At 43.4% G+C, this 144,179-nt stretch overlaps 1 protein-coding gene across 1 annotated transcript; it reads right to left on the bottom strand.

Moving 5' to 3' along the window:
- Positions 1 to 14,813: 14,813 nt before the first annotated feature.
- On the bottom strand, positions 14,814 to 67,326 carry LOC309556248 (Y+L amino acid transporter 2-like). The gene is made up of 9 exons (XM_082258662.1): positions 66,811 to 67,326; positions 50,405 to 50,530; positions 47,404 to 47,548; positions 32,946 to 33,069; positions 29,768 to 29,871; positions 28,353 to 28,449; positions 26,191 to 26,340; positions 22,751 to 22,934; positions 14,814 to 15,008 (listed from the first exon to the last, which is right to left on the bottom strand). The coding sequence occupies exons 1-9, from the start codon at positions 67,253 to 67,255 to the stop codon at positions 14,926 to 14,928; spliced, it is 1,458 nt and encodes a 485-aa protein (XP_082114788.1). The 5' UTR covers positions 67,256 to 67,326; the 3' UTR covers positions 14,814 to 14,925.
- Between the last annotated feature and the right edge of the window lie 76,853 nt (positions 67,327 to 144,179).

Raw genomic sequence — 144,179 nt, forward strand, 5'->3', positions numbered from 1 at the left:
ACGGATAAGGACAGCAACAGGAAATCAAACACAGGAACAGACCAGGGGTGCTCAACCTTTTGTAGAGAGAGGGCCATTTAAGTGATTTAATAAGCAGTCACGGGCCACAATGAAATTAAATGGTTCAGAATTTAAACTTTTTTATTTTAAATATAACATAATGAACATTTTCCTCCTGCAGCCTCTGAATGCTGAGAGGAGGAAAAGCCATCTTTCAGTGGTTGCAGGAGGAAACTAGAGAGGTTTGGTTCCTGTATCTGCCCCCCCCCCCACCCCTTGTTGCCCCTCTTATCCAAGTGTAAAACAGAATGTGACAGGGAGGATGCACGGGCACCCTGGAGCATGGTGTAAACTGACGCTACACCAGTCTTTGGGGGTGTGGTAAAAACATGTCTCAACGATGGGGTTTTACCCCGCACAAACCGCAAATGTAAACAAGCCCTTGCTGTCCTCAGCCCCATATAAGGCTGTTTTCCCACCAATGCTGTGGAGTTTACCCAGGTGTGGTGAACTTTCAGAAAGTGCACCAAAACCTGCATACAGGAGTGTTCGTGCTTTTTTAGAAAGTGCACCACACCTGCAATATATGTTAGAAGTTTAGGACAAAGTGCAGCTAACCTGAAGGAAAGCCACAGGTGCACTGCGCTGCAGATAAACAACAGATGCAGTGCTCTGAACAGGGGAACCTTGTGGTTTTCAGAAACAGGTTAGCCCCTTTATATATTTACCATGTTACGACTAAATCTTTCATACAGATTTGGAGTTGCCGGCACATTCACTGGATTTGTTTGCACTGCGCTGCAGCTGGGGATCAGTATGAAAGCAGCCTTATAGTTGTTAACACTTTTCTAGGTTCTAATATGCCCATTGCAAAAGTGCAGTGTATAGTTTGTTTATTACTCTTACTTTTTTTTCCTCTAGTTTCTGCTGGCATTGCTCTCCAGGCTGCTAGAAAGGTCACAGATGAAGTGCACTTGGCATCACTCCGCCTGGGACAGGAGCCGGTCCTACAAAGGAGGCTTGATGCACTCTGATGCTCTGGCATGGCAGGTCGGCAAACCCAGATCACGATCAACGTTGGTTTGAGGTCAAGGGCCACATCAGAAGACTCCAAGGGCCACATGTGGACCGCGGGCCACAGGTTTAGCACCCCTGCTGTAGACCATAAGGCGAAGTCCTAGTGCAGAAGAGGTGTTAAAATAGCCCACTAGGCGCCAATCTAGTGGCGGGGTGTGCTCACGGCGGGTCTGGCCAACAGAAACTTTCCATCTGTGCAGAACTATGTGCCTGGGACCATTTTGTCTTTCCTGACACTTTGAGGCTCTGTGCCTACAGGATTTGGAATGCTCACATGCTATTTCTCAGCTCCATAGTCTTCTTCCTTCAGCGATCTTCCTCAGTGACCCCTACTGAGGAAGTCAACGCCTGTGGTTGGGCTCCAACGTCACGCGTATAGGGGACAGAGCCTGCGTGCTGGAAGCTGTCTCTTCCTAGATACCGTTTATGCTGATTGCTATGCGCTTTGGAAGCGCCACCTTTGTGAGTACCATTCATTTACTCAATAAAGCGGTTTACTGCAACCATACAGAGAGCACTAGATCTCTTCCTTTGTTCCCCTTTTACGTCTATCGGTGAGAATCCCTCTGGAGGTGATAGGCTATCCATAGCCTTTACTATCTGAAGGTCCCTGTGTATATACAACGCTGTGATTGACCCAGCAGTGGGTCTATAGTGGAGGTGAGAGACCAATTCACCTGGTGGTGGGATTGCACTAATCACGAAAGCACTAATTAAGTTTTGCACAAGATTATTTTGGACACGTGGATTCACCGTTTATTTGATTCATTGTATGGACTTTGGAACATGTATGGACACTGATTTTGAGTTCCCAATAAGTGTATGTTGATTGGTTTGCACAAAACTTCTACAAACAAGGTGTTGGAAACATTACTTAGAGATTTGGGTCCATGTTGACATTGATAGCATCATGCAGTTGCTGCAGATGTGTCGGCTGCACATCCATGATGCAAATCTCCCATTCCACCACATCCCAAAGGGTGCTCTATTGGATTGAGATCTGGAGAGTGTGTAGGCCTTTGGAGTACATTAAACCTAATGTTATGTTCATGAAACCAGTGGTGAGATGATTTGAGCTTTGTGACATGGTGCATTATCCTGTTGGAAGGAGCCATCAGAAGATGGGTGCACTGTAGTCATAATGGGATGAACATGGTCAGCAACAATACTCTGGTAGGCTGTGGTGTTTAAACAATGTTTAATTAGTACTAAGGGGCCCAAAGTGTGCCCAGAAAATATCCCCCACACCATTACACCACCAGCCTGAACCATTGATAAAAGGCAGGGGGATCCATGCTTTCATGTTGTTTACACCAAATTCTGACCCTACCATCTGAATGTCGCAGCTTAAAATTGAGACTCATCAGACCGGGCAACATTTTTCCAATCTTCTATTGTACAATTTGGTGAGCTTGTGCAAATTGTAGCCTCAGTTTTCTGTTCTTAGCTGACAGGAGTGGCAGTGCATTCAGAGATGGTATTGTTGTAACGGGTGGTTATCGGAGTTACTGTTGCCTTTCTATTACCTCATCTCTGCAATGAGTTGCTGCCATGTGATTGCCTGCGATTTGTGTTACCAAGCAACAAGGCATTTTCCTCCACACAACTGCCACTCCCTGGATATTTTCTCTTTTTCGGACCATTCTCTGTAAATCCTAGAGTTGGTTGTGCATGAAAATCCCAGTAGATCAGCAGTTTTTGAAATACTCAGACCAGCCCTAACAACCATGCCACGTTCAAAGTCACTTAAATCTCCTTTCTTTCTCATCCCAATACTCAGGTTTTAACTTCAGCAAGTCGTCCTTACCACATCTACATACCTAAATGCATTAAGTTGTTGCTATATGAATGGCTGATTAGCAATTTGTGTTACCAAGCAATTGAACAGCTGTACCTTATAAAGTGGCCAGTGAGTGTATTTATGGCATTTTTGTTTATTTATTTATTTTTACTAGTACAGGTGGCCAATCACAAATTAAAGCGGGACTGCGATATTGCGGCAGACAAATTGGACACTTAACTGACACTTTTCACACTTTGTTGAGGACCAGAGACACTAATACAGTGATCAGGGCTAAAATATGCACCGTCACTGTACTAATGACACTGGCTGGGGAGGGGTTAACACTAGGTATAATCGATCTATTAGGTTGATCTTTTTCCCTTCCCTATATGTTCTTTTTTCTTTCCTCCCCCCCCCCCTTTTTTTTTTTTTTCCATTTCTGGCACGAGTTTGAATCACGATAATATGTAAGGTTTCGGTAGAATTCTCCCCTTAATGATAGATAATAAGAATTATCACGTATGAATATAAATCACGGTAATATGACAGAGGAGGTAGGGAGATTTCTCCCCTTAATGATAGATAATAAGAATTATCATATATGAATATAAATCACGGTAATATGACAGAGGAGGTAGGGAGATTTCTCCCCTTAATGATAGATAATAAGAATTATCACGTATGAATATAAGTCACGGCAATATGACAGAGGAGGTAGGGAGATTTCTCCCCTTAAGTAATTTTTTTTTAATTTATTTTTTTTTCACAGATTTGGAACAAGATGTTTTTAGTGTTAGCACTTTGGTTTTTTGATGATTTTAGGGGTAGGTTTTTTTTTCACCTTTCACTCCCCCCCCCCCTTTTTTTTTTTTTTTCTCCTTGGGATTGAGGAATAGGCAATGTTTTATAGAGCTGGAAATGCCATATATGTATGCACAAATGTAAATTTCTACTTGTTGTTTTTTTGTTCTTCTTTGTTTTTTGTCTATATGTATTCAAGAAAACTTAATAAAAATATATAATATAAAAAAAAAAAAAAAAAAACACTAGGGGCGATCAAAGGATTAACTGTGTGCCTAGCTGGTGATTCAGTGTAGTGGGGAAGGGGCTTTTACTAGGGGAAGGCATGAGTTGTAGCACGGGATCTATGCCTTCTGCACTGACAGAACGGCAATTTGATTTGTTTACATAGGCAGACCGCCGTTCTGTCTGTGTACAGAAAAATCAGCGAGTGTCGGAGGATATTGGCACGTGGGACCCGCTGATCCGCTCCTGCTGTGTAGAATCACCCGATACCCGCAAATGCAGGATCACGTATATATATATATATATATATATATATATATATACACGTGATGCTGTGCAGTGCGGCCGCCCTGTAGCAGTAAATACGCTATAGGGAAGTCAGCAAGCGGTTGAAAAAGGAGTAGAGATTTGGTCACTGAAGCATTGTGATGATACATGCCTGGTCCTGATGGTGCTACCCAAATTAGCATTGCTATAAAAGCTGTTTTTGTGATTTGATATGTACTGAACACCAGCATGCATTTAATGGCACGGGCTGGTCATATTTATGCTCATAGGGTCACGGGTCTTTCCCAAATACAGATCCTAATATAAACAATCTCTGTTCCATTTTCAACGAGGATAATACACTAATCCTACCTTTTACAATATTATACAAAAACACTAAAGGTAATAGACATTGCTACGTAATAAATGTAATTGTATTAAAAAAAAACAATAACATTCTATCATGTCCCATCTGTTTAAAACCTGTTACATAAACACTATGAATTTCCTTTCCAAAACAAGCCCACGAAACAGCTGACAATCTTGTCACACCAACTAATTGAACACATTTTGTTCAGCTCAATGAAAAGAGGTGTTGTCTCCGCATGCATTTTCTATCAGAAAGGTAAAAGAAAAAGAAAATCCACAGTTGGAAGAGGAAGTTTGGGATGAGCTGCTTGAGTCCCAGTTTGATGGGATTATAGCAGCTGGTGACAGAGTGATACAACCTAATTACTTGCATAGGATTTATTATACTCCGTATAGATTGCATCCATAGGTGTGCACAGCCTATTGCATTAGGGTGTGCACCTCAAAGCTCAAACATACAGTATACAGGTACATGTCTATACTGATGGTGTCAGTAGAGCAGTCAATGCTGTCAGTAGGGCAGAGAGGGGTGTCAGGGCAGTGGATAGTGTCATTAGTTTTTATTTTTTTTATTATATCTTGCAATTTTAGTATTTTTTATAAAATTGTAGGAGCCATTAGGGGGCTTTGCTGTAATATCAGGGGTTCAAACAGGGGGAATCTGCTCCACACAGGGTTATTAGGGATTGCCCAGGCACACCTGGCACACCCTGTGCACACGCCTATGATTGCATCATATGGGTAGGCTTCCCTCTGCGGAATGTCCAAGGTGTCAGGCTCCTAGGGGGGATTTTTTCCATATGGTGTGGACATGCCCCAGCGTCCAAGTCTTCAGGAAGGGGGTTTGCCGACTCATGGAGGAAAAACTGGCTCTTCCGAAAGTCTGTTCTCCTGACAGGTGTCTCCTTGGAAACCTGTCTGAGGAGGGCCTCCGGCAGTCTCAGAAGGTGTTGTCTCGTATTCTGTTCTTTTATGCTAAAAAGATGATTGCAATGCAATGGAAGAATCCTGACCCCCCCCCCCCCTGTGGGGGCTTTGGTTTCTCTTATTAATAATGCATTACCTCTTTACAAGCTTACCTATTTGGCTAGGGGTTGTCCCAAAAAAATTGATAAAATACAGTATGGCTGGTCTGGGTAGACTCGGTTTCGGGATCCCTGGAGGTATAGAAGATTGTGGGTGACCCACGTGATTGTGGGTGATCCTGTAAACTCTGTTTATATATTCTTAATGCGGTACTGGTACTCACATTGCACTTTTGTTTCTGTATAGGTTGGATGGTTGGGCGGGAAGGGGGTTTACTTTTTGATTCAGTTTCAAGATGGTTTAATATGATCGCTTTTACTGATGGCTGTATGGTCATTATGTATGTATTTTCTTTTTATTTACTGTCTTTTGTAAACTGCTTTGTTGCCATTGTTTTTTGGCTGTTGTATGTATACCTTTGTATTAATAAAATACCTTTAAAAAAAAAGAAAAAAAAAGAAAGAAAAAGAAAATATCATTTTTAAACTTTCCATAAATGTTTATCTTGGTCATTTACAAATAAAACATCCACTACTAATCCATTATTATCCAGAAAAGTAACTGAGAAGTTTGAAAACCCAATTTTATTGCTGTTCTTTTTTTAAAGAGAATGGGCCAGGAGTGTGAGGCTACTACTACTTGATAGACATAAGGACCTAGACTAGGCTAATTGGAGCATATAAACTTATGGAGAAGCTGGCCAAACACAAGCCTCAGGGTGGATCATCGTGTCTGCCTTTGTGAATGGCAACATAGGCTTGTGGTCAGCTTAACCTGCTAAAAATAATATTATTCAGGATTTATATAGCGCCAACAGTTTCTACAGTGCTTTACAATCTAAAGGGAGACAGTACAGGTACAATACAATAAATTACAAGAGGATTAGGAGGGACCTGCTCATAAGAGCTTACAATCATTTAGCGTAGCTCTGCATATTGAGGATGATTTCTAAGAGGTGTATTTCTAGAAAAAAAAAAAAAAACTGTAGAGCTATTTGTCCTGTAAAACTGCGTATACTTTTGTTTTGTGTAAATATTGGATCTGCATTCATAATAATAGCATTAATCAGGAAAAGACTGAATTATAGCCACTAGGTGGAGCTGATGATAAGAAAACATGCGTATTTGCTGATTTTGTAAGCTCCATTTGATGGACATAATTCTGTATTTTTCTGATTTACGCTATGTTGAAAAAATAACATTCATCCTGGAGAGTAAATAGCCTGGCAAAATTTGATTTTGCAGATATACGCACAGAACAAATGTAAATGCAGTATTACAGGACAAATAGCCCTATAAATAGCCTAGTAACATTTGATTTTGCTGGCATTTGCACAGAATGAATGTGCATTCAGTTTTGAATGATGAATAGTTCTTTAAATCTTTTATAAATACACCCTAAGTGCCTGTTTTAAAGCCAAATACAGGTAACGCTGCTCCAGGTGGGTCTGCTGGGCTGGAAATGAACAAACATCCAAACTGAGGTGCACACCCTGCCTCTGCTGCAGAAAATCATGGATAGAAAGGATGAGAATGGCTGCACTTCCCGTAAGATGCAATTCAAAAATATTTATTCAGGAGAAAATAAAATAAGCACAGATGGTACAAGGCTTACAGCAGAGGACAAGAGGCGACGCATTTCACACAACTTGCGTGCTTTGACAAAACCATGTCGAGTGCCTGTTTTAAAGCACTGCATTTTGAAGGTTTCAATGTCTATGTATCAATCATTAAAGCTATATTTGCCAAATTGTTATAGAGGTAGTGGTGCGCTTCAGGGGTTAGATGTTAACTGAATCTCTAATCAAATGGGTGAGTGTAAGGTGCATAAATGCCAATCAGAAAGTGCTCAGTTTAAGGGGTATGCTCATAAGTGAACTTGTTGAGAAATTAATGGGTGATTATAGATGAGGGTGCGTGGTGTTCCCAAAACAATGTATGTGTCAGTGAGTGGATCAAATGTCAACAAAATCTTCCTTTACACATGTGATGTTAATAATAATGAAATCTTCCTTCACACATAAAATGAAATTAAAAGAATACTAGTACATAGTGTTTCCCAAGGTGATGTGTGTATCAATCAATAAATCCAATAAAAATCCAATAAAAAAAAATTTTTTTCCTTCACATATGAAATGATAAAATCTACCATGAAAATGTAAACAAAATATGAAACTACAATCCAGTGATGACAATAAGATGAATATATAGGTGCTCATATAAAGTGCTGCATGCTTCTTCCAATTGCCATATAAAGTGCTGCACAGTGATTCTAATAGGTGAAACTAATAGATCAACACCACTGTGGGGTGCCTAAAATATACAGTTATTGCTAAAATAAAATCCAGACAATATATATTGTTTTCCAAAAATCAATCTTGTGTATATTTCCTCCTTTGTGTCCGTGCTTCAATGGTTAAATAAAGTGACTTCAATCTCCTCCACCTTGTGTGTCACCTCTATGTGCGCTAAACTCTCACCTTAAAGGCAAGAAAAATATGCCTCTGGTATATATCCAGACTTTAAATGGATGTTTCTCCTTTTGCCTCAGTTTGCTTAAATCCAGATCATCCGTCCTGTTTTTCCTTATAAAAGACTTCCTGGATTCCTATAGGTGACCATTTAGGTTCGCTGTTCTTGTTCTATCCTCCTTATTGTGGCTCAGAAACAAAGGGCTATCATGGTGTAGTATATTTGAACTTTTATTTATCATATATACAAATTTGCACTTACAGTGTTGTAGAAATAAACCAGCATAAGTCCAAACAACCGCCGCTATGGAGATCGGGCTCCGTAGTAATGTCACTTACGGGTATATGGCTCCTCCTACGCGTTACGTCACGAGGTCACGTGACTTCCTCAGGGAGTCATTTAACATCTAACCCCTGAAGCGCACCACTACCTCTATAACAATATACATTGAACTGTTTAGTATCAGTATCAGTGGCGCTGCAGCAGGGAGTCTCTAATCACCTCAGACAGCGCAGGGATCACACACACCCTTCTGTTATATTTGCCAAACTTTAAAAATTCAACATATGGACCTATAAATCTTGTGCAAGATAATATATACAGCGGGTAAAATAAGCAATGAACACATTACCATTTTTTCTAGGTAAATATAGGCGCTATTGACATGAAGTTTTCACCTCTTGTTGGTAACAACCCATGCAATCCATACATGCAAAGAATACCAAAACAAATACGTTCAGAAATTAAGTTATGTGTAATAAAATGGAATGACACAGGGAAAGAGTATTAAGCACACTAACTGAAATGTAATACTTTGTGCAAAATATATTGTTGGTAATGACAACTTCAAAACACCTCCTGTATGGAGAAACTAGGCGCATGCAATGCTCAGGTGTGATTTTGGCCCTTACTTCCAAACAAACAGTCTTTAAATCTTGAAGGTTCCATGGGCCTCTTCTATGAACTCAGATCTTTATTTCTTTCCATAGATTTTCTATTGGATTCAAGTCAGGTGATTGCCTGTGCCATTCTAACAGCTTTATTTTCTTTGTTTGAAACCCATTGAGAGTTTCTTTGGCTTTGTGTTTGGGATCATTGTCTTGCTGAAATGCCCACCCTTGTTTCATCTTCATCATTCTGGTAGATGAGATAGCAGCAGATTTTTATCAAGAATGTCTTGGTACATTTTTCCATTTATCCTTCCTTTAACCGCTTGCCGACCGCTGCACGACTATTTACTGCGGCAGTCAGCCCCGTACAGGCAAAGCGACGTAGGGCTACATTGGTCGCCCACGAGCCTCTAGGGGGCGAGCACGCGGCTCCGATGTCCGCCGGTCACGCGCGATCTCCTGCTGGAGAGGGAGAAAGGCAGGCGGCTAATGTAAACAAAGCCGCCTGTCATTCTCCCTGGTGTAACAGCAGAGATCATACGATCCTGCTATGTAGGATCATATGTCTCTGTGGTTACATCAGAAGCCACGCCCCCCCACAGTTAGAATTACGCCCCTAGGGATACATTTAACCCACTAATCACCAATAAAGTTAACACCTTCCCTGCCAGTGTAATTTTTACAGTAACAGTGCATATTTATAGCATTGATTACTGTAGTAATGTCACTGGTACCCCCAAAAGTGTAAAAAATGTCAGTCAAGGGTCCAATCTGTCCGCCGCAATGTCGCAGTCCCGCAAAAAAAAATCGCAGATCGCCGCCATTACTAGAAAAAAAAAAAACAATAAAAATGACATAAATCTTTCCCGTAGTTAGAAGACGCAATAACTTTTGCGCAAACCAATCAAAATACGCTTATTGTGATTTATTTTTACCAAACATATGTAACAGAAAACAAATTGGCCTAAAATGTTAAAAAATTGTGATTTTTAGTTTTTTTTTGGGGGGGGGGGGGAATTTCATATAAAAAAATGTGAAAAATATTGTTATTTTTTCAAAATTTACGCTCTTTTTTTGTTTATAGCGCAAAAAGTAAAAATCGCACAGGTGATCAAATACCACCAAAAGAAATCTCTGTTTGTGGGAAAAAAAGGACGTCAATTTCATTTGGGTACAGCATCGCACGACCGCGCAATTGTCTGTTAAAGTCACGCAGTGCCGAATCGCAACATAGGCCCTGGTCTTTGAGCAGCCAAATCCCCGGGGGCTTAAGTGGTTAATGATATGAAGTTTGGCAGTACCCTAGGACCAGGTTTGCACACATCTCTCAAGGGATTTTGGTCCACTCTTTTTTACAGATCTTCTCTAAATCCTTAAGGTTTCTTGGCTGTTGCTTGCCAACTCAAAGTTTCAGCTCCATCCATACATTTTCTATAGGATTAAGGTCTGGCGACTGGCTAGGCCACTCCATGACCCTAATGTGTTTCTTCTTGAGCCACTTCTTTGTTGCCTTGGCAGTATGTTTTGGGTCATTGTCATGCTGAAAGACCCATCCATGGCCCATCTTCAGTGTTCTGCCTGAGGGAAGAAAGTTCTCCAAGATTTTACAATACATGGCCTCGTCCATTGGCCCCTCAATGTGGCAAAGTTGGTCTGTACCTTTAGCAGAGAAGCAGCCCCAAAACATTATGTTTCCACCTCCATGCTTGACTGTAGGGATGGTGTTCTTGGGGTCATAGTCAGCATTTTTCTTCCTCCAAACACGGTGAGTCCCTCTCCTCAAGAAGTGAAATGTACAGTCATGCCAATGAACATCTAAATGATTTAGAGAAGGATTGGGGGAAAGTGCTGTGTTCAGATAAGACCAAAATTGAGCTCTTTGGCATTAACTCGCTGTTACCCTAAGAACACCATCTCTACAGTCAAGCACAGAGGTGGAAAAATGATGCTTTAGGGGTGTTTCTCTGCTAAAGGTACATACCAACTTCCTCACATTGAGGGGCCAATGGACGGGTCATTAATACCTTTCCAAATGAATGTGAAATCCATACAAAATTGATGCATGTATGAACAAGTCCAAAAAAGGTATTGCTGACCACTTACCATTACCACTGTACTCTCAGTAATGATATGTTACAATGCATGTGATATGTTAAAGATATGTTACAACGCATGTGTAATTATATCTAACGTGTAATCTTCTGGTATAGCTCAGTGCTGAGCGTCCTATAGTGTGGCCTCCCTCTCACCGAGGTGCTTGTCTCCCGGTAGGAGTACTTCCTAAATGACCAATGTAATGGTCCCTTTAAGAGTACTGCCTCCTTGGTATTGGTTACTCCCATGCCATGTAGGGTAAGGCTTACCTTTTTTACCTTAATAAAATGTGTTATTGATGATTTTACACTATTGGAAGCATCCTCTTCATTCTTACCAGGCAAGGGATTCACTCATGCATCAATTTTGTATAGATTTCACATTAATTTGAAAAAGGACTGTCACTCTTCACATTTATTGTTTTTATTCTCATATATATGCTATATTGTTTGCACACTGATATGATGTTTATAATGTTCTGATTATAATTGCATATCATAGGATAACACAATGTATACTTTATATTGTTGGTTTTGAGCACTTTATGTTTGTATGACTAGGTGGTAGCGCTGGACATACCGTATTTTGATTTACCATTGGGATACATTGTAGGAATATAATTGTGTGCACGCAGCAACCACAATAACTTCACACAGTGGTATTTTGTTCACAGTCATACACACATCCATATTTTCATTAACACACTAAGTTTTGTTGTTTATTTATTTTACACTTTTGATTTGAACACTGTATCTTGAGGGTTGAGTACCAGATGTGAAATAGGGAGTGCAGAGGTTATTCTAATTTACATCTAATAAAATATGACTATGACATCAGACCCTTCAAAATGACATACGTCAATGACAGATTTGCTTAAACCATATAAAATGAAATAACCCATTTAAAATGGTTTGTTAAGAAAAAGCCATATTTTTCGTTTTGGATAGATCAGTCAAACCAGTTTTTAATCCCTCTTGTCCAGCCCTGGCATCCCTATAGCTGGGTCTTTATGCCCAGGGGCAGGAAGGCCCGACCACGTGGCCCTTCGCATGGTCACATGCTTGGGAGCTGGTCCTGACACCTCCTGATCATTACTAGTAACCGGGTCACTGTGCTGAGAATTCCCAGTGTATGCACTCTCACCAGAGAAACCTCAGTCATTCATGGACGCATATGTAGAGCATTTCATGCTAAAGTCCATTTTCTTTCCTGCTGCACATATGCAATACACGGACAGCAAGAGGTTGAAGCGGAGCTCCACCCAAAAGGGGAAGTTCCGCTTTAAGCACTCCTTCCCCCCTCCATTGCCACATTTGGAATGTCATTTTTTTGGGTGGAGCGGGTGCCTAGTTTTGACAGGTGCCCGGTCCCACTTCCGCTCGAACTGCTTAGGCAATCCAAGCAAAAGTTCTCCTTTCCCCCCTCCCTGCAACCTTCTGGGACACATCACAGGTCCCAGAAGACTGCCCAACCATTAAGGAGGCGCAGCGCCACTCACACATGCGCAGTGCTCAGCCCACTGTGAAGCTGCAAGCTGTCACAGCCGTGTGCCCACACTTGTAATGCCGGCACCGGGGAGAGGAAAAGGAGAGAACAGAGGGTTCGGGCAGCCCCATCGCTGGATCCTGGGACAGGTGAGTCTGTGCTTATTAAAAGTCAGCAGCTACACTTTTTGTAGCTGCTGACTTTTAATAAACACAAAAACATCTGGAATTCAGCTTTAAGGGAGTAATGCTGGCCTGGCCATACACTAGCCGAAATATCGGACGAACTCATTTTCGAAAAATGAAAACTCAGCCATGAGAGCAGACGACCGTGCCATCATGTAATGACTGAATTACGAAAGTTAAATCGTTCAATGGACATAAATTAATTCAGTTTGTCACATATACCTAGTGCAAACGGGTCGGCCGAGAAACACATTAACCTTTCAATTTATCGTTGGTTTATCGTTCGGCCGGCAGATTTAAAAAAAAAATTAAATGCAAAACAGCATGGGGTAAACTAACAGAAAATTTTATTTGTACAACAACTTTAGGTTCAAATGTACAGAAATTTGTGGATATTCTTATTAGGCAAGGTATCACAATCCTGATCAAATCCTGCTTTGTCGATATCGTCAGTAATAAATCTGCATATAGTAACACCATCTGAGGGAAACCCAATTTTAAAGCAGAACTTCAGCCAAAAGTAAAAAAAATAAAAATGACCACAATCCATTAAAATAACAAAACCAGCTTTTCTTGTATTATCTTTAATCCAGAGTTCCCCCCGCAGTATGTTTTACTGCCACAAGATGTCCTCAGTCTGATGCACAGCATCATTCAAACACAAGTCATCCTGGACCCACCCCAGCCAATGACTGGATGGTGAAAAGAAGAAGCATGCTTCTTGTCAGCAAATGAAATGATTGGCTCCTTGTACTGCTTTTTCCTCTCACACTCCAGCCCTGCTGTACAGGGAATGCAAGAGGCTAATACCAGGTGAAATGAAGGTACTTATACAACTTGCGTTGAAAAAAAAAAAAAAAAATGAATAAAGTGTTACTAAACCCACAACAGTAAAATCAGACTGTATATGCATTAAGGCATGCTTGTTATACGCACTGAGGAACTTAAGGGGGTTAATCCTCTGCATGGTGTAAAAAGATGTTTGATCCTGCCTTCTCTGATCCTCCCCTTCTTCCACAGTCCCCACTCCATCTCCTGATAGTACAGAGCCTTGGAGGCATTCTGTACCTGCTCAGTTTGGTATATATATTGCTAGAGCTTTTTTTTTTTTTATTATTTTTTTATTGGGAGGGTGCTTGTGGTCAGCACAGGGCCAATCAGCACTGTCCAGACCAGGGGTAGGGAACCTATGGCTCGCGAGTCAGACGGGGCTCTTTTGATGGCTGCATCTGGCTCGCAGACAAATCTTTAATAAAGGGGGGCGTGTCCGGACGTGAGCCACGCTGGACATGTAGTCCCAGAGCTCCACCGCGTCTACCACTCAATCCAGTGCCATCTGCATAGCTGTGCCCGGTGCCAAGGAGATTTCTGCACCCATCGATGGTACACTTTGTGGGCTACCCACCACTACCCTCAGTTCATCTCTGGGTGACCGGATTGCTGCGCTACGGACCCCGCGGCCTACTCGCGGTACCGCCGCTGGCTAATGTGCTGTGCATCTGAGGGCCTTGACAATCCCTGCCCGGTAAGGAGACCTGCCATCCGCTCCCTGTGCCCTGACAGACACGATCTCCTTCCCCTCTGACACCCAGGGACCCGCTGGAGCTGGCTCTCACATCCACTTCGGAGGCCTTCAGTGGCTTGCCGCCATTTTCTCAGGGCCTATACTCACCTCCATCACTCGCAGGCCTGCAGGCGCTTAACCACTCCGGCCTCATTGCATACCTGCCTGCTCTGCTCTCTTCCCGACCGGAATCCAGGCACTTTCAAATGGCTCCATCTACTCACTGTATAGCTGCGGTCCATGAATATGAATATTAAATAAAGGTTCCCGACCCCTGAAATATAGTGTATGGCTCTCACGGAATTACATTGAATTACATTGAAAATATGTGGTGTTTATGGCTCTCTCAGCCAAAAAGGTTCCGACCCCTGGTCCAGAAAGAGGGTCAGGGCTCTTGCAGCCTTTATAGGACAGTCAGAGGAGAATGAAAACTCCTCCTACAAGCTTTAACCAGACACTGATAGAAGTCACAAGACTGCTATATACTGCTGATGAGAAAAGTTTATATTTTCTAAAATTATTACATTTCCATCTTCTGTGTACTGTGGGAGAATAGATATAGTGAATGCAGGGTCCTGGGTTTAGTAACACTTTAATGATTACTGAACTGCATTTATATGTATATTTTATATCTGTACGGTGTTCAGTGTTAAATACTGTATAGTCATTAGGCACCTTCAGCATTTGCCTATTTATACTTCTCTTCTTCTTCTTCTGGTGACTGGGCAACACAGCACATACATATCTTCTGTGTGTACAAAGAAATGAAACCTACAAAAAATAACACATAACATTGGTGATTATAAATACATCTCCTTTTACAAATACTTTTTAATTTCTCATATGATGTGAAGAACAGTTACATTGATTGAGGTCAGGGTTGTTTTTATACAGCAAAGCTACAGATGATCTGCAGCAAGAGATGGTTTCTTGATCATGCTACCTATCTTCAGATGACAATGGAATGTCTGAACACAGAGGGGCACAAGCATAAACTAAAGTTGCAGGCTAGTGTTAGGGAAGGAGTAAACAGACCAAATGTCCTGGGACTAAGGTCCTAAAGGACTGCCACACAGATACTTCATAAAAAGATAGCATGCATATCTTGCCAATTTTGCATAAGCCAAAAATTGGATCTTCTTAAATTAATAAGCATTATGAAGTATCCATTGGGCAGAGCACATCAGCCTCCTTATCCCTCTCGGTTCCCCTGCCACTAGGATCTGTGTTTTGACCTCACTCCTCACTTCAAATCCTGGTGTGACTATTTTTTACATAGTAGAACCTGCAGGGGTGAGGGGGCTGGGCAAAAGACACTCTGTGGGCATTCCATTGCCAGCTATAAATCCAAAAAAACTATTTAAAAGACCTAAATTTGTATCCACCATGGGGAATGAATTATCTTTAAGGTGTACATTTCCACACACCACACTAAACAGCCAAACACTGATTAACATAAACACTAATATTAATTGCAAATGCTATAAAATGGTGGAAAATTGAATTGATCTTCATAGGTCCGCCCTATAACAGTTTTTACTGGTACAGGATGGCACCTCTGCGCCCGATCACGTATATATACAGTATATACGTGATCTGGCTCTTTCAGGTAGTAGACGCAAATGAGCGCCAGTGGCAGGTTGCTCCCGCTGTGATTATACACAGCAGGAGCTGAGCGGCGTGTAGCGCAGACTCGATGTCCGCCGTCACTTGCCCACCCTTTGTTACACAGGCAGAACTGCGGTCTGCCTTTGTAAACAAGGCAGATTGTCATTCTGTCAGTAGGAAAGGCATGAATCTTGAGTTCCTGCAAAGCAGGGAGAAGGATCTATGTCTCCCCCTAGTGAAAAAACCTTCCATAGTACACAGAAACACTAGCTAGGTACACAGTTAACCCTTTGATCACCCCTGATGTTAACCCCTTCTCAGCCAGTGTCATAAGTACAGTGGCAGTGCATATTTTTATCACTGATCATTGTATTAGTGTCACTGGTCCCCCAAAAGTGTCAGAATGTCGGCCACAATATTGCAGTCCAGCTATTAGTTGCTGATCACTGCCATTAATACTAGTAAAAAAATGTAAATAAAAATATCACATAGTTTGTGGAAGCTATAACTTTTGCGCAAACCAATTAATATATACTTATTGGGATTTATTTTACCAAACTTTGTAGCAGAATACATATTTGATTAAATTGATGAAGAAAATGGAAAATTGTCAAATACTTACCGTCATTTTCCTTTTCTGATTAACTCCATGGCAGCATATGTTTGGGTAGCCCTGCCTGCTCTCCTACCCTATAGGACCCACTCCCATAAATCTTTGCTCCCTTTAAGCATCCATGTTCTGTAACTAGCCTACTCAGGAACTGGGAGGGAACTCCCGCTGCCATGGAGTCCATCAGGAAAGGAAAATTATGGTAAGTATTTGACAGACCATTTTCCGTTTTTCTGGCAGACTTCATGGCAGCATACGTTCGGGAAATAACTCGCCATACACACCGGGTGGGCAGATGCTGAACAAAACATTTAATTGGTACCATCAACAGACAGTACTTGAACACAAACATTAACAGAAGATTAGGCAGCCAGTTCAACACAATAATGGGACAGGAAGGTGTTGATAGATGACCAGGAAGCTGACCTGCAGATCACTTCAGGAGCGACATGCCTAGAGACTGCCCAAGACGTAGAGACACTTCGGTTTGAATGTGCCGTCACCGCCTCCGGAGGAGCCAAGCCCTTTGCTTTGTATGCTTACTGAAGAGCCTGAACAATCCATGCAGCACCGCTCTGGACGAGGCACGCATCCCCTTTTTCTTCCCATGAAGAACGAAGAGAAACTCTTACTGACGGAAGGAAGCCGTGGCTGCCAGATACTGCTTCAGGGTATCACCCACATCAAACGGATGGACCAGAGAGTCTTCCCCTGTCCTAAAGTTGGGAAGAACAATGCCTTGGTTTTTATAAAAGACAGAGGTTACTTTGGGAGTCAACCCCAGCATAGGTATTAAGACCACTCTGTCCGGGAAGCAGGTTAGGAACGGCTCTCTAGAGCCTAAGCTTTGGATCTCGGAGACCCTCTTTGCTGATGTAATGGCCACCAGGAACACGGTTTTGAGTGTGAGCTCCTTAATTGATAGAGGCCCGCTAGAGGCCGAACTGACTGAAGAGAAGAAATCCAAGACCAAGGGAAGGTCCCATTTGGGAAATCTTGGCTTCCTTTGAGGCATAAGTCTCATTGCACCCTTGAAAAACTGACTGACCAGCAAATGCCTAGCCCAAGACACTCCCATGAAGGCTGAGATGACTGACACCTGCACCGGAAGTGAGCTAACCGACAGGGACAAATCCAAACCTGCCTGTAAAAGCCTAGAATATCCTGGATCGTAGGTGCCTCATCTGGGCCAGCCCTAGGAGACAAATAGCTAGAAAACTATGACCATATTCTCTCATAAACTCTATTAGTGCTACTTCTCCGAGTGTTCAGAAGAGTAGGAATAGCTTCTACCGGACATCCTAGGGCCTCCAACCTCCCCCTCTCAAGAACCAAACCTTGAGATGCAGAAGTGGCGAGCACAGGTGTAGAGTAGAGCCCTGAGACAACAGATCCGGCCTGGGAGGTAGGGAGATCGGGGCCCGGTAACTGAGCAGCGTCAAGTAAAGGAAACCATGGTCTCTTGGGCCAGTATGAAATTATTGCCAGGACTTCCACTGCTTCCATGCTGAGCCTTCGTAGAAATTGAAGAATAAATCAGGACCAGTGGGAAGGCATAGGCTCTGTGAAACATCCAATGGTCCGTGAGGGCATCTACCCCAAAGGCCTGAGGATCTCGGAACCTTGGGTAGTATTTTCATAGCTTCTTGTTGCATGGAGCCGCAAAGAGGTCGACCTCTGGGAAGAACCCCAGGGACTGAACTCACTCGAAGACTTCTTCGTGGAGAGACCACTCGTTGTTGAGCGTGATCCAAGAGAAAGTCCGCCTGTAGGCTCTGTACCCCCGGGACATATGCTGCCGATAAATTGGACAGATTCCTCTGGGCCCAGAACATATTTAGCTCCACCTCCTGGAGCAAGAATTAGCTGCAGGTTCCCCCTTGTCTCTTCACATAAGCCACTTCTATTGTGTTGTCCAATCTGAGCATCAACGAAGATCCCCAGAATCAGATGATAAAAGGCCTGAAGCGCCCTGAAGGCAGCTCAGAGTTCTAGAACATTGGAGACTACTCCATGGGAAGGAAAGGTCCATCTGCCCTGTGCCATTTCTGACAGACAGTGAGCTCCCCAACCCGTACTGCTGGCATCCAAGGTCACCGTGACCCACGAAACAGTAGCTATGGAGTGACAATTGAGCAGATTCTCTCTTAGCATTTACCAGGGAAGGCACCTCTTCATAGTTGCAGTTAGATAGATACGTTGGACTAAGTCCCCTGATGTCCACTACTGAAGAAAGCCTTTCTGGAAGGGCCACATCTTCCATAATGCCCACTTCACCCTGGGGGCTGTGGCTACTAGAGTCCCAACTATTTTCAGGCACTGTTGGGCAGTGAGATGGGAGTAAGAGAGGGCAAGCGCAATCCTGTCCCGGATTACCAGAATCTTTTCCTCAGGCAGAGAGATGGTACCTTCCGCTGTATTAAACTGAGCCCCCATAAAAATGAGAGACTGAGTGGGCACCAGGTGACTCTTGTCGATATTCAGGATCCACCTGAACTCCTGGAGAAACACGATGACTTGGCCTCTGTGCTCAAGGAACTGGGACCTGTCTTAGGAGGAGTAGATCGTCCAAGTAATGATGCACCCTGGTGGCCCTGACTCTGATTAAGACCACCACTGCCAACAAGACCTTCTAAAATGTATGAGGCGATGTAGAAAGCCCGAAGGGGAGACAAGTAAACTGGAGGTGAGTCCGCTCTCTGGCGAAGCGGAGAAACGTCTGAAAACCTCTTGATGGGAAACATGAAAATATGCGTCCTTTAGATCTATGGATACTAGCCAATCTCCTGGCTGGCCTGAATGCTGGATTGTCAACAGAGATTCCATTTTTAATTTTTCTTTGCGGATAAACCGGTTTAGATGTGTGAGGTCTATGACGGGCCTCCTGGCGCCGTTCTTTTTCCGGACCATGAAAAGAGGTGAGTAGATTCCTTCCCCTCTTTTGATCTCTGGAATGGGAACCACTGTGCCCTGAACTAACAGGAAATCTACATAGGAAAGAAGAGTCCGACTTTTTTCTTCTGATGAAGGGAGTGAAGTGGGGGCGAACTTGAGTTCGGGGTTGCTGTCGAAGGTCCAGGAGTGACCCATAGAGACCGTTTTGACAGTCCAGGGGTCCCGGATTGAGGCCGCCCAGACATGCCGAAAGTGGAAGAGACGAGCCCTCGCCCAACATGTCTGAGGGGGCCCAATCTCAAAAGGACTTCGCAGCCTCTCGATCACCAGACGAATTTCTTTTGAGGCCTTCTGAAATGAGGACTGCCTAGATTTCCAGCTCCTTCCAAAGCTTTTGCCGGGCTTGTAGCTACGCGCCTCCCTGGCGCGACCTACATTTTGCTTCCTTGGTGGAGCTCGTTTTTGGCCAATCAGGCGCCTATCCTGGGGGAGGAATCCCGACCTACCACCAGTGGCCTGAGTTATAGCACTCTCCAAATTGTTCCTAAAAAGAGAAGAACCCTCAAATGGGATCCGGCACCACACCTGCTTAGACGCAGCGTCGGCCATTCAAGGCCGGAGACAAAGTGTGCGCTTGGCGGTAATGGAGGATAACATAACCCGGACCAAAAGGCAGATGATGTCAATGGATGCCTCGCCCAGGAACGCCAAAGCCATCTTCAACTCCTGAATGGGGGAGCTCCTGGCCACTTCCTCCAAGACACTTCTGAGGGTCTCATCTATGCCCTCGGTCCAAATCTCCATTGCTTTAGACGTTGGGGCCAGGGCTAGGACTGGTTTTCAGGCCATGCCTGCTGTAAGATAGACCCGCTTAAGATCAGAATCAATTCTTCTTTCCAAAGGGTCTTTAAAGGAAACCGTATCCTCCAGAGGAAGAGTTACGTGTTTAATGAGCCTCATTACGGCCGCATCGACCAGAGGAGGAGACTCTAAGTGCTTGACCTCCTCCTGTTTAAACGGATAGAGCTTCGACATTTTAGAGATCATGGAATTCTTCCTCTCCACCTTGTTCCACTCTTCAGTGTTAATTTCCCCCAATTCTCCTATGAATGGAAAATCCATACGCTCCATGCTTAACTGTTTGAAGAACTTCTTCTGTTTAGGGAAGAGACCGCTGGATCTTCCCAACTGAGGGCCTCCCTTTCCGCCTTCACCAGAGAAGGAACAAGGCCAAGATCGAACCCCAAACAGGGATCGTCCATTTCCGAATCGCTCTCCGACAACAAGCCTCGGCTGGGAAAACTCCAAGAAATCATGACCTTGAGCTTCTCTTTCAGAGGCAGGACTGAAGTTGCACTTTGGCGGGTGACTCCAAAGTCAGACAGGGAATCTCTGAGGACATGTCTCACCACAGACTCCAGATGCTGGTCCATGCTCCCACTTTCACTTTCTGGAACCTGCAGGCCACATCCCCAGCATTTCTTTTCCCAAGAATGATCCGAGTGGCCGTGGGCTCTGGATGGAGAGGCCAGACCTTCACCACGGTGCCTTGAGCTGGAAGGGGATCTACGCCTTGACCTGGAGGAGGAATGCCGGTGCTGCGTTTTTAGATGGCGATCCTCTTTGCGTGCATTATGCTGCGGATCGGACCTGAAAGAGCTAGAGAGAAACATACTAGGGAACATAACAGAAAGAACAGAGGGAACAGAGCCTCCCACCCAAAAAGTACCTGCCATGTGTGGGCTGGCCACATGGGGGCGGAGACGTCTCCATCATAGCTGTAGTGCAGATACTGAGGACAGAAGATAAATATGTAACACTGTACCTTTAAGCCGGGGGGGAGGACTGAAGGAGGAGAGGAGACATTCCTCCAATACAAACCTAATAGCAGAGCTCCTTGTGCCTGGGGAAGCCACTGAAACACTACTGGCATTCCCACCAGCAACCAGGCACTTTTCCCTTTTAAAAATGTCGCCGCCAGCGTGGCGAACTGCGCATGTGCCAATGATGTCACACTGCTGCAACTGCGCATGTGCGACCAAGCCTTGCTTTCGGACCCAGCCGCCCATGCGTAGATCGGGCAAACAGACCCGGAACCACAACAGAGGCCAGCCTGGAACGCAGGCAGCTAGGAAAATGACTCCATACCCCCCAGTACCCCAGGAAAGATAAAATACACAGCCCAAACCACAAAGGGAGGGGAGGAAGGGGGAGGATGCTGCAGAAGAACCGCTAGGCGACCAGGGAAGGCTCATCCACAGAATAATCAGAGAAGAAGAGACACAAAAGAAATAAGGTAAGGACCATACTTGCTCAGCACTTCAGTTTAGGCACGGACACATATCAACACCGGTCTTCGGGCAACACAGGGGCACCGGCAGCAGCTGGGCTTTCTGGTCGCACCAAATGCTCCAGCACAAGGTATCTTCGATTGCCCCCTCCATACCCAGCTAAGAGTAAGGGCTTAGCGGAGGTAAAATGACTATGCCGTGGCCATCCATGCCGAACCATTCACTTGACATCCGTTGAAGGTAGGAACGCACCTCTCCATGTGCTTTCCAGAGGAGGACAAAAAAGGAACATGGATGCTGAAAGGGAGCAAAGATTTATGGGAGTGGGGGCTGCCCGAACGTATGCTGCCATGGAGTCTGTCATGAAATTCAATTTTTAAATTTATTTTTATTGGCTGTGTTTTATAGCAGAATGTAAAAAATGTTTTTTTTTTTTTAATTGTTTTTTTTTTTTTTGTTTATAGCACAAAAAATAAAAAAACGCAGAGGTGATCAAATACTACCAAATGAAAACTCTATTTGTGGGAAAAAAAAGGACAATTTATGTGGGTACAGTGTTGCACGAATGCGCAAGTGTCAGTTAAAATAGCAGAGTGCTGTATCACATAAGATGACCTGGTCATGAAGGGGGGTAAATCTTCCGGAGGTGAAGTGGTTAATAAACACTTAGTGGTCTATTTATAAAGAGCATAGCAATTCGCCCAGTGAAAGTACTTATGTATATTGGTTATGTGTGAATGGTGGCATAAAATGAATGCTTATAGGGTTGGGTATTTCTTGTTCTGGTCAAATGTTTTCTATTGATTTAAACCAGAAAATACTGCATTCGGCCACTAGATGTTGCAAAGTATCATAAATGGGAAATATTCTATTTGACAACTAGATGGCGATATGTATCATAGAAAATCTAAGTGATAATTAGCACCATCTAGTGGCCAAAATTGAGTATTTTATGCTGTAACGGAGATATGTTACGCAACTTTTTTTTCTTTTATAATAAATACACCCCTGTGTATGAGTTTATATCCTGCTGTACATTTTTTCGTTCCTCTTCTAAGGCAAGCCTTCATACTGATAAGAGTTTAGCAACATTCAAGCAACATCCTTACCCAGGGATTTCTGAATAAATGCTGGCTGTTTTTCAGAAGAAAGGTGGAGACACAGGTAGTATACAGGGGCCCCAGAAAGAACAACAGCAACTCCAACAAGTGAATCTACAAGATCGCTGTAGAGTGGGACGGCTACCAGAAGCACACTGCATATACAGTATACCACTGGGAAAAACAAGCTCAGCTGCAAAGAAAAGAAACCAACATTGACTAATAAAGAAATATACATACATTGTGTTGTAAGAAACTTTTGATTATGAATAACGTCTTACAGCGGTCCTGTATGTAGGTCATCTTATGAATTTCAGTAAATATGAAATATAAAGAATGTACAGACTGAACTTTTTTAAATCATTTTTTTTAGAGAGAAGGAATGAAACACTATATTGCTTATTTTGTTGGTTAGTTTGTTTTAGTTTATTTGGAACATGTAAAAAAAAAAACATAAAAATGAAAGAAGTAATAATTTAGTAGTAGACAATCACAAAACAACTAGTTAAAAGAGAACACACAAAAACTATAAAAAATAATTTAGTTTACTTATCTGGAAAGGAGTGGGAAGAAGTACAAACTTATATTTTTTCTGTACTGGGTCTTTTTTTAGAATACCAAGCAAAAAACGATTTACTATATTTAACACAAATCTATTAATAAGCCTTCAAGACAGTGCTTAAATTCAAAATAACCTAAAATTAAAAATAGGGCCCTGAATTCTTGGTTAGTTTTATAAATATATCCTATGGAATAAACAACTGGATGTCAGCCTGGGACAAATCAGTCTGGAATTTAGCTGTACTAAGATACTTGAAACAGCTGTGAAGGCTCACATGGATAGCTTTTAAAACAGCTATGGACTAAAATCCTATAAATATACTGTATTTATATATATATATATATATATATATATATATATATATATATATATATATATACTGTAGATATACAGTATATGTGTGTATGTGTATATATATATATATATATATGTATTTATTTAAATCTGAAAGAGTGTTCCATGTGCATAGTGACAAGATTATGCAGCAATATATGTACAGTATATAATATATTATACATACAGTATATCTATATAGAAAATAAATTCCATGGTTTATAATGGTTTAATGTTTATTTGGTTTGTTCTGATCTTTCTTACAGCCTGCTGTGGATGGAATGAATGTAAGCCGGTTCAGCAGGGACCGTCCGAGATGCGATCCATCTATGGGCAGCCTGGTTGTACCCAAGTCGATCAATCGCTCGGCTTGAGTACAACCAGCCTGTTGGATTTTTTACATGCAATTACGGTTGGCGGTTATAGCAGTCAGCAGTAATCATTGTGTTCTGCCGGCTGGAAAGGCTTGCTGCTGGCAGAACAATAGCTCTACGGGAGGGACTTCCTTATCGACATGAACTGTGTTGATAGGGGGAATGAACAACTTACTTTCTTTGCACCAATCGTGGAAGGAAAGAAAATCAAATCATTAATGGCTTGCCTTAGTGTCCTGGTGGGGAGCAGACACTATGGGGGAGATTTACTAAAACTGGTGCACTCACAATCTGATGCAGCTGTGCATGGTAGCCAATTAACTTCTACCGTCAGCTTGTTTAATTAAGCTTTGACAACAGAACATGGAAGCTGATTGGTTTCTATGCGGAGGTACATCAGATTTTGCACTCTCCATTTTAGTAGATCTCCCCCCATGTTTATTTTATTAATACAAAGTGTGCACTCTAGTCTAGACTTGAAATAGGCTGGACTGTAAATATGGAGGATACAGGCTGTACTCCCGTACTAGCTCTGGGCCCTTTTGGTTCAACAGAGGGGTCCTGCTTGGCAAGTGCTACCTTCAGGTGGCCCTAGCACAGCACCATTTCACTGTTCAAGGGGGGCGTCTGCTTTTAAGTCTAAAAACAGACTGGGGAGAAGTAGTTGGAGGGTGGAATTTCTAATGTGTCTTGAAAATTAGTGGGCAGGGGTAAAGAAGGTGGGGTTAAAGTACTAGAACAGGGGAATTTCTCTTGCTTCTTGAAAATTGCTGGTCCAGAGGGGGAAGAAGGGGTTCTGGGTGGGGCTGATGTACTGGAGAGGGGGAATTTCTGTTATGTCTTGAAAATGGCTTGGCTTGGGGCTGTTGTAGGTTTACAGCCATATATAATGTTTTTTTAATGTTAAAGTATAACTAAGTTAGTTTTGGATAGAGTGGAGATGGATTTGAACTCCTATTAGAATTCATTTGCTGTCTGTGCCCCCATTAGGGAGCTTCGCCCTCTTGTTTTGCCTTGTTTACCGTTATCATTGAAAGTAAAATACAAGTAAATGAAAATCCTAAATTTTGGGTTGTCCCTAGAAAAGTTAAAGAGGGGAAATCTTCCAACAGGGACACTTGTTCTGATGACCAAGGAATTCCCTTAGTTTGCAGGGTATTCCTCTCACCTCCTGTTTTGGCTACTGGAAGTGAAGGTAAAACTCTCTAATAGGACACAACTGGCAAAAAAAACTAAATTAAAAAAATAACCCTCCCCAGCTCTATCCAAAATAAAAAAAAAGTTCTACTTTAAAGTTATTGTACTTTGCAGGCCATATAGATAACGTATTCAGGATTTTGAAATGCACATAAGTTTTGTACACATGGATTCAAAGCTGTATTCCACGCTAATAGCTAAATACACCATAAATCACACATATGCGAACATGCCTGTGAAGGTTCTAATTTATTCAGGTCATGGTATAGCTAGTAGTAGTTAGTCAACATTCAACTGGACTTGCTCTGTACTGCTGAAGACATTCCCTGCTTATTCAAGCCTATCCAGTTTCTTTGGTTCCAATAATTCTTGTTCTACTCTGTTGGAGCTGAAGTAGTTGCATGGATAAGCAGTGAAATGTCTTTAACATAACAGAACCAGTCCAGTTTAGTGTGACTAACTACGACTAGCTACATATATGAGGAGGAATGTATAAAGGTTAGTACACACAATAAGAAAATCGGGCGAACATTTTAATCCAAAGAATTTATGTACGATTTTTGTATAGTGTGTACACAACTTTCCACAGCCGATTACGAATTTTCAAAAATTCTCAAAGGGACAAACTCCAAAACCTTTCTCATACCAGAACAAAACAAACAATTTTGTTTAATGTGTACCATTTTCATACGATTTTTGTACAAGAAAAATCAGAAAAGAAAGGCTGCACATGATCAGAAACAATAAACAACAGATAAAAGCCTTTGTCGTATGAGAATTTTCTTACAAATTTTCGCTCATCGGTTCCAATTTGCTGTGAAACAAAGAGGAAAATCGGCTGATCGTTCGCCCGATTTTCTTTTAGTGTGTACCCCACCTAATTCTGTTCAACTAGGTGTGTAATTTACATAGATAAAATATCGATTTCAACATTATTGGTTTCAAAGACAAAAAATGTTTAGCAACATGCATTTCATACATACCTTTACAGGTCTAGGCATATCTGGTCTCTTTATTCTTAAATAGATTTGGCTTCCAACTGCCAAGCCTTGGAAAAACCAGTAACTAAAACTGAAATAATCAATGAGCTGAAAGACATCCTCCACACAAAGGAATATAAGAGCCATAAACCCCTGTACAGTGTAAAATATAAATAAGTTTGGTTAAAACACAGCATTTCCATGGAGTAAACATTTAGTGACTGCTAATTGAGAATATGTCAATTATTTAGTCATTGTACCCTAAAATGCATTCTCTGTAATTCACTGCTGCCAGATTTCACACAGCTTGTCACATGTGCAGTGGGTATGTTTAATTCTTGATATTTGTGCTCAGGCTCATGTTGCCGCCTGAGGTGGCCTGAAGGTTAAAACCTTTATCTGGTAATTTTTTTCCTGTCTGTTTACTGCTTGGGAGATTTTCCTTCAATTCTTACGCTTAAGACACATCAGAAAATAAAATAAAACCATTCCAAAGTAACAGTATTTCCATCTTAGACAGTTGAAGCCTGAATATTTGTCCCCATTGGATTATTTACCCCTACCTCTTGCTCTGGTGAAAACTTTTGGATTTCCCCTCACTTTCTGTTTCAGTGACAATGGTTGCCAGGACAAACAGATGGGTAAGTTGTCCCAGCAGAGACACAGACAGCAATTACAACTTACCAATCCCTTTACCACTCCAAAATTTAAAAAAAGCTTTGCTTTCTTATACAGTAAAGGACAAATCAAGCCAAAACACAACATTTGTCTAGAGTGGGGAAGGACTATGACCTTTTTTAGGTTTCTAATGCTGCCTGTGTCCCCCTTGCAAATATTTTTACTTCACTTCAATGAAACACCTGTGTGTCAAAAGCAGGAGCATAACTACAGGGGTTGCAGGGGTTGCAATTGCAACCGGCCCCCATGCTCCAGGGGGCCTGTGCGGCTCCTCTGTACACCTGGATAGGAGGGGTGGGGGGCAGCATGTAGAGAAATCACTGTCCTCCTTTTTCCTCCTGTAGCTGCAGGCCCCAAGGTGGGAGGAAAGGGGCCCACTGCATAACTTGTGAAAGGGTCCCGCTGTGGGACTGTAATAAAGGGCCCCCGCAAAGAGAGTAAAGGGTCCCAGGATCAGTGGGAAGAGCCCCAGGCTTGAAGGGAAGGGCCCCAGCCAGGGGTCTGAGGGGCCCTTCATGGTTTCTTGCATCGGGGCCCTGAAGGTTCTAGTTACGCCTCTGGTCAAAAGCATTAAGAAGTGGCACAGTCAGCACCGTCTGAACAACAACATGAGAAAGTAGCCTCACCAGTACTGCGGGAAAAGGAACAGAACATCAAGTTCATATGTCATCAGTGATCTATCCTCTAAAAAGATCCTCTAAAAAGAAATAAGCTGAACCATCTGCAACCTCAGTTAGAAAATCTGGGAGTTCCAAGGTCATCACAGCTAGACACTAGTCATATACAGTATGGTCCATACAGTACCAAAGCCTGAGCCAGCATCATAGGAAGCAATTCATAAGCTACATGAAGATCTTGGAGAGCCAATGTCTCAGCCAACAGATTTGTATGAGGGCAATCAATAATCTATAAAGCTTGCAAAGTGTGAAAAGCTCCAGAACCAAGCACATTCATGCCAGACACCATTACCTCAGAGGTCTTGTGGAACAAAGTGTGATTGTTCTTGAATAGTGTGAAAGTGATATGATAATAGCAGATGCTATGACTAAACCAAAGTTTGAAGATCTCTGAAAGAAGATATTGAAGGACCCATATGAGCAGTTGTTCGGTGGGGGTGTACCGTGTTACTATGTTGTCTATACAGATATAAGTGCAGCAACCATTTTTGTATTTTATACTGTGATTAGTATTTCTATCTCTAGATGGTTGTGTATAATGTTACATTCTTTCTAGTGGAACAACATGGTTTATCATTTCCTGTCTGTATGTTCCTGTAGGTTTTCCAATAACACAAAAAGGGCTTAGCCTAGGTTAGCTTAGGTGTTCAGCAACATGTTGATTGATAAGAGTCATATCTGCAGTAGCTTTCCAACAAGATATAATAAGACATTGAAGAAAACTTGAAAGGATAGTGATAGTGCTGCCAGAGAGCTGCAAATGTGAATGCAGATGCAAATTTGCTATTAACATTTGAAAACATATCTTACGTTAAAAAGTAATGCAGGGATAGGAGTGTATCTATGGATGTGAATCATACACAAAAAATCAGGAAGCTGTCCTTCTCTTGATGCTACAAAGAACAATCTGAAATTTAAAAATATCTAAAATTAAAAAAGTAAAATGTTAATATGAGAAAAAAAACAAAAAAAAACAAAATAGCAATCTGTATTGAAGGTTACAGTTAAAGCAGGACTAAACTCATTGATTTGAATGTTTCTCAAAGCAGTTAAATTGAAGGCATGCCGTGAATGATAACTGTCACAGTTGCTTGTGCTTTCAAGTGTCAAGCCATCAAATGTCTGGTGTCATAACTGATTACATGATGTGTAGCACCATAGCAAGAGATCTGACTGATTTTAGATTAAGATATTTGTAACAGTGCTGTATCTTGGCCTAGGCCGACAAGGCTCAGGCCTAGGGCGTCACTTTGCAGGGGGGCAGCAAAAATGCTGCACACCACATGAAAGAAACAGCCTCCTTGGCTCCTGCATGAAAAGGGTCCCCACTGGCTTGTGCTACACTTTTAGTATAATGCCAGTATTATGGGGCGAATTGGGCAAGAGGGCAGGGTCCAGGAGGCAAATCAGTCTGGCACTCCCATAAAGCAGCCACACTTTTACCTGCCGGTATGATAGGCTGCACTAATGGGCACTGATAGGCTAGACTGATGGCCACTGATGGGGCTGTATTGAGGGCCACTGATGAGGCCACACTGATATGCTGCACTGATGAGGCAGCACTGATGGGCACTGATGAGGTGGCACTGATGGGCACTGATGAGGCTGAACTTATGGGAACTGATAAGGCTATGCTGATGGGCACAGATAGACTGTGGTTGTGGTCGGTGGTGTACAGATGACAGGGCGGGTCATAAACAGGAAGGGATGTGGCCTTTACAGGAAGGGGTAGGTCATATTTAAATTAGGGGGCGCACAAACTTAGTCAGGCCTAGGGCAGCACAAAACCTAAATACACCACTGATTTGTAAGGGAGGAAAAAAAAGACGCTAACGCTGGCCATACATTATATCATTTTCTTGTACACTTTTCCTTTAGATGTATCAAAACCATATAAAATGAGGTCAAACCCAAACACTTTTCATTTGTATGCAGTCAGGCAGACCCTTGTACTACATAGCTGAAGTTAAATCTAAAGGAAATAGAATAACAAAATTGTGTAACGTATGACCGGCTTAACACAAGTGATGTTAGTGCAGTGATCTCCCCCACTGTGCTATTGTACTCTGACAGGGGGATTGCCCCCCCACCAGAACATTTGCAGTGGAGAACTAAGCAATGGCAGCCTCCATGTTTATTTAGGAAAAGGTTTTCCTTAACAAACTTTACTGATATGCATAATGGAGTGGATAAACTGCTTATTTTTATATTAATATAATTTTTACCTGGACCCTGAAATGACTACCGAATTTAATCCACCACAACACGATATAGCCACTGCTATTGGGATTAACCACTTTATATATCCCAGGACTCTTTCTGCAAATGTCTGTAAAAATGACAAACGGATGAAATAAGAAAGATGTAGTCATTTTATTGTCTCATAATTACTAGTTCTATAAAATTATTGAAATTATGATTGTACCTTACTATAACTATACAGATAAAGAAAACGAAACAAAACAAAGTATGTTTAAAAAACAGCTCTATTAACCAATTCAATACAGGGCACTTTCACCCCCCTTCCTGCCAAAGGCCAATTTTCAGCTTTTAGCGCTCTCACGCTTTGAATGATAATTGCGCTGTCATGCACCCAAACAAAATTTTTATCATTTTTTCCTACAAATAGAGTTTTCTTTTTGTGATAATCGATCACTTCTGGGTTTTTTCATTTTTGCTAAACAAATAAAAAAAAGACCGAAATTTTTTGAAAAACAAAAACTTTTTTTCTTTGTTTATGTTAAAAATGTTGTAAATAAGTAAGTTTTTTCCTGCACTGTTGAGCACTGATGAGGCTGCACTGAGGGGCACTGATGAGGCGGCACTGATAGTCACTGATGAGTTGGCACTAATATGTAACACTGATGGGCACTGATAGGCGGCACTGATATGCAGCATTGATGTGCACTGATAGGTGGCACTGATATGCAACATTGATGGGCACTGATAGACGGCACTGATGGGCACTCATTGGCAGCACTAATGGGTGCTGTTGGTGGAACTGATGGGCACTGATAGACGGCACTGATAGGTGGCACTGATGGGCAATGATGGGAACTGATGGGTGGCACTGATGGGCACTGATAGATGGCACTAATAGGTAGCACTGATGAGGCACTGACAGGCATTACTAATAGGCATTGATTGGCATTTTTAATTAGCACTAATTGGCATCCCTAGTGGGCTCTGGTGGGCATCCCTGGTGGGCTCTAATGGGCATCCCTGGTGGGCTCTAGTGGGCATCCCTAATGGGTCTGCACAGATAATCAATGCGCTGATTATAAGTGCAGACCTCCCCCTGTCAGGAGAGCCCCCGATCAGCTATCCTCGACTCATGCCTTGTCAACGCGAATGGAGGAAAGCCGATAAATGGCACTTCCTGGCTACGATGTGACCAGCTGTGATTGGTCACAGCTAATCACATGGTAAAGAGCCTAGGTCATAGGCTCTTTTCCTGGGATTGGAGATGTGGTGTGTCAGAGTGACACACCCCACCACCGATCGCCGCTTTGCGTACCCTCGCGGGTGTGCGCGAGCGGCCTCTCCTGCTGGATGTCATATGACGCCCAGTCAGGATATACTTAAACACTTTCTGCCCATCAATCTGCTATATGGTTGGCGGGAAGTGGTTAAAGGAATGCAGACAGAAAAAAAAAAAAGGTGGAAGTAGAGTCCAGTCACTTGAACAGGTCTCCTCCAATCAAGGAGGATTGGAGCTGAGAAAGCTCCAAAGGATTGTTGCGCTTCCCCCATAGGAGCCGCTAGTATTTTCCCTTCTTTCAACTCTTCAGCCAGGCACATAGTATTTTCCACAGTCAGGTATGCTTGTTTCTTTAATAATCAGTCTAGAGGCTTTGTTGTTTTTGGTATTGTATTGTAGAACTTGGATAGGGATGGGAATGTAATAGGATACTCCAGATTCAACTATTCACAATGAGGACAGCTTCCTTAACTGAACTATGGATTTCCTGCTTGGTGCACTGTACACTCTTGAGCAAGTCCTTGTATAGGGGTAATGGACTGTTGCTCCTCCAGGACACTAGCCAGTATCCTCCTTCTGCTGAGACTTTCCGAGCACAGAGGGGGCAGCCTAAAGAACCAAGTCCCAAGATCTCCACAAGCTGTACATACAAAGCTTCTGGGCCCAATGGCAGCCTCCTTCCAGTCTTCCAGCAGCACCCTTCAGTGATCCCAGACACATCTTCACAGAGATGGCTCCCCCACAATCAGCTCTTCAAAACACTTGGGCCAGCACTTCCAACTTCCATGCCTCCCACCTGATGCCACATGGCAGCAAAGACCCCTTCCTGTGTGTCTCACCGAAAATAAATACCCTTCCCAGCATGCATAAGAGACCCTATGGCTATAATTGGCTGAGATGGCATTCATATTCATGCTACTGATCTGTATGAGTCACTCCTACTCATCGAGCACTTTCCAAAGCTGCCCCGATACAGAGGAGCAGATACAGATACAGCAGCATTGTGAAACCCACAGGACTTCATAGCTGAACAAATGGAGCTTTTCTGATAGGCAGGAAAGCTATATTTTACCTCACAGTGTCCGTTAAAGAGACCAAACTATGCTAACTATGTACATCCTAGTAACCTACCTAGGAGGGTGCTAAGGATAGTGCAGGCTGCCTACTGTGGCCTAGGTTTTATGAATGGACAGGCCATGGTATGTAGTATTGCAAACTATAATGGGATATCCACTCTCCATTATAAGTGTACCAGGTGCTCATTTGTATGGAGAATGTACACTTCAGATCCTTCAAGATCATTTTAGTAGTGGCAGATCATATATTACAATATTTTGGTCAGCTTTAAAGGGCTGGTTTAAATCAACATCAGATCCCAGTACTTGTCATTCATGGTGGTATCTCACCTGGTGGTAAACACATCATATGGTCTAGAGCAGGGATATGCAAGCTGTGGCCCTTTACCAAGACTCTGCCACAAGCATGACACCCAGAGGCAGAGGCATGATGGGACTTGTAGTTTTGCAACAGCTGGAGAGCCACAGTTTGCATATCCCTGGTCTAGAGAAATTACAGTACCGGTGCACTTTTTTTACAGCATATGCAGTACTGGACATCTGCAAAGTCTGGTCTGCATCTGATGGCTAAAGGACTAGTGGGCCAGTCAGAAAGAAACACATAATTCAAACATAGAATAGAGCTGGGTCTCTCTTTTTCAGTGTATAGTATCATATACTGTAGCTGCTGGGGATTTGGGGCACAATAAATAAGAAACTACATAAAAAACTGGGCACCACATATGTATAGGTATCATGAACTACAGAAATCCTTATTTCAATGTTAGCTTCCCTTCTGAGGCCCAAAACGTATACAAATTGATCTGCAAGAAGCTACTATAGAGGATGGAAAAAATAAAGTCTTACCACAGCCACTGCACTGCTGTCCATAATGGTGTTCATGTCTAATTCTGTGTAGTATGCAATGTTTGTCATGATGTAGATTACTGTAACCAGTGGCATAGATATCACCATTGATAATGGTAAATTTCTGGGGAAAAAAACAGTAGAACAGTTTAGACCAGCGGCAAATCACGCTGTTAAAATGTGTTACAGATCTATATAGTACATGCTTACAAGCCCTTATTTAAAGCTGAACTTCAACTTCGGGTATGATTTTAACACCTCAATAATGGACACTTTCACTCCTATCCTGCCCAGGCTAATTTTCATATTTCAGTACTGGCACACTTTGAATAACAATTACTCAGTCATGCAACACTGTACCCAAATACAATTTTTATCTATTTTTCAGACAGATAGACTTTTTTTGGTGATATTTAATCCCCACTAGTTTTTTTTTTTTGCTATATAAATGACAAAATTACCAAACATTTTGAAAAAACAAAAAAAAAAAAAACATGTTTTTCTTTCTGTTATAAAATTATGCAAAAACAAAAAAAATCTTTCTTCATAAATGTTGGCCAAAAAGTATTCTGCTCTATATATTTGGTAAAAATAACCCAATATATGTGTATAGCATTTAGTCTATGTGAAAGTTCTAGAGTCTACAAACTATGGCATATATTTTTGAAAATTTATCAATCCTGATGTACTGACTGCCTAGCTCATTTCTTAAGGCCCTAAAATGCCAGGACAGTAGAAATACCCCCCCCCCCCAAATGACTCCTTTTTGAAAAGTAGAAAGTCCAAGGTGTATTTAATAAGTGGCATAGTAAGTTTTTTTTTAAATGTACTGTCACAATTATTTGGAAAATGCAAAAAGAAAAGAAAATTAAATAAAATGTCTTTTTTCACAAAGGTGCTATTTTAACAAGTTATTTCTCACACATAGAATACTTATAATTACACACCAAAACACATTCAGCTAATCCTCCCTAGTATGGGGATACCAGATGTGTGAGACTTTTTCACAGCCTAGATGTATAGAGGGACCCAAAATCCAAGGAGCACCCTAGGGCTTTCAAACAGCATAAATTACGCATTTCCTATCTTGACTACCTATCATATTTTTGGAGACCCTGGGGCACCAGGACAATGGAAACACCCACAAAATTACCCCATTTTGGAAAGCAAACAATCCAAGGAATTTTCTTAAAGGCATAGTGAGTCTTTTGAAAATGTAATTTTTTAGCACAAGTTTTTGGAAAATGCAGGAAAGAAAATGAAAATGTATTTTTTACTCAAAATTGTCAATTACCGTATTTTCCGGCGTATAGGACGACTGGGCGTATAAGACGACCCCCCCAATTCTCAAGTTAAAACATAGGTTTTGGGCTATACTCGCCGTATAAGACTACCCCCCTTCCGAAGCAAGGCAACACCATTGAAAAACATCAGATTTCTCATAGATCTCCAAGGTACCCCAAATACTGTAATACATGTAATCTCTCATAATATCTCCAAGGTACCCTAAGTATAAATATTACCAGTAGATGTAATCTCAAGACGCTGGCTGTGTGGGAATCCTGTACCGATATACCGTATGTACCGTGGCTTCGGCTACATACAGTATACCGCGCTGAGCCAATCACAGTGAGCGATGTATTCTATTATTGAATGCAAAGCCTGCTCGGATTGGCAGAGTCAGAGAGGCGGGCTGATGTTACTCCGCCAATCCGAGCAGGCTTTTCATTCAATAATAGAATACATCGCTCTCCCTGATTGGCTCAGCACGGTACACTGTATGTAGCCGAAGCTACGGTACATACGGTAAACCGGTACAGGATTTCCACACAGCCAGCGTCTTGATAGATTACATCTACCGGTAATACTTATACTTAGGTATACTTAGGTTACCTTGGGGATATTATACTCGGCGTATACCAACCCCCCATTTTTGGGAGATTTGTTTGTGGTTCAAAAGTAGTCTTATACGCCAGAAAATACAGTAATAAGAATTTTCCAACACACATCAATGGCATACTTAGGATTATACCCCAAAACACTCCTACCGAGTATGGTATTATCACGTGTAAGACTTTTTCACAGCCTAGGCATATAGAGGGACTCAAAACCCAAGGATGCACCTTCAGTGTCAGGACCCAGACTTGAACCTGGGACCTCCACTGTGCCTGGTAATGACTCTACTTACTGAGCCACCTGGAATTCTGGACAGCTCCCTGGACAAATCCTTGAATGATCCTGCCATGAATCTAAATTGCCTTGAACCCTTTGCTCCTCCCATAAACTTCCTGGTTTAGGCCATGTCTCTGCACTTCCTGGTTGCCAGAATATTGTGCCTTCACCAGCCAATATCTCGCTTGTCTCTCCTTCTGCCGTCCGTATCTTCGCTACCATTCGTTATCGACAGTTGGCTTGTTCCTCGACTACGCTTCTGCTTAATCTCAACCTGCAACTACTCATTACCAACCTTTGACTACTCCTAGACTACGCTTCTGCTTGATCCCAACCTGTAATATCTGCTACTGGACCCTGGCTTGCTTACCTCCTGGTGGGGCCATCCTGAGGACCGAGACCTGGTACTAACAGGCAGCAAAATCCATCTGGAGCACTGGTGAACACTGGTTAGTACTTAGATTCTGCACCTCAGGTGAGCCTGCGTCATCTGCCAGAGTGACCTGACTGTGTTCCTATCCTGCTGGTTTCTGTGTAAGCTGCTATAGCTACTGGTCTTCAAACCTGACTCCAGACCTTGACATTCAGACATTCTAGAGCCATAAATGATGCATCTAATTTCCTGACTACCTATAACATTTTTGGAGGCCTTGGAGCACCAGAATAGTAGAAGCACCCACAAAATTACCACATTTCGGGAGTAAATACCCCAAGGTATTTTTTAGGAAACATGGGGAGTATTTTGAAGACTTCAATTTATTGCCACAAGTTTTTGGAAAATGCGGAAAGAAAATAAAAACGTTATTACACAGAGTTGGCAATTTAATAAAATATTTCTTACACACAGCTTGGGCATACTTAGAATTACACGCCAAAACATATTCTACTACTTCCCCTGAGTATGGCAATACCACTTGTGTGATACTTTTTCACTGTCTGACCTGATTATGTACTGGATCTTGTATCTTGTGCATCACACAAATCAAAACCAATGTAATATCACCTCTGTAGGAGTAGTCCGGGAATATAGTGTGGTGTAGCATCACCTATAGTAGTCCCAGTTCCTATAAGCCAAGCAAGCCTAGCCTACTGGTACATGACTGCCCCCAGGAATGCCATATTTACTGGTCTGGTGTCTCGCAGGAATGTAGTCAGCGGGATGTGCAGATGGGTCAGTTCAGGCAGCAGGCAGACTCATGGTCAGCAAACCGGCCAGGGTTAGTGCAGGCAGAGGCAACACTACACTGCTGAGACAGTGATCAGGGACGTTAACTATTGTAGTGATGATCAGTGACATTGTCACTGGTGTGGTGGTGATTAGGGACAACATGACTGGTGTGGCAATGATCATTTACACTGGGACTGGTGTGGCAATGATTAGGGACAAAATAACTGGTGTGGCGGCGATCAGGGACACTGTAACTTGTGTGATGGTGACTAGTGACAATATGACTGGTGTGGCAGTGATCAGGGACAATATGACTGTGGTGGCGTTGATCAGGGACACTGTAACTGGTGTGGCGGTGACCAGGGACAATAGGACTTGTGTGATGGTAATCAGGGACAACATGACTTGTGCAGTAGTGATCAGGGACACAGTAACTGGTGTGGAGGTGATCAGGGACACTGTAACTGGTATGATGGTGATTAGGGACAATATGACTGGTGTGGTGGTGATCAGGGACACTGTAACTGGTGTGGCGGTGATCAGGGACAATAGGACTTGTGTGATGGTAATCAGGGACAATATGACTTGTGTGGTGGTGATCAGGGACACAGTAACTGGTGTGGCGGTAATCAGGGACACTGTAACTGGTATGGTGGTGATTATGGACAATATGACTGGTGTGCCGGTGATCAGGGACACTTAAACTGGTGCGGAAGTGAGTGGGACACTGAGTGGGTGCCAGTAAATAGGGACACTGTGAGTAGGCGGTGGTGATTAGGGACATTGACTGGTGTGGCATTGATTACAAACATTGTGAGCGGACTGCAGTATTTGGGGACACTGAGTAAACTGTTGTAAATAGGGACACTGTGAGTGGCTGGTGGTGATTAGGGACACTGACTGCTGTAGCAGTGATAAGAGATACTGAGTGGCGGCACTGGTCTCTTGACATTGTACTGCTGTGGTGATGATCAGAGAGAATTGCTGGTGGCACTGACATACAGTGATATCAGAGGAGCAAGCCATTGTACATGATCACCGCCACAGTAGTACAATGTCACCATAGTGACACTGCATTTGCTCTGGTGACATTATGTACAATTACATTTATTTATATTATTATTTTTTTTTTGCATATTGTCACCAGAGCAGTGCAGTGTCACCATAATGACTCTGGGAACAAAAACTTTTATTTAAATGCATACCTCAATAGCCACACAAGATAGATACTATATTGTCAAAAGTATTAGGACGCCTGCCTTTACACGCACATGATCTTTAATTGCATCCCAGTCTTTCTTTGACTCCGTAGCGTTTAATATTGAGTTGGCCCACCTTTTGCAACTATAACAGCTTCAACTCTTCTGGGAAGGCAGTCCACACATTTTAGGAGTGTGTCTATGGGAATGTTTGACCATTCTTTCAGAAGCACTACATGAATAACAATAGTACTTTTCAAACCCCAATATTGTTATATATAGTTGCATAGTTACATAGTTAATCTGGTTGAAAAAAGACACACGTCTATCCAAACCCCCCCCCCCAAAAAAAAAAACACCCACAAATTGTAAATCTCCATATACATAACCCTATACCCTATCCTATAATTTTCTCCACGCAGGGGAAGAAATTCCTTCCGGATCCCCTGAGAGGCAATAGGATATTCCCTGGATCAACTTTACCTATAAATATTAAAATCCAGTTATATTTTGTGCATTTAGCAAAGCATCCAGGCCTTTTTTAAAACAATTTACTGAGCTGGCCAGAACCAGCTCTTGAGGGAGTCTATTCCACATTTCCACAGCTCTTACTTTGAAGAAGGCTTTCCATATTTGGAGGTTAAACCTCTTTTCTTCTCCTGCCTCCTCTCTCCCACTGTCCATAGTCTCCTTTATTTAGTCCTTCTCTCTGTCCCAACCCCCCACCCACCCTATCGTTTCCTTTCCCCTCTCCTTCACCCACCCCCCCTCTGGTTTTCACATTTTGACCATTGTTGGTTTCTCTTTTCTTCTTCTTCTTTTTTTTTTTTTTTGCATTGTACATGTGTGCATTTGTTCTATTATGTTATACCATGTCATGTTTTTTTTTTCAAATGTTTTTTCATATGTTGTGTTGTGCTCTTCTTTAATAAAGCACGCCTGTTTGTTAAAAAACAAAAAACAAAACACATGTATCTTTTCCTCCAAACGTAAAGAGTGCCCCCGTCCTGTATGATGACCTTAAAGTGAATAACTCTATACCAAATTCAGTATATGAACCACTTATGTATTTTTACACATTGATCATATCCTCCAAATCTCCTCTACTCAAGAGAGAATAAATTCAGCTCCTCTAATCTTTCCTAACAGCTGAGCATGCCTCTTATCAGTTTGTTTGTCCTTCTCTGCACTTTCTCCAGTTCCCCAATATCCTTTTTGTGAACTGGTGCCCAAAACTAAACTGCATATTCCATATACTAATGATTTGTACAGGGGCAAAATGATATCTCTCTCTCTCTGGAGTCCATGCCTCTCCTAATACAAGAAATTATTTTGCTTGCTTTGGAAACTGCAGTTTGGCATTGCATGCTATTATTAAGCTTATGATCTACCAGAACACCCAGATCTTTCTCCACCATTGATTCCCCCAGTTGTACTCCCCCTAGTATGTATGATCAATGCAAATTTCTAGCCCCCAAGTGCATAACTTTATATTTACCAACATTAAACCTCATTTGGCACAGTCGCCCAATTAAACCATGCATTGAGCTCAGCTTGTAAGTTGGAGACATCCAGTAAGGACGTTTTTCCACTGCATACGGTAGCTTGGTGTCATCTGCAAAGACTGAAATGGTACTTTTAACCCCAGACCCTATATCATTTATAAAGATATTAAAAAGTAAGGGGCCCAACACTGAACCTTGGGGTACACCACTAATAACATTACACCATTCAGAGTATGAATCATTAACCACTACTCTTTTACTCGTTTCCTATCCATTTACAAACTGTTTTTCCCAAGCCTGCAGACTTTACCTTACACATTAGCCGTGAGTGGAGAACTGTGTAAAGTGCTTTTGAAAAATCCAATGGTAGCGCTACCCCCACAAGGGCCGCTGGGTTTTGGGCCTTTTTCCCCACACAGCACCCACTGTCAGGTAAAAGGGATTTTCCATTCTCTCTCAAACAGTTCAACAATCAGTCAAGGGGATTTGGTTTTTAAGTTTTTATTGTAGAACATTGAGCTTGAATGGGGATTAGAAATACATGAGATGCGGAGAACTGAAGAACTTCAACTTCAAATAAGCAGTGAGGACCTGCTAGAGTCTCTGGCTGCTATAAACTGACTATAAACTGAGCTTATCAACAGTGGGAGTAATGGTGCAGCTGGAATTGCACACAAAAGTTCCAAAAGTTAAAATTGCAGATGCAGCACCTAACTGTATTGCACAACACCTGGCTGCTCTTGACGCAAGTTTGAGATATTCAGGTGCTCCTTGATGTCTTGCACTTGTACTAAAGTGGATTGCCTGGATCCAGAGATGTGAGGTAATGCACTTCACTGTCCTCTTTGTGTCTTTGGGTTTGATGGCTGGTATGTACTCACTCAGTTCCTTTAAGTAGCTCCTAGAATCCAGAAAGCTGCTGCACTGGCCTCTCTGCTGCACAAGCTGATTCTGTTTCTGCTTAAAGACTTCTCTCTCCCTCTCTCTCTCGGTCTTTCTTTTGCGGCTAATACAGGTGTCTCCTCCAGATGACAAAACCCCCAGCTCTGCTTCCAGACTGCCAGGTTTCTGAGTATTTATGGGTTGTTTCCCCATCTTCTGGACCCTGCCTCCCCAGAGATTGGTTGAAACTCTATATATATTCAGACTGCAGTCTCTGTCCCTCCATCCATTCGATTCTGGAACTATCCAGAAAGTTCCAGAAGACATGGAGAGGTAACACTGCCACAGCCTTTGAAGCACTGCACAGCCTCCTAAACACAATTACCCCATGCTCCTCTGCCTACAGGGGAGCAAAACTAAATTCACCTACTCTAGCAACAGTAAGGGTGCTACATAACAATACTATAGCCACAGCTACTTCTTTGTCAAAGGTTTTGCTCACCTCCTCATAATAATAAATTAGATTTGCTTGACAACTTCTGTCTTTCGTGAATTAATGCTGACTGTTGCTTAAAATATTTTTTTCTAGCAAGTAATCATCTATGTGGTCTTTTATTAAACTCTCCAATATCTTCCCAACTTCAGAAGCTAAACTAACAGGCCTGTAGTTACTTAGTAAAGACTTTGACCCTTTTTTGAAGATAAAGGCAACACATTTGCCTCATGCCAATCCAGTGGTGCTTTTCCAGTCATTAAAGAGCCCTTAAACATTAGAAACAAAGGCTTTGAAATGACAGAGCTCAATTCTTTTAGGATCCGTGGGTGGAGACTATCTGGTCCAGGTGCTTTATTCACCTTTATTCTGTCTAAATATTTCTGGACCATATCAATTTTGAACCATAGTGGATCATTTGGGGCTGTGTTAATATCATCTCCATTACGGACTTGAGCTCCTCCATGCTCCTTTGTATACACAGAGCTGAAGAAAGTATTTAAAAAAAAGGTTCCTTCTATTGTCCCGTCACCCACTCTAGATTTTTTTTTGTAAAGAACCTACATGCTCAGACCTGACTTTCTCCCACTATCTTTTGTCTGTTATATTATTTGTAACATTTAAACGGTGATAGTGTTCCTTCACATTTAAAAGATCTTTTCTTATTATTTATAGCTTTTTAACCACTTGCCGACCGCCTCACGACTATTTACTGCGGCACTCTGCCGCTTACAGGCAAAGCGAAGTAGACCTATGTCGCTCGCCCAAGAGCCTGTAGGGGGCGACCGCGAGTCGTCGGCTGCCCGCTCCCGCCCCCACTCGTTCCCTGGGGAGCCAGCGCGTGTGACGGCGGCTCCGATGGCCGCCGGCCAATCGCGATCTCCCGCAGGAGAGGGAGAAAGACAGATGGCTGATGTAAACACAGCCGTCTGTCATTCTCACTGAAGTAGGCACAGAGGCTATGCGATCCTGCTATATAGGATCGCATGTCTCTGTGGTTACTTCACTAGTCACGCCCCCTGACAGTTAGAATCACGCCCCTAGGGACACACTCAACCCCTTGATCATCAATAAAGTTAACCCCTTCCCTGCTAGTGTCATTTTTACAGTAACAGTGCACATTTTTAGCACTGATTACTGTAGTAATGTCACTGGTACCCCCAAAAGTGTCAAAAATGTCAGTCAGGGGTCTGATCTGTCTGCCGCAATGTCGCAGTCCCGCAAAAAAAAAAATCGCAGATCGCCGCCATTACTAGTTAAAAAAAACAAACCAATCAAAATACGCTTATTGTGATTTTGTTTACCAAAAATATGTAGCAGAAAACAAATTGGCCTAAAATGTTAAAAAATTTAGATTTTTACATTTTTTTTTGAGAATTTCATATAAAAAAATTTGAAAAATATTATTTTTTCAAAATTGTCACTCTTTTTTTGTTTATTGCGCAAAAAATAAAAATCGCACAGGTGATCAAATACCACCAAAAGAAAGCTCTGTTTGTGGGGAAAAAAATACGTCAATGTAATTTGGGTACAGCGTCACACAACCGCGCAATTGACCGTTAAAGTAACGCAGTGCTGAATCCCAAAAAAGGGCCTGGTCTTTGAGCAGCCAAATCCTCCGGGGCTTAATTGGTTAAAATCTGGCCGTGAGCCACGTAGGTTTTATTTGTAGCCTATTTTTATATTCTTTAGATTACCATATAAAAGTAGCAGTGACATCATCACTGTGATACTCATAACTTACACAAAGAGGAGAGCTGTGGGAAGGACCCAGCAGGCTCACCCATTACAAGCCGCCTAATACAAGAAGGGGTTGGATACAAGGCCAGTCACTCTGCGGAAAGAGAAAGAGCAGCAGCAACTGGTCTTTATTACAGGAAGCTCCTGCACAGAGGTAAAGTTTGGAGGAAGCACACAAAGCCCACCATGAATCAAGTAATAATCTATTTGTACAACATGTGCTCATCCTGGACTTCAGCTTCAAGGAAAATTGTGTTAAACATTAATAAACAGTGGGGTCCCTTGGTTAGCAAAAAGCCCTGCGCCCTTCTCTTTGCAAGTATTCTGCCATGCAAGGATTAAGAGGATACAATATACTATAAAGGTAGATTTGAGATTAATTATATTGTATTCCTTATGTCGCATTGCAAATACCAAAAATTAGTAGTAGGCGCCATCTTGTGGTACAACTCAGTATTTTACCTGGCTTAAATATGTATAATACATGTATTTGAGTGAACACAAATACATTCTTAAAGTTGTTTTAAGCAAACATGTATGCAGTTTACCAAATCTTAGTTGTAGTGGCTGTATTTGTTTTCATTTTTAGGCTTTCTTTCCTTTATTTTCGCCTGGTGATCTAGCCACTAAGTCTGTTTTTTCGACAGACCAAGCTGTCCTGCAGATGTAGCAGTCAGAGGGTTAAGACAAACCATTTAACACTGTCAGGGATGCTTACAATGGTCAGCTTTTATTCATTTATGTAAAACCTTCCCAAAAGGAACAAAACAGTGGCTGCAACTGCTTATAATGAATTAGCTGGAGTTTGGCTCAATGTATAAGTCAAGTCCGTATAAACCTGCTAGTCTAAGGGCTCTTTCACATTGATACATTTTTCCTGTGTTTTATCTTTGCAAGAAAAACGCAAGAAAAATGTTTCTCTTTAAATCCTATGGAACTTTTCACACCACTGCGCTACAGGTGCAGTGAGTTTTGAAAAGTCCTGCATGCTGCATCTTTAGTGCAGTATTGAAAATCGCACCAAAAACGCAGCTTCCCATTGAAAAAAATGGAAATCTCAGCAAAATTGCAGTAAAAAACGCACCACAATTTTTTTCGTTTTTGGTGCATTTTTAAATCACATGTCCATTTTTCACAGGTGCAGGCAACCCAAAAAAGGCACAAAAGCGCAGCAAATGCATCTGAAACACAGCAAAATCGCGGTAAAAACGCATATGTGTTTTTACCTTGATTTAGCTACAGAGCAGTGTGGTAGCTATAGTAGTAACATATCCCTGCCAGTGTTCTGATTCTGATTGTTTTGCAATATGGTCTCACTCTTCCTGCTCCAAAAAAGTCGTCTCACCTCTGCTTATTCACTCTCCATAATACAATACAATTTAACAGGTGACTGACACACTTTCAGGCTGCATTCACACCTCTGCGTTTTGAATCGCAGGCAGATCTGCCGCGATTCTGCCCACGAAAGCCCACGAGGTGTGAATGACAAATCGAAAATGCACATTTAAGACGCCTTTAATTTGAATGGCACCTAAAATCGCGGTGCTACAAATCATGCTGCAACCGCGGCAACCCTCCATCGCATGAAGCATGAAGCTTCACCCAAAAAAAGTTCAGGGGCTAATTTTGGGTGACATGCTCCACGTGATGTGGGTTGCCACAAAAATCGCAGCAGAACCGCACCATGATTTTAGGTGCCTTTCAAATGAATGGCATCTCAAATATGCATTCTGCGATTTGTCATTCACACCTCAGTGCTTTGAAATGGTGGCCAGAATTGTGGCAATAATGCCTGCGATTCAAAACGCTGAGCTGTGAATTCAGTCTTAGGATGAAATATCTATTTTGGGTGGGTTGACTGTAGTATGACGCTGTTAAAGTGTGATGAAAGGTGTTGGAAAAGACCTTATGCTAATTTTTGTAGGTCTTGTGTTTTCATGCAATTGTCGCTAGATATCTGGCATCTATATTAAATACGCTTATAGGGCCAGTTCACACCACATGCAATCCAGTGCGTTTTTTTCCTGCATCAAAAATGCATGGAAAGTAAGTTAAATGGTTTTCAATGACATAGTTCACACCAGTGCTTGCAGTTCCAGTGTGTTCCAGTTCCAGAAAAAAAAAACAGAACATGCTGCATTTTTCCGGCACTTAAAAAAGAAAAAAGAAAAGGGGGGAAGAAAAAGAAAAAAGGGGGGAAAAAGAAAAAAAGGGGGGAAAAATGCACTGGACTGCATCAAAAATGCACCAAAAACGAGCCAAAAATGCACATGCAAAAAAGCATCTGGAAGGCATCTGTACGGCGTTTCTATGGTGTGAACTGGCCCTAAGTGTACCTTTGGTCAAAATGTAAAATAATATATTAATTTCCTCACTGAATTTCAATTATTTCTAGCCTACTTCATTTAGCCAGTTCTGGACCGGAAGGATTTGCCCCCATAATGACCAGGCCATTTTTTTGATTCGGCACTGCCTTACTTTAACGGAAAATTGCGTGGTGGTGCGACGCTGTAGCAAAATAAAATTTATAGTAGCATTTGATCAACTCTGCGATTTTTATTTTTGCACTATAAACAAAAAAAGAGCGACAATTCTGAAAAAAAAACCCAATATTTTTTACTTTCTGCTATAAACATTCCTAAAAAAATAATTAAAAAATCTAATTTTTATCATCCTTTCAGGCCAATTTGTATTCTGCTACATATTTTTGGTAAAAAAAATTGTAATAAGCATATTTTGATTGTTTTGTGCAAAAGTTATCGCGTCTACAAACTAAGGGAAAGATTTATGTAATTTTTATTTATTTTATTTTTTTTACTAGTAATGGTGGCGATCTGCGATTTTTAGCGACATTGCGGCGGGCAGATCGGACCCCAACTGACCTTTTTGACACTTTTGGGGGGACCAGTGACATTACTATGGTAATTAGTGCTGAACATATGCACTGTTACTGTAATAATGACACTGGCAGGGAAGGGGTTAATCTAGTGGGTGATCAAAGGGTTAAATGTAAGCCTAGGGGAGTGTTTACTAACTGTGGGGGGAGGGTCTTGTGAAATGACCATAGAGACATGGGATCCTATATAGAAGGATCACAGGCGCTCTGTGATCATTTCAGAGAGAACGGTCGGCTGTGTTTACAACAGCTGACCGTTCTTCTCTCTCAGCGGGGAGCGATCACGGATGGCCAGCGGCGATCGGTGCAACCAGCCCCATGCATCAGCATCCCCGCTGCCTAGTGGGGGCGGCACGCGCTCGCCCCCAGCACCACACACGCGACCGATGTAGTCCTACGTCGGTTCACGCAGGAGGGGCTGCCTGCTGCAGTAAAACTGCGGCGGGTGGTCTGGAACTGGTTAATCTGAACTTGAAGTTTGTAAACGTACTTTGTGAGGCTCCCCTATGGTACACATATTCACTATGCCCTGTGAGTAGGCACACCTTTCACAGAGCCTGCCTTCTGAACTAAAGAGGTGCTGAGAGGAGGAGTTTCAGGAAGTGAAGTCAGTACAGGAATCCAGCAAGGTACCTTGGGATATGTAGTCATTAGAAATTAAACAGCAGAAGAGAAGCTGCAAAGCATGCAGGGAATGTAGCAAGTTTTCCAAAAAAGATGGTCAGTAGAGAGGCAGAGCTTACCGCATGTCAGGAAATGTTTCAAGTAAGCTTCCTGTATATTGGGTTGTCAAAACCAACTATTGTTTTTATTGTTATTAAATGAAAATGTAAGTTTTGATCCATTTTTCATGAAATCATTTCTTACTGTGTTTTTCTATATTCTTGTAACGTCCTCCATGAACTTCCAAACCTTTCTTTTTCCCTCTCATGTCCATTGATTTGGAACCAGCAGTGCACCTTAGTTGCAGTCATGTGCATGGCTCTATGTACAGTACAAATCCCATAGTCCATCCCGGGAGCAGGCAAAAGAGGGTAGCTTCATTTCTACCTGGAGTGGAACCATGGAGAACAAACACAGCCAACTTCTAACAGGAAGTCAGATCGCAGCATAGAGATTTGGGGATTTGAAGGAGGCTGAGAACAATAGTAGGGATTTTTATGAGTTGAGAATAAAGTTGAAAAAAAATTATTATTTATTTATTTTTTTTAAACAGAGTTTAGTGTCACTTTAAAATTAAAGCAAAACTTCACCCAAAAGGGGAAGCTCAGCTTAGGCTCCAGTCACACCTGTGCCACTTGTCATGCGACTTTGAACATTAAAGTCACACAAGTCGCACCCCATGGTTTCCAATCAGTACCATTCATATCTATGTGATTTAAAGCCGCAGCGACTTCAAAGTAGTTCTTGCACTACTTTGTTCCAACTTTCATGAGACTTAAGGACCACAGACTTCAATGTTAATCCCCCAAAGTCACACCTGAAATTTTTACATGCGACAGTTGTGCAACAGTTGTCTATTGGTCAAAGCCAAGTCGTACCCTTACAAAATTGCGTCAAAGTTGCATCAAACGGAGTTGTACAAGTGTGAATGGAGCTCTATTTACATCCCCCCTCCTCTGCCACATTTGGCCCTTTTTGGGGGGCAGCGGGTACCTGGTTGTGATAGGTACACGCCATAGGTGTGCGCAGCCTATTGCTTTAGGGTGTGCACCCCCAAAGCTCAAACACATATCTGTGTGTATATACTGATGGTGCCAGTAGGGTAGAGATCGGTGTCAATAGTTTTTTTATTTTTATTATTTTATTTTTATTACTTTTGACTACTTTATTTTTTTACTATTTTTTTAGGAGACCCATTAAGGGGCTTTGGTGAAATATCCGGGGTCTAAACAGGGGGAATCTGCGCCTCACGTGGTGATTAGGGTGTGCCCTGGCACACCTGGCACACCCTGTGCGCATGCCTATGGTACACGCTCTCACTTTCGATCCGAGCGGAAGTTCAGCCCCTCCCTCCTTACCCCACAGCCTTCTGGGACACTTCACAAGTCCCAGAAGACTCTGGGACCATTCACAAATCGCAGTGATGCTTGACGTGCACAGTGGGAAACTGGCTGTGAAGCTTGCTCAGCCATGGGTAAGTTTTAACCTTCTCACAACTTTCAGGGACTCAGCCAGCAGGTATAGGGTGAACGTGCTTGTTGCGTGTCAGGGAGAATAGGAACTAGTAACATGGAAGGTGTTGAAGTCTGTGGGTCTGCTCAATGACAAACAGCTCACTTGTTGAGCCTTCAGAGATCTATGAATCCAGTATACATGAAATCACACAATAATGAAATATCAATATTGAAGGAAGTAGATGTTGCAATGGAATTTGCATATTAACAAATTCAGGAACAATACCTCTTAACGTTCTTCATTTCTTCTGTTACATAATTAATGCAGTCCCAGCCAGAAAATGAATACAGCGCTGAATAGAAAGCCATTGTTAATGAGCCTACATTCGTCACTGATCCTTCAAATGATCTTTCCAAATAATAAGTGTTACCTACAATGAGATCACATGGTCAATACAGCCATTGTAACTATTAAGGGAAAATAATCGGCACATATTAATAAAATGTGTAACTAAAGCTTATAAGAAAGGAACAGGCCTGTAATAAGAAGCTATTCCACAATAATTTTGTTTCCTAAATACATATTTGAAATATTTTAAAGGCTAATTTTCAAGTTTTGGGTTTAAAGTGGAATTAAACCTAAATGCAAACATTTATTATATTGCAGCTTACCAACTCTTAGAAGTGATGGCTGCATCAGTCATCTTTTTTAAGCTTGCTTTCTTCTATTTTCACCTGGTAATCTGGCCAGTAAGTCTGTTGTTTTTAAAAAGAACAAGCTTTACTGCAGACGTATCAGTTACAGGAATGAGACAAATCATTTAACACTGACAGGGGTGCTTACAATGATCAGCTCTTATTTATTTATGTAAAATCTTTATCCCAAAAGGTAACAGCTGTTTGCTGTAACTGCTTATAAAGCGTTAGCTGGAGTTTGGCTTCAATTTGTTAGTGCATCTAAATCTGCTAATACATCTAACACTTCCCTTCCCCAGACTTTCAATGCTGCTGTCCAAATGTGCCCCCTGTGCTCCTTCATCCAGACTGGGGGCACTCTAATACAGAAAGTATGTTACTGGCCAGATCATCAGGTGAAAACAGAAGGAAAAAAGACTAAAAAAAAAAAAAAAATGACTGGTAAGCTTCAATATACTAAATTGTTGGTTTTAATACCCCTTTAAAGGAGAAGTATGTCCAAAGCTCTTTTAGCCATACTTCTCCTGTGGTTACAGGAGTGCATTTAGTTCTGTACTCCTGTGATCTAAAGCCTGCCATTGGTTGACATCACAGAGGCAGTCCAGGCTCTGCAGGGATCCAACCAATAATGTCGGAATCCGCCCAGATGCCTGGTTGACAACTGGAAAAGCCTCTCAGTGAGTGCGCTGCTAAGAGCCTGAGCCAGCTGCTTCTGCCCCCTCCACAGTCTGGCATGCCAGTGGGGGCTGGAAGGGCAAAGCACTGAGCGGAGGCGCACTGTGACCCACAGTTTGTTTAGTGTGCCGCTGAGGCTCAATCAATATGGGGAGTAATGCTCACTATAGGGAGTAGTGCTCATTATCACTATCACTGGAAGGAAGAGAGAAAAGATCCTTGGTGCCGCACATCCACAGAGTCCTAAGGTGGTATGAGAGAGACGACCTCAGCCTGGACTCCCGCCAGGCCACGCTTCCAACGTGTTTCGCTTGAACTGTAGCTCCCCAGTGCTGGCAGCACTCATGTAGCCCCAGAGCATGACACCACCACCACCATGCTTGATTGGAGGCAACACACACTTATCTTTGTACTCCTCACCTGGGTGCCGTCACACACGCTTGACACCATCTGAACCAAATACGTTTATCTTTGTCTCATCAGACCACAGGACATGGTTCCAACAATCCATGTCCTTAGTCTGCTAGTCAGCAAACTATTTGAGGGCTTTCTTGTGCATCATCTTTAGAAGAGGCTTCCTTCTGGGATGTCAGCCATGCAGACCAATTTGATGCAGTGTGCGGCGTATGGTCTGAGCACTGACAGGCTGACCCCCCATCCCTTCAACCTCTGCAGCAACTCATACATCTATTTCCCAAAGACAACTTCTGGATATGACGCAGAGCTTGTGCACTTTTTTGGTCGACCATGGAGAGGCCTGTTCTGAGTGGAACCTGTCCTGTTAAACAGATGTATGGTCTTGGCCACCGTGCTGCAGCTCAGTTTCAGGGTCTTGGCAATCTTCTTATAGCCTAGGCCATCTTTATGTAGAGCAACAACTTTTTTTTTCAGATCCTCAGAGAGTTCTTTGCCATGAGGTGTCATGTTGAACTTCCAGTGACTAGTATGAGAGAGTGAGAGCGATAACACCAAATTTAACACACCTGCTCCCCATTCACACCTGAGACCTTGTAACATTAATGAGTCACATGACTCTAGGGAGGGAAAATGGCTCATTGGGCCCAATTTGGACATTTTCACTTAGGGTGTACTCACTTTTGTTGCCAGCAGTTTAGATATTAATGACTGTGTGTTGAGTTATTTTGAGGGGACAGTACATGTACACTGTTATTCAAGCTGTACACTCACTACTTTACATTGTAGCAAAGTGTAATTTCTTTAGTGTTGTCACAAAAGAAGATATAATACAATATTTACAAAGATGTGAGGGATGTACTCACTTTTGTGAGATACTGTGTGTGTGAGTATATATAAATATATATATATATATATATATATATATATATATATATATATATATATATATATATATATATATATATATATATAAATATACGGCCACACCCACACACACAAACACACGTGTGTGTGTTTGAGCTTTGGGGTGCACACTCTAATGCAATAGGCTGTGCAAACCAATGGGCTTAACTTTATGCAAAACAGTAGTGACTGGAGAATGTGGAGTGGTATTGTGGTAACTAAAAATGCTCAGCCCTGTGAATTTAAAGTTTACTCATTTAACTTAGACCTAAGGAGAACTGAACAACAGGTTTTCATTCTGTATGATCAGTTAAATGACATACAGTATATGCACCAATTTTCCATAATCACAGCTGTGATTCTTTCTAAATATCATTAATGCTAGAATTTTGGCAGTATTAATTAGTAATAGTACACATGCGCTGATACCTGGTATTCTTAAATTCTAACCGATAGTGATCTCTAAGGGCCACAATTTGGAAAAAGTGAGCTTGTGCATAATTGATGCCAAAAACAAATTCATTTTTTAGCATTTAACAATCATTTAGAATGTCTTAGTTTTCAGCTTGTAATGCAATTTAAATGATCACACTTACCCTGGCACAGTCGTACAATTCCTGTGATGATTATGATAACCAGGGCTAAGACTTTGCCAAATGTGGACAACACTTGAAGCCAGGCTCCCCATTTCACTCTTGCACAATTCACTGCTGTTAACAATACTATAATGCAGTCATCAAGTTAGTGTTGTCCTTTTATATTAGAAATATATATTTTAAAACATGTAAAACATGAATTTGAATAATTTCATAGTAACACAATACTCAATAAAAATTGCTACTAAGACAGGATAATGGGTCATTGCCCGCAATACAGTTTTAATACCTATATCCTATTGCAGCTTTTGTACTAAAAAGGGGAAAATAATATGCACAAAATTAAAAGGCATGTTCACAAATGCTAGAAATATGGAAGAACTCGAACTACTGATACATGAGGAGGATTTCAACTTTGTGGGAATATCGGAAACCTAGTTTGACAGCTAACATAACTAGCGACTGTCCAGGGTTACTCCCCGTCTCTGAGAGACAAGGTAGGTAGAGGAGGGAGTGGGGTGCGCTTCTATGTCAAGAGTGCTTTGAGAGTGAATATGAAGAAAGACATTGCTTTTGGGGCAAGGGAGCAGTCTAAATACTTATAGTTGAAGCTTCAAAGGGAAAAAAACAAATGGTTAATTGTGAGTATATGCTAGAGACCGCCTAATCTGAAGGATGGAGTGAAGACCAATCTCCTCACACAGTTAGAACTGGCGATGAGGCAGGGCAATTTTATTATCATGGGGGAATTCAGTTAGCCTGATATCGACTGGGCAGACGGAACTCGCTCATTTAAGGCATGTTATTTCTTGAATGATTTACAGGACAATTTCATGTGTTAATTGGTGAATGCTCCAACTAGAAAAAATGCTCTGCCAGACCTACTAATTACAAGCAACACAGAGCTGATGCAGATGTGGAAGCAAGGGATTATTTAAGAAACAGCGATCGCAGAGTAATTATGTTCACCATAAATTATAACAAAAGGAGACAGGAGGGTAGAAAAAGAACACTACATTTCAAAAGAGCCAACTTTACTAAGCTGCATTCCATACTTAACAACATTAAATGGGATCACATTCTACAAACAAAGAACACTGAGGATAAATGGGAGTGTTTTAAGGAAATAATAAGTCATGGCATTAGTCAGTGCATTCTAATAGGCAAAAAATAAAAAAGAGCAGATGTTAAACCTGGGTGGCTAAATATTAGTGTAAAAAAGCATGTTAACAAGAAAAAACTGTCCTTTAAAAAATATAAGGTTGAAAGGTCACTGTCAGCATTCCAACACTACAAAGAATGCAATAAGAGCACAAACAGGGCAGCTAAAATAGACACAGACAGAGAGAGAGATAGAAATAGAAGGACACATAGTAGAGGAGAGTAAAAAAATCCCCCAAATTTTTTTTAAATATATTAATAGAAAAAAAGGCGAGATCAGAGCATTTTGACTCCATAAAGGCTGATCAGGGGAAGTTGGTCACAAGTAACAGGGAGAAGGCAACTGTATTAAATACATTATTCTCTTTAGTTTTTGGAAAAAAACTAAGGAAGAAAAAAGGAGGGGTATAACAAACATGACAGTATTGTTGGTAACATTACATGGAATTTACCCTTGTGGCTAACAGAGGCAAGTGTTCAAAAAAGACCTGAAAAACGTAATGTAAATAAATAACCAGGACCAGATAGCTTACACCTGACAGTCCTCAAATAATTTAGCCAGGTTATAACCAGACTGTTATTCATCATTTTTATAGACAGTTTGCTAAGTGAAATGGTACCAACTGATTTGCGAGAAGCAAACGGGGTACCAATATTCAAAAATGATATTGAGGATGGTAAAAATAGTTCAATCTCAGTGTTTAATCAGTGATAACCTCACAACAGCTATAGCAACTTTACAAGAAGAACTTTATGAAGGGGTGAGCAACTACATGGCAAATGAGTTGTAATATTGAAAAATTTAAAGTAATGCACTTTAAGGCTAAAAGAATTAATGCTAGTTACTCACTAGGGGGAGAACCTCTGGGGGAATCGAGGATGGAAAAGGATCTGGGGGTCCTCGTTCATCATATGCTCAGCAATAGCATGCAACACCAAACTGCAACAAACATGGCTATCAGACTATTAGAATGCATTAAAAATGGTATGAGAGTGATAAGACTATAATTCTACCACTTTACAAAACTTGAGTATGCTGTCCTGTTCTGGTCACCGGTCCTCAGGAATGATGTACTGGAGAACAGAAGAGTCCAGAGATGGGCAACAAAGTTAATTAGAGGGCTGGAGGACCTCAGTTATAAGGAGTGGCTGCAAACACTAAACGTATTCTCCCTGGAGAAGAGCCACTTAAGAGGAGACATTATCACAATATAATATTTAAATGGTGACTCCAGTAAAACTATTCATTTTATATCTCTGAAGAAGACACGCAGCAAGTCAATGAAAATGGATGAGAAGCATTTTAACCTTTAACTGCATAAGGGATTCTTTACTGGTAGAGCGGTAAGGATATGGAACTCCCTTCCACAGTTGGCTGTGTCAGTGGGGAGTGTAGATAAATTCCAAAAACGTGTAGATGTGTTTCTTAGCGAACGCAATATATAGGGATATGGGAAATGGTAGTGACATAAACACTTACACAAACACACACACAGGTTGAACTGGGTGGCCTGGTGTCTTTATTCAACCTTACCTACTATGCAACTATGTGATAAAATGAAAATAAAAAATAAAATGCTGTGAGTGTGCATTGCAGAAAAAAAGCACATAAATAATAACTGAATTGAAGGAAAAGTTCTAACTAAGATGGCAAAGCTTCTTTACTAAGGAGGCATTATCATCTATTGAAGAACACCTGGATTTGCACACAGATCAGCACTATTAGTCATACTTTGAGGGTTAAAAGCCACCTAAAGGTGATTGAGCATTGGCAAAAAGACAGGAAGTCCACACTTATAACCCCTCTAATATAGGAAGTACCTCAGTTTTGTAGCAAGCAGTACATCACAGCATGGATTTTACAGATAAGTAAAAAATCCAGTTTTCTTTATCATACATCATGGAACACAGAGCAGCTCTATATTTCCTTACCCACACTGATGTCCTAAAGCAGTACCCATGAGGGGAGAAAGACATGGCAACCACGACTGGCCAAAAAGAACCTATACAGCAGCCTCAAGACACTGTGAGCAAAAGCATCATTTTCCACGGCTCTAAAATCCAACTGGTAAAATCTTGCAAAATTGTAAACTGAAGACCATGTTGCGGCCTTGCTGACCTGAGCCACTGAAGCCTGATGATGAAAGAATGAGCCAATCACCAGAAAAGGTGGAGCCTTTCCTTTCCAACCATAGACTTGAGAGATAGGTTAACAAAACCAACATGAAATAGTAGATGTCAGGGAACTTCCCACAAGAGAGCTGGATCTTCCGCCCACACTAATGCAGCGACGCCCAGTGGCCTATTTAAACCAGCCTGCTCCAGCCATTAGTTGCTGGATGATCTTCAGCTTCCTGTTTCCTGTGTTCCTGAGTTCCTGTTCCTGTTTACTTGGATTACCTGTTACCGACCCGGCTTGTCTCACCTGTCTCGTCTCTCCTCCTGGCTCCGACCATCGGCTTGTTTACCCACTCTGCTTCAGTCTGCTGTTCCCGTGTATGACCCCCGGCTTGCTCCTACGGACTCCTCTTCTGCTTGATGAACTGTGTTTGACCCCTTGGCTTGATCTTGACCTCGCTCTTGTCGCACGCCTGGCTACCTTCTCCAGTCACCTTCAAGGCATCCTGCATTTCAGCACGCACTACGTGTCTACAACCACCGCAGTCACCTATTCACCGGAGCTTGCCGCAGCTGGCGACCCCTGTTCCTTTGGGCACAGCATTCCCTGTCTCCACCTCCAGGGGTGCCTTGCACTTAGCCACAAGGGAAGCCCTCTCAGCACCTCGGCCTCTGATCAGGTACGTGATAGTATCATCCAGCCAGAATATGTCAGAGGCCGACAGAGGTGCTTCCCAGCTGGAGGCTCTGTGCCAGCAAGTCGCAGCCCTCGCTAAGGACTTCCGGATTCCTATTCAGACTAAAGAACTTAAACTCAAGGTCCAGTTGGCCGACGGTACCACTCCTCGATCCGGGCCTGTTACTCACGAGACGGTACCTATTCTTACCATTACTGACTCTGGCCATCAAGAGTTCCTGAAGTTTGATATTTTATGTTCCCCCATGTTCCCCATAATTCTGGGGATACCATGGTTGCAGGCACACAACCCGCAGATAGACTGGATCCGAAGGGAGATCTCCTTTGGGTCCCCCTACTGCCTTCAGCACTGTCTGATACCCAAACCTGTGTCTCCTTCCAGTTGCCTGACCGTCCAGCCAGTCTCCGACTCCAGCCAGGACGTTCCTCCAGTTTACCATGATTTCCTGGACGTCTTTGACAAAAAGAAGGCCGATATACTACCACCTCATCGCCCCTACGACTGCCCTATCGAGCTATTACCTGGTGCAGAAGTTCCCTTTGGAAGGATTTTTCCACTTTCAGAGACTGAGCTTGAGGTGTTGCGCCAGTACATTGATGAAAACCTTAAAAAGGGATTCATCCGCCCCTCATCTTCTCCAGCTGGCGCCGGAATTTTCTTCGTAGAAAAGAAAGATCATACCCTCAGACCCTGTGTGGATTACAGAGAGCTCAATAAAATCACAATTAAAAACCGGTACCCTCTTCCGCTTGTTCCTGAGCTCTTTCAGAGGTTCCGTACCGCCCGGGTCTTTACTAAATTGGACTTGCGCGGTGCCTACAACCTAGTACGCATTCGCGAGGGCGATGAATGGAAAACAGCCTTTCGAACACGTTTTGGGCATTTTGAGTACCTGGTTATGCCTTTTGGTCTATGTAATGCTCCAGCTACCTTTCAGCACTTCGTGAATAATATCTTTAGAGAATACCTGGATAACTTCATGATTGTGTACCTGGACGACATTCTTGTCTTCTCCCCTACCCTGGAACTACATAGAATCCATGTCAAGAAAGTGCTGTCCACACTAAGGGTACACGGACTCTATGCAAAAGCAGAGAAGTGTTCCTTTGAAAAGACTTCTATACAATTTTTGGGTCTGATCATTTCCATTGATGGGGTAGCCATGGACCCCCAGAAGGTATCTGCCATCCTGGAGTGGCCAGCTCCCACGGACAAAAAGGGCATTCAGAGGTTCGTAGGGTTTGCGAATTTCTATCGGAGGTTCATCAAGGACTTTTCTGGCATTATCGCCCCGATTACCCAGCAAACCCGCCAACACTGCCGCTTCCAGTGGTCCCAAGAGGCTCAAGAGGCTTTTGATAAATTAAAGGCGTTATTCACTTCTGCCCCTGTCCTGCAGCATCCCGACCCCGCCCTGCCCTACGTACTGGAGGTTGATGCATCTGAAGTCGCCACAGGGGCCGTCCTATCTCAACGTCTGGGCCCTAAAGCACTATTGCATCCAGTGGCTTTCTTCTCCCGAAAGCTCTCTCAGCCGGAAAGGAACTATGATGTTGGGGATCGGGAACTGCTGGCCATCAAAGTCGCTCTGGAGGAGTGGAGATATCTCCTGGAGGGTGCAGCGCACCCAATTATGATATTCACCGACCATAAGAACTTGGAGTATCTCAGATCTGCCAAGCGCTTGAGACCACGACAGGCCAGGTGGGCCTTGTTTTTCTCAAGGTTTAATTTTCACCTCACCTATCGCCCAGGATCCAAGAATGGTAAAGCGGATGCTCTGTCACGAATGTTCCCTGAGACCCCAAATACTGCCACCCCCAGCACCATTCTGTCTCCCCAGAACTTTCTTCTTATCCAGCCTGATCTAAGGGCCACCCTGGAACAGGTTTCCTCCCGGTGCCCTGAGTCCGAAATCCCCACACTTAGAAGGCAGGAAGGTCTTTTGTGGCACAGGGATAAGATTTTTGTACCCGAGGGAGCCAGAGTCCAGGTTCTTAAAACGTTCCACGACCACCAGCTGGCAGGCCATTTTGGAGTCCGCAAGACATTAGAACTGATCCAACGTTCCTATTGGTGGCCCAACCTTAGACAGGACTGCAAAGACTATGTAAGTTCTTGTACGACCTGTACCCGAAGTAAAGGAAGTCTCACGCAGACTTGGGGCTTGCTAAGACCTCTGCCTGTTCCGGACCAGCCTTGGAGGATGTTGTCTATGGACTTTATTGTAGAACTGCCCCCTTCTGAAGGTTTTTCCACTATCCTGGTAGTAGTAGACCGCTTATCAAAGATGGCACACTTCCTGCCTATGGTGGGCACTCCCTCAGCCATGGACACAGCACATATCTTCATCAAGGAGATTGTAAGGCTACATGGCGTACCAAACAGTATTGTCTCGGACAGGGGGGTACAATTCACCTCTCGATTCTGGAGGGCCCTCTGCAAGGCTTTGGATATCAAGATTTGCCTATCTTCTGCCTATCACCCCCAGAGCAATGGCCAAACGGAGAGAACAAATCAAACGTTGGAACAATACCTTCGTTGTTTTTCTTCCTTCTCACAGGATAATTGGGTGGCCTTACTGCCCTGCGCAGAGTTTGCTTACAATAACTCTATTCATGCTACCACCAACCAATCCCCATTCTGGGCCAATTACGGCTTTCACCCCTCTTTTTTACCCAACTCTGTACCAGAAGCAACGGTACCCGCGGTTCAGGATAGATTAACCTTTATCCAAGAGAACTACCTAACCCTCCAGGCAACCATGCGTAAAGCGCAGGAAGATTATAAGAGGTCATATGACAAGAAGAGAAAGGAGAATCCAGCCTTGAAAGTGGGGGATGAAGTGTGGCTCTCCACGGCAAACCTCAAACTACCCTGCCCATCACGGAAGTTGGGTCCAAGGTACATTGGCCCTTTCAAAATCAAGAAGGAAATCAACCCTGTAGCCTTCGAACTTTCCTTACCGGATTCCTACAGGATCCATCCTGTTTTTCATATCTCCTTGCTCAAGTCTGCCTCTTCTGGCCCTTTCTCAGGAAGGGGTGATCCACCTCCACCTCCCATCTCGGTGGGTGAGGAATTTGAGTATGAGGTAGAGGCCATCCTAGACTGCCGAAAGAGGGGAAGACAGGTCCAATACCTGATTAAGTGGAAAGGGTATTCACCTGAGGAAAGTTCATGGGAGCCTGCAAATAACGTTCATGCCCCCAAACTTCTTAGAGAATTTTTTAACAAGCATCCTGAGAAGCAGGCCCAATTGGGCATCCGGAGGCTGCCCTTTGGGGGGGGGCACTGTCAGGGAACTTCCCACAAGAGAGCTGGATCTTCCGCCCACACTAATGCAGCGACGCCCAGTGGCCTATTTAAACCAGCCTGCTCCAGCCATTAGTTGCTGGATGATCTTCAGCTTCCTGTTTCCTGTGTTCCTGAGTTCCTGTTCCTGTTTACTTGGATTACCTGTTACCGACCCGGCTTGTCTCACCTGTCTCGTCTCTCCTCCTGGCTCCGACCATCGGCTTGTTTACCCACTCTGCTTCAGTCTGCTGTTCCCGTGTATGACCCCCGGCTTGCTCCTACGGACTCCTCTTCTGCTTGATGAACTGTGTTTGACCCCTTGGCTTGATCTTGACCTCGCTCTTGTCGCACGCCTGGCTACCTTCTCCAGTCACCTTCAAGGCATCCTGCATTTCAGCACGCACTACGTGTCTACAACCACCGCAGTCACCTATTCACCGGAGCTTGCCGCAGCTGGCGACCCCTGTTCCTTTGGGCACAGCATTCCCTGTCTCCACCTCCAGGGGTGCCTTGCACTTAGCCACAAGGGAAGCCCTCTCAGCACCTCGGCCTCTGATCAGGTACGTGATAGTAGATTTGGTAGCCACATGATCCCTCTTAGGCCCTTGAGAAAGGATGAATAGAGAGTCAGATTGCCAGTTAATTTCAGATACGTTCTTGACAGCTTGAACCACATTTAAAGTGTGGAGGGCCTTGTTACCTAGCAACTGAGGTCAGGAAAAAAAGAAGGCAAAACAATGTCCTGGTTGAGATGAAAGGCCTAAACCACCTTCGGCAAAAACAATGGTTGAGGTTGAAGATCCACCTTATCATGGCAATGTACAAAAAAGGCTACCTGCAAGAAAAAGCTGTTCAGTGACCCGTTGCACCATCTGGAATGGATCATCAGCATCCGACTCCGCTGGCTCTGGCTGTGGCCGCTCTCTCTCTCTGCTGGGAGCCCACACACACAGCACTGGTTGCTAGAGCCACTTAGCGTCTAGCAACCAGTGTCGCCACATCTTCCTCCTCCACGCTGACGTGCCGCCGCCGCCCCGTCTACTCCAATTTGGCTCCGCCTCCACTCCACCCACTTCTTTCAGCGCGGTTAGCACTGCAGGCTGCCTGCAGGTGCATGTAGCACGTGAGGAGTAGCAGCATGGGGTAAACAAGAGGATTCTGGAGGGGCCCAAATAAATGTTCTTCACTCTTCAGCCTTCAGGTATGAGTCACTGACTGTCTGACCTTAAATGTTTTTATTAGAAAGGTGTGAAATAAGATAGATATTCAACAAAAACTCCTATACCATGTGTGTTACACACACTTCCCAGGTGTCAGGAACAAATCCTCGTGAAGAGCGAACACATTAATAGCGCTGCTGATGATTTGTTCCTGACACCTGGGAAGTGTAACACACATGGTATAGGAATCCTGCTAAATGTTTTACAAAGCGGCATAGTTTTTAAATATCTAGGGCCCCTTGACCCTTAAGAAGTGACTGTACTTAACCACTTCTGGACAGAGACCAGGCCATTTTTTGCAATTCGGCACCGTGTTACTTTACCTGACAATTGCGCGGTCTACTATATAACATTACCTTTTTCATCCTTTTTGGCCAATTTGTATTCTGCTACATATTTGTGGTAAAATGTGTAATTTTTATTCATTTTTGTTTAACCACTTAAGCCCCGGAGGATTTGGCTGCTCAAAGACCAGGGCCTATTTTGCGATTCGGCACTGCGTGACTTTAACAGACAATTGCACGGTTGTGCGACGCTGTACCCAAATGAAATTGACGTCCTTTTTTCCCACAAACAGGGCTTTTTTTTGATGGTATTTGATCACCTGTGCAATTTTTATTTTTGCGTTATAAACAAAAAAATAGCGTCAATTTAAAAAAAAGGACAATATTTTTCACATTTTTATATATGAAATTCCCCCCAAAAAATGTAAAAATCAAAATTTTTTAACATTTTAGGCCAATTTGTTTTCTGCTACATATTTTTGGTGAAAAAAATCGCAATAAGCGTATTTTGATTGGTTTGCGCAAAAGTTATTGCGTTTACTAACTAAGGGAAAGATTTATGTCATTTTTATTGTTTTTTTTTTTAACTAGTAATGGCGGCGATCTGCGATTTTTTTGTGGGACTGCGACATTGGGGCGGACAGATCGGACCCCTGACTAACATTTTTGACACTTTTGGGGGGTACCAGTGACATTACTACAGTAATCAGTGCTATATATATGCACTGTTACTGTAAAAATTACACTGGCAGGGAAGGGGTTAACTTTATTAGTGATCAAGGAGTTAAGTGTGTCCCTAGGGGCGTGATTCTAACTGTCAAGGGGCGTGGCTTGTGATGTAACCACAGAGACATACGATCCTACATAGCAGGATCGTATAGTCTCAGCAGTTACACCAGGGAGAATGACAGGCAGCTTTGTTTACATTAGCCATCTACCTTTCTCCCTCTCCAGCGGGAGATCGCAAGTGACCGGCGGACATCAGAGCCGTCGGTCACATGCGCGGGGATGGCCGTGAACGAGCGGGGCGGGAGTGTGCCTCCGGCGGCGCGCGCTCGCCCCCTACAGGCTCCTGGGCGAGCGATGTAGTACTACGTTGCTTTGCCCAGGAGGGGCTGACTGCCGCAGTAAATATACTGTGGGCGGTTGGCAAGCGGTTAAGCAATGGCGGAGATCTGTGATTTTGAGCGGGACTGCGACATTGCAGCGGACAGATCGGACCCCCAACTGACATTTTTGACACTATGGGGGGGACCAGTGACATTACTACAGTAATCAGTGCTTAAAATATGCACCGTTGCTGTAATAATGACACTGGCAGGGAAGGGGTTAACCTAGGGATGATCAAAGGGTTAGGTGTGAGCCTAGGGGAGTGTTTTCTAACTGTATGGGGGAGGGACTTGTGAAATGTGATTAAAGTAATGCAGTTCCGAATCTCAAAAAATGGCCTGGTCATTAAGGGGGCAAATCCTTCCAATTCAGAAGTGGTTAAGGGTCAAATTTCAAACTTTTTTATTTCAAATATGTACTTATTAGATTTTGAAAAATAACATTACAGGCAGTTACATAGAAAAAAGAATATACATCTCAAATCAGGGCCGATCCTGGGCAGGTGCACGGGGTGCACCACGCTCAGGCACTGTGAGCTGAGGCAGAGGAGGGGCACCGAAGCTCAAGAGTCCTCCCCTCCCTCCTCCTCCGCTGTGACACAGAGCTTGATTCTGAAATGTCGCGCGGCTGCTGTAACAAAGTCCCGCCCCCTAGACCGGCTCCTGGGATAGACGGCACACTGATCCAATGCCAGGAAATCAAATTAGCATGACGTGTATCATGGGAGCCAGTCTAGGAGGTAGGACTTTGTTACAGTGGCGGCCTGGGAAATTCAAAAGCTCTGTGACACAGCGGGAGATCACACCTGTGATGTAGGCACTGGTAAGCTGCATGTGGTGGGCACTGGTAGGCTCTGGTAAGCTGCATTTGGTGGGCTTTGGTAGGCTGCATTTGGTGGGCACTGGTAGGCTGCATTTGTTGAGCACTGGTATGCTGCATTTGGTGGGCACTGGTAGGCTGCATTTGTTGGGCACTGGTAGGCTGCATTTGGTGGGCACTGGTAGGCTGCATTTGGTGGGCTCTGGTAGGCTGTATTTGGTGGGCTCTGGTAGGCGGTATTTGGTGGGCTCTGGTAGGCTGCATTTGGTGGGCTCTGGTAGGCTGCATTTGGTGGGCTCTGGTAGGCTGCATTTGGTGGGCTCTGGAAGGCTGCATTTGGTGGGCTCTGAAGGCTGCATTTGGTGGGCTCTGGTAGGCTGAATTTGTTGGGCACTGGTAGGCTGCATTTGTTGGGCACTGGTAGGCTGCATTTGGTGGGCTCTGGTAGGCTGCATTTGTTGGGCACTGGTAGGCTGCATTTGGTGAGCATATCATATGAGAATAATATAGGTAGCTTCAATGGTGAGACAATTTATTTCCAATTCTTTTCTGCTTGATGTGATACTTAATGTATGTACAAACGAAATACACAGCGATAAAAAAGGCAAGTGTGAATATTGGAATTAAAGCCGGACACTGTGATATATAAATCATGAATATATATATATATATATTTTATATAAATCATTAATATTACAATATCTATTTTATATAAATCATTTATTTGTGTCTATCGTTCAATCATCTATGTTTGTATGTATTGACCGCAGAGGCTTACCTAGGGTCTCCAGCGCCCTTGGCGAGGAACTGTATCGGCGCCCCCCCCCCAAGTAGAGAGAGTTTGACAGAGAGAGAGGGGGGGTTACAGAGAGAGGGGGTGACAGAGAGAAGGGAGGTCAGAGAGAGAGGGGGGGAGAGAGGGAAAGAGAGAGAGAGGGCAGGTGACAGGGAGAGAGAGAGGGCAGGTGACAGCGAGAGAGAGAGGGCAGGTGACAGGGAGAGAGAGAGAGGGGTGACATGAAGAGGGGGGGCCCGGGAAAGAGAGGGGGTGACAGGGAGAGGGGGGTGACAGGGAGTGAGGGGGGGTGGCAGGGAGAGAGAGGACGGGGGTGGCAGGGAGAGAGAGGGGGTGACAGGGAGAGAGAGGGGGTGACAGGGAGTGAGAGGGGGTGACAGGGAGTGAGAGGGGGTGACAGGGAGTGAGAGGGGGTGACAGGGAGTGAGAGAGGGTGACAGGGAGTGAGGGAGGGGGTGACAGGGAGTGAGAGGAGGTGACAGGGAGTGAGAGGAGGTGACAGGGAATGAGGGGGGTTGACATGGAGTAGTGGGGGGTGACAGGGAGTGAGGGGGGGTGTGAAAGGGAGTGGGGGGTTGACAGGGAGTGAGGGGGGGTTGACAGGGAGTGAGGGGGGTTGACAGGGAGTAGTGGGGGGTGACATGGAGTGAGGGGGGATTGACATGGAGTGAGGGGGGGTGACAGAGTAGTGGGGGGGGACAGGGAGTGAGGGGGGTGACAGGGAGTGAGGGGAGGGTGACAGGGAGTGGGGGGGTGACAGGGACTGGGAAGTGACAGGGAGTGAGGGGGGTTGACAGGGAGTGAGGGGGGGGTGACAGGGATTGACAGGGAGTGGGGGGGGGTGACAGGGAGTAGTGGGGGTGACAGGGAGTGAGGGGGGTGACAGGGAGTAGTGGGGGTGACAGGGAGTGAGGGGGGATGACAGGGAGTGAGGGGGGGGGTGACAGGGAGTGAGGGGGGTTGACAGGGAGTGAGGGGGGGTTGACAGGGAGTAGTGGGGGGGTTGACAGGTAGTGAGGGGGGGTTGACAGGTAGTGAGGGGGGGTTGACAGGGAGTAGGGGGGTGACAGGGAGTGAGGGGGTGACAGGGAGTGAGGGGGGTGACAGAGAGTAGTGGGGGGGTTGACAGGGAGTGAGGGGGGTTGACAGGGAGTGGGGGGTGATAGGGAGTAGTGGGGGGTGACAGGGAGTGAGGGGGGGCTGACAGGGAGTGAGGGGGGCTGACAGGGAGTGAGGGGGGTGACAGGGAGTAGTGGGGGTGACAGGGAGTGAGGGGGGGGTGACAGGGAGTGAGGGGGGGTTGACAGGGATAAGGGGGGTGACAGGGAATGAGGGGGGTGACAGGGAGTAGTGGGGGGGTTGACAGGGAGTGAGGGGGGGTGGCAGGGAGTGAGGGGGGGTGGCAGGGAGTGAGGGGGGTTGACAGGGAGTGAGGGGGGTTGACAGGTAGTAGTGGGGGGGTGACAGGGAGTGAGGGGGGGTTGACAGGGCCCGATACACCGCCCCCGGTCCTTGTACCATCATGGATGGTGCACTGCTCGGCAATGAAGTCTCCGTGATCCTACCTCCATCACCGCATCCCGGCCCGGATCCCCGCAGACACACACTCTCTCCCCCTGAGTGTGATCCTGTCACTGGGCGCGCTCCCCCTCCCCATCAAAGCTGCAGCATCTCGCGGAAAGCCGGGAACACGCTCCGACGCTCATCTCAGCAGCCGCGAGCAGCCAGGTGGGTGGGGACACCTTCCAGCGAGAACAAACCCAGAGCATGGGTGGAAGGCAAAGTGAAGAAAAGGAAGGGAGGGAGGGGGGACGCCGGGCGCCGGCCGCCCGCCGGGGGCACAGGCTGAGTAGCAGTAATTCACTGCTACATTGCCAATGTTTTTGCGCCCCCCCTCGGCCTGCGCCCCTGGCGGGCGCCGTTCTGGCCAACCCCACGGTACGCCCCTGATTGACCGATCAATGTATTATGTATCTGTCTTATGAATGTGTGTTTCTGTCAATCCCTCTGTGTTGCAATATATATATATATTTATATATTTTTTTTTTTGTAGGCCAGAGGGTTTCCTGTGTGATCGTTCAGAATTTTGGTCCTCTACTTGTTGTTCTCTCTTTAATTTTTTCTCACTGCATCAATTGGAGTATGTGTCTTAAAGAAGACACTGATAGATGTAATGTAATGTTACTTAAGTGTTAGGCGTCAGTGCCTCGGCACACTGTTCAATGTGTTCAGTTCTCTAAGGTGGTGTCTTACTTTTCCCCCCTTTATATAGGAATCTCTACCTTGACCCACACAGCTTCAACTTTAGAGAAAGTCTATGAAGAATTCTTCAAAGATCAAAAAGGGACGAAGGGATAATAACCTCCTGCATACTATTCTTTAAAAACTTCAAAGACTCTCCAAAAGCAAGTAGATTTTATTTTATTTTGTTTGACATTAGAGAAAAAAAAATATTACACCATGCTTGAAAGTCGGAACTGGTTACTAAAATTTTTGAATCCCACCACTGCCCAAAAGGAGACAAAAGTCCCCCCACCTGAACAAGTTGCGAACACCCCTTCAATAGTAGGGAACCCTAAGGCCCATACACACTATAAGATTTTCTGAAGACTTTTTCCTTTAGATTTACCAAAACCATATAATATGAGGTCAAACCTAAACACTTTGAATTTGTATGCAATCTGGCAGGCCCTTGCACTACATAGAAAAGGTAAATCTGAAGGAAATCTAACCACAAGTTGGATAGTGTGTATCCAGCTTTAGAGTCCAATTTAGCTGGGAGCAGTGATTTTAGTAATGTTTAAAGTGAAACAAAGAAAAAGTGTGTAAGATTACAACTCCTGGACGCTTCGTTCTGTTTGTAAACAAAACAACCGGGGATTCCCTTATCTTAGATGAATATAGATGTTAATAGGAGATAGCCCACAAAGCCCCTCCCCCCCCTAAAAAAAAACCAGCATGGGCTTTACCCTTCTTTATACAATGCCCACCTGGACTGGTATGTCTTTTATTGGGGAACCTCATGCAAAAAGCAGGAGAAAAAAAATAGTGAGGTCCCCCTGAAAAATCCATATTAGACCCTCATGTAATCTGGCAGGCCAAAAAAGGATGAAGGCCAACCATATGAATAAGGCTCCTTTCACACGAACGATCCAATCAGTTCCGTCTGTCAGTTTTTTAGGTGGATGTGATCGGATTCTCCATGCATCCCTATGGGGCAGCGGATGTCAGCGGTGACATGTCTGCTGACACCCGCTGCCATCCTCATCCGATCCTGTCCATGAAATCCGGACTGATGGAAACCCTATTTTCCATCCGTCCAGGGGATTGGATCCGATTCCCCATAGAGAGCAGCGGGGGCTCTGACACCTCCCTCTCTGCACACAGAGCGGAGACGGAGCTGTCATCCGCCTGCTCAGCGGGGATCGGTGGATCGATCCCCGCTGAGCAGAGAACGGTCCGCACAGGACAGTGGACCATGTGTTAGATGTACACAGAACCTCTACTGATTCACAAAAAAAAAAAAAAAATTAATTAAAGTGAAGTTTTTGACTAGACCTTTAATAAAAAAGAAAACCCTACCCCCTCAAAAAAGTCCCACGATGTACATCCGTAGTCAATAATTTTTTCCAGTGATGCAGGTCCACATTAACCAGGATGCCCACCACCTGCTGACCCACCCAAAAAAAACCCAAAAAACCCACCAACACACATCTGCATCCAATGACTGCTTGCCCGCTACTGACAGCTCTGCTGGATGACAGCTGATATATACATGGGGCTGGGCCCATTGACCATTGACCACAGTTGGTGGTGTCAGCTGGAAGTGTAGATAAATTCAAAAAGTGGCAGTGATATAAACACACACACACACACACACACATACTGAATGAACCAGTGTCTTTATTAATTATTACCAACTATGTAGCTAACCCTCTTTATAAAAAAGGGTGAGCTTAAAACAACCATATTTTTAGTGTGTGTTAGACTGTTGGGGAGAGCTGACAAATCGGTGCTGGTATGAGATACTGTTTATTTTATTTATTTTTAATTTTTGGCATTGGCACATGTCCCCCGTGACAGTGCCCAGCTTTCCATGCCTTTTGTTTGAAAAAATCTGGATTATTATCCCTACATATAGCCAGAAATGAACAACAAGATTCTTCCCACAGGCTCTAATAATCTTCACTGCAATTTATGCAATCTACATCCAAGAGTTGTGAAATTATTCACAAACCAAACCCAGGCAGATTCTCCCATCCAGACTAGTAATAGTTTGTAGGCACAATGAAGTTTCCTATTGATTTTGAAGCAGAGATTGGCACTAGTTGGACATCATTCTACCAAAAGGCAGGCATGCCAAAGAAAGGTGGGCACTCTTAATGTGGCAGAAATGTTGAAGCCAGACCCAAACCTTAACGCAAAAGTAAACCCATAGATTTAACCTTTTCACATTGGATGTGCTCTCAAACAAACTGTCAAACCATCCACTGGCTGGTGTCATAACTGATCCTATGTGCAACATTATGGCAGTTGAAGATTAAACAGTGGCCAAGATGGCAGCTTCCTTGGCTGAAAAGGATAGGAGGGTTTACTTACACTTTAAACCTGTACATGGGTCCTCTACAATCACAATACTTTGAGCATTATGAAGGGATGGAATGCTAATCCAAATGATAGAAAGGATAATTGATTTGTATATTTTGAATAGTTGCAGGCTCATAAAGAGATGGTTAAAAATAAGATGATAAAAGCAGCAGTTTTGATTTGTAGTATTCCCTGTACTATTGACTTGAGTTAGTAACAAACCATGCATGGTACTCAGCATAGATTAGTGCCATTTTTCATTGAAATCAAATATAATGCAGCTCTATGATTAGTAATAGAACACTGAGAGACTCACCCACACATACCGCAGAAAGCAGGAACACCGCAGACTGTGGAGGAGTACATGTTGGGAAGAATGGTTGAATGAGGTACTGGGAAAATGTCACAGCCAGAATAGCTTCACTGGCAGGAGAGACTATTAGCATGTAGCTCCATAGATATAAAAAGGCCACAAATCCTCCAAATGATTCCTTTAAATATATGTAACTTCCGCCTGACTTAGTAATTGTTGTTCCTAGTTCAGCATAGCAGAGAGATCCGATTACTGAAAATATTCCTCCCAGCACCCAGATAATGAGTGACAATCCATAAGAACCGGTGTACATAAGAACTCCCTTTGTTGAAACGAATATTCCTGCTCCAATGGTATTCCCAATAACCATACTCACTGCATGGAGAAGTGACATCTCCCTTTTCAGCTGCACTATATCTGTGGAAAAATCTTCTGAGCTGCCTTTCATTTTTAAATTGTGCGTTATTGTAACAATAGACAGCTATACCACAGCTGGACTGCTGTATGTTCTTCCGATGCAGTGAAAGCCTAAAATAAAATTAAATAAATAAATAAATATTTAATAACGGTTTTATTTTTAAAAACATCAGTATCCTACAGGAACAAGCAATTAGGGACAGATTTCAATATTTTATTTTATTTTTTATTCCCTAGGCCAGCTACTTGGTGCTGCCCCCACCCGCAAGGAAAGCTTATTTAATTATTACCGACAACTACCTCCCGTGCATACAAGTACTAGGGCCAAATTAGACAGGAGTCGGTTCAAGCAGGTCTTTCTAGTGTGGGAAAAACCTGAAGCAAGAACAGGGAAAACATGCAAGCTCCATGCAGGTTATGTCATAGTTGAGATTCAAACTGATGACCCTAGTCCTGCAAGACAGAAGTGTTAACCACTAAACCATTGTGCTACCCATATGCTACCTGCTCCCCTCACCCTTACTCAAATATACCTATTACCTAATATTAAAACTTTTTTTAATAACAAACATGTTATACTTACCTGCTCTGTGCAGTATTTTTGCACAGAGCAGCCTGGATCCCCCTCTTCTCAGGTCCCCCTCCCTCCTGCCGGGTGCCCCTACAGCTTGCTCTGGGGGCACCCAAGCAGGCACACTCCAAAACCGTGGGCTCAGCCCCACCCCCTCTGTCTCCTGAATAGCTCACTTGGCTGTGAGTGCCACTGGCTCCCAGTATTGCCAAAAGCCAATCAGGAGTGTGAGTCCCCAGAGAGGCAAGGCTCTTGTGGACCTCGCTAGATCGAGAGGGGCTCAGGTAAGCATTAGGGGGGGCGGCCGAACACAGAAGGTTTTTTTACCTTCATGCATAAAATGCATGAAGGTAAAAAAACCTTGTGACTTTACAAACACTTTAATTAATTTAATTAATTAATTAAACAGTATTGAAAAATAGCATTTACCAAATATTGGAAGAAGTAAACACAAACTGAATTGTCCCTGCAGAGACACAGTCGATACATAACGGACACATCAAAAAAATTACTATATGTAGGCAGTCCCAGAGTTAGAAACATCTGACTTACATACAACTCATACTTACAAACAGGAAGAGAGAGGAAATCTACTCGTAGGGAAAATTCACTCCCGAAAGAGTTATCATGGGGAAAATGTGTCTCCACTAAAGGTTGATCACCAGTCCTTGTTTCCACACCAACCCAAAATTTTCAAAATCCAATTGTCACAAGGACAGCAAGTGAGATGAAATCTTCTGAACAGGGGCACAGACAGCAAAATAAATGTTACAGGTTGTTAACCCTTTTCTATGCCATCCAAAAACCATAAAAGTTATTTTCTTTTGGTGGAGCTACACTTAAAAAACTTGCAGACCCATCTTGTTTGTAACCCGGGAATTGCCTGTATACAGAATACAAAAGGGAAGAGAACTCGCTGCTCTAGGTGATTCCAGAAGCCTGATGACACACCGGTGCACGCCTTGGCTCGCCTCCATGGATAATTAATCATAGAAGAAATGGCTGCACTCCAGGTGTGATCAAAATTCAGGTTTATTGGCTGAACATCCCAATGTGACAAATGTGGCAAGGTAGACGCGTTTCCCATACTAGTATGTGTGCTTAATCATTACCAATGATTAAGACACAGGATCAGTTTTGTACTGACAACTAAAAACATGTCTGCAAAGACAACATTAACCGTACTGGCACAACCAGACACAAAGACAATATCACTATTGTACTGACAGAACCAGAAACACATCTGCAGAGACACAATCTGTACTGAACTAACACAATCAGAAACATGGCCAAAGAGGCAATGAGTACTGATGAAACCTGACATATGGTGTCCATGGGACCTCCATTAAATCCCAATTTAAGTCTCGGTTGAAGTTGCTGAAAGACAGCATTGAGCAAATAATAAGGGTTGTAAGTCTGTCCCTCACCTGAATCCAGGAACTGACAACTGCTGTTCTCTCTGTGAGAGCGGTGGTCTCCTTGTAGAAGTTCACAATGCCCCCCTTCTGGACACACGTATGGCACTGAAGAGCTGCAGAGAGTGTGATTGGAACAATGTAGCTGCTACACACTAAGCAGCAGTAAGCACTGCATGCTTAATGTCTTTAGGAACCAAGTCAAATATCGCACTAATGGAGTTGGAGAGATATAAGAATCTGCCAGGGGGTTTACCTCTACAGCACTTGCCAAAAACTGAAATATGAGTTTTTGATGAGTTAAACCTCTAACACCATATTTTCGACATTTCTCCTAAGTTACCTCTAGAGAACCTTAAACATTAGTCATCAGTTCCAGCTAAAGGTTTGGAATCCCCAGATAGCATTCATCTTGACATTTTTAAATAAGGCTTTAATAATAATAATAAGGCTATAGGAGGCTGACCAATATTTATACATAAATATATATACTTACTGTGCCTGAAGAAGGCTAATCTATAGTGATAACCAGCTGACCTTCCTGTCTGATGAATCCACAGTGAATATTTAGAGTAAAGTTATCTGTGAACTGATAGAATTGAATCAAAGCCCAATGTATGCATAGTGTGTGACCGGCCTCCACAAGCTAACCTCAACCCTTTGAAGCGAACCTTTGTCCTGTCCATGTGCTATTTGTTGCAAAATACATAACGAATATAATACTAGTACACGTTCCCCATGTATGCTCTAAAGTGTATGTGGAGGGTTGTACTAGAGATAGTCTTGGTTTAAATATTACTTTACACTAGAAATTTTTATCTGTTAGGTTAAAGCATGAACTTTCAGATTACCTTTGACTTATTTGGGCAATTTCCAAAAAAATGAAGAGCTAAAATCTGTGATTTTCATTTGATATATCGCCCCTGCAATACCTTTTTTTTTTTCATGTGGCTTATCCCATTTAGAGAAATTCTATTCTCATTTTATATAGAACTGTTATTTATTTCCCAGCATAAGGCTCAAGGTGTCAGTTTGGCAACATACATGGTGTGTCAGGTAGCATAAAATGGTTGGCTTCATCCCTTGTGGGCTGTTAATCCTCATTCAGCCACATATAGAGTACAATAACAGCCATTAACCTGTTTGAGTATCATTCTGTCTCCTTTACAAAGTGAAAGTACTGCCAGTTTGACTTTTTTAACCCCATTTTGAAACATTCCTCTGAATTAGATCCAACATTTATCAACAGCTTTACCTTTTGTGTGGCATCCAAGTAACTGGTATACAGGCAGACCACGAGTTACAAACATCCAGCTTCAAACAACTCCTACTTATGGACGGAGACAACAGAAAGTAAGAGGAAATCTACCTCTAGGAAGGGAAATTCATTCCTGTAAGAGTCACCATGGGAAAAAGGTGTCTCCACTGAAGCTTTATCACCAATGCTTGTTTTCACAACAACCCAAAATTTTCAAAATCCAATTGTCACAACAGTGACAGAAAGTGAGGTGAAAACTTCTAAACAGGGGCATAGACAGCAAAACAAATGTAACAGGGGTTTTAATCCTTCTCTATGTTATCCAAAATTCTATCTTGTTTGAAACCCGGGGATTGCTTGTAGATGAGCTCTTAATGGTCATGTCTGGTGGGCTATGCCTCTCTTTCCCAAAGACAGTGCAGTGATGGTAGTACTTTTCAAAAAGGTGCACTGCTGTTCATGAAGGAGATGAGCTCCCCAACCTGTCTTGATTGCAACATTGTTAGAATTAAATGTTTCTGATCTTTGAAAAATATTAGGTGGGGGAGGCTGAAATTATCCACATTTGAGGATATTTATGGTAGGGATCGACCGATTATTGTCAAAGCCGATATATCGAGGGCCGATATGCACTTTACCCGATATATCGGAATCGGACACCAAGGCCACCATATTACCGATATTTCGGAAAGTGCTTGTACCGGAGTGATGCCTGCAGCTAGAGGCAACACCCTGGTACTGGCGTCCGTAGCTGACGGTCAGCTTTCTTGTAATGACAACCGATGCAGCTGAGAAGCCGCTCGGCTGTCATTACAAGGAACAGGAGGGGATGCCTCCCCCTTCCGCTGCCTTCAGTGGCTCGCCCAGGTCTCGGGCAACCAGCCTGCATGGCCGCCGAAGACCCGATCAAAGCCGCATTCGGCTCTGATTGGGTCTCCATGCAAAAAACCGGAAGTGTGTCATGACATCACTTTCGGGTACTGGCGCCAGATTAAAAAAAATGACAGCATTCAAAACAGCAAAATTTGGCGCTTTGAATGCTTTTAAGTGCAGAGGAGGGGTTTGGGTTTTTTTAGACCCCCAGATCCCTCCACAAGAGTACCTGTCAAGTAAAAAATACAAAAAAAAAATGTATTTTTAAATGTATATACGATACCGATATGCGATGACCAAAATATCGATATCGGTATCGGCAATGAAAAAACTATATCGGTCGATCCCTAATTTATGGTTTGATGTCAGAGTCATTTTGCGTTCTGGAGTCAACATGCCTCAGTCCTAAATATGCAAGAATTTTATAATAATTGCTGCACTTAAGGAATAAAAAAAATATATATAATATAGTGCAAAGAGATAGCAGCTAGCATAATTGTCAATCAACAACAAAATATACAATGTACAACGATGGTGCAGCGCTAAATAAATAAATGCAGTCCATAAGCAATGAAAATATAAGGATTGTTCTGTATTTCAGTGAGACAGCCTTTACCAACACCCGATCACACAGCTGCTTACCAGAAAATACAGACCCCCACTACAGAGAGGCTGTAGACTGTCAGAGTTCTGACAGAACTCTGACAGTCTATGGGCAGCCTAAGAGACGGAATGGTTCAACCACAAAGTGCAAGCATGATTTGTCTGTATAAATATATCCATTGATCACGGGGCTGGTTGCCCGTGGTCCATAAGAGGATTTGTGATTTAGCTGAATACTGATTACTTCCTTATGAGTCTGCCTCTGGATCTCCACCGAGGGATTGGGCATCTGTGGCTGAATACTATTAACATCATGTTTATGTAGATCTCTGTAGTGGGGGTCTGCATTTTCTGGTAAGCAGCTGTGTGATTGGGTGTTGGTGAAGGCTGTCTCACTGAACAATCCTCATATTTTTCACACAGAGTGTTTATTGCTTATGGACTGTATTTATTTATTTAGCGCTGCACCATCTTTGTATACTAAATATGCAAGAGCTGTAGCTGAAGAGGTCCCAAATGCACCAAAGCCCATTGCACGCATCCAGACTAGATGTCATAAACCCCAGTAGTCTCATGGCTATCCTAAATGACTGACAAGGATGGTCTATTAATTAAAGACCAGGGGCATAATTTTTTTGATTGTATCTGCTAAAATAATTTGGGTCATCATGGTAAAATTAGTTACAACTGTGGTGGCAACAATGAGATATGACTTTAAAATGTTATCAGAAACCAATGGCTCTGAAGAAAGACAAGTTATTTACAGTTTGACGCATATGACGCATTTGCCTTTCTCTGTTAAAGTACTCTGTTGCCACATAAAAAAAAACGTGCTGACCTTTAATTAAAGAATTGAGATACTGTATCTGAGACACATGAGGTGGTGGAACTTTTACTTTGGTTTGAGGGCAAGAAAATACAGTAAATCTTAACTAACAAAGAATCTTGACAATGTAAAAAAAGGGCAACACTTCTGACCCATCAAAACCATGAATGTTATTGTTGAAAATTTGCACCTAAACTCATAATGAACTGCAAAATCCTTGGGTCCCTGGGAGCCAATGACCTGAAAGAGTGGACAAGTCAACTCACTACAATATTCTGGGCACTTAGCAACCTTATTGTCAGTATGTTTTGGAGCTGCTTACGGAAAGCTGACAAATCTTGGTAGGGAGAGATACTTTACTATACAGTGTTATATTGTAGATTGTAGTGTAGCACCCTCCTGCTAGAAGAGAGTAGAGATTTGTCTTTCTGCTTACCAGAGCGATTGCTAGATAAATTGAGTTTTCTCTCTGCTTACCAGAGAGCAGGATCCATTGGTAGGGTCTGCTCATGGTACTCAGGTGCAGCTCAGCTTGTCTGAAATGTTTCACACTGTATTGGACAGTGGGAGGAAACCTGACAAGTGAGAGCACAGGCATTGTTACAGACCTGGTGATTGGCAGAGGAAAGTGCCTTGGTGCATGCTGAGTGACTGTATACATGCCAAGGGCACATGTGCTTGTGGTCTTCGGCTTGAGAGTGGGGTCCCAGCTTTTCTCTGTAGAAGCTGCTATGTGGCCTCAGGAGGTCAACCTGAGGGCTTTAAAGTTAGATAGGAGCTGAACCCAGATGTCCTGCAGAGCTGATTGGAAGGGAGACACTGGAAAGGATCTGATTCTGCCTACAGTGAGTACAGATCTGTGTCACGGGCCTGTCATGTGAGGGCCACCCCTTCAGCGGAAGAGTCAATGGATGGGTGTCAGTCAAGGGGATGCTAAAGTAGAGAGTGTCCTGAAGATAAAGTAGTTGCATCAAGTCTGCTGCTAAAGAGAGCAAGAGGACTTAATTTATCCATACAAGTGGCAGTTTGGTTAAAGCAGTGTGTCTGCTTCCACAAGTAATCTGGGGAGGCCAAGTGAGAATTGTCCTTATCTACTGTGAATAGTTCAGTTGGAGTATCCCACTATTCCCTTCTCCCATCCAAGTTCCACAATACATATTAAAAAACAAACAAACAAACACCCTGAACTGTTTATTGAGTAACGAGCAATTGGGAGTAAGGAGGGATATGGGAAAAATCCCTCAGCAACTGTCTTCAGGTAATCAGAGGGAGGCCTAAGAAGTCAACACACAGCAAGCCCTATGGGGACAGTGCTGCATTTGGGGGGCGTCGTTTGGGATTTTCCTCAGAGTTACAGCAGTGGTTGCTACCGGCAACGACCGGATAGATACCCAAGACACGCCATGTCTTTTTATATAAAATGCTGGAATGTCAGCGAAGAAAGCATGTGCTATACTGTGGAAGAAAGTATTGTCTGCCTTACAGTGATCAGTGCAAGTGTGCTTTCAAGTTATATCCAAGAAAGCAGTAACCTGGGACACGGGGATCAGCACATCAGGGGTTGTGTCAGTACATGTGCTGTAGAAGAAAATGTCTGCCGTACAGTCGGTAACAGCAAGACAGTTTCCAGCAGCAGTGGGGGAGTTCGGTTGACATGTGAACGAAAAAGTGTAACCGGAGCTCAAGTAAAGACAGAAGAGGCAGATACATGTGTGTTTGTGCCAGGGAAACCAATCTGCGGTGCAGTACCATTCATGCAGGCTGAGCAGTGTTGCAGCAGCAGTGAAGGGGTTACTGCACCGCGCAGAAGAAAGCGCGCCAAAGAGATCTGCCTAGCAGGAAGAGTCACCGCCGGAGACAGAGTCAGCTAGCTGGGGATGTGGGTGGAGTCGCCATCAGAAGACCGCCAATCCGAATGGAGGAAGGTGTAATGTTCTGGTACCTTTGGGTACCCTAATTACTCTTTCATAAGTGTATGCGCCCCACCATTCTCTTTTGGTAAGGTGCGCATACACCTTTAAGACTGATGCTGTCATCACTGAGCGCCGGACTGGATGGCTATTTAGATCGCCGTCTCTCACTCACATGTGTTCGTTCAAACTGCTTTGTGCCTTGATGCTAACCTGTCTTGAAGCTCTCATGCTTGCAAGCATACCTCGCTGTTGGAACCACGCTGCGCTGATCCCTGTATCCCGCTACCGGATCATCCGCTCTTGCCGAACCTCTCCTCTGCTACATTGCTATGAGTGATAAGTACCCCACAGGGGAAACCTCTATAACCTTTATACTAAAGCTTACACTATCTAGCTCTGCATACTAAGGACTATTACTACATCTGCATTATCTAAGATTGCTAGCTCTTGAGCCTACTACCACCTGTTCTTGCACTGGGTTGATCTCTCTTGTATGTCCACCTGCTACTCTGTCATCTGCTACCATACATGATTGCTAAACCTATCTGCATCCCATCTGCTACTATCTTACTTTCAAGAACATTTCCTTTCAAGTGTCTGTCATCTACCATCTCTACCCAACCTGTCTCTTCAGCCTATCATCACTGTGTTACTATATACATAAGTCACTCTAGGAAACATCTTATTGAGTGTGTGTATTTACTTGCTGAATTGAGATCCTCCACACATGATGAGTCATTGGGAGTTGGGATTGGTGTCTCAGCGTTTCTCTACATGACTACCGAAGTGGAATATTTCTGTAGCTGAAAATCCACATCATACGTAAAACGCAGGAGCGTTACAGATTGAACGAACCACAAATGGATTCAGCAGAAATAACCACTCAGATGACACAATTAAAACAGCAAGTAACTGCGTTAATACACGCACTTGCTGAATTAAAAGAAGACAATCAGGCTCTGTCGCAGCAGGTAATTAGACTGACACAACTTACCACTGCTCAGTCCCCTGAACCCAAAATAAATCCTCCTTTGGTATTTACAGGCGATCGCAAAAAATTTCGCGAATTTAAAAACGCATGTGAGTTACTTTTCTTGCTAAAACCCCGTACCTACCTTACTGATCACATTAAGGTTTGTACTATTATTTCTTACCTAACAGGCGATCCTCGGGCCTGGGCAGACTCTCTTTTTGAGAAAAACGACCAGCTTCTCAACTCCTATGCCTTGTTCCTAGCAGAACTCACTAGCCTATATGATGATCCCAATAGGCAGAGTACTGCCGATCTTCAATTAAGATCCTTGAAACAAGGTAGGAGACCTGTAGAAGACTTTGTCGCAGAATTCAAGAGATGGACCCTTGATTCAGAATGGAATGATGCATCTCTGAAAACCCAATTTAGGCTTGGCCTATCAGAGGCCGTTAAAGACGAGCTCGCCCGAGCGGATCTGCCAAAAACCCTGGATGCATTGATACAACTCAGTATCACCATAGATAGAAGACTACGAGAAAGAAAGGCTGAGAAAATGGGAATGCCATTATCCAGTTCTTCTCGGATTTCGGCCGTTGACCCCTTTCCTATGGAGGTAGGAACCATACGCCCACCTCTATCAACTATGGAAAGAGCCAAAAGACGATCTGGTAATCTCTGCTTGTACTGTGCATCCCCGGATCACAAGATAAACGTCTGTCCCCTAGTCTACAAAAGGAAGGGTGAGTGTTCACATGTCCTCCTAGGGGGATTAACAACTTCAATCATTAACCCTTACCTTTCTGTTTGCTTAACATTACAGTGGGACCAGAACAGGATTACTACTAAGGCCATGATTGACACAGGATCTTGTGGAAATTATATTGACATACGTTTTGCTGCTTTAAATAAAGTTCCTATTATTTCTAAACTTAAACCTGTCTCAGTAAGTCTTATTAACGGTGTTCCTTTATCCTCTGGTCCGATCACTGATCAGACACAGGCACTCCTAGTCACTACTAACGGGTCTCATATGGAGACCACTACCTTCGATCTAATACCTTCACCCCACTTTCCCATTGTGTTGGGACTTCCTTGGTTGCACACACATCAACCAACCATAGATTGGAAGGAACGGACCCTGGCCTTCCTCTCTTGCTATTGCGAGGGTACGTGTAACCTCCCGTCTTTCGGGAAGATCCTGTCTGTGGTGACAGGTGAGATTGCACCACTATGTTATCAGGATCTCTCTGAGGCTTTTCTTGAGAAAAATGCTCAAGCACTACCTCCCCATCGAGACTATGATTGTAGCATTGATCTACTCCCAAATAGCAAATTGCCGTTCGGTCATGTTTATCCTCTTTCACAGGATGAACTTTCCCATCTCAAAGACTATTTGGATGAGAATTTGAAGAAAGGTTTTATTAGACCTTCCACTTCTTCCACAGCAGCAGGACTCTTTTTTGTCCGCAATAAGGACTCAAGTCTCAGGCCTATCATCGACTATAGGCAATTGAATGCTATTACAATAAAAGATCGCTATCCTCTACCGCTTATCCCTGAGCTCATTGAGCAGGTGCGTGGAGCTACCTATTTTTCAAAATTGGATCTGAAAGGAGCATACAATCTCATTCGAATCCGTGCTGGACACGAGTGGAAGACTGCATTCAGAACCAGATACGGATTGTTCGAATATCTTGTAATGCCATTCGGGCTATGCAACGCCCCTGCAGTTTTTCAACGATTTATAAACGATATTTTCAGAGACTTACTAGATGTCTGTGTTGTGGTATATCTGGACGATATACTTATATATTCACGATCCCTGTCTGAACACATAAGACATGTAAGACTAGTATTATCGAGATTGCTTGCACACAACCTTTATGTGAAACTGAAAAAATGCTTGTTTCATAAAGAAGAGGTACTGTTTCTAGGCTACATCATATCCAAAACAGGAATCGAGATGGACATGAGTAAGATATCCTGCATTCAGGATTGGCCTACACCAACCACACGCAAGGCGCTACAGCGATTCCTTGGATTTTCGAATTTCTACAGGAAGTTCATCAGAAACTTCTCTGCCATTGTGAGACCCCTCACACAGCTCACTAGCATTAAAAAAACATTCAAATGGTCAGATGAAGCAAATAAAGCTTTTCACCTGTTAAAGACAAGGTTTACTTCTGCTCCCAAATTACGCCATCCAGACCCATCCCTCCAATACATTCTGGAAGTAGATGCGTCAAACATGGCAGTAGGAGCAATACTCTCCCAACGACCAACTCACACTTCACCACTTCATCCAGTCGCCTTTTTTTCTAAATCCCTAAGCAGTCCAGAGATAAATTACCCCGTGGGTGAAAAGGAACTGCTTGCTATAAAATTGGCTCTGGAGAATTGGCGACATCTACCCAATTACCAATACTTATATACACGGACCATAAAAATCTCCAATATCTTCAGACTAACAAAACTCTCTCTAACCGACAGGTACGATGGTCACTATACTTTCTAAGGTTTAACTTCCTAGTGACCTACACACCTGCAGATAAGAACAAAAAGGCGGATGCACTATCACGACTAACTGAAGAAAACTACTTCGAAATCCCTTCCGTTCCTATAATACCTCACAAACGCATTATTGGAGTTGTCCGTTCCTTGAAGGAAGAGGTTTTGCATGGTATAAGTTTGGATTCACCTCCACCACAACTAAATACTGATGCAGAAGGCTTCCTCTACTACAACGACAAACTTTACATACCACCTACCATACGCACCAAGATCTTGGAATTATCGCATGATGTGCCTATGGCAGGACATATGGGTATGACAAAGACTCTTAATCTGATTACCAGGCAATTCTGGTGGCCTGACATGAAAACATCTATACAAAAATTCGTCTCTTCATGCAATGTCTGTGCCAGGTCCAAAATTGACACTACGAGACCATCCGGTCTACTATGCAGTCTACCAATACCCCAAACTCCATGGGAAGTTGTGTCCTTGGACTTTATAGTGGAATTGCCTCCTTCCAAAGGATTTAATACCATCTTAGTGTCAGTGGACCATCTGACAAAAATGGCACATTTCATTGCTATTCGCAGACTACCTTCGTCCAAACAAACGGCAGAACTCCTGATGAAACATGTCTTTAAGTTACATGGTATCCCAAAAACTCTTCTGTCTGACCGTGGATCACAATTTATTTCCAAGTTCTGGCAAGAACTATGTCACATACTACGGATCGAGCGGAAGCTCACTTCTCCTTACCATCCGCAGACCAACGGACAGACTGAAAGAGTCAACCAATGCATCGAGCAATATTTACGTTGTTACACTTCTTACCAACAGGATGATTGGGTGGATCTTCTCCCTCTGGCAGAATTTGCCTACAACAACGCAACCCACAGTACGACCAAGCAGAGTCCGTTCTACTTGAACTATGGGTTTCATCCCTCTATTCTTCCACCCCGCATCCTTCCTTCAAATAACCCAGTAGCCTCAGACTATCTTACCCAAATAAAGGACTCTCTGGGTATGCTTAATACTACCATTGCACACGCTCATAGTCAAGAAAAGAAGTACTATGATCTTCGTAGAAGACCTTCTCCTCAGTACGCTATCGGGGACCTCGTTTGGCTCTCAACAAAAAATTTAAGACTGAAAATCCCTAGCAAAAAGCTTGGACCTCTGTTCTTGGGACCTTTCCCAATCAAGAAACTTATTGGACAAGCTGCAGTACAGCTTACATTGCCAATAGACCTCAAAATACATCCCATTTTCCATGTGTCACTACTGAAGCCCCATGTTCCTGACCAAGGAATAAGGCCTACTATCCCACCTCCTCCTCCTGTACAAGTTGAAGGTGGAGAAGAATATGAGATAAAAGAGATTCTGGATTCTCGTATCCACAGAGGAAGACTTCAGTACTTGGTTCGAAGGAAGAACTATGGGCCCCAAGACGACACCTGGCTAAACACCTCTGACATACATGCCTCTAGATTAATCCGCAATTTTCATGTGAAGTACCCAGACAAACCAGCTCCAGAGACCTTCAGGAGCCGGCCTTAAGGGGGGGGGTACTGTAATGTTCTGGTACCTTTGGGTACCCTAATTACTCTTTCATAAGTGTATGCGCCCCACCATTCTCTTTTGGTAAGGTGCGCATACACCTTTAAGACTGATGCTGTCATCACTGAGCGCCGGACTGGATGGCTATTTAGATCGCCGGCTCTCACTCACATGTGTTCGTTCAAACTGCTTTGTGCCTTGATGCTAACCTGTCTTGAAGCTCTCATGCTTGCAAGCATACCTCGCTGTTGGAACCATGCTGCGCTGATCCCTGTATCCCGCTACCGGATCATCCGCTCTTGCCGAACCTCTCCTCTGCTACATTGCTATTAGTGATAAGTACCCCACAGGGGAAACCTCTATAACCTTTATACTAAAGCTTACACTATCTAGCTCTGCATACTAAGGACTATTACTACATCTGCATTATCTAAGATTGCTAGCTCTTGAGCCTACTACCACCTGTTCTTGCACTGGGTTGATCTCTCTTGTATGTCCACCTGCTACTCTGTCATCTGCTACCATACATGATTGCTAAACCTATCTGCATCCCATCTGCTACTATCTTACTTTCAAGAACATTTCCTTTCAAGTGTCTGTCATCTACCATCTCTACCCAACCTGTCTCTTCAGCCTATCATCACTGTGTTACTATATACATAAGTCACTCTAGGAAACATCTTATTGAGTGTGTGTATTTACTTGCTGAATTGAGATCCTCCACACATGAGTCATTGGGAGTTGGGATTGGTGTCTCAGCGTTTCTCTACATGACTACTGAAGTGGAATATTTCTGCAGCTGAAAATCCACATCATACGTAAAACGCAGGAGCGTTACAGAAGGAAGCTGAGACGTCACTTCCGCCGTCGGGTGCAGCTGAGGAGAAGACACATGTGTGGAGGAGCAAGATGGCAGATGCTGCAGTGAGCCGAAGTGCAGAGGCTATCCCATGTGTTGGCGAAGAGCCTGCAGAACTGAGATGCAGATAGCAACCCTGTTGGACACAGGAGTCCGATTGATGCCCAAGGGAAGTCTGGCATTGTGCAGCGGAGGGGACACGGAGCATCTTGGACTGGTATGTGGCAGATGCTTGAATGTATCTGTGCGGCTGCGAGCAGTGGACCAGTGTGGGCACTGCAGTGACATGTTGCTGAAGTTGGAGCAGAGCAGTTGCCAGCCCAGAAGGCTATATGTGAACAGGGAGGTAGGGACCACCTCTTAACTGCTGACACCAGTGGCCGTTCCCTTTAAAATAGGATGGGGAGTGCCTAGAACACTGCTGGGGCCGGGACCAGTGGTGCATACCCGCACATCCATCTGCCAAACCAGACCCACATTTCAGAGGTGCAATGCACACAAGTCGTGAGGACCGAGCAGTCACAGGGTGCATTGTTTGGAGGTCCAGCTCTTAAAGAGGCAGAGGGTTCATCAATGAATCCAGAAGTTGAAGTCCTCCGGCTCCGGTTGGTCCAGTGAGGAGGAGGAAGGGGTCATTAATGTGGGGTCAACCAGCTTTGAGTGCCAATAGGGATCCCTGGAAGAGGGAATTGGTGAATGCGGATCAGATGTGGAGACTGAGTGGAACTGAAGGAAGAAAAAGTCCTACAGGTTCCAGTTCACTTAGCGAAGAAACAGAAGCAGCAGTCGTTCGTATGAAGTGTGTGAGGAATCTCAGGTTCTGTGAGGCCTATGCTATAAGGGTTCCAGACCTATCCTCGCCCCGCATCTATGCTCGGGCCCGAGTACAGAACAATGCTTAAACTGATCTCTGAAGTGGAGATCCCGTATGCCCCACCTAGGAGAGAAGATAGGCAGAAACTTCCCAGGTTCTCTTGTTTCCAACGACTTATTCAGAGGAAGGTGGGCATGGAATATGGATACGATTATTCATATGCTCCACGGGAGGTAATGGAGGAAATAGAAAGCAAGAGGAAGGCTCAATGTAAAGAAGCTGTCTGGGACTTTCCAAGCCGCATCTGAATCCGTCAAGGCCTCAGCTGTGGGAACCATTCCTATCCATCAAAGCAAATTGGAATCTGGGAGGCAGTCGATATTGATTATATATTGATTAGAAGTCAACCGTCCAGACAAGAAAGGCCAAGCTTGGGCTCTCAGCATTATGAGTCCTGAAGACAAGATTGCCCATATACCTTTTCCTGACCATTACTACTGAGGTATGCCGAGTTCTTGATCTAAAGAGTTGTATGTTACAAAGGGGCTGTTGAGCCTGAAGATTAAACACTGTTGAAATGTTGCTGTTTGGGCTAAAAGGCCCTTTTCCTCAAAACCCTTTTCCCTGCTATCCTTGCGAATTAAGAAGGGATCATTGAAACTGCCATTGTTTCATTATCTAGGGGAAAGAACTTCTGCCACAGAGGACTTCTCCTGTTAAAGCCAGGGGCTGCTACCTGGAGGGGGTAAACCCCTAATTCACAGAGACACTTTGTGAAGATCCTTTGGCCCATGGGTCATTACCATTGCTAAGGCAATATCTCTTTAAGGACACTTTGCAAAGATACTTCATTTAAAGGACACTTTGAGAGAATTCCTTTGGGCCAATGGGCCAGTGTTATGTGGAAGGAAAGTTTTTGTGAGTTGCTACCTTTTTGAGAAAGAAAAAAAGGGTAGTGGCTCATTGCCTCTTTGGAGAGAGTGGTGCCAGAGAGAAACGACCCCTTGAAGAGTTTTTACAGACACTCACAAGTAGGCCAGCTGTTGCTAAGGCTCCTACAATGAGAGCGTACCGCCAGGAGAAGATGTGTTACCTCGGTGTTGCAGAGGTAAGAACACTGTGAACAGCAGTCGGATGGACTCCGCACCTCTTCATCCTAACTCGTGGGTCTGACTAGGATAGGAAAGAGTCAGTACCCTGGTAATAGAGAGGGACTTTGCCTATTGCTAGTCATCTGGTTTCCGAATGGAACAAGTACAGGATATGCTTTGCTAGTCAGAATAGTAGGTTGTTCTGTTTGTCTATTACGATGGGTCAAGAGTTGCCCTTAGGGGGCTGGATGCATTATCTGTCTCTGTGTGAATGCTAGTGATAGAGATTCTTCGGGTGAGAAGGTCGCCTCTGCGGAGAGGATAGTCTCACTGTGAGTACATAGAATTTGCTACATGCTTACATTTTCTTTGCAGGCTCCCCTCTTGGGAGATTGTCCATGGCTCATTTCTGTGTAAATGTCTACAAATATTATTTGTAGTATAGCTAGTCAGGATGTTAAACCATTTCCTGTCAAGCAGTTTTTGTTTGATGGGGGGGATTGCATTAATATAACGCACTTTGGTGGATACGTCCAGTGGTGGGATTAAAAAATTTTAGTAACCAGTTCCGACTTTCCCAGCAGAATGACCAGCGTGCCCCCTTTAAATGCACAGTGACCAGCGTGCCCCCTTTCAATGCAGAGAGACCAGCGTGCCCCCTTTCAATGCACAGTGACCACAGCATTGCCCCCAATCATTGCAGAGTGCCACAGCATTGCCCCCAATCATTGCAGAGTGCCAGCCACAGCATTGCCCCCAATCATTGCAGAGTGCCACAGCATTGCCCCCAATCATTGCAGAGTTCCACAGCATTCCCCCCAATCATTGCAGAGTGCCACAGCATTGCCCCCAATGATTGCAGAGTGCCAGCCACAACATTGCCCCTAATGATTGCAGAGTGCCAGCCACAACATTGCCCCTAATGATTGCAGAGTGCCAGCCACAGCTTTGCCCCCAATGATTGCAGAGTGCCAGCCACAGCATTGCCCCTAATGATTGCAGAGTGCCAGCCACAGCATTGCCCCCAATGATTGCAGAGTGCCAGAACACAGCATTGCCCCCAATGATTGCAGAGTGCCAGCCACAGCATTGCCCCCAATGATTGCAGAGTGCCAGCCACAGCATTGCCCCCAATGATTGCAGAGTGCCAGCCACAGCATTGCCCCCAATGATTGCAGAGTGCCAGCCACAGCATTGCCCCTAATGATTGCAGAGTGCCAGCCACAGCATTGCCCCCAATGATTGCAGAGTGCCAGATCACAGCATTGCCCCCAATGATTGCAGAGTGCCAGCCACAGCATTGCCCCCAATGATTGCAGAGTGCCAGCCACAGCATTGCCCCCAATGATTGCAGAGTGCCAGCCACAGCATTGCCCCCAATGATTGCAGAGTGCCAGCCACAGCATTGCCCCTAATGATTGCAGAGTGCCAGCCACAGCATTGCCCCCAATGATTGCAGAGTGCCAGCCACAGCATTGTCCCCAATGCCCAATGATTGCAGAGTGCCAGCCACAGCATTGCCCTCAATGATTGCAGAGTGCCAGCCACAGCATTGCCCCCAATGATTGCAGAGTGCCAGCCACAGCATTGCCCCCAATGCCCAATGATTGCAGAGTGCCAGCAACAGCATTGCCCCTAATGATTGCAGAGTGCCAGCCACAGCATTGCCCCCAATGATTGCAGAGTGCCAGCCACAACATTGCCCTCAATGATTGCAGAGTGCCAGAACACAGCATTGCCCCTAATGATTGCAGAGTGCCAGAACCCAGCATTGCCCCTAATGATTGCAGAGTGCCAGCCACAGCATTGCCCCCCAATGATTTCAGAGTGCCAGAACACAGCATTGCCCCCAATGATTGCAGAGTGCCAGCCACAGCATTGCCCCAAATGATTGCAGAGTGCCAGCCACAGCATTGCCCCCAATGATTGCAGAGCGCCAGCCACAGAATTGCCCCCAATGCCCAATGATTGCAGAGTGCCAGCCACAGCATTGCCCCCAATGATTGCAGAGTGCCAGCCACAGCATTGCCCTCAATGATTGCAGAGTGCCAGCCACAGCATTGCCCCTAATGATTGCAGAGTGCCAGCCACGGCATTGCCCCTAATGATTGCAGAGTGCCAGCCACAGCATTGCCCCCAATGCCCAATGATTGCAGAGTGCCAGCCACAGCATTACCCTCAATGATTGCAGAGTGCCAGCCACAGCATTGCCCCCAATGATTGCAGAGGGCCAGCCACAGCATTGCCCCTAATGATTGCAGAGTGCCAGCCACAGCATTGCCCCCAATCATTGCAGAGTGCCAGCCACAGCATTGCCCTCAATGATTGCAGAGTGCCAGCCACAGCATTGCCCCTAATGATTGCAGAGTGCCAGCCACGGCATTGCCCCTAATGATTGCAGAGTGCCAGCCACAGCATTGCCCCCAATGCCCAATGATTGCAGAGTGCCAGCCACAGCATTACCCTCAATGATTGCAGAGTGCCAGCCACAGCATTGCCCCCAATGATTGCAGAGGGCCAGCCACAGCATTGCCCCTAATGATTGCAGAGTGCCAGCCACAGCATTGCCCCCAATCATTGCAGAGTGCCAGCCACAGCATTGCCCTCAATGATTGCAGAGTGCCAGCCACAGCATTGTCCCTAATGATTGCAGAGTGCCAGCCACAGCATTGCCCTCAATGATTGCAGAGTGCCAGCCACAGCATTGCCCCTAATGATTGCAGAGTGCCAGCCACAGCATTGCCCCCAATGATTGCAGAGTGCCAGCCACAACATTGCCCCTAATGATTGCAGAGTGCCAGCCACAGCATTGCCCCCAATGCTTGCAGAGTGCCAGCCACAGCATTGCCCCCAATGATTGCAGAGTGCCAGCCACAGCATTGCCCCCAATGATTGCAGAGTGCTAGCCACAGCATTGCCCCTAATGATTGCAGAGTGCCAGCCACAGCATTGCCCCCAATGATTGCAGAGTGCCAGCCACAGCATTGCCCTCAATGATTGCAGAGTGCCAGCCACAGCATTGCCCCCAATGATTGCAGAGTGGCAGCCACAGCATTTCCCCCAATGATTGCAGAGTGGCAGCCACAGCATTGCCCCTAATGATTGCAGAATGGCAGCCACAGCATTGCCCCTAATGATTGCAGAGTGCCAGCCACAGCATTGCCCTCAATGATTGCAGAGTGCCAGCCACAGCATTGCCCCTAATGATTGCAGAGTGCCAGCCACAGCATTGCCCCTAATGATTGCAGAGTGCCAGCCACAGCATTGCCCCCAATGATTGCAGAGTGCCAGCCACAGCATTGCCCCCAATGATTGCAGAGTGCCAGCCACAGCATTGCCCCTAATGATTGCAGAGTGCCAGCCACAGCATTGCCCCTAATGATTGCAGAGTGCCAGCCACAGCATTGCCCCCAATGATTGCAGAGAGCCAGCCACAGCATTGCCCCTAATGATTGCAGAGTGCCAGCCACAGCATTGCCCCCAATGCCCAATGATTGCAGAGTGCCAACCACAGCATTGCCCTCAATGATTGCAGAGTGCCAGCCACAGCATTGCCCTCAATGATTGCAGAGTGCCAGCCACAGCATTGCCCTCAATGATTGCAGAGTGCCAGCCACAGCATTTCCCCTAATGATTGCAGAGTGCCAGCCACAGTATTGCCCCCAATGATTGCAGAGTGCTAGCCACAGCATTGCCCCCAATGATTGCAGAGTGCCTGCCACAGCATTGCCCCCAATGATTGCAGAGTGCCAGCCACAGCATTGCCCCCAATGCCCAATGATTGCAGAGTGCCAGTCACACATTGCCCTCAATGATTGCAGAGTGCCAGCGATCCCCCCGCACTTACCTCTCTCGCAGCTTCTCTTCAGTCCCCGGCTCCCCGCGTCTCCGAGTCTTCAGTCCTCCTGCGGCGCCTCCTCCTCGTCCAATGGCACGGTGTTTGCCTTTCGGCCAATCAGGAAGCTGGAGGACCCGCTCCCTGATGGGCCAGGAGGAGGATCCGTGTGACAATAGCGAATTCTCATTCGCTATTGTCACAGAATGGGCGGGTCGGGGCGCACTGCTCCACTCCCTGGCCGCCACGTCTGAGGCTGCGCGGTCCGAGCGCGGGACATTCAATTGTACTGCGCTCGGACGCACAGAGGGATTCAGTCGGTTCTGCGAACTTGCAGAAAGTTAGTAACCGGTTCTATGGAACCGGTGCGAACCGGCTGAATCCCACCACTGGATGCGTCTGTAAATTTGTAAATTCTTGTACAGAAGATGTCTATGTTTTTTTCCCATAAATTATTGTGCTTACTGGCCACATATGGGGTATACCCCATGACCCTGTACATATGGTATTTCCCTTTTCCCCCTTTTCCAAGTTTGTGGGATACTCCTTGTATATTTTTGTACAGGTATATTCGTAGGGGTGGATGCCCAGAGCCAGCGAGGACATGGCTCAGTTTGGCGGAGGTGGGGGGGGGGGGGGTTGTTGGATGTAGCCTTCCTAGGTAGGGGCTAGAAGAGACTATAATTTTGGGTCTTCCTGCTTACCAGAAAGATTGCCAGGTAAATTTAGATTTCTCTCTGCCTACCAGAGAGCAGGATCCATTGGTAGAGTCTGCTCATGGTGCTCAGGTGCAGCTCAGCTTGTCTGAAATGTTTCACAATGGTCCAATAGGGAGGCATATTGGATAGTGGGAGGAAACCCGACAATTGAGAGCACAGGCATTGTTACAGCCCTGGTGATTGGCAGAGGAAAGCGCATCGGTGCATGCTGGTTGATTGTATAAATGCCAAGGGCACATGTGCTTGTGGTCTTTGGCTTGAGAGCAGGGTCCCTGAGGACCTGAAAGTCAGATAGGAGCTGAACCCAGATGTCCTGCAGAGATGACTGGATGGGACACACTGGAAAGGATCTGATTCTGCCTGCAGTAAGTACAGATCTGTGTCTTGGGGCCTGTCATGTGAGGACAATCCCTTCAGTGGAAGAGTCAGTATTGGCAGCAAGATTGCTTGCTTGCCAGCCTCGGTGCCACCCCCTTGCAGCCACCCCCCTTTTCTTTTGTGATGTATTAGGGTGTGTTATCTTTCATTAAACGTTTGTAGCACTACCCCAGCAGGAGCTGCTGGTGAATGTTTCCCCTATTCCTGCACAGCCGGGCAACAAGCATTTTTCACTCGCATTTGGACACAAGAAACAAGAAGTTTTTGAGCTTAGTTTTGTTGTTTTATTAGGGGTAATAACTTGGAGAGGGGTTATGGGATGCCCAACTTGATTGAATAATGGATGGGGACAAATCCCTTGAGGACTAGGAGCTCTCTGCCCCTTTGGAAAATTGCACAATATGCTGTAAGCTGCATACAGAACTATCTCCTCTCCCATGTAGAACTGCTCCCAGCTCTACTACCTGCAGGAACTACCAGCCCTCCTGGCTGCTCCGAACATCTCCCAGGGCAAGGGATTGGAAAGGTTAAGCACAGTGCTGTCCTCCTGAAAGATTACTATATTTTGCAGTCTCTCTGCATGTGAATCCCTGGGTGTTGTAACAAAGATCTGCCTCTGTTAGCCATCCAGCCTGACCTGCAGTAACCCTGACCCAATTTCAGACCCAAAAACAAACTATAAATCATAACTTAAATTTGCCTGCACTAACACTAGTAGCACGCTAGAGGGTGCTACATTTTTTTTTTTTTTAATTAAATAACCAATACTGCATCTGCAACCTGCTGCTTCAAAGAACTGAGCGATCAAAGGCAAAAGACACAGTTAACCTCCTCCCAACTAATTCCCCTTAAACTGCAGAGGACAGGGTGCTGCACATGCTGCAGCTGCAATGCTTAGTATCATGGTGATGCAAAAATGATGCCAACTGCATGTTAGGAGACAGTACTGCCTTCGAGTGTGACCTAGTTAACTGAATGGGGTCGCACTACAACCACAAGCAATGTCGAGAAGAAGTTATCAGAGGGAGGTCATCATCTTTGACTTCTCCAGAGTCAGTGACTGAGAAAGTGAACAGGTAGTTGTTCTTTAGCTTCGCTGGTCCTGAGGAAGTACGACAATACTGATTCTGCTTCCCCCTCCCCCTGGGGTTTCAAGTGTGCCTTTATTGAAGGGTTGAGGTGAGGCGGGAGAACCTTTGATACTCTATGTGGAGTGAATAGCCCCAAGAGAAAGTGCTTCTGCTAGTGCCACCATTCATGATACATGATGCCAAGTTCCTGGTGTTTGTGCCATTGAAAGGAAACATGAGTTCAAGTGAGTTTTATGTATAGTGATTGTAAAGTTTTTAATTTTTTTTCATTAATTAATAAATATGTCATACTTATCTGGCCTCCTATTCTGGGGTCCCCTGCTGTTGCTCCTGGCTTCCTATGGAGGCACGCATGTGTGTTTAATCCCAAGCTGGGCTGTTTGAGTCTATTAAGACACACTGCTCAGCTTAGCCCCACCCCCGCTCTCTGTTCACAGGTTTTGACTGACAGCAGCAGGAGCCAATGGCTCCCCCTGTTGTCAGCCAAGCCTCGGGGAGGGGAGAGGGGAGAAAAGCTGGAAGAGATCAGGCTCAGGTAAGTAATTAGGTGGGGGTTGGTGGGGAGCTACTATTAAAAGTTTTTTTTACCTTAATTCTTGGAATGCATTAAGGTAGACACTGTAAGTAATGATAGTCAAGTCAATTTTATTCATTTTCTATGCACCATAACAACGATCTGTCTAAAGTGATCCAGGCAATTACAAGGGAAGAGGCCTGACAGTGAATGAATGTAAATTGAAGATGCAGAGTTTATTAATTTGTTATTGTTATAACTCCCCACCCAATGCCTGGAAATAGAAGGGTGTTTTTGTTTGTATATGATTAGGCATTAGAACAGTGATGGCAAACCTTGGCACTCCAGATGTTTTGGAACTACATTTCCCATGATGCTCCACTACACTGTAGAGTGCATGAGCATCATGGGAAATGTAGTTCCAAAACACCTGGGGTGCCAAGGTTTGCCATCACTGCATTAGAACAACAATAATCAGCTTGAGGCCTAGTGAGAGTTCTGTCCAATTAGTGAGGAGTGTAAATCTGAGGCCTAGGGTATCCAGCAGCTGCTGCTGCTGTTGTGGGATTCTTGGAGATAGAGGTTTGCTGTCTGAATCTATATAGGAATTACAAAAAATAAATAAAAAAAAATTAGCCTGAGGTCTAGTGAGAGTCTTATCCACTGAGGGAAGAGTGTAGACCTGGGGCATATAGTATCCAGCTGCTGCTCCTGCCATAGGGTGGTAGGTAGTAAAGAGTTTCTGGTGATCCTTGATCTCTCTTAAGAGGGTGGTATCAATTACTAGAGGCATGCCACTGAACTTTAAAAAGTAGGAAACAGACAGCCATTTTATTGTGACCTGTGTTTCAGTGAAGCACAGGTAGCCTATTTTTGATAATCCACTTGTGAGTGCCCATTGGTCTCAACCTCACTTTGCCTTTGTTACTCCAGCTAAATTTGTGTATCTGTATATGTGTGTACTGTATATACAATTTCTCATTATTAGTAATCTGCTCCCCACTCCCTGCGATCTTAGACTTCAGGGCCCCTAGTAATTACTCCTATGTTCCATGTCCTATGTTCCAGTCCAAGCAAGCACTGGCACTGATGCACAAGGCATAGTAGCAGCAAACAGTCAATAGAATCCTGCACTCAGGTCGGTTCTAAAGGTGTCCCTGGATACTCGCATTCTTCCTTCCAAAATCATCCAAATATTTTTCCCATGAACACTCCAGACTCAATGAAATCCCTAATTAGTTTTTAGAGATTTCCAGCAAAGCAAGCCCCCCCCCCCCCCCCCACCAGCTCTAGCATAGCTGGGACCTCAATTAGAACATGTAAACCCCCTCTGGGCTGCCTACAGCAGCCCTTCAGGCTGGAAAGTCCAGGCTGCTCCGGACCTGAGGCTATTTTTGCACTCCCCCAGCCACTTTCCGAGCAATCTTCTCCAGGGATTGGCTGAGGCAACATAAATATTCAGGATGATGATTCACCTTTTCAGCCAGCTACATTCTAGAATTCTCCATAAGGCAGGGGGAAACAATCATCAAACCCACAACCACTGAGAAAATTATTACTGGCGCAAAAAGGAAAAATATGGGACCCACCGGTTCCACAGTAAGGACCTGGTAAAATGGATTTCAATAAACAGGACAAAATTATGAATATGATAACAACCAAAGTCCATATGAGAAAGTCCATATTAAACAGTCCATACACATTGCACTCTGAAGGCTGCTCTTGTAGCAAGAAGAGGTGACTTGGAGACAGCTGTAAAGAGAACACAGGCGCCTATCCTGTGGGAGCTGTGACCGCTGGAGGCCATCCTGAATTACAGCACTGGATAGACGTTTTTCTCCCTATGGATATCTTGAATAATGCCTTATGAGTACCATTTGTGAGTACCATTACATGTGTTTTACTTGAATAAATCCTTCATACTGCACTCAGAGTGGCGCCTGTGTTCTCTTCACAGCTAAACCCACAACCAGAACAGCCCAAAGCAATCGCAAGCTGCTTCACTGATAACAGAGGAGCCAAAACTAAACTTACCTACTCATCCTAACAACCTGTCTGGGAGGTTCCTACATCAAGTTGATCTGTCTACTAATACACACTTAAGGGTGGAATGTTAGCATGTTTTTCCCAGGGCCATCAGAGGCAACTGGTATACATCCCAAACCATAGCATGTATTGTGCTCTCATTACAGAATCAATGGGTTTTATCTTTTTTTGTGACAGACCAAAGTACACTGCCTAAGGGTCATTCTTTCTTCTATGATGCAGCTACACAGAGTGTTGAATATTTCTTTCTAGCATAAGTTTTTAACCCTCAGAAAAACATGAGGAAATACTGGTCTCTGATGGTTGGATTATCCCTAAAGAGATAATTTTGTGTTAGCCCACCCCATGTCTGCATTTTGCCTAGCAAAGTTGTAGGCATACAAGTCTAACAAGCACGGCCCACTTCTCCGCCTTAAAGCATGTTGGAATGTCAGTCATATTTTGTTACTGAATTCCAGGAACATCATATATAGACAAAACAACTTCTTCCACTCAGGAAGTTGCCACCGTTACTAGGCTTGTATCTTCCACCACTAGGTCAACATGGGGCAACTTGACCTTCTGAGTCAGCCAAAAGGATGCCAAATAAGACTTGTTGTCGCAGTGGAACCTCTGTAGTACCATGGAGAAATGATCTGGAGATACAAGGTCAGAGCACCAGTGGATGATGCAGGAGCAATCATCAGGTTGAGACTCTGCTGGTGACTGCTGTCATGGGCTTGACTGGAGTAAAGTGCTGATCTTAAAGGAGCCAACAGAATGTATTTAAAGGCAGCAACAGGGATGCAGGGCAACAGTTGGTAATAGCCAAAGGTGCTAACAAAATTAAAATACAGGATATGTGGTCAGGTAAGATGTACGTCAGAAAAAATATGAAGCAAACAGAGCAGATTAATAGACAAGCTGGGTGAGGTAGCCAGATAATAGTATGAAAGCTCAGGTACAAACACTATTCACAGAGTGCCTATATTCAAACAATGAGCTATAGATGACATTCTGATCAAAGTGGACCCTTCACCATTTTATTTTACCTTGTCATTCCCTCTGTCCTCTCTAGTACACATTTGCTTAGAATTCTCATGTTTTGTAACTTTTAGATTATTGCTCCCACCCTCTCATTTCCCTCCACTGACCTACCTTTAGCCCCCCTCAGCCTCCTGAAACATTCACATCCCAGAAGGTCAGTAAGTATCTTAAGATTTCATGTCTGCTTAGCTGCCCCAGATAACGTCAGATATGACGAAATGCATAGGGTGGAGCCTGCTGTGACATTACGTTGATACTGGAAGCAATTGGGAAGCTATCTTGTGTGTACCTGCAGATTTATAATGTAAAAATAGATTTTTACTTGAAGGACATGTGAGTGCTATTAGGTTTTATAGAATAAACCATGTTTGTACGCTATATGGGGTCTCTCTGTTTATCTCCAACATATACATGTCGGAGTAACCAGTTACTGCGGTGTGCAGTGATATTGCCCATGAGGTCTTCCATCATCAAGGATCAAAGGATATCATTATATGACATGCTTCATTGGACCTATCTGTAGTGGATGATCAAATTTGTCTGGTAAGTGTTTGATCACTGGGTGGAGGTCTGGACACAGCACATTTTTTCCATTGGAAGTTGTCATTGCACTTCTGATTTTTTCACTTATTATGGTTTGAGATTGGATCACTGGGACAATTGTGGACTTTCTTTCTCTTTTTTCTATCACTATCTATGTGATAGGTGATCACCTTTTCTAGTGCAACATCTTTTCACATGTTCCGGAGTGCTGCGGCTTGGCTTACACCTATAGAAGTGCTTTCCAGGGTGATTTTGAGATTTATGCCTTATAGCTTAGCCACGAGAGTGGGTAAGCAACAACATTTGGTGAGTGAGCATTTCAGATCTTCCCCGGGCACGGTGGTGGTGGTGGAGATTGGTGACCCATAATTTCATCTCACATCAATCAAAAACTCCTTGGATGTCTTGTTTATTTTTATTTTTATGGACTTTTAAAGGACTTTTTATAAATATTAATTTTGTGTTTAAATGTTACCCATTTATGTATGCTTATGGATCACACTAAGGGTGAGGATTTTGCTATCGCTCCTATAGTTCTATTTTGCACTGTTGGCAAAGGAGATTATTATTCAGTGATTTCTAGGCCAAAGTGGTGGCAAGAGGGTGCCACCATCCTTGCGCTACTGGAATTTTATGTCAGTTTTGCATTGGATTCCCTTTATATAAATATGAGTATATTACTTGTGAGGCGTTATTACGAACAATAAGAAACCATATATTATACACAAATTAAAATTGATAAAATGTCCATATTTTCTTGTATTCTTCCAATAACCACGTGAATTAGGTGCTCTATACTCTTCTTAGCAAAAACCAAAAGTGCTCTTGAATAGTGCTCCGCCACCCTAATGTGAATGAGTCATTCACCAAATAGCTACAGCCACCAGGACCCAAATTGCCTTGGTTAGGTTTCCTAGTATCCCAAGACCAGTTTAACCACTTGCCGACCGCCGCAAGTAAATATACTGCAGCGGTCAGCCCCGGCTAGGCAAAGTGACGTAACGGTACGTCACTAGCCTGTCACTGGCTTGTGAGCCAAAAGCGGGCGAGCGCGCCCGCCCCGGCTCGTTCCCTAACAAGTCAGTGCGTGTGACCGGCAGACCCGATGTCCGCCGGTCACTCGCGATCGTTCGCCGGGAAAGGCAGGCGGCTAATGTAAACAAGCCGCCTGTCATTCTCCCCTGTGTAAAAATGGAGATCAGACGGTTCTACTATGTATGACCGTTGATCTCTGTTTTTACACTAGTAGCCATGTCCCATCACAGTTAGAAACACGCCTCTAGGACACACTTAACCCCTCCCTCTCCAATACAGTTAACCCCTTCCCTGCCAGTGTCATTTTTACAGTAACAGTGCATATGTATAGCACTGATTACTGCAGTAATGTCACTGGTAACCCCAAAAGTGTCAAAAATGTCAGTCAAGGGTCCAATCTGTCCGCCGCAATGTCGCAGTCCCGCAAAAAAAAATCACAGATAGCCGCCATTACTCGTTAAAAAAACCCACCAAAAATGACAAAAATCTTTCCCTTTGTTAGTAAACGCGATAACTTTTGCGCAAACCAATCAAAATACGCTTTTTGCGATTTTTTTTTACCATACATATGTAGCATAAAACAAATTGGCCGAAAATGTTAAAAAAATTTGATTTTTACATTTTTTTGGGGGGAATTTCATATAAAAAAATGTGAAAAATATTGTTATTTTTGCAAAATTTACGCTCTTTTTTTGTTTATAGCGCATGATCAAAAAATCGCACAGGTGATCAAATACCACCAAAAGAAAGCTCTGTTTGTGGGAAAAAAAGGATGTCAAATTTATTTAGGCACAGCGTCGCACGGCCGCGCAATTGTCCGTTAAAGTCACGCAGTAAAAACAAATCGCAAAAAAAACCCTGGTCAGGAAGGGGGTAAAATCTTCCGGGGCTTAAGTGGTTAAAGATCTTCCAATCTATATCTGCCAAAACCGTTACACCAGCTCCCGGGCATATTAACAGGAGGTTAGGATCTCACATCCATAGCAGGGTAAAATATGCTAGATGTTTTCCCAGAATACAAAATGCGAAGCAGAATGATCATGCAGTAGCTTAACGTTTTATTTATAAAAAGTTTAAAATCAAATACATAAAACTCACATTTGCCTGTGTCTTAGAGTGACACCTACTCAAAAGACCTGGACTGTTGGAAACGCCACTGTGGTTTCGCGTGCGTTCCACCTGCATTCCATTGGGTCGGACTTGACGAAACCAGAAGTGATGTCGCTGTACTGGACCTCAATGCGTTTTGCGATAAAGCGTCATCAGAAAGTCGTACAGCAGCCATTTTCCCAGCGTCTCATATACTCTCCATTCAATTCCAATTGGTTGTCTTTATGTGTGTTAGTATAGGTATGAATTTGCCTTGGTGGCAAGAAAATATTCCCTCAACTTGCCATCACTAGTAAATAATAATGTGGGCTAATAAAGATGATAATTTACTTTTGAAATTTAGCTTTTGTCAACCTAATCGAAAACAATCCTTCCTGTTTGTCACTGTCTGTCTCCTGTGGTCCATTGCATTCTTATTTAACTAGCTAAAAAGATCATATATAAAATACAAAACTATAAAAGATGCATGTATATTGCAACCTTGTTCTTTTAATAATAATTTCTTTATTTCCTACCCATTAGATTGATTCCTTTGCAGACGTAGGCACTTATTATATTCTATATAAATGGATTGTTTAGGTTAAAGGTGCCCATCTTGTGGACACTTGGGGGTACTACTACTAAGTTACTTGGTATTAGACTATAGTCCTATACTACATTAATATTCATTCTAAACATTATTTGTTTTAATATTAATTTTCTTTTAATCTTCACACCCTATCAATGAATCCCATCCCTATTAGGTGGGTAAGGATCCATTATCTGCTTATGAACTAGGGGACACAATAGTCCACAAGCAAAGGAGGGAAGAAATCGGTTTACTTTCTCTTTCCTGTTTGGTTTTACATCATTATGTTAGAATTATCAGGAATAGCATTGGGCCTATTGTTTTTAGATTAGAAGTTGTCTGTACTTGGATTGGAAGGGCTAGTTTTTAGGACCTTATAATTAGTTAATAGTTCCTCCCTCAGAAATCATTTCTAAAACAATTAAGGTCTATGTCTATATTTAAACCCATAGGCCTGAGGGTATTGAGCTGGTAAATGCACTGAGTTTCGTTTTTTGATATTTGCTTAAGCATATCTCTTCCTCTCCAGTATGGTTGCACTCTATCTATCCCATAAAACCTAAGCTTAGATGGATTCCTATTATGTGTAATTCTAAAGTGTTTGGAGACACTATGGTTTTTGTATCCTCATTTATAATTGTAAATATGTTCATTAATTCTTTTATATAGGCATCTTGTTCTTCCCACATATCTTAAACCACATGGACATATTAGTAAATATGTAACATATTGCGTGCTACAAGTTATGAATTATCTTATCCTATATTCCCTTCCATCTGCTGCTGTAAATGTTTCAACTTTTCTTTTCTTGTCTACAGTTGTTCTACATCCTTTACATTTCCCACATCTATAGAATCCTTCTCCTTGTAGAAATGTCATTCTTTTTTTGGGGGAATTTATGACATTCTTTGCTATGCAGTTCTGTAGGCCTGGTGCGCGTTTATAGATGAAGGTGTTTTTTTTTTTTTTTGGTACTATACCCCTAATGTATGGTCCCTCAATAATATAGGCCAAATTTTCTTAATACTTTTTTTCACACTTTTGCATTGTACATTAAAACCTGTTATAAATGCCATTTCTCTTTTATTTAATATTTTGGGTTTATCTCTAAGTAGGTCCTCTCTTTTTAATTTATTGACTGTGTCCCTATTTTTAATCAGTTCTTTCTTTTTATACACCTTCTCCATTAATCTTTTTAATAGCACATCTGACTGTAAGATATAGTCCTTTTCTTCATTACAGTTTATTTTAACGTGAGTAAACTGTCCTTTGGGTATTACTCTAGTCCATGAGGGATGATGGCAACTACGAGTAGATATATAACCATTTCTATCCACAGTCTTAAAATATGTTCTGGTTCTCAATTTACTATTATCTTTATACACCTCTAGCTCTAGAAACTGGATTTTTTCTTTGTGCCAATTTGCTGTTAATTTGATATTATATGTATTGTGGTTGAGATACTGTAGGAAACTGTTTAGGTCCTTCTCCTGCCCTTCCCAAATTATCAACACATTATCTTTAAATCTCCTATAATATTTCAATTGTGGGATGTGTCTCATATAAATTTTTTCATTTTCCCATTTATGGAGGAAGATATTAGCAACATTAGGTACATATCTAGCCCTCATCGCTACTCCTTTAATTTGATTGTAATATTCGTGGTTATACTAGAAATAATTGTTCCCCACAGCCATCTCCAATCTTTCCAGCAAAAAAATCAATTTGAATGTCTTTTTAATCTGTTTGCCCTTCTAGGGCCCTTCTTATTGCATTTAATGTTTGGAGAGTATTTAGATATATATCTGCAACTATTGGCAAGTAATGGAAAGTCCTTCTTGAAGGACTCCAAGGATGTAATAAGGTCACTATCAAGTGTAGGTGTGGGTGACTCCACTCTGCTAGCAACGGAGGATGTGGAGCCACTATACACTAATATTAAGCAAACAGATCCATTAAATACATTAAATGCATTAAAAGCATTAAATGCAGTTAGATGGGCCTTAGAAAGGCAAACATATTTAAAACACATTAAAACTGATTTTTTTGCTGAAAGGATTGGAGATGGCTGTGGGGAACAATTATTTCTGTTATAACCACGAATATTACAATCAAATTAAAGGAGTAGCAATGGGGGCTAGATATGCACACAGTGTTGCTAATATCTTTCCCCATGAATGGGAAAATGAAGAATTTTTTATGATACACATCCCAAAATTGAAATATTATAGGAGATTTATAGATGATGTGTTGATAATTTGGGAAGAGCAGGAGAAGGATCTAAACAGTTTCCTACAGTATCTCAACCACAATGCATATAATATCAAATTAACAACAAATTGGCACAAAGAAAAAATCCAGTTTCTAGACCTAGAGGAGTAAAAAGATAATAGTAAATTGGGAACAGAACATATGTAGGACTGTGGATAAAAACAGTTACCTATCCACTCGTAGTTGCCATCATCCATCATGGACTAGAGCAATACCCAAACGACAGTTTACTCGCATTAATATAAACTGTAATGAAGAAAAGGACTATATCTTACAGTCAGATGTGCTAATAGATTTGTGGAAAAAGTGTATAAAAAGAAAGAACTGATTAAAAATAGGGACACAGTTACTCTTGCTGGGCACAGGAACGGGCCCTGCTGGTAAAAATTCCATAGTAATTCAAAATTGGCAAAGATCAAGTGTTGTATGTGTTCTTATCAGTGATCTAGTGGGGGGTGCTGTGCCATCATCTGACCTGGCCAAGGATGGGTGGCAGCTATGCAAACTGGCTGAAGTCATGGGGACCTGGAAGGTTAGTATCAGCAGGAACTGAAACTGAAATTGGGCCTTGGTTGTTGGTGGTGCCTGAACAACGCAACCCCTCACAGTTACCCTTGCTGGGTGCAGGAATGGGACCTACTGGTAAGAATTCCATACAAAGTTGAAATTGCATGTGCTATACAAGTGCCAAAAATTGGGCCTTTGCAGTATGTGGTGCCTGAACACCGTAACCAAGCCCTCGCAATTACTCTTGCTGGGAGCAGGAATGGGACCTGCTGGTAAGAATTCCATACAAATTTGAAATTGCATGTGCTATACAAGTGCCAAAAATTGGGCCTTTGCCGTATGTGGTCCCCTAAACACCATAACCAAGCCCTCGCAGTTACTCTTGCTGGGAGCAGGAATGGGACCTGCTGGTAGGAATTCCATACAAATTTGAAATTGCATGTGCTATACAAGTGCCAAAAATTGGGCCTTTGCTGTTGGTGGTGCCTGAACACCGTAACCAAGCCCTCGCAGATACTCTTGCTGGGTGTAGGAACGGGACCTGCTGCTAAGAATTGCATACAAATTTGAAATTGTATGAGCTATACAGGTGCCAAAAGTTGGGTCTTTGCTGTTGGTGGTGCCTGAACACCGTAACCAAGCCCTCGCAGTTACTTTTGCTGGGAGCAGGAATGGGAGCTGCTGGTAAGAATTCCATATACATTTGAAATTGCATGTGCTATACAAGTTCCAAAAATTGGGCCTTTGCCGTATGTGGTGCCTGAATACCGTAACCAAGACCTCGCAGTTACTCTTGCTGGGAGCAGGAAGGGGACCCGCTGATAAGAATTACATACAAATTTGAAATTGCATGTGCTACACAGGTGCCAAAAATTGGGCCTGGTGGTGCCTGAACACCGTAACCAAGGCCTCGCAGTTACTCTTGCTGGGAGCAGGAACTGGACCTGCTGGTAAGAATTCCATACAAATTTGAAATTGCATGTGCTATACAAGTGCCAAAAATTGGGCCTTTGCTGTAGGTGGTGCCTGAACACCGTAACCAAGGCCTTGCAGTTGCTCTTGCTGGGTGCATGAACGGGACCTGCTGGTAAGAATTCCATACAAATTTGAAATTGCATTTACTACACAGGTACCAAAAATTGGGCCTTTTGGTGTTGGTGGTGCCTGAACACCATAAACCCTCACAGTTAGCAGGGCACAGGGACAGGGCCTGCTGTTAAAAATGACATACGACTTTTCAATTGTATGCACCTGTCCTACAAGTGCAGAAAAATCAGGCCTTGGGGGTTGGTAGTGACCTAAACCAAAAACATTGTTGGAAGCTAGCAGAATAAAGGTAGAGGAATAGGATAGGCAGCATATGCAGTCTTCAAGGGATGGCAGACCCCTAGCAAATTCAATCAGTTACCTCAGCATCAGGGGCCTGATAGCTCTTGTTGATCCAGGACTCGTTCATTTTGATGACAGTCAGCTGGTCAACAGAGTCTGTGGACAGACGCACTCTTTTGTCCTTCACAAAACCTCCAGCAACACTGAACATCCATTTGGAAAGCACGCTGGAGGCAGGACAGGCCAGTAGCTCCATTGCATATTGAGCAAGTTCTCGCCAGTGGTCCATCCTCAAGACCAAGTAAGCCAGTGGATGCACAGCTGGAAAGGTCTCCAAATCTGCTCTTGCGTCTAGATAACCATGCACTATATGATGGAGACGCTGCAGATGGTTGCTTAAACCTAACAGCCCTGGGTGCTGCTGAGGACAAAAGAACTGTTTAAAGGCAATGGTCACCCGGCCGCCTTCTCCACCGCTCCTCCTTTGGCTGAACGATGCCTCAGAAACACGTCCGGAGAATGTTGACCTCCCAGTGTCTGGAAAGGCGGTACACAATTTTTTTTTTCAAGGCCTCCTCAAGATGTTTCATCCTCTGCTCCCTCTGCGAAGGCAGGATGAGCTCTGCAACTTTACCCTTGTAACGTGGATCAAGAAGGGTTGCCAAACAGTAATTATCCCTCTCCTTGATAGCACAAATCCTCGGGTCCTTTCGCAGGCTTTGCAGAATCAGGGAGCCCATGCAACATAAGTTGGAGGAGGCATGAGCTTCTGAGTCCTCTGTGTCACTAAAGATGACATTGTCAGCAGGAGCAACCTCTCCCCAATCATATACAACTCCTGGAGTTTCTGGGGAATCAAAACCATCCCTTGAAGACTGCTGTATGCTATCCTCTTCCTCTACATCCATGCTGCCGAAATCCTCCTCCTCCTCCTCCTCTTCCTCCTGTGTGTTTTGTGGCCCTGCAGGAATGATATCTGCATAAAGGGGGCCTTGTGAAGAAAGAAGTCCTCCTCTTCCTGCCGCTGTTCTGCCTCAAGTGCCCTGTCCATGATTCCACACAGCGTGTGCTCCAGCAGGTAGACTAGCGGGATAGTGTCACTGATGCATGCATTGTCCCGGCTCACCATCCTTGTGGCCTCCTCAAATGGCGAAAGGACGATGCATGCATCCTTAATCAAAAGCCACTGGCGTGGTGAAAAAAAAAACAAGCTCCCCTGACCCTGTCCTTGTGCCATACTCACACAGGTACTCATTGATGGCCCTCTGCTGCATGTGCAGCCGCTGCAGCATTGCCAATGTTGAGTTCCACCTGGTGGGCATGTTACAAATGAGGCAGTTGGTGGGCAGGTTGAATTCCCATTGAATGTCAGATAAGCGAGCACTGGCATTGAACGATTGGCGGAAATGGCCACAGACTTTCCTGGCCTGCCTCAGGAGATCTTGGAATCCCGGGTATCTGCTCAAGAAATGCTGCACCACCAGATTCATAACATGTGCCAAGCATGGAACATGTGTCAAGTGTCCCTGTTGGAGGGCGGAGAGAAGGTTGGCGCCATTATCGCATACAACTATTCCTGGCTCAAGCTGTCGTGGCGTCTGAGCCTGCCCCTACAGAGCTGACAGAATCTCTGCACCGGTGTGACTCCTATACCCTAGACAGACCAACTGAATCAAAGCATGGCATCTTTTAGCCTGACTGCTTGCGTAGCCCCTTGAACGCTTAGGAAGCACTGCTGCTGCAGAGGAGAATTGAGCAGAAGAGGACATGGAGGAGGAGAAGGAGGAGGTGGTGGAGTAGACAGATGTGGCAGAACCAGCACCAGCTTTTTGGAGGCGTGGTGGCAAAAGAAGCTGCAACACCAAACCCTGTCCTGTATCCTTCCCAGCTGCCAGCAGAGTTACCCAGTGCGCCGTGAAAGAAATGTTACGTCCCTGTCCATGCCTGCTGGACCAAGATTCCGCAGTAATGTGCACCTTCCTGCTGACCGCTTTGTCCAACGAGGCCAAAACACTACCTTCCACATGACGGTAGAGAACCAGAATGGCGAAAAGAAATGCCTTTTTGGGACTTGCCACTGTGGTGCAGCACATTCCACAAATTGGCAAAAGGGAGCCGAGTCTACCAGCTGAAAAGGCAGCAACTGTAATGCTAGCAATTTAGCCAAGCTAGCATTAGGACGCTGAGCATGTCGATGGCTGGGATAGTATTTCTTTCTACGGTTCAAACACTGGGGTAGTGAAATTTGCCTGTTGCTCAAATCAAGCGGTGGTGTACTGCTAGCAGATTGGGCGCAAGTCTCTGTGCCACTCATTGCTATACCATCATCTCTCTCAATGCTGGTATTTGAGAAGGCATAAGGTATAGTAGGGTTAGAGATGGCAGATAAGGAGCAAGGTGATGTATCTGGTATCTGGTGTCTCTTTCAGGTGCTGTTGCCAATGGACTGCATGGCAGGTCGTCATATGCCTTGTCAAGCATGTGGTGCCCAAGTGGCTGGTGTTCTGGCCACACTTGATCTGCTTTAGACAGATGTTGCAAACAGCAACGCTGCGGTCTACTGCACAGATGCTGAAAAAAGCCCACACTAATGAACTTTTTGGAGTCCACGGGGATTTTGCAGCACCCTGCACCTGTGGAGCTCTGTGCTGTGACACAATAGGTTGGCTACTGCTATGGCGGCCCCTGGAGCACATCCTGCCTCATTGGAGTTAAGCGTCCTCCTCATCCTCCCCCTCCTCCCCCTCCTCCTCCTCTATCCTGTCCCAAGTACAGTCAGTGACCTCATCATCCACTCCCTCCTCATCACTGGAGCAAACTTGGCAATATGCTTCAGCTGTGGCAACATGACTTCTGGTTTCTTGTCCGTCATTGTCACCCCCTCTCTCTAGGCTCACGTTATTCCCTTCATCAACCTGGGAACCAACATCACAGCTTTCAAATTGCTGCGTATCCTGCAGGAGCATGTCCCTGACACTGTGATCGAATAATTCAGGTGACTCCTCCATGCATGATGGTGGGGCAACTGAAGAAGTAGCTGTGGAGAAGGAGCCTGTGGAACGGGGCGCTTTGGCAGCTGCGGTGGAAGGCAAACTACTGAGAGCATGGGTGTCAGAGGAAGAGGAGGAGGAGGATGAGGACGGCTTATTGAGCCACTCCCCCAACTCTTCCACATGTTGTGAATAGCACGGGCAGCACCGGAAATAAAGGACGGGCGTGCCCCGCCTGCAGAGGATGCACTATGTTGACTGTGACCACCACTTTTCACAATGGACACAGAGGCTGCTTGCCCTCTTTTTGTGGCCTGTGAGCATTGGCCTCTCCTTGTCAGCCTTTCGGACATGATGTTGATACAGATAAATATAGGGTATACACAACTGACCAATAGATACTCAATGACCTGATCTGATGTAATGGATAGCCCTATTGATGAGCCGTGGTGGTTATAGGGAAACACAAGTTAACAATACTCTCACTGATATCTGATGTAATCTACAAAGTATAACCCTATAGATGGATGATCTGTGATGCTTATAGAATGTTCCACAACTGACCCATGAATACTCTGGCTGATATCTTAAGTGATCTATAATCAAATAGGTCTGTGATAATTATAGCTTGTTCCACAACTGACCAATGAATACTGTGACTGATATCTGAAGTGATCTATAATCAAATAGGTCTGTGAATATTATAGAATGTTCCACATCTGACCAATGAATACTGTGACTGATATCTGAAGTGATATATAATCAAATAGGTCTGTGAATATTATAGAATGTTCCACAACTGACCAATGAATACTGTGACTGATATCTGAAGTGATCTATAATCAAATAGGTCTGTGAATATTATAGAATGTTCCACAACTGACCAATGAATACTGTGACTGATATCTGAAGTGATCTATAATCAAATAGGTCTGTGAATATTATAGAATGTTCCACAACTGACCAATGAATACTGTGACTGATATCTGAAGTGATATATAATCAAATAGGTCTGTGAATATTATAGAATGTTCCACAACTGACCAATGAATACTGTGACTGATATCTGAAGTGATCTATAATCAAATAGGTCTGTGAATTTTATAGAATGTTCCACAACTGAACAATTAATACTGTGACTGATATCTGAAGTGATCTATAATCAAATAGGTCTGTGAATATTACAGAATGTTCCACAACTGAACAATTAATACTGTGACTGATATCTGAAGTGATCTATAATCAAATAGGTCTGTGAATTTTATAGAATGTTCCACAACTGAACAATTAATACTGTGACTGATATCTGAAGTGATCTATAACCAAATAGGTCTGTGAATATTATAGAATGTTCCACATCTGAACAATTGATATTCTGAATGATATCTGAAGTGATCTATAATCAAATAGGTCTGTGAATATTATAGAATGTTCCACAACTGACCAATTAATACTGTGACTGATATCTGAAGTGCTCTATAATCAAATAGGTATGTGAATAGTACAGAATGTTCCACAACTGAACAATGAATACTGTGACTGATATCTGAAGCGATCTATAATCAAATAGGTCTGTGAATATTATAGAATGTTCCACAACTGACTAATGAATACTGTGACTGATATCTGAAGTGATCTATAATCAAATAGGTCTGTGAATAGCCGCCTTCCGCAGCTCTGCCCGGGTCTCCCGTCCCACCGGGAGACCCAATCAACCAGCCAGCGCATCCGCTGGCTGGATGGAGTCCCGATCAAAGCCTGATGTGGCTTAGATCGGGTCTCCGATGATGTAACACGTAGTTTTTGGCGTTTTGAATACATGGAAGTGTAGTGGACGGGTCTAGGGTCTTTTAGACCCCCGATCCCTCCATAAAGAGTACCTGTCATTGCCTATTGCTGTCACATGGGATGTTTACATTGCTTGTGACAGCAATAAAAGTGATCAGATTTTTTATTTTTTTTTTAAAAAAACCTGTGCTCAAATAAAAAATAAATAAATAAATAAATACTAAAAAAAAGAAAATTTTTTAGCCGCCCCCGTCGATGTGAGCTCGCGCACCAAAGAAAACGTATACGGAAGTCACAAATGAAATCGCTGTTCAAACCACACATGTGAGGTATCACCACGATCGCTAGAGCGAGAGCAAAAAAAGAGCTAAGCGCTAACTCTAAACTGGTAACCGTTAAAATTTTTTAAAGCGCCGCCTATGGAGATTTTTATTGACCGTAGTTTGTTGCCATTCCGCGGGTGTGCGCAATTTTAAAACGTAACATGTTGGTTATATATTTATTGCGTGACATCATCTTTCACAATATACAAAAAAATGGGCTAACTTTACTGTTTATTTTTTTTTTAAATGCAATGTAATTTAATTTTTCCAAAAAAATGGCGTTTGAAAGACCGCTGCACAAATACAGCGTGACAAAAAATATTGCAATGACTGCCATTTTATTGTCCAGAGTCTTTGCTAAAAAAAGATATATAATATTTGGGGGTTCTAAGTAGTTTTCTTGCAAAAAATACTGATTTTAACTTGTGAACAAAATGTGTCAAAAATGGGCTTGGGGCTAAAGTGGTTAATTTGTGTATAATATATGATTTATTATTGTCGGTAATAGCGCCTCACAAGTAATATACTCATAGGGAAAAAATTCTAGTGAACATGCAAACTCTATTAAAGTCTATGGGACACGAGCATGAAAAATCAAAAGTCCTCTTTTTAAAGGCTTATACAGTATGTATATATCGTGCCTGGGGGTCCCTTTATTGTCCCTCTAAAGTTGCGCATCTGTATGATGTATGGTATGATGTATGGGGCCTTCTGCAGCAATACTACAGGAAATACTATTTCTTTCTAGCAATACAGATAAAAAAAATGAAAAAAAAATGACGTAGAGTCCCTCTCCAGTCCATACTAGGCCCCCTGGTCTGGTATGGATTTTAAGGGGAATCCCACGCCAAAAAACAAAAAACAGTGTGGGGTTCGTCCCCAAAATCCATACCAGACCCTTATCCAAGCATGCAGCCTGGCAGGCAGGCCCCCCAAAGCACCTTGTCCCCATGTTGATGGGCACAAGGGCCTCTTCCTGACCACTCTGGGCTGTGGTTGTGGGGATCTGTGGGTGGGGGGCTTATCGGAATCTGGAAGCCCGCTTTAACAAGTGGGCCTCTAGATCCCCCCCTTGTGAATGGGTATTGGATACATAGTACCCCTACCCATTCACCAAAAAAGTGTAAAAAAGTAAAAACAACAGAACACAGTTTTTGACAAGTCCTTTATTATAAAGAAAAAAAAATAGTGTCCCTCGCTGTAAATCCATCATCAATCACGACGCCCGCTAGACCCCAAAAATAGAAAAAAATTCAAAAACGCTTCGCCTCTTCCGAGGCTACCCCCTGTATGCTGCTCTTCAGCTTTGACAGCTCTTTTATAGGCAAGGGGCGGGCCATCCGGTTATGTCAAATGGTGGCACATTCTGATGTTACATGACATGTTCTGTGGTTTTTACTTTTTTACACTTTTTTGGTGAATGGGTAGGGGTACGATGTACCCGATACCATTCACATGGGGGGGCAGGATAAGGGGGCCCCCTTGGTAAAGGGGACTTCCAAATTCTGACAAGCCCCCCACCCGCAGACCCCTACAACCACAGCCCAGGGTTGTTGGGTAGATGCCCTTGTCCCCATCAACATTGGGACAAGGTGCTTTGGGGGGCACCCCAAAGCACCCTCCCCATGTTGAGGGCAAGCGGCCTGGTATGGTTCAGGGGGGGTGCTTATTTGTCCTCCCCCTTTCCTGGCCTGCCAGGCTGCATGCTCAGATAAGGGTTTGGTATGGATTTTGGGGGGGGGGGGGCCCACACCAATATTTTTTTTAATTTTGGCGTGAAGTTCCCCTTAAAATCTGTACTAGACCCAAAGGGCCTGGTATGACTTTTAGGGGGGGGGGGGGAGACCCCACATAATTTTTTTTAATTTTGACGTGGAGTTCCCCTTAAAATCTATACCAGACCCAAAGGGCCTGGTATACATTTTGATGGGGGACCCCATGCCATTTTTTTTTACATTTCTGTCATAGGGTTCCCCTTTCCCTCTTAAATACAGGGCACTTTCACCCCTTCCTGCCTAGACCAATTTTCAGCTTTCAGTGCTCAGTGGCATCGATGGGAAATATTGGTCAGCTTGATATGGCACTGCTCCCGGTCCTTAACTTGGCATCTATGGGAAATATTGGTCAGCTTGGCAAAGCACTGCTCCCTGTCTTTAACATTAGCGTCTACAGGAAATATTGATCAGCTTGGCATGGCACTGCTCCCGACCTATAGGTGACAGGGACACAAAACTTGGGGAGCACTGAGAGGGGACCCAGGACTACAACATATCTATACATTTTAAAAGTTGAGTATGCCTGTACACTGCACTGACTGCACTAAACTAACTCAACACACTATCCACTAACTACCTGCCTAATCAAAAAGTGCCAAAGTAAACAGGTCAGGTGCATGCTTTGGCCAATCATCAGCAATCAATGCACTGGAACAACGCAGTGCATTATGGGGTGCTCATTGGCGGGCAAACTTACCACTGAGCCCCCTATTTGTTTGTGTGTTCTGCAAACACACGAGCAGCTGATGTTCGTGTTGAACTTGCGTTCGCCCCGCACACAGAGCCCATCCCTAGTAACGAGCCACTGGGAGTAAGGATGGATGTGTGAACTGTCCCTAAGTGACTGTCTGCAGGTAATCATAGGAGACCTAAGAAGTCATCACACAGCAAGCCCTACGGGGACAGTGCTACACTTTTTACTCCTTTCACTCTACTGGTGAGCAATGCAGAGAGGAGAAAGTGTCCCTAACACAGAAGGAGAAGTAGCCATTTTTGGGGAGACTGAAGCTAAAGGAAAGACTGTGATTGGCTGCCATTGCAACCTAGCAGGTAGTCTACCTGTGGCAATGCCAGAGTAGGATTCTGATTGGCTGCCTGGGGGAGGGGACTAGAAAAGTGGAACCAGCCACTGGACATGAGAGGTGCTGTGCGTTACACGTTCGAGAATCTTATTCTGAACGAAGTATAACAAGTTCTTTTTAATCTATTAATTTCTCTTCAACAGCATATACCAATCATAGTGAATACAGGCTAAAATAGAGAATATATAAGTATATTTATTCACAAGACATGTATTCACAATAAATAGTTTCGGGTGACACAAAAAGATAATTTCACATAAAATACAAACCTAAGCGATAAATGCGAATGTGATATTTGGCTCAGTAGTATCAGTAAAAAGAAAGCAAGATTACGTTTTCCCAGGAATAATAAAAACCATGGACCAAGTGTTCTAAATATCAGAAAAAAATTGTCTGCGAATTACGTTTCAAACAGTCACTCCGCTGCAGTTGGAGTCAGAATAGACCATGCAAAATGGGAGACTAATTTGCTAATATTGCGCTAAATTGGTAATAATAAAAATGTAGAAAAACAAAAATAAGTTTTAGAGAAAAATCTACTATCGTTAATATGACTGGGAATGTATTCTATTTACCCTAAGCATAAGATTAAAGCATATAAGGAAAACAATAAAATAGGAAACAATAATCATATAATCGGCAATGTATATTTACCACTTTAAAATGACTGCTGGCTCAAAATGGTCATTACCAGAGTCCTAAGATGGCTGCCTTTCCCAAAATGGTGGCCGGTTAGGGAGGAGTTTGCGACTGGCATCCTTCAGAGTTTCAAGCGTCAAGTGAGGGGTGGAGCAAGATGGGAGTATGTATGAATGAATATGAGTGTGGATGGATGGATGTCTGTGTGTATGTGTAGATGTATGTGTGTTGAAGTGTCTTGAAGTGTTGTAGTGTGTCTCATCTCACATGTGGGTTCCTTTTTATTTTGTATTGAACAAAAGGGCCATAAAAATTACAATGACCAGAACCCATAAGGAGGAACTTCATTCCCATTGGTTGGGATAATTTAACTATTAACTGGTTGGGTCATTTGGCAACACCTCCCCTAGTCACCATGTATGTTGTATATTAACCACTTTAAGACCGGAACGATTTGCCCCCTTAATGACTAGGCCATTTTTTTCAACTTGGCACTGCGTGAATTTAACTGACAATTGCGCAGTCATGCAATGCTATAACCAAACAAAATTTACGTCCTTTTTTTCCCACAAATAGAGCTTTCTTTTGGTGGTATTTGATCACCTGTGCGATTTAAATTTTTTTATAAACAAAAAAGAGCGACAATTCTGAAAATAAAACAATATTTTTCACATTCTGCTATATAACATCCCCCCCCCCCCCCCCAAATTTTTTTTTTTTAAAAATCAAAAATTTTTAACATTTTAGGGCAATTTGTTTTCTGCTACATATTTTTGGTAAAAAAAAATTAGCAATAAGCATATTTTGATGTCTACTAACTACGGGAAAGATTTAGGTCATTTTTATTGTTTTATTTTTACTAGTAATGGCGGCGATCTGCCATTTTTTGCGGGACTGCGACATTGCGGTGGACAGATCGGACCCCTGACTGACATTTTTGGGGGTACCAGTGACATTACTACAGTAATCAGTGCTAAAAATATGCAATGTTACTGTAATAATGCCATTGGCAGGGAAGGGGTTAACCCTGTGGGTGATCACTGGATTAAATGTGAGCCTAGGGAAGTGATTCTAACTGTGGGGGGGGGGCGTGGCTTGTGAAATGACCATAGAGACATGTGATCCTATATAGAAGGATCACGTGGGCTCTATGATCATACCAGGGAGAAGAATGGTCAGCTGTGTTTACAACAGCTGACCGTTATTCTCTCTCAGCGGGGAATGATAGCGGGTGTCAGGCACTGCATTGGCTTCCCCGCTGATGAGCGGGGGTGGGAGCGTGCTGCTGGCGGCCTGCGCTCGCCCCCTAGCCTCATGCTCACGAGCGCCATACAGTTACAGCAATTTGCCTGGGAGCGGCTGCCTGCCACAGTACATCTGCGGTGGGCGGTCGTAAAGAGGTTAACATTATGCGATAATTTCTTCATTTAGTTATAACCATAAAAAAATATGAAAATCTGTCCAGATTCTCATGGTTCAGGTGTGGCCATCTGATATTTCTATCATATATCGCTGGTAACGCCGTTTAATGAGTATGCATTATTAATACAGTATATATATTGATTAGGAATAAATTATTTACCTATATGCTATATATTTCACATTTAGTAGAGTTAAAAACTATATGGATACATTTATAGTATATATTGCTATACAACAACTTGTATATGTAAGTTTTTCTACACATGGGTTATTTCCAATCAGAATATTATCTACTAGGGGATTATTATGCTAGCGAACAATACAATCATGATTTGGGATTGGATATAAAATATGGGATGTAGTCTGACCATTATACACTACTATATAATGTGATTCTCGTTTACAAAAGATTTTATTAGAAAGTCAGTACAAAAAAAAAAAAATAACTTTTACACAGGTCAACAATGTAACATCGCATCTATATATAAAAATATATTGCATAGAAAAATACTCTGAAAACATAGCAAGTGTGCAACAAACGTTGGTCATAGTATAGCAGAATATCAAGTAGTCAAATACACATGAGGGGTCAGAACTGTCAAGTTAGACATAACTTATAGATTAAGAAGTACTAACTGGTCCAACACAATTGTCCCAAGAGTCCCATTTAGCATGGAATGTCGTCATGGAGCTATGAAGCGAATGAAAGATTTTTTCTGTCAGTTTGATGCATTCCATCCTGGAGAGCACCTGAGACCATAATAGAGTATCTGATTTCCAATTACAAGCTATCATCCATTGAATGGAACACATCAAAGTATGAATCAGATTGGATGTAGATTTCGGGACACCAGGGACTTTTACAAAAAGCAAGCATGTCTTAGGGGAGAGAGAAACCTCTGTCCCAGCCAATCTGGTCACCAGTCTCTGTGCCTGATCCCATATGGGTCGCAAATATTTGCAGCTCCAAAAAATATGTAGTAAATTACCTTCTTCTGGACAGCCCCTGAAACAGAGGGGAGAGACTGAATCGTAGAAGGAGTGAATCAAGGAGGGAGTCAAATACCATCTTGTAACTACTTTTAGGGGTGTCTCCCTGCATGCACTAGAACGTGAACATTTACGCATGTTTGAAATCATGTGTTGCCACTCTGGAATGGAGAAACTACAGCCAAGGTCCTGTTCCCATCTAGTCATATACTTATGTTTATCTGGGAGGGTACTAGTAACAATATGAGAGTAAAGGCTAGATATAAGCCCACGATCCCTAGGAGAGGCGGAGCAAATGTTTTTGAAAATGGTAAATGGAGGGTTTAGTGTGAGGAGGTCCTGTGATTGAAAAAATGCCCTCACAAGGGTATAGTGGTCCCTTTCAGATCTGGGAAGACCGTATAAATCTACCAGTTGTTCAAATGTACAAAAAATATTGCCTATGGAGAGCTTTTTGAGGTTCACCAGGCCTCTGGTTATCCAAGGGGATAAGTCCTCTCTGCTTAGAGGGAGCAAACTGGAGTCAAAGTGTCCCAAAAAGGATGTTAGCGGAGAGACTCGCGACAACAGACCCAGGGGGGTTTTAAATTTTTGCCACAGCCTGTATAAATGAACAACTATTTTGTTTGCAAATGCGTTATAACTAGACGGCTGTGCACCATTCCAGAGACCCGCCGAGAGAAAGTTCGGAAAAACTGTGGCCTGTTCGAACTAAAGCCAGGGAATGCTCTCGGGGTCTGCATTCCATTGAGCCATTTGAATGAGTTTAGCAGAGAGATAATAGGACCATAAATCTGGAATGCCCAGGCCACCCTGGGATTGGGGGGCATAAAGTATATGACTGTTATATCTGGATCTCTTACCGTTCCATATGAATTTAGAAATCTCCCGCTGAAAAGAGCTGATATGAGATTTAGGGACATTAACGGGGAGGGCCCTAAAGAAGAACAAGACCTTAGGTAAGATAATCATCTTTATGGCTGTAACTCTGCCCAAAAACGAGATGTGGTACGAAGACCACGTCTTCAATAACAAACTTAATTTTTTAAATACTGGAGGGAAGTTGGATATAAATAGTGATTCATAATGGGGAGTAATCTGGACCCCTAAGTAGCGAAAAGATCTCAAACACCAGGTGAAAGAGAAACTCTCTCTGATGGAGGTTTGCATCCAATTAGGCAGATTAATCGGCATAATAGAGCATTTGGAAAGGTTTACCCCTAAGCCCGACATGGATCGAAATCTTTCCAGTTCGATCAGCAAGTGAGGGAGTGAAATGTGAGGTTTGGATAAAAATAATAAAACATCATCGGCATACATACTTAATTTGTATTCGTTCCCCCCCCCCTTATAATGCCCAGTAATAAGGCCATTTTTTCTAATGGCTGTAGCCAAGGGTTCAATTGCTAGAGCGAACAGGAGGGGGGAAAGTGGGCAACCCTGTCTCGTACCTCTATGTAAAGGGAAAAATTCAGAGTTACACCCAGGAAGGCGAACTCTTGTTTGAGGGGACTGATATAGAGCTTTAAATCGATGAATGAACCCTTCTCCTAGTCCATACTTAGGAAGAAGGTGTTCTAGATAAGGCCAGCTGACGCTATCAAAAGCCTTATGAATATCAAGACTCACAAGGCATGTAGGGGATTTACTAAGATTGGCATCATTAATAATATTAGCGACTAGCCTAATGTTGTCTGAAAGCTGTCTACCTGGAATAAACCCGGTCTGGTCAGGGTGGATCAATTTATGAATTACATTGGATAGTCGGTTAGCTAGCAGTCTGCCGAATAATTTAAGGTCATTATTCATGACCGAGATGGGCCTATAATTTTGAGGAAAGGAATGATCTTTATCCGGTTTCGGGATGAGGGACATGTTAGCCAGGAGCATTTCTGCTGGAAAGTTTCCTCCCTGAAGAACGTGGTTGAATAATTTAGCAAGTCTGGGGGCAAGAATTGTGGCAAAGGTTTTATAATAGGAAGAGGAAAAGCCATCTGGGCCGGGGGCGGTGGAGGTTTTGAGAGCTTTAATCATATCTAGGACCTCATCTACTGTGCAAGGTGCCTCTAAAGTATCCTTTTGTATACTTGACAGAGACGGGACAGATAGGTTATCTATCCAGGGGTGAAATTCATTTACAGGTAGCGTAGAGGGCACAGAGAGGAGGTTTTTGTAAAAGTTTGTAAAGATTTCCAAGACTTCCTTGGGGTGTGAAACCATCCTCCCGTCTGGCCTTTTGAGCTTGTATACATGAGTGGGTCTTGTTGTTTGAGTTTTTGTTTCTTTGCAAACATAGTGGATGTGGAGTTGCTGTGGAGTGTAAATTTGGCTTTGGACCACCTAAGGGCCTTTTCAGTATCACTAGAAAGGATGTCATCCAAAGCTTTTCTTTTAATATGGATCTGATCCATAAGTGTAGAGGAGGGGGAGAGATTATGTTTATAGTATAATTGATCTAATTCTTTCGTGAGGGATTTAATGTCTGACAATCTAGCTTTGTTCCTGGCTGAGGCCAGGGCAATCAGATTTCCCCTGATGACTGCCTTATGAGCCGTCCACACCACAGGAGTTGGTGATATCCCATCCTCATTAATCTGGAAATAATCTATCAGTGAAGAGGAGATCTGGGCAACTAACGCCGGATCATTCAGTAAGGAGTCATTCAGTCTCCAGTTAAATGTCGTGCCACCCAGACCCACTCCCCCCGATTCGAACAACACGATCTGGTGGTCGGACCAAGGGCAGACATGTATACCTGCAGTTAAGGAATTAGCCAGCCAAACCGGGGTACAAAAAATATAATCAAGCCTGGCCGAGCTATCGTGGGGATGAGAATAAAAGGTGTAACCCTTTGTTCCAACATTGTGGGCACGCCAGGTGTCTATCAATTGTTTATCATTTAATGCACGTTTCAGGCTTTTAGGGAAAGCCTTGGATGAGGCCGTAATGTTACTTCTGTCCAACGAAGGATGGGCGGCTAGATTGAAGTCCCCTCCAACCACCATGTGTGGGGATTCAAACCTGTCAAGAACTTCAAAAAATTGTCTAAAAAATGTGGTATGCACATCATTAGGTGCATATACAGAGGCTATGGTAATAGCCTTGCCTGCAATACTCCCCTTGATAATCAAGAATCTGCTCTCTGGGTCACAGTACGTGGATGATATATCAAATATTATACTATTACGTATAAAGATGGCAACTCCTCTAGTTTTATTATGGAAAGATGAACATTTAAACTGCTTGAAAGATTTATCGAAGAATTTAGGGTGTCTGTCAGTTGCAAAGTGCGTCTCCTGTAATAAAATTATGTCCGCTCCTAACCTTTTATAATGTTTGAAGGCCTTATTTCTTTTATTGGGGGAATTGAACCCTTGGACGTTATGTGACAAAATTTTAATCCCCATGATTTATATTAAACGGACTACGTACAATCTGAAATTCCTGCAGGGTAAACTTTTGAGAAAAAGAAGAAATGACCAGAGACAATAACCAAACAGATAAAACCTCTGGGGAACCCAAGGAGGGGGCCCCAGACTGATTGGGGGTTGAATCTCTGACTCGGTATTGTATGAACCTCGCTCCCAATTAGGGGCTAGAAAAGTATAGATCAACCAAAACACTTGCATGTTATATATAAAGACCTGAGAAAATGACTTTCTGTTAACAAACGAACATTTTTTGAAACAACAACTGATCAAATAAAAGAAGATCAGCCAAAAATTTTGAACCTGAGAAAATTTTTTGGAGATGGGCAGAAAAATAAAACCCATCCAAAAAAACATTACCGATTGGACAAAACCGTCCAAAAACCGTGTGCAGAAATCCGGGCACCAATGGCGCGGAGAGTCCCGGGGGACCATCCCCGCCCCGGGCGCACGGGCATCCGCAAAACGGCACATAGGGGACTAACACACGGGAGAGGAGAGAGAAAGGTAAACATGCAAATTCAAGTAATTATGTCAAGAACATTTAAACCATCAGAATGTCCTTGCATACACACTAGAGGGCACAGTCACCCCAGCAGAGCCGCCCCATGGTAGGGAGCGACCCCACTAGGGCAAGGACCCACCAGCAGTCAAAAACATCCAGGAGACATTTAGGTGAGATTTAGAGTATCACCAGGAATGCCTAGCTCTATAGTAGACAACCTCAGAAACCGCCATCTCTAAAAGGATTCCGCCACCTTCGCTGATCTCTTCTGGTTGCTGGGGTGGACCAAGATGGCGACGGTCTAGGGGTGTTCTGAGGGCCAACTACAGGAGCAGCTTCCAGTAGGCCCAGTTTGACTAGAAGTTCTTTTCCTTCAGCCAGGTTATACACCACGTAGACTGTGCCATTGTGAGGGACTGTCAGCTTGAAGGGAAAACCCCATCTGTATCGAATTCGGGCTGCTTGTAACACAGAGGTGACCTCTTTCATCTTGCGCCGTCTTTCAAGTGTGGCCTGCGAAATATCAGGATAGATCTGTATGCGAGTGCCCTCCATTAAGATGTTGGGAGTGTTCCTGGAAGCTCGCAGAATATCCTCCTTAATTAGGAAGTCTTTGAGGCATAAAATGATGTCTCTTGGAGGCTTATCAGGAGGAGGTTTGGGGCGCAGGGCCCTGTGAATCCTGTCACAGGTAAAATCCGATTCCTGTTTATCAGGCAGCAGGTCTTTGAAGAGCTTGGAAACTGCAGGGATCAGATCTGTAACCGTTTCAGGAATGCCTCTGAGGCGCAGGTTATTCCTGCGATTTCTGTTGTCCAAGTCCTCCACCTGTGTTTGTAACAAGCCATAGTTATCAGAAAGCAGCTCAAAGTCCTTTCTAAGGTCATTATGGGCTATAGAAAGTTCGTCGTGCCTCCCAAAGCAGCTATCTCCTGGGTTAACGTATTAGTGGCCTTGTGAATTTCCGTTTGAAACTTGTCTGCTAATTTTTCATACATAGCAGCAAAACCTGCATCTAAATCCGCCTTTGTGACCATACATGAGTTCTCACTGGGCACTTGTTGAGGGCTGGGAGGTGAAGGTGGATGTGCTGGTTCTGCCTGAGGCAATGGAGGGGCTTGGGCGCCATCCTGAGACATCCTGGTGATTTCCTTTGTGCGGAGCAGATAGGTCGTCAGGGAGTGCTTTGGCGTGCCCCCCCGATTTTTTTTCTTGGCTGACGGCATGCACCAGGTGTTCCCCCGGGGGTGTTGAAAATTGTGAGCAAGTATAAGCTAAATTGACCCCGGGGATACGGCCGTTCTCTCTCCTCTCAGATAAAGCTGCACTCTTAGCACTCGCTCCTATCAGCGCCGAGCATTACTGCATTGATTGGTGCATATATAATCAATACAGTGAAAGGCATATATCTGCGTATGTCCAGGGTATTGAAATGGATGATGCAAACAGGGTGCAATAATCTGCAGGCAGTATCTCACAGATGACAGTGAGGCAGACAAGGTGCAATAGTCTGCAGGCAGTATCTCCCAAATGACAGTGAGGCAGACAGGGTGTAATAGTCTGCAGGCAGTCCCGCACAAATGACAGTGAGGCAGACAGGGTGTGATAGTCTGCAGGCAGACCCGCACATATGACAGTGAGGCAGATAGGGTGCAATAGTCTGCAGGTGGTACAGCTCAGATGACAGTGAGGCAGATAGTACTTTCAGGGAGATGGTGAGAGCCCACTGCAGCAGTAAGTAATGATGGTATTGGCACAACTGTTACACCTTCTTGTACAGGATATGTTGAGCCTGCCAATTATGGATCGCAATTACTGGGGGAGGTTAGGTGGGCTGCAGGCGACTCAAGACCCAGGATTCAGCGATGTGTGCCCCACCTGTGTGGCATAGGATGTGCACAGGTAGCTCCGAATCACCCCACGATGGCCACAGCAGGAGGGATATACCACAGGGCAGCGCCGGGCCTAGTCCAAGATGGCGACCGGGGCCTAAGATGAGGGCGCTGAAGTTCAAGGCATTGGATCCCGGGGGAAGAGGAGCCCGAAGGTTGTGGTGGCGGGGTGGTAGGCGGAATGCCCCCCTTGGCAGTGTCCTACCTTCACAGGGATTGCAGCGTCCCGACTACACCTCCGGAAGCGGCCGCCGTGCGGAACTCGAGGCTGCGGCTTCAATCCCGGGGGTAGGCCGCAAACGTCCGTGCGGTCAGCCCGCTCGCATCCCCGCAAGAGTGGTCTCTAAATATTATGGCCGTGGAGGTCAGGATTGCTGAGATAACGGCGCGGATGCAATGTAGGCCTCGGAGCACTGTAGAGAGGCGTCCGCACGGCCTCACGTCCAGGACACGCCCCTCATAATGTGATTCTCAATAGAAGATTGTCCATATAACCATAATCTCTACATCCCCTCTTGGTATATGATGGACCATGGACGTTGTAGATACTTATGATCATATTCACAAATATTTTAATATAATGTCTGAGTAGTATGCATTGGTGACAAGCAAAGAGAAAAACAACAACTTTTCTTTCCATTGAGGGCTCTCTGTACTTAACTTTCCCAGAATTGAGACCATAGTCTGGTAATTGAATAACCCATTTTACTGCTTTCTCTTTGAGGTCCGTTGTATGTAATCCTCCCCCCCAAGGTTGTCTCACCTGGAATAAGCAATTTAGCTGGCTGTGTTTCCAGAGTATTGTATTAAAAGGCTCTTTAAATACAATCTCTTTTGGTGACCATAGGATATAGCTTTTTTATCTCAAGAATTGCAAACACAGCTTACCACCCTTCAATAAGGTGATAAAAATAAAGGACGTTCTATTTGAAGAAGCTCTGTGAATGTCTTGAGTCTAACCCTGTTTTTGGGGGCTTATTCAGTCCTTAAATCGCCATATGCAATTTATGAAAAATAAGTCTATTACTTCACCATAGTTCTGACAGAGGGGAAAGGGAGGAGAGCCTGTTGGTAGTCAGAATGGCAGGAAGCCACATTGAGGACAGCTGCAGGAAAGAGGGACTACATCTCCTAGTGTGGCCAGGGGGGCTATACTGTTGCCGAGGAAATCTGCAGAGAGCTGCTGCCGGGACTTGTTGGAAGAGACTATATTGCTGTTCCTGTGCTGTTGTGCAGAGCAATATCATGCATTACTGAGTGATACTGTTCTGGTTTGGTCTTTTCATTTTTACTCCCCTTCAGGGCTTTTACCTTACAACAAAACACATTTTATGCCACAATGGTGAGAATGGGTGCAGTTAGGGTGAGTCAGTACTGGGAGCATAAGAGAGATCCAGACAACGAAAAGCTCCTTTGGTGTTAGCGCTACAGTCCACTGCAGGGGATATGTCACGTCTGGGTCCTGTGTGACATGATTTCCGGGCTGCTTAGTCAGAACGGGGCTTGGACCGCACACCAGCCCTGTAGAACTTATTTGATATCTGCACAAGCTGTACACGCTAGTGCCGATGCATGGGCCCTAATACATGTGAGAGCAATTTCTATTCATTATGTTTTTAACACCAATTACAAATAAAAAAAAACTACACTATGTTACTTTTTAATCTTGCTTCCTGCTGAGTCATTTTCTCTATGAGTTTTCTATTCTAATGTAGGAATGAAGTGGAGCTTCTCATCAGAGGGATTCCAGCAATTTTGTGGTTTCACAAGCCTACTTTGACCTACCTGTAAAAAGGGGTCAAACACCTCTGGTGAGTGTTCATCCGCCTATTGATGTATATTATATATATATATATATATATATATATATATATATATATATATATATACACATACATACACAGTTGAAAAAAATGTAAGGACATCTTTTAAATCAGAGTATAGCATTGAGTCAATTGAACTCCTGGGATATTGATCTGATCAGTTAAGTAGCAGAGGGGGTTGTTATTCAGTTTCAGGAGTCATTTTGGCTGGGGGGGCATGTGGAACCCAGCTTACCATAGAGAGATTGAGAATTTCCTCTCTCAGCTCCCTAGGCCCCTCTTATGTGTAAGTCACCCTGTTTCTATTAGGGGCACAGGGTGACCGAGAAAATAATGACCTACTTAATGGACACTGAGAATATGGTTTTGATTTCTTCAAATGGAACAGTAATATTTATCCACAATATCCCTCAAGAAATCTATGATACATTAATTTCACTGTATCAGAATGATAGAACATTGTATGAGCTTTGCCTCATAGACTATTGTAGACCATTGCCATGAAGTCTGTGACTTCTGAATAATCAAAGCATTGCTTAGCTGTGGATTCCAAGTACTTCAGTGTAGGAGACAGACAGTCTACTACTGGGGTCTTCTGCTATTGTCTGTTTAATATGGTGTTCTGTGTTTATACTTAGGATAATGTGTAATGCACTTTGTTTTAGCCTTGTTGCTGTGCTGAGTTAATTAGCATGTTAATTATAACATGGTCTAGATCTGGATTCCCATTCACCCATTGTTTCTGTCCCAATGGCTAGGTAATTAGCTCAGATTAATTATGTTTCTGTATACAATTTCATCTGTATATGATAACTCATATGACCTGGTATGATATATATTGTGTGAGTCTGTTCAATAAAAGTTCCTGTTGTACCCTTCATCTAGTTTCGACTGATGTTTGGGTATGCGATTGCTGTGTTGCTTTATTCTTCTTCTATGCTCACTATGATTTTGTGAATGATTGACTCAACGCTTCAGGTAAAAAGGGCTACAGTCACAAAGTTTTTAGCTGGTTTGGGAGTGTTGGAAAGAACGGGTATTCGGGATACCAGCGTTCTTTACAAGCTGGTTTGGTGTTAATGAAATTAACAACAGGGGCACAGTAGGCGGTGAATATAGACTCTAAGCAGAGAAATTTATGGAGCGACTCGGGTCCGGCTGCAGCACGGACCGTGAGTGACGTAAATGACGATATTCATCGCCTACTGTTCATCGTGCATATGTAAGTGTAACCCTTTGTGTAAATAAATATATCAAGAGGTAATGCACTATTAGCCTCCTTTATTCATTGTATGTGAACTGGAGAAACACCGTTGCAATTCAGAGGGGACTACCATTACCAGAGGGATTAGGGAATCATGCTCCGGTCTCAGATCCTTATCAGCTACTGTTGAGCCTGTTTCTTCCCGGAATCTGGTAAGAGGCACCATTTGTCTTTCTGCACTGGTGTTTGTGCACTTTTGGAGGTGGAACACAACAAGGTGTACAGGTTATACCAGAGAATATATACTCACCGCACTTATATCCGTCGGGTAAGGGGGAATTTCACTAGGTGGAGGGACATTCCATTCACTTTTGTGTTGCTTTTTTTGGACTGGACTTTCACAATATTTATTTATATATATATATATATATATATATATATATATAATTTTATTATATTTCATTTATATATTTTTACATCAGCATACACTTGTGGAAATTTGTTTTTATGTGTATCAGCACCAGAATATTTGTATAATCCTGATTTTTTTCACTGTTTAAGATCACTTGTAACACAATTTGAGTTGTGCAAGCTCCGTATCAATTTTATTTACATCCACATTTATGAAAAGTTTTCATTTTTATCACTTTAGTGGTAAATTTCACTTCTTTGAATAAGCGCACTATTAATTTTTCACATTAATATGTGCTATTGCTAGAAGGTTTGCTGTGTCTCCCACCACAGTCTCAAGAGCATGGAGGAGATTCCAGGAGACAGTCAGTTACTCTAGAGCTGGACAGGGAAAAAGAAGGTCCTTAATCCATCAACAGGACCAGTATATGCTCCTTTGTGCAAGGAGGAACAGAATGAGCACTGCCAGAGCCCTACAAAATGACCTCCAGCAGGCCACTTGTGTGAATGTCTCTGACCAAACAATCAGAAACAAACTTCATGAGGGTGGCCTAAGGGCCCAATGTCCTCTAGTGGGCCCTGTGCTCACTGCCAAGCACCATGTCACTTGATTGGCATTTGCTATTGAACACCAGAATTGAAAGGCCCACCACTGGCACCCTGTGCTTTTCACAGATGTGAGCAGGTTCACCCGGAGAACATATGCCAGACATGAAAGGGTCTGGAGAAGCCATGGAGAACATTATGCTGCCTGTAACATTGTTCAGCATGACTGGTTTGTTGATGGGTCATTGATGGTTTTGGGAGGCATATCCATGGAGGGGCGCACAGACCTCTACAGGCTAGACAATGGCACCCTGTCTGCCATTAGGTATTGGAATGAAATTCATGAACCCATAGTTAGACCCTATGCTGGTGCAGTGGGTCCTGGGTTCCTCCTGGTGCATGACAATGCCCGGCCTCATGAGGCAAGAGTATGCAGCCAGTTCCTGGAGGATGAAAGAATTGATACTATTGAATGACCCCATGTTCTCCTGACCGAAATCCAATAGAACACCTCTGGGACATTATGTTTTGGTCCATCTGACGCCACCAAGTTACACCTCAATCTGTTCAGGAGCTCAGTGATGCCCTGGTCTAGACATGGGAGGAAATACCCCATTCTTTCGTTCCTAACACATTACCCAGTTCATATCAGTATAGATATCCATCATGATATTTTTCCCTATTGAGATCTGATGTGTTTTCAAAGTGATCCTTTAATTTTTTGAGCAGTGTATATTGCTTAAACACATTGCCTTTTTATTAATGTTTTCATGAGTGTATAGGGCATGTATGTGAGCATCATTCTAGGTGCTAGAAGAGATAATATAGTTTGGATCTTTCTGATTGCCAGAGAGACTGCCAGGTGAATTTATATTGCTCTCTGCCTACTACAGAGCAGGATCTGCTAGTGAGGTCTGCTCATGGTGCAGCTCAGTTTGTGTGAAGTGTTTTACACTGGTCCATTAGGGCGGCATATTGGACAGTGGGAGGAAACCTGACAAATCAGTGCACAGGCTCCTGCAGAGCTGACTGGAGGGAAACACTGGAAAGGATCTGATTCTGCCTACAGTAAATACAGATTTGTGTTGTGGGGCCTGTTCTGATAGGGCCATCCCTTCTGTTAGAAGAGTCAGTGGATGGGTGTCAGCCAAGGGGATGCTAGAGGGTATCCTGAAGATAATGTAGTTGCATCAAGTCTGCTTCTAGAGAGAGAGAACAAGAGGACTTAATTCTTCCATAGAAGTGGCAGTATGATTAAAGCAGTGTGCCTGCTTCCACAAATAGTAGGACAAGGGTTAATAAAAATAGCAGGGTCATGATGACCAAGAGTCTATCTGGTCAAATCATTTTATGAGGAGCACTGATTCACCCTAAATAGGGTGGAATTCCCCATACTGTGACAACGCCAATAGCCAGAAAGGGGAAGGAGGGGAAATATCCAACAGTAGTCCTTAACTCTCAAGCGAGAAAGAGGGAACAATCTGTAGTCTTTTCCTTAAACAAACTTTGTTCAAAAAATTATGACAAAAATATGTAAAGGCATAAACAATAGGCAGGTACTAAATGGTTCTAAAAATTGACAACTTTATCAACCTAAAACACATGCCCAGGATCTCAATCATGCTACTACAACTGCACATCACAATCAGAATGAGTCGACCAGCTGTGCAACAGTTGACCGTGCAGAGAAGTACTGGGTCTGAGAGGGTCCTGGGAAACCCCTAGGGCACACGCTGTGAGTCAGTCATGTATCTCGGTGGGGACCTCCATGCTTTCTATTTGACATTAGTAAAGTACATATATGCATACAATTACATCTGCTGAAATGGTGTACCAAGTTCAATCAGTTAGTGCCCTGGTGTTCAGGTACATTATTCTGCCTTAACAGAATAAGCAGTAGTACAGCAAGGGAGTATATGGCCTAAACGGTGGCAGTATAAGGTTCCCCTGTACTATCAGCCAGTTGCAGCAAGATGAAAGAAGTCATGTATATATTTGCAGTAGACAAGGTAATCCTTTCCATATATTTGAGCCTTTTGCAGTGGTTTCGAACCAGTTCGGAAGTGTTGGGGTTAATCCCTTATATGTACATTATGGTCAAACCAGGTAACAGCGCTAAAATAAAAATTTCTCACAGGTCTCAATTCACCCCCACTGGGGAGACTCAAGGTTTCTGAAGGTATGATCCACTGCTGGATAAGATAGATTCCCCGTCACTGCTGTATAGAGTATTCTCTGTCTTATAGCTCTGTATGGAAGTAGCTGTTTACTAAGGAGCAGTACAGTGAAGTCTGCAGACTGTCAGGGTGCCAGGAAACCAGACCACACGAAGATGCAAGTAAAATAAAGCGATTTATTTATGCAAAAATAATTATCGCACAGCAAGAGAGAGGAGCAAAATAAAGAACAGCCGGGGTCAAGTTCGGAAGCGGGTAGTCATCCAAGCCGGAATCAAGTCCAGGAACAGGTAGTCATCCAGGCCGTGATAGAGTCCAGAAGTGGGTAGTCTGCCGAAGCCGGGTCGTCATCTGATGCAGGGTCATCTGCCGATGCAGAATCCAGAGCCAGCAAGGTCGTCAGCCAAGTCAAGTCATGCACGGATAAACCACAGAGACCAGAGGACTGCTAGCAGTGATGCACCTTGGAACACAAACGCAAGGGCAAGGTCTGAAAGGTCAGGTAATATATATAGCCAGGTGTGTAACATCACTGAGCGACACCCAGGCAGCAGACAAGTGATGAGGCAAACAGAGTTTATAAGAGACAGCAGTCTGCACATGTCCAAGATGGCTGCCAACAGGAAGGCAAGGTAAGACCTTGACACAGACAGGCCGTCCAGCCATTTACTTCCGGTTTACCGGTTTCCACAAATAATCTGGTGAGGCCAAGTGAGAGTTGTCCTTGTCTACTGTAAATAGTTGAAGTTGGAGTATCCCACTATTCTCTTCCCCCAACCAAGTTCCATAATAAATAAAAAAACAAAAATCCTGGACTGTTTATTGAGTAACGAGCAACTAGTAGTAAGGATGGGTGAGTGATCTGTCCCTAAGTGACTGCCTGCAGGTAATAAGAGGAGGCCCAAGAAGTCATCACACAGCAAGCCCTACGGGGACAGTGCTATATTTGTTTATTGTAAGGTGCTGTTTTTAACATTTTATTTATGCATGTGAGCGCCAACCTCACCTACAATATGACTTGTGATGTGTTCTCTGAAATGCTTTTGTGGAGTTCATTAGGGGGGGACCACACTTTTGATCTGGGACTGCATATGATGATATAAACATACCACACGACAAGGTAAAATAATGATCCCTTAAAATACACTGCTCAAAAAAATAAAGGAACACTTTAAAAACACATCAGATCTCAATGGGGAAAAATATCATGCTGGATATCTATACTCATATGGACTGGGTAATGTGTTAGGAATGAAAGGATGCCACATCGTTTGATGGAAATTAAAATGATCCACCTACAAATGGCTGAATTCAAAAACACCCCGAAAATCAAAGTGAAAAAATGATGCAGCAGTCCATTTTGCTGAAATTTCATTGTAGCAACTCTATGGTATTCAGTAGTCTCTATGGCCCCCACATGCTTTTATGCATGATTGACAAAGTCAGGGCATGCTCCTAAAGAGACCACAGAAAGGGTTCTGGGTTATTTGCTCCCAGATCTGGACCAGAGCATCACCGAGCTTCTGAACAGACCTAGGTGCAACCTGGTGGCGTTGGATGGACCAAAACATAATGTTCCAGAGGTGTTCTATTGGATTTAGGTCAGACAAGCGTGAAGGCTATTAAGTGGTATCAATTCCTTCATTCTACAGGAACTGGCTGCATACTCTCGCCACATGAGGCGGGGCATTGTCCTGCACCAGGAGGAACCCAGGACCCACTGCACTACCGTAGGGTCTTACAATGGGTCCAAGGATTTCATCCCAATACCTAATGGCAGTCAGGGTGCCGTTGTCTAGACTATAGATGTCTGTGTGTCCCTCCATAGATATGCCTCTCCAGACCATCACTGACCCACCACCAAACTGGTCATGCTGGTCATACTTCAGGCACATATAACGCTGACTTCTAGGCGCAGGAAGGCTTCATTTTCAGGTAGGTTTACCATAATGTGCTAGTATGCGATGCATACTAGCACATTATGGCCTTTACCTAACAGGTCCCAACCCCCCCCCCCCTTCCCAACGAAAAAAAAAAATATCTAGCAGTTTACAACCACTCTCAGGCTTGGGCTGGTCTAGGACCATCAGACCAAGGACATCTGTAGCAGAGTGACAGGACCCAGGTCTGAACCTACAAACTGATTTGTCTGATTCATTAGACAACCTTATCTTGTGCATTGTTTCTTTTGAACCTTGAATTCTTGTTCCTTCCATGAACTTTCTATTCAAGCCATGCCTTTGCACTTTCTGTTGGCCAGATCATTGTGCTCTCTCCAGCCAAAATCTCGCTCTTGTCACTCCTGTTGCAATCTGAATTTTGGCAACAGGAGGAAATTGTCTATGCTCTGCAGAGACAATTACTGGACCTACCTACCCAAGCTGATGCTAACACACGTATGCCCCTGCCACTTAAATTCACTGGAGAACGTGGCTATTACAGGGGTTTCCTTAACTAATGTCACTCATATTTTCAAATGCAACCCACTGCATTTACTTCAGAGAAAATGAAGGTATTGTTGTTTATCAACCTCCTGACTGAGGAAGCCCTAGCTTAGACTTCCCTTTATATAGAACAAGACCCCTGATGAATCAAGTTTTTCATGATCCTAACAGCTGCGCTACTGCTTAATCATAGTTGCATAGGTTACGGCAGGGTAGAAGTTCCATTGCTGACTTCTGATGTTGGATCACAGATACCACTTGGAACCCAGCAGCGCAAAAAAGTCAGTTCCACCAAGGGCTCTATGAACAGGTAAAAGATGAGCTCGCCAGAGAAGAGACCCCTAATGATCTTGAGGCTTTTATCCAATTATGTATCTGAATTGATCATAGACTTTCAGAAAGGGGGGAGGAGAGACGGGTAATGTTTGGAAGTAATAGTTGCAAGCATTTCTTTGCTAGTCTTTTATTTCAGAAGGATCCATAATTTTCTCTGGATTCTAGCACTCCTGAACCTATGCAGGTTGATGCCATTAAAAGATCCACTTCTACTTAGGAGAAAGAGGGAAGACGGTTAATATTGTAGGGGGAGCATTACACAGTTAATTGTCCCAACAAAGTTTAAAGAACACTTGCTGCGACCGATGATATAATGCCTGAACAAATAAACGCAATTACCCAGCCTATCGGCCCAATGATTTATAAAGAAAATAAAGTTAATTTACTACTGTGTCATTTTGTCATCCCTATCAAACTTATCACCAAGGGCCGTGAAATTCCTTGCTCTGCTATGCTAGACCCCAGGGACAAGGGGAACTTTATGGACATAAAATTTGCCCACAGCACTAATATTCAAACAAGAAATAAATCGGCCCTCATTGATAAAGAGACGATAGATGGTTCAAATTTATTTTCAGGACCTGTTACCCATGAAACAGTTCCTCTGGTACTTCAATCAAGGGCTGATCAGCTGATTACGTCACCTACATTTCCTGTGATTCTGGGCATTCCTTGGTTTTCTACCCATATTACCTCTATTAACTGGGAAGCATGTAATAAAAATTTTCGGTCTCCCCATTGCGAGGAACATTGTAGAAAGCCTTGTCAAACAAGTTCTCAGCTGATCAAGGAATCACAAATTAATGTGGTAGCTACCCAGTCATATGACAACTTGCCTCCTCAATACCATAGGTTCCGGAATTAATTACCTTCTCATCACCTATATGATTATCCCATTGAACTGCTTCCAGGGGGAAAAATACCTTTTCGTTGCCTTTTCAATCTGAACCGGTCGTCCATATCTTCGCTAACACTCGTTTCTGACCTTTGGCTTGTTCTTCGACTGCGCTTCTTTCTGATCCCAACCAGCAATCAACTTGTTACTGACCTTTGGCTTGTTCACTGACTATGCTTCTTCTTGAACTCTACCTGTTATATCTGCTACTGGGCCTCAGCTTGCTCAACTCGTGATGGGGCAATCCTGAGGACCGCGACCTGGTACTGACATGCAGAAAAACCCATCTCCACCATTAGAAGCTCTGGTGAATACCGGTTAGTGCTTAGACCCTGCACCTCAGGTGAGCCCATGTCATCCACCAAGGTGACCTGCTTATATACCTATCCTGCTTGTCAGGTGGAGCCTCTCTATTGCTATATCTACTGGTCTCTGACCTTGATCCCTGACTGTGACACAGTGCTCCTTTACTCACCATACTCAGAGGCAGATGTATGCTCCTTTAACCCCTGTATGGGCAAGCGGGGCAGGATCCCAATAGCCTAAAGATTTAAAGGAAGACCCAAACACTGCAGAGAGGTCCAATTGCTACCATAGTACAGTATCTCAATTGAGGTAGCCCTGCATCTCCAACTGCTTGCCAGAGTTACAAGCCCCAAGACCGCTTCAGCCACTCATCTGTGTTTCCATCATAAGATCCCTCCAGCTGCACTCCTATGTTGCTAGAGCTGGCCTGGATTTTACTGTGAGGTACACTGTATGTTAAGATAAGTGCAAGTATCTTTTTGTGTACTGTACTGCAGCTAGTGATTTTCCAATATCCTCTGTTACTATAGAACCTTTTAGAGACTTTATTGTGCCATCATGAAGAGCTCTGATTGAACCGCAGAGACATTGCTTCAAGCAACTCCCGTTTGCACAGCTTTATAGTCTAACATTGCTGTATACTATATTCATTTTCTTTGCCATTCTGACCCTGCATTTTTAATCATACCAGGGTTGTCAACCTTCTGATAATTTTTGAACAGTTTATAAAAATCAGATTTTTACTCCTGATCATGAATGCCCATGACAGGGATTGTTGTCTGCAAAAGTATTTAAGTAATTTGCACAGCCAGTAGCCAATAGTGTAGTTCAGCCTAACAGTATCCATATTGGGCTGTCCAGCATGGGCCGGAGGAAGTAAATCATGAGGCAACTGCAACTCTTCTGCCTCCTGCTGCCTCTTCGGCCAGTGAGTGCTGTAACCTGCCCCCTTTCCCAGCCCACCACATTTCACTGAAAGCAGTCTCTCGTCTCGAGAAGAGAGTGGGAGAAGAAATGGCACAGGAGTGGTATGGACCTAGGCACTGCAGCCTGGAGATCTCTATTATGCAGTCTGATCAGAGCAGCTCATTGTCTGCTATACCTTCTGAAAGCTGCATTGCAATCTGGGGATACTGGATGGGGGACAGAGGGAACAGAAGGCATGACATGGATAACTGTCCCCCCTCCCCCAGTTCCCTCTTTCCCCCTCTTCTCCCACTCCCCCTCTTTTTCCTGTTTCTCCCCTTCTCTCCCCCCCCCTTCTCCCTTTCTTTTACTCCCATCTTTCTCTCCCTCTCTCACCCTCCCTACCCTCTCTTTTAGTCATACCATTGGTGCACATGAGGCATTCCCACCAGATGTGGAGCAATGAGCTGAGTGCGGTGTTACACCTCTAGCAGAGCGCTAAAACATTGGGGTGGTATTTGTGTAGTTTATTTATGGTCCTGTACCACCTTAAGTAGATTTTGAACTTGTTTTCTTGTGCGGAAACATTCATTGACTCTTTATGGATGTGGGTGTAAATGTGCTCTCAAGCCTCCACCGATAGATCCAGAGCTAGTCCCCCTTCCCAGTATTGGCTAGTTCTGTTCACTTTAGGATTGTGATTTGAGAACATGAGTGAGTATAGATTAGATATCAAATGTCTTTGGGGCTCTGATCTGGAGCAAAGCGCTTCAAAGGGGGTGCATTCTCTGCATCATGTTGATAGTGGTTTGGAGCTGTTCAGGAAGTGTCTAACCTGTAGAAACTTGAAGAAAGGGATGGTTTGGTTGGGAATTCTAGAGGATAGAGCATTAAACTGTATAAGTTTGTCTTAGTCAAAAAATATTTCTGCCCGGATAGACATCTGGGGGTTTAGGATTGGGGTCAGATGTCCGGGGGGAGGAGGCAAGATTTAGATTTCTGCATTCAGCCCTGAAATTCTGCAGTGTAAGGACAATTAAGGGATGATGATACAACTGTTTACAGTTGTTACATTAGACAAAAAGATTGACAAAAATCACAGAATGTGTCACCCTTTAAATGACGCAATGTATATGAAAAGAATTAGGCTGACAACTGCAAAGCAGTAAAGAGCCTCCACAAGGAACTGAAAAATGGAAAGAGGTATACAATATATAACTATAACTCAGGCAAACCATACAAATAGGGCTCTACTGAAAACAACAATAGATATAGAAGACACATCCATAAAGGAAACGCTACACAGGAGGTAGTGTCTCTGAGAAGGAATTTCATGGCATCAACATTAGTAAATTTAGGAAGTGGAAAATAAGGTTAACCACTTGTTACCTGGGCAATTTTTAAAATTTTCATACATGTTAAAATCAGCCTTTTCTTTCGTTCATTGACGGACACAGCTCCTGATCTTCATAACCATTGGGTTATACTGCCCCATACAGGAGTAGAACACTAAGCAGAAAATAATTCTGGCTACACCCATGGGCAGTCCCAGGGGGTATACTCCCTCTCTCTGCTATAGCCACTCAGTTCTTTTTCTGCCTAGTCAGGAGTAAGGACCTAGATCCTTGCTGGGATCTTTAGTCCTGGCAAAAACTTTTTAGATAGAAAATTGTTTTCTCCTGGATTTTTTCCTGTGAGATCTACAATCAACTGCCAGACTGGGTGACGGGTTGGATAATCTAGATCCAGTGGTCACCCCACTAGCTCCGCGCTAGGTCGGGCGTGACATAGCCCCACTGGATGGGGGCTGGCTTGCATGTTAAATGCCTTGCGAGGTCGCAAACGACCGGGTCTCAGCCCAAGTTCCAGCATTCCTCCTGGCCAACAGCCCCCCATTTAGATGGAGAGGGGTCCTGTCTGGAGCGGTGCCTGCCTGGTTCCTGGTATGGTAAGTACCTGTCCCCCCTCTCCCCCTGGAGGGTTTTGGGGTGGACGTGGGCCCCTCCCTGGGATGGTCGGACCCCCGGATTCCCCTCCTTCCTGTAGGCCCCCCCTTGCCAAGTCCCTTATCCTGCCCCCTCCCTCCATGCTGGGGCTATTTGGGTGGTCTGGCCACTTTCCTGAGATGGGAGCAGGGCGCTAACTGGTGATGGGGGCTGGGGGGGGGTGCACTGCTGGTGACTGGATGATTGATTGTGCGGAGGGGGGGTTGTACCTGGTGGAGGCTCCTGCCAGGGCACCCTGTCCTGCCTGGATCTGTCTTTGAGGCCTGGTCTCTCTCCTGGGTCCCTATAAGCCTCGTGGTGCCACGCAGGGCCACCAAATTTGTTAGAGCCTGTGTGCTCCTATACACGGCGGCCATGTTTGTGTACTCTGGCGGCCATTCTCTTGTGATTTGCCATTGGAAACAGCGATGGCCATGACAGTGGAGCCCTGTGGGTGACTTTTCGGTGGTGGCGATTTCCCCTGGTGCTGACTCATGGATCGTTTTAATTCCTGATCGCCGCACATGTAGTGCAGATTCTCCTGGTGGCTGCAGGTGCCTGTTTCTGTGGGTGGTGAGTCTGGTGGGGTGTAACGCTCTAGCGTTTGTTTAGAGAGTTGGATTTGCAGCTGCAGAATCTCCACTCAGTAGTCATGTAGAGATGTGTTGAATCACCATGTCCAACTCTCCAGACTCATCATTGTGGCCAGCCTGCTTCAGCATACAATATACAAACACTCAATAAGATGTTCCTGGAGTGATAGGTTGTATATGATAGTATAGAGGTGATGTGCTGAAAGGACAGGCGTGAGTTGTGATAGCAATGATGAGTACTCAATAGTAATGTTCAGGAGAGTAGTAGATGATGGTAGATAGGTTAGCAATCATGTGCAATAACAGGTGGTAGGGGACAGCAGATGGAGTGTACAAGAGAGGCTAACTTAGTGCAAGGATATAGATGGTAGTAGTCTCAAGAGCTAGCAATCTATGTAACAGTGCAGATGATAGAAATAGTAATGCATAGATAGTAACAGTCCTTAGTATGCAGAAGTAGATAGTGTAAGTTTGATAGGAAGGAATCCCCTGTGGGGTACTTATCACTAGTTAGATTAGTAAGCTGAAGGGTCCGGTAATGAGTGAATGATCGGGTAGCGAGATACGGGATCAATAGCGAGGTTCCGGTCTATCCAGGTATGGCAATAGCTGGAGGCTCCGGCAGCGTAAGACAAGGCTGTATACCATGCGGTTTGAACGAACAATTTGTGAGAGAGAAGCCGGCGATTGAAATAGCCGCTCAGAGCGGCGCTTAGTGATGACGTCATGCGGCTTAAAGGTATATGCGTTCCACCTAGCTGAAAAGGTGGGACGCAATATGAAGAAGGAAATGACCTATAAGGGTACCAAAGGTACCAGAATCTTACATGGGGTCCTCTTCCTCTCTGCTGAGGATCGATTGGTGCTTTGTGCCTGGCAACCGGGTGGTGCTGCCAGCATGGTAGGGGTTGTCCCTTAGCAGTGTTTTGTGGGGTCCCCCTGGTGACTCATGGAGTCTTTGGAGCACAATTCCCCATCTGATCCCCTCTCTGAGGCTTTGGGGCCCTCCGGGTCCTAACCATTTACCCATGCACTGACAGCAGTCCTGGAGGCCCTTGTGTCCCGGGTGGAGGTGGCTTGCGGGCGACAGGCTAGCAAAAAGCGCCCCCACCTTCCCCTGCCTTATCGGTCTCATCAGATCCTGAATCTAATTTGGCCGCCGTGGATGTGGGTCACCCTGCTGGGTCTGCAACCACGTGCTTTGAATCCTCTGATAGTGAGAATGATTCCTCCATTTCTGCGACCGCTGATGGATGCACTGAAAAGGCACTGGTGGATGCCTTGATTGTATCTGTGCGTGAGCCCCTGAAGATGGAGGACGCAGCTGAAGCTGCGATGGAGGCGCATGTGCTCTTTGGCACTCAAAGGCATCCAAAGTGGCAAAGGTATTTTCCCAGTTCACAGGAAGTAAGGCGAAGTGCATCAAATCCTGGACTTCAAGGCGCTAAACTGCTTTGTGCAGGTACAGAAGTTCAGAATGGAGTCTATTTGAACGGTGGTGGCATCCCTGCATCAGGGGGATTTCCTCGCCTCTATCAATATCAAAGATGCCTATCTTCACATTCCACTATATGCCAGTTACCAGAGTTTTCTCTGTTTTGCCGTGGGAGAGGAGCATTATCAGTTTGTGGCATTACCCTTTGGTCTTGCATCTGCTCCTCGGGTCTTCACAAAAGTGTTAGCCTCGGTGCTAGCTTTGCTACGCCAACGGGGATCGTGGTACTGGGCTACTTAGATGATCTCCTTCTGCAAGCGGAGTCTCCCTCTGCTATGGTGGAGAACCTGGAGATCACAATATGAACTCTAAAAGGGAGTTCGGCTGGATTCTGAATTTTCAGAAGTCTGCTCTGGTTCTGTGCACAAAGCTGGACTATCTGGGTCTGACTTGACTGGGCTTTAGCCAGAGTGCTCCTTCCTCTGGACAAACTCCAGAAATTGCAGGCTGCAATTCGTCTCCTGCTGTCCAACAAATGGTCATCCCATGGAGTCCCATGGTCTCCATTCCTTCCTCCTGCCTGGTGAATGTGGATCTCTCCCTCGTCCCCAGGGATTGGGTCCCCCCCCTTGCCCTTTTTTTCATTTTCAGAGGAGAGGTTATGGAAGACCTCCTTGGAGGGCAAGAGGGGACTCAATCCCAGGGGACGAGGGAGAAATCCACATTCACCAGGCAGGAGGGAGGAATGGAGACCATGGGACTCCATGGCCCAACCCTAACCATATGCAGAGGAAGGAAGAAGAGACAGTCTGCAGAGGGAAGGGAAAAAGAAAAAGAGAAATTTAATTAAAGGAATTTTTAATCTAAGTGATACATCATTTACGGAAGTTGAATTGAGGGTTTTAGAGTTTAAAATATGCTCCGGTTATAGAAATATGAAGAAACTTGATATTTTTATTGATTTTCAAAAGTTCATAAGAAAGATTAACATTAAGAAATACTATGCCAAAGGCCAAAACCCATTGGATCAGAAAAAGGTTGATTTTTAACCCCAAGTTGATCAATAACCACTTCACAGAGGTTTTTAAAACCATGGTAGAGCAAGATCTGGAAAAATAAAACTGACTACCTTGAGGAGCTGAATAGATTGGTGGGTGATAAAGACACTAATGAGGAATTAAAAGGGAATCCAACTAATAAATATAAAGCCAACCTTACTAAACTTTTGAAATGGGCTTCGCAAGCAGGAATACTGAATAAGAGGGAGGCCAGATATTTAAAACTAGAAGTACCAAGAATACCAATAATATACAGTACCAATTACCTAAAATTCATAAGGATTTAAATAAGCCCCCAGGGAGACCCATAGTTAGTGGGGTGGATTCCCTCTTCTCCAGAATGGGGGAATACTTGGATTGCTTTCTTCAACCAATAGCCCAGCTATGCCCGGCCTACCTTAAGGATAGCCAAGACCTTATAAAATTATTAAAAGATATCGAGGTCAATAGTGATTAGATCTCAGCAAGTATTGATGTAAACTCGCTGTACACTAACTTCAACAACAACATGCGTTGGAGGCAGTAAAGTGGTTTCTGGGTACCACCAATATCAAAACCAAACAAAAAGAATTTATACTACAGGCCCTTGAGCTAGCAATGAGTCACAACTACTTCTGGCATGAAAATATTTTCGACAAAAAAGGGGAGTGGCTATGGGAGCCAAGTATGCTCCCTTAGTAGCCAACTTTTTTTTAAGTCGGTGTGAGAATGAGGCTATTTTTACAAACAATATTATAAAAAGTACATAGTTGACATCTTCATTGTGTGGTCAAGATCGCAGGAATCATTCCTTGAGTTTCTTAAGAAGATGGAGGGCAATTAATTTGGTGGTATCTCCTTCTCTGAAACTTTTGGTTTTGACACTGTCAATTTCCTGGATCTCGTTATTTAAAAAATAATGGTACACTACAAAAAAAAATTAGAAGAGAAGCGGTTTAATCTTAAACTGCGTAAAGGGTTCTATAACGGCAGAGTGGTAAGGATGTGGAACTCTCTTCCACAAGCAGTGGTATAGGCGAGGAGCATCAGTAGTTTCAAAAAGCTATTAGATGGGCACCTTAACAACCACAACATACATGGGTATTCAAGGTACTATTAACAAACACACACACACTTATCATAGGTTGAACTGGATGGACTGGTGTCTTTTTTTCAGCCTCACTAACTATGTAACTTAGTAGCAAACTCATACATATTTCAAAGAATTTGACAGGAATATCCTGCTATCCCCTTTCAAAAGAAGGATAATATCAAAAATGATTATGGGGTGGCTTTTATGACGGGTTTCACTCGTCAAAATAAACAATTTGAAAAAATGATAAGGAGACATTGGCCCCTCTTGTTAAAGGATGAAGAGGTAAAAAGAAACCTGCCAAATAAGCCACACTTTATATATAATAAACCCCCAACATTGCGGAATAGATTGGCTCATAATGTGATCATCCTAATAAAGACATGTACGTTTCAAACCAGATAGGCTTTTTTAGTTGTGGCAAATGTGTAATTTGTAGTACTTCCAAATATAGAAAAAGAAAGACTACAGAGTTTACATCTCATTCTTGAGGTGAATCTTATCAAACCAAGAAATTTATCACCTGTGGCATCACACGTTATCTACCTCTTTGCCTGTCCTTGTGGGCTTTAGTATGTGGGACGCACAACGAGAAAATTAGGAGGAAGGTTAAGGGAGCAAGATCATCAAGAAAGGGTGCAAACACCACATTCTGTCTAATCATTTTAGGCTGGCCCATGACAGGGATCCCAGTGGTTTGACGTTTTGTGGTAGAGACAAAATCGAATCACACTGGAGAGGGAGTAATCTCAAACACGCAATCTCCCGCAACGAAACTCAGTGGATTCACAGGTTGGGAACTTTGAGTCCCTTGGGGTTAAACATAGACCTAGATTTAAACTGTTTTCTATCCAATTGGTCATTTGGAATTTTTTCAGTTTTACATGTCCAATGTTTCTATCTCTATTTTTGATTTTTCTATTCTCATATTTTTTTCCATTTTTATTTTAATTTTAATTTTTTTTTCCATTTTTTTTCCCTTCATTTTTATTTTTTTATTTTATTTTTCATTCATTTTTATTTAAATTTATTTCTTTCATTTCAGTCTTTTATTTCACTAGTTATTATTGTGATTTAAATTTTTTTTGTTATTTTATTTTTATTTTTCTATTTCATTTTCATGTTTGAAATGATGGTCTTGATCCATTTTAATTGAATTACATTTTATTAGTCCATCATTTTAGTCATTTAATATCTCTATTCGAGTCCTTAATTGTAAAAAGGAATTGATATTGTTATAGCAAGAACCACAATTAATTTTATATGTTAGATTCGTTCTGATTGGTTCAATCAAGCGGGAGGGTACGCTCTCACATGTTTAAATAGATTGTTATATAGACCGGAGATGATGTCTTTTGATGATGCCCTGGGGGAGGAGCGAAACGCGTTGACTCATTTCTGGCTTTCATGCTACCAACAACGTAACTTTCTGTCCCCCGTGAAATGCACGCCATTGCGGCGAACCTTGAAGAGCCTCTAATATTGTCTCTATGCCTGCAATACTCACAGATCTTCTAAGTTATTTCTATTTTGCGCAACAAAACAGCTTTTTTTACTGTACTTTATGCTCCTTTCACACGGGCGTTCCGTATGTCTGTATATTACCCCATCCGTTTGCGTGTGATATATGGACATAATGCATGTCAATGGGATTGCGGATGTCAGCAGATGACCATCCGCTGACATCCGATTTGCGTCCTTTCAGTTCTGTTCCGTTTTTTGGAACGGAACAGAACCCTATTTTTTCTTCCGTTTAAAAAACGGAAAGGACGCGAAATCGGATGTTAGCGGTGTCATCCGCAGACATCCGCAATCCAATGGATATGCATTATGTCTGTATATCATCCGCAAACGGATGGGATGATATGCGGACATACGGACCGGATGACACAAATGTCATCCGTGTCCCTGAAAAAAAAAAAAAAAGTGCCGGAGCGGATCGCAATACGTTCCGCTCCGTGTGAAATGGGCCTTACTATGAGTACTATCTATTTCGTTGAGTCTAAAGGTCACTAAAGCTATCCCAAGATTATAAATTGTTGGAATACGGCTTTGTCTAAGCGATTTGGATTCCATCTCACCAAATACAAGTATGTCCGACCCTCAGACTGAAAAGCTGCGGGTCCATTTTTTCTGATGAGTGGGGATACAGGAGGGGAGTGTAATTACAAGCGCTGTAATTATTTTATTTAAGTGTTATTAAACCCAGGACCCTGCATTCACCAAAGCTGGTCTTCCATAGTACACAGAACATGGAAATACAATTATTTTAGTAAATATAAACTGCTATATACCTTTTCTCATCAGCAGTATATAGCAGTCTTGTGACTTCTATCAGTGTCTGGTTAAAGCTTGTAAGAGGAGTTTCGGACTGTCCTATAAGGCTGCAGGACCTCTGACCTTCTGTCTGGACAGTGCTGATTGGCCCTGTGCCGATCACATACACCTTCCTAAGAAGAAAAAATCTCTATAGCAATACACACCAAACTGAGCATGTGCAGAGTGACTTCAAAGGCTCTGTCTTATCAGCAGATGGATTGGGGACAGTGGAAAAAGGGGAGGATCAGAGAAGACAGGACCAAACGGCCTTTTTACATGATGCAGAGGGTTAACCCCTTAGATTCCACAGTGAGTATAATAAACATGATTTACTGCATGCAAAGACTGATTTTACTGTTGTAGGTTTAGGAACACTTTAATTATCTGAACATATGTTACCTATAAGAATCACAGGACACAATTCTGATTTTTATGGCTTTATTGCATACATTCCACTAATTTGACAATACAATTTCTAAACTTGCACATTTGTACAATTTAAAACTTATCAAAAATAATTTTATAGGATTTTATATGATACCTTTAAAATATTTTAATATTATTCAAGTAATCATTGTTTACAAGAAAAAAAATGTAAGATGATAAGATGGACTAAATAAAGTCGGATGGACAAGATGGAAAATTGATTTAAGTTACTTTTCAGCCCATGTTCAGGGTTTAACTTTATGTTCTGAATTCAATTGTTCTTTTTTACTTATTTGTTAGGCTAAAGCAGGCCATAAGTGAATCAAAATTTGGTCAATTCAGCTATCGATCAACTTCTGTACAACCAGCCTAATGGTAAATGATTGCACGACACTATGGCTGCTCTGGGACTCCCTCCTTAAAAGTGGGAAAAAACTCCCATGCATGACTTTTTTACCTATAGGTAAACCTGTAGAAAGGCTTACCTATAGATACAGTAAATATTGCCTAAACATGCACAGTTTAGGAGATATTTACTTTTGATGCAACCAGTGATGTCACCGGCGCATGCGGTCTGAAGGAACATTCAATACTGTTCGTTCAGAGCCCTGTGCCGTGAACGGTTGCTCTCACGCAGGTGTGACATCATCGTGGCTCTGGCCACTCAAACAGCGGGAATCCACGAACTTGGAAAGAAGACCAGGTGAAGATGGGAGCGCCTTCAGCGGCGACAGCGAGCTGCTGGAGGGCTTCATTGCAAGGTAAGTTTCACATAATGTGCTAGTATGCGATGCATACTAGCTCATTGTGGCATTGCCTTGCAGGAATAAAAAAAAAAAAAAAACAGCGGTTTACTACCGCTTTAAACTGTATATGTAAAAGCCCCGTTTTTGCCCCTTACAAGCTTGCTGGCCATGCTTCGAAGCTCAAATCCCTAATTTGCTGGATTCGGCGTGAAGTCATGGTAGCCGTGAACCCGAAATCAAATCCCTAATAGACAAAAGAAATATTGATGTAAAAAAGGAAGTGAAAAAAATGGGTGTATGGGTTGGAAATCAGCTCATATCACAATATGTTTCTTAAATGGATCCTTCTTGTTTCCTATGAGCTGTATGTACTGTATAATTTGTCTCTCCTGAGCCACCCTGTATGGGCACTTATCCAGTATTAAATATGATGACAATGGACTGGTGTTTGTACTGAGCAAACTTAAAGTGATTGTAAACGATCATCTTGTAAAACAACCCAATCAGTTGAAAATTTTAAATGAAAGGCAAAACATTTTTGTATATATATATATATATATATATATATATATATATATATATATATATATACATATATATATAAAAACATTAGAAATACCTTTTTTTCAAATGATCACATTCCCTCTGTTCTCAGCTGCATAAGAGCAGCACACTGAGCTTCCCAGTGAATAGCTGTGCAGTAGGGGAGTGTCAAGAAAAGTCTGGTAATTGGAGGAGAGTACACCAAGTCCTCAGCATAGCTAGAGAACTGACCACAGTGTGTTCTCCTGCTTAGTGTGGTCAGCTTTTAATAGGAAAGCAGAAGGACTGGAAGGAACACCAGGAATTTATCATAAAGAAAGCAATGCAAAGAGAACAAGATGCTTTCTCATACAAGTAGATGGTACAGCAGGCACATATCAGGAATATGAAGTGTTGGGGTAACAAATGCTTTACATTTTGTTTTCACTGCTGCACTTGTTCGACTCCCATAATTCTACAAAAGGACAAGAGCATTTTTATAACAGAAAGAAGGGCATCAGCAGTTTATCGACCATCTGAACAATACAGTATGAGACACGCATGTGTGAATACTAACAGGCAAACAAGAAAGTATACTGTAAGTAGTTCATGTATACAGTATATACAGTAAAACCTTGGATTGAGTGTAACTTGGTTTAAGATCATTTGCCAGACAAGCAAATATTTTTTTTTTAACTTTGACTTGATAAACAAGCAATGTCTTGATATACAAGTAGTGTCACAACTAAATATAAAAGAGAAGAGAGGTGCCTCTAAGTGTAGCAATAATGTTACATTTAATGAAGGTACAACAATTATCAACTCACATGGTTGATTAATAAAACAGGCACAGCTAAGTTTGCAAGCATCCGGGGTAAAGCTGTCCACATAGACCATCCTCCACACCGCTACCGCCATCAAGGTCATCCTTTCTACGCTGCGTTCTACGAGCACTTCAAGCCTCGCTTTCTGATCGCTCTACTGCAGGGTAGTCTTCCTGGTCACGACTGCAGACTGCCGGCAGGGAGGAGGACGGTCTGTTGACAGCTTTACCCCAGATGCCTCCATTCTTAGATATGCCTTTTTTAAGCATCAACCATGTGAGTTGCTGAATGTTGAGCCTTCATTAAATGTAACCATATTGCTACACTTAAAGGCGCCTCTCTCCTCTTTGATACCCTGTAGCTCCTGCTGGATTTTTCTTCTAATCCCCTTGTGGAGGCTTGCGTTTGTGAATGGACATTTTATAGTTACACAACCTATCACATTGCTATAATATTTTTATATGGACTATAAACTAAAGGTCTTGTGAAAAAATGGTTGTGTAACAAATCATCTCAGTTTCTATTATTTCTTATGGGGAAATTTGCTTTGATATAAGAGTGCTTTGGATTACAAGCATGTTTCCAGAACTAATTATGCTTGCAATTCAAGGTTTTACTGTATAGTGTATGTCTAATATGGCTGCACAGTGGCTGTGGCCTAGGTCTCAATGTAAGTCACCAGTCATGTCTGGCTAACTGAACTGTGCACAATACCCTCCCTGTGAGACTGAGATTTTAGCTTAGCATTTGTTTGGCAGCAAAGCTGTCTTCGGTAGGATTCAATATCTAATGGAGGAGGAATATGTCAATCGGAAAATGCATTTCAATCATGAAAATATGATACATCTAGCATGTAAACAAGATAAATTAAATATAGATCACATTTAAAGTACTTTAAATTAAATATTATAATAAACAGGAACTATGTGCTCACCAAAAATAAACTATGACTTCCCTTACTAATAACTTATTAATCTTCATTTAACAAAATTAATGTTAACATCATATAAAGAAAATGAACACATATAGAGTATGTGCTACACCAAAAAACTCAGTAATTGACTAAGTACCTTCGTCCCATAAATGAACATAACAAAAAAACAATGAACTAGAAGCACTGTGGACTTTCGTGGTACAGTTTTTATACTTACAATGAGAAAATATTGTAAAAATGCAAAGGTTTATTATATTCACATATATTAAAAAGCACCCCCTAAAGGGCCAAACAAAACCATACAGATTTATCAAAACGGCCCACTGAAAGGTGGACACTAAGCTTAAAGCATAGGACACAACACTTCCTCTTATAGATTGGGTATCAGCTGTGGTGACTCCCTTAGTTAGGGGCCCCCCAGAGGAAATCAGTTCATACTCTACATGTTTCGTGGATTATCCACTTCTTCAGGAGCTTGACTCAAGTGTATAGGATCTGAAGAATAATACAAACCCACAAATATAGAGAAAAGCATCATAGCATATATATATATATATATATATATATGGTAAGTAACTATCAAAAAGAATATATGTATTAATCATAAACCCAAAAAAGGGAAATTAAAGACAAATGTAGACCCAGTTCTTGACCCATGCATATTGTCACCCAGACACCATAGGGGATCGGTATGCCATATTCACCCACGATCACCCAGATGTAAATGACGGAAATGCCAATTGCCGGTCTCCCGGGCGAGTGTGGGTCATGGGCTTGATATAGGGTATATAGAAACTGATAACTGGAAAAAGCAATCATAAATATGGCCACACAACAGCTAACAAATTGGGGTGCAAGATCTACCATTTACACCTAAAATAACATAACCTAGAATAGGCCGGTCGACGTCATCCACCGCCTCCAGTAATGTGGCCTGGTGAGACGGCCGGACAGGACATGGGCTATAAATAGGGAGGTTGATATCTCCCAACATTATGGACATTTGGCGACACTCTATTCACAGACAGCTGTAGGGTGGGTATGTACCTTCTTAATTGGTTGGACTTGGGTGCTCTTAGATATTAATGCTATTGGGAGCCTGGTTAATGTCTGTGAGGGTTTGTTGTATTGGAACTTATCTATCCAAATCCATCTTTTTGTTTCGATTTTGAGGGGTACTACATTTAGAGCTCATATTTTCTACCATGAATGTCTGACTTGGTCTGAGTTGTCCTATCCCTGTCCGCCTTCTGTTGTATCGAAGCTCCAATTACTTTTCATACAGAAAATACTAAAGTGAGGCCCATTAGGAGTTTGGTCCTTTTAATTAGGGATGATCGAACTTTTGAAAAGTTCGGTTCGGCCAGAACATCCGAACTAACCGAAAGTTCGCCCCGGATTTCAGAACCCCATTGAAATCAATGGACCCGAACTTCGGTAATCAAAAAACACCATTTTAAAGCCCTAAAACCCAATAAATGCCCCTAAAAAGTGCCTAGGGTTCTGGGTCATGCCCCAGGGACTATTAATCACACAAAAAAAGTTCTTAAAAATTGTCATTTTTGATAAAAAAGCCAATTATTGAAAAAATTAAAAAAAAAAAAATATATATATATATATTTCTTTGGATTTAGTATCTGGGGGGGGGTCTAAAAAGAGTACCTGTGAAGTTTCAGCTCTGTAGCATGTCCAGAACCATAAAAAAAAAAGATTGTTTGTATTAGTGCAATTTTAGATCTGGAATATGGCTTCTCGCTTTTCACACCTTGCCGGTTTAATAGCAGGCGTTTTTTTTTGGGCATTTTTTTGGGTTCTTTGGAGTCAGGAAAAACATCTGAACTTGTGTATAGTGGTACTGTATACACAAGTTCAGATGTTTTGCCTGCCTCCAAAAACCCCCAAAAAATGCCTGCAACAACACACCTGGGCGTTTTTTTTTTGGCGCTGGCGTTTTTTTGGGCAGTTTTTTGGGTTCTTTGGAGGCAGGCAAACATCTGAACTTGTGTATAGTGGTGTATATATACCACTATACACAAGTTCAGATGTTTTTCCTGCCTCAAAAGAACCCAAAAAAATGCCCAAAAAAAACGCCTGCTATTAAAACGGCAAGGTGTGAAAAGCGAGAAGCCATATTCCAGATCTAAAATTGCACTAATACAAACCATCTTTTTTATGGTTCTGGACATGCTACAGAGCTGAAACTTCACAGGTACACTTTTTAGACCCCCCAGATACTAAATCCAAAGAATTTTTTTTTTCAATAATTGGCTCTCTATCAAAAATCTATCAAAAATGACAATTTTTAAGAACTTTTTTTTGTGTGATTTTGTGTCTGGGGGGTCTAAAAGGTGTACCTGTGAAGATTCAGCTCTGTAGCATGTCCAGAACCCCCCAAAAAACCATCCCTGCTCTACTGAAAAATGATCTTTTTTTATGGTTCTGGACATGCTACAGAGCTGAAACTTCACAGGTACACTATACACAAGTTCAGATGTTTTGCCTGCCTCCAAAAACCCCCAAAAAAATGCCTGCAACAACACACCTGGGCGTTTTTTTTTTTGACGCTAGCGTTTTTTGGTCATTTTTTTGGGTTCTTTGGAGGCAGGCAAAACATCTGAACTTGTGTATAGTGGTGTATATACACACATACTTATATGTATATACACACCTAGACATATATAGGTGTGATAGGAGCAGAAATATATTGGTGTTAATTATTTCATTAGCGCAAGTAATTTTTTCTGCTCCTTTCACACCTATATATATGCAGGTGTATATATACAGACATGGGTGTGTATATATACATCCTATACACATGTTCAGATGTCATGTCTGACTCCAAACATGTGCTCAAAAAAGCACTAGCAACGCCTGCAGCCAAAAATGCTGGCGGCGGCGAAGCCATATTACAGAAACAAAAGTGACTTGAGAGAAACTAGCTTTTCTCTATTGCGGTCACCCTGCTATGGAAAGGTTTGCCACCCTGCCATAGCAGTCACTGTCAGTTCACCCTACACTACATTACGGTCACCCTGGTATGGAAGGGTTTGGTCAGTCGGTCACCCTGCCATAGCAGTCAGTTAACCCTACACTACATTACGGTCACCCTGACACTTCATACTTTCCCTACAGAAACTACATTTTTGCATCTAACTAAAGTGTAAAGGAGCACTCTAACTACACTAGATATCCCTTTCCTCACACTAATAAATGCTAAATGACACTTTTAAAGTAAAATTAACAGAACTGCTTCCACTCTCTTCCATGTCCAGTATAACAATGCTAGGAATATGGCGGGGCTATCTTATATACTGGGGGGTGTATTCACTAATGATTGGCCTAGGGACCCCCTAGTCACTCCAATCACATTCCTAGCATTCTTGTGCTCCCTCAATTGGCTTTTGCTAATGGTTCTGGTCCAATCACAGGCTTTTAAAGCCCATTTCCTGAACCATTGCATTTTGGTCGGTTCTGGTTGCCGAATTCCGAACTTTTTGGGCAAAAAGTTCTAAATTCGGCCGTACCTCGAACACCCAATGTTCGGGCCGAACCGATGGTGGACCCTAACCGTTCGATCATCCCTACTTTTAATGTATGTACCATTTTGCATACATAGAAGGTGCTGTTTGTTGAATTTATTACCATTTATGTGTGTAGGTATATTTATCCTTTTAGATCCTCTGTGACATAATCTGTCCTCAGTTACCATAATTGGTTAGAGCCACCTGGTGGGATATCGTTGGGCTTTGATGGATGGCTATTTTCCCCACATTTAAATCTTCTGTAAAGTGAGCCTTTTTCCTTGAACCCCCAATAGTGTGATCCAACATACATGATGGTCTAACTGATGAAAGATATCTTTCTTACAACTATCAGATCAGGGCCATCTTTTCCTAGAGCATGCCCTCCTGACCTTTGTCTCTGACTGCCGCCGTTTGCCTATTCTAGGTTATGTTATTTTAGGTGTGTATGGTAGATCTTGCATTTCATGGGTGATGCACCCCAATATGTTAGCCGTTTTGTGGCCATATTTATGATTTGTTTTCCCTCCTACGAGTCTCTATATACCCTATATCAAGCCCATGTCCCATACTTGCCCGGGAGACCGGCAATTGTCATTTCCGTCATTTACATCTGGGTGATCGTGGGTGAGTATGGCATAGCGATCCCCTACGGTGTCTGGGTGACAATATACATGGGTCAAGACCTAGGTCTACACTTTTCTTTTCAGTTTTTTGGGATTATGATTAATACACATTCTTTTGGATGGTTACTTACCATTGTACACTGTTATTGCTGTGTATATATAGGCTATGATGCTTTTCTCTATATTTGTGGGTTTGTATTTTTCTACAGATCCTATACTCCTCTTGAGTCAAGCTCCCGAAGAATCGGATAATCCATGAAACATGTAGAGTATGAATGGATTGTCTCTGGAGGGCCCCTAACTAGGGGAGTTACTGTAGCTGATACCCAATCGATAATAGGAAGTGTTTTGTCCTGTGCTTTAAGCTTCATGTCCACCTTGCAGTGGGCCATTTTGATATATCTGTATTGTTTTGTTTGGCCCTTTAGGGGGCGCTTTTTAATATATATGTATACAATAACCTTTTTTATTTTTACAATATTTTCTCATTGTAAGTTTATACTGTACCACGAAAGTCCGCAGTGCCTCCAATTCATTATTTTTTTTAAAAGAAAATGATGACCTCTTTTCCTGATACACAGATTAACAATGCATGGGAGTATAATAGCCCGTCCCTACCATTAACCAGTTTTGCAGGTGGTCTCTTATTCACTAAGGAATGCTTGCCAATTGTGGCAGTTCCATCCTAACAATGTTGGTTGCTTGGCTGTCAAGTTATGGATAAGATAAGGAAAATTGCAGTTTCCTTTATTGTTAATTAATAGTAATAACAC

The sequence above is a fragment of the Pelophylax lessonae genome (assembly GCF_965119305.1).
Source record: "Pelophylax lessonae genome assembly, chromosome: 5".
Classification (NCBI taxonomy): Eukaryota; Metazoa; Chordata; class Amphibia; order Anura; family Ranidae; genus Pelophylax; species Pelophylax lessonae.

Bases quoted from the DNA above. Each gene is read 5' to 3' on its own strand.
- LOC309556248 (XM_082258662.1), bottom strand. From the start codon at position 67,255: ATGAAAGGCAGCTCAGAAGATTTTTCCACAGATATAGTGCAGCTGAAA. The intron at 47,549-50,404 runs GTAAGTGTGATC...ATCTCATTGTAG, and splicing joins AATTGTACGACTGTGCCAGG to GTAACACTTATTATTTGGAA. The intron at 15,009-22,750 runs GTAAGGATGTTG...TATTTTTTGTAG, and splicing joins ATTTATTCAGAAATCCCTGG to GTTTCATTTCTTTGTACACA.